At 43.6% G+C, this 144,179-nt stretch overlaps 1 protein-coding gene across 1 annotated transcript; it reads left to right on the plus strand.

Annotated features, from left to right (window-relative positions):
- Positions 1-31,189: 31,189 nt before the first annotated feature.
- LOC124594532 (potassium/sodium hyperpolarization-activated cyclic nucleotide-gated channel 4-like) lies at positions 31,190-88,383 on the plus strand. The gene is made up of 5 exons (XM_047132905.1): positions 31,190-31,663; positions 60,217-60,444; positions 87,452-87,688; positions 87,737-88,094; positions 88,236-88,383. Exons 1-4 carry the CDS (start codon positions 31,190-31,192, stop codon positions 88,037-88,039), a joined length of 1,242 nt encoding a protein of 413 aa, XP_046988861.1. The 3' UTR covers positions 88,040-88,094; positions 88,236-88,383.
- Positions 88,384-144,179: the final 55,796 nt, after the last annotated feature.

Genomic DNA, 144,179 nt, shown 5'->3' on the forward strand with positions numbered 1-144,179 from the left:
GCTTCAGAAGAAGTAAACGTACATCCGAAGAATTTATGGGGTGACGTTTAACTATTTGTGAATGAAAAAAAGGAAGTTTGTTATAAGCGTTCAACAATGTGGGATGGAGTAAGGTCTACAAAGTCTTGAGAAAAAAGAGCATAAAACACAGAACGAGATCAGGGACAAAAATAATACGGAAACAAAAACTATTGCATCTATATGTATTTCAAACACTAGGAAATATAGGCTCTAGATGGCTAGGTCAATATTATATTGCTCTGTTCCAATGGACACGTATAGTCACCTTTCTTGGGTATTTCTATCGTCCCTTTTGGTACACTACGATTCACGCCATCAATCATGTCTATGTTTGTTCTCTGCACACTGCGCTAGGTCATAAAAGTAATTGTATGTAAAGTAAATACAGACTGAACTAAAAAAGGTATAATAGAGAAGTATATTACAGTTTACTTCTGAATAAGGCTAGTCATGTACCTGTTCCAAATAAAATTTTGGGAGAAGTACAAACTGCATAACAAATCAGCAGTCTGTGCCAATCTACTCTTATGAGATATGGGCACATCGTCATTTTCTCTTAGGAGGCCTTGCCTTGGTTAAATGCTGAGCTGAGAGCTACAGTCTCCATTCAAAACTAATTTGTTTAATTTCTTCTGGTCAGTAGCCACACATTGAAAAACATATTGCATGGCAGATTGCTTAATAGCACATAGTGTCCTTGCCCCCCTCACCCTCTCTAAATTCTGATACATCGATAAATCCAGCTACCGTCTGAGTTTACCAGATGAAAAATATATGAAATATGGTGGTGTAGCCCCTATTATGTAATAACATTTGGAATACCCCTGAAGTGTCTGCATATAAGATCTATTATATTTGTTGGCTCTCTCTAATGAGGTGGGCAGAAAAGAAATGGCGTACAAACGGTTTTCACCAGTTTCTAAGGTTTGCATTGATAGCAGTAAGTTTACTGTAGACAGAGGACAAAAATATACAAACATCAAAAACAGAACACAGTGATGTGCATAATACGGTGTAGGAAAACCTTTGTCATTTAAAACAGCTTCCAGTCGTCACGAAGTGGATAAATATAGACTCTGCATGGTTTTACAGTGAGTCTAATACCACTCTTCCTGCAAAATACTAGCAAGTTCAGGTAACGATGATGGCGGTGGATAGTGATCACGAACCCTTCTCTCCAAAGTAGACCACGAACGCTCTACAATATTGAGATTTGGTGACTGTGGTGGGCAGGAAAGATGTGAAAACTCATCCCCGTCCCACAAAAGCAGTCCTTGACGATGAGAGCAGCGTTAACAAGGGCCGTCTCGTCGTGGAACAAAGGATGACCATTGCGAAACAAATATGCTACCGTGGTTACATCTCACAGAATAGCCATAGGGTCCATGAAATACCACGAAATGCCTGTCAAAATCATCAGCGAACCTCCACCGTGTTTCAGTTGCAGCAAGCAGTCAGCATCGTAAGCTGGGACGACGAAAGCCAGACGCAGATTTGGCCAGAAGTTGGAATCAGTGCCAAACACGATTCATTCGATCAGATGACTTCCATCCATTGATCCATGATCCACGTCTTATGGTTTCGGCGCGGCATTTACATCGCTGAGGAGTTCTGGAATTTCATCTCGTCCGACAAGTTCCAGTTTATCAGCTTATGGAGCTCCCTTAATGTTGTTTCGGTGCTGTCAGTGTTCGCGAGTGCGACATTCAGTGCTGTAAATTTTACAGTTGTCATCCTCTTGTTTTTCGTCATAATCCTCAATGACTATCTGTCACGATCACTCGACACACATTTTCATCCGTCTTTTGACTTAGCAGATGATGTTGCTTTCCCAGCATGCAATATAAATCTTCGATATCGTGCCTCTTGGAATAGGAAACACTTTGGCTACGTCGGTTATGGAAGCACCCACCACATGAGCACCAGCAACTTAGGCAAGTTCGAATTCACTTAGCTCGTGTGTAATTCACTCACAACTACACGGAACACTGCTCTGACACGAATAACACTTGCAACGTATTGAGAACATGGCGCAGCTGCCGTTCGAGAACAAATACAACAACATCCGCCTTTATGTTCAAGTATGCATTTCTCGCGGTTTTTCCCGTATTTTTGTCCCAGTCTTGTTTTTTTAAATTTATTTTGTGAAGAGGACCTTTGGTTAGGAGTAAAAGGAATCTTTCTTGGGACAGCAAAATAGTAATCCGCCGAAATATTGCCTTTATATGCTGCTTTATGTGGACATTATTTCTTATAGTATAGTTATTGAACCTGAACAATCTGAAAGTATTAATCTAAAGCGAACTTTATAGGAATTTTCGGCGTTTTTCTAGACACATCGGAGGTACAATTACACTTACACTTACGCACGGAAATTTTTCCTTGAACAATGCTAATATGACATTGTCGCAACCTTTCGTATACACTGCATGTAGCAATCGATTTACAGATCCTGCATTACGCTGAGATCCTCCCAGTCTCCTTCCTTCATTTTGCAAGATATAGAAAAATTCTTCGGGCGACAGTGTCATTAATTATTGCATCACAGAAGATGGGGAGGAAAGGAAAACACAACTGATGTGAAACGTGGTTGTTGCAGCACTGATGCTATGACAGTCATCTACTCAACCACTTATACCTTACATTACCAGAATGAATGATTCGTTAATCACCATAAAAGGACCATATGACGTTTGTAAACTGTTTTCCATTTCATTCATTACTTGAAAACTGTAGCTCCGACAGCTGCACAAATCGCAGTCCTGTCTTCGTAAAAGATCCCGTTCGCTCGTTCTGTTCCTCACTCAATTTGAATAACACAGACGCAACTGACTCAGGAACTGCGTGCTGGTCCGGGGAACTTATTGTTGGCCTAGAGTAGCTGACTTTCCATATTTTTATTGGGCTTTCATTATCCGTATTGGGAGCGATTGGGGCAGGAAACTGCGTGCCATTTAGCCATACAAACATATTTAAAACAAGGTATTGAAAAGGAACAACGAAAGACCAACAAAAACTCAAATTGTGTAAAGAGTTATGTCGGCGTTGGCTTGAATGACGACATTTAAAGTGCAGATGTGAACCTGATGCTGATAGTTTTTAGTGTTGTTGTATGCCGAAACGAGGCGGCCTTCTAAGGATCAATGACTAACTCGAGATTAGGAGGTCGAAATGGGAGGCAGATTGACAGCTTGCTTCTTTTTTGGTCATCAGTCTTCTGACTGGTTTGATGTGCCACGCCACGAATTCCTCTCCTGTGGCAACCTCTCCATCTCAGAGTAGCGCTTGCTGCCTACATCCTCAATTATTAGCTGCCTTCCTCTACAGCTCCCTCTATTTCTCTGGAGAAGCTCCTCACTCCCTATCTTATCATTCGACCTGATGTTCAACATTCGTCTGTAGCACCACATCTCAAATGCTTCGATTATTTTCTGTTTCGGTTTCCCCACAGTTTACGTTTCACTCTCATACAATGCTGTGCTCCAAACGTACATTCTCAGAAATTTCTTCCTGAAATTAAGGCCTGTGTTTGATGCGAGTACACTTCTCTTGGCCTGGAATGTCCTGTTTCCGAGGGCTAGTCTACTTTTGATGTCCTCCTTGCTCCCTGGATTACTTTGCTAAGGCAGAAGAATTCATTAGCTTCTTCTACTACATAATTATCAAACCTGGCATTAAGTTTCTCGCTGTTCTCATTACTGCTACTTTTCATTGCTTTCGCCTTTCTTTGTTTCATTCTTAATCCATTCTCTACATGTATTAAACTCTTCATTCCATTCAGGAGATCCTGTAATTACTCTTCACCTTCTCTCAGGATAGCAGTGTCATCAGCGAATTGTATCATTGACATCCTTTCACCTTGAATCTTAATTCCACTCTCGAACCTTTCTTTTATTTCCATCATTGGTTCTTCGATGTACAAACTTAACGGTAGGGGCGGGAAACTACATCCCTGTGTTACACCCTTTTTAATCCGAACACTTCCTTCTTGGTCGTCCACCTGTATTATTCCCTCTTGGCTATTGTACGTATTGTGTCTTACGCGTCTCTCCCTATTGCTTACCCCTACTTTTCTCAGAATTTCGAACATCTTGCATCACTTTACAATGTCGAAGGCTTTTTCCAGGCCCACAAATCCTATGAACGTGTCTTGATTTTTCTTCAGTCTTGCTTCCATTATCAACGGCAACGTCAGCACTACCTCTCTGTTACCTTTACCTTTCCTAAGGCCAAAATGATCGTCATCTAACAGATCCTCTATTTTCTTTCCCCTTCTTCTGTATATTATTATTATGTTATCGTTTGCGATATCAAACAGAATTTATGGCTGGATTGAGGATATCGTGTCTACAGACACGAGCCTCGGCAGTTGGTGTCGATGTCATAAAGTGGTCTACTTGCCACAGTACGGTGGTCCACAGCTGTGTCACGGTGCTCACCGAACGGCACTGTCTGCCTGCCAGTCCCTGCCCAGGAGGCCATTCGGCGCGTGGCGTACGTGAGTTTAGCAGCTGCAACATCACAACAGAGTTGCTCTCGTGCATATAGATACTGGCCCTTCAACAAGGCTGGTCATTGATGGAATTGGTGAGTCATCAGATCGTCAATTTTCATTGTGTCGGCTTCCACTCTGTAGGCTCCACCATTCTGCCTTTGAAGGGAATCCAGCCACCAACGGATGGGCCTAGAGTCGAACTGAGCAGCTACTAATGACTGGGCACCGACCAACACCAGCCACCGACGGCCAGCATGACTTGTTGCTGGCCGCTGTGGCCGAGCAGTTCTAGGCGCTTCAGACACGGAACCGCACTGCTGCTAAGGTCGCAGGTTCGAGTCCTGCCTCGCACATGGATGCGTGTGATGTCCTTAGGTTAGTTAGGTTTAAGTAGCTCTAAGTCTAGGGGACTGATGACCTCAGATATTAAGTCCCATTGTGCTTAGAGCCATTTGAACAATTTTGAACCATGGGCTGTTCTTGGCCACCACGCTAACAATGTAACATCAATCGGCCGCATCGGCATATGAAATAACCATTCTGGGTATTGTTTACTATGCAAGGTCGTTCCACATTCTGGCTGTGATGAGCGTACAGGCAGCTGCCGCAGTCTTTACAACAACTCTTTACCACTGAGGGCCGCGAGATCGACGCCTTCCCCATGGCGCCAGTCACGGACGCCAGGCTGCACCAATGAACGAGGGTGCACATTTGTAGCTGCCCTAGGCTTGTTGGAACAATCACGTGTTTACATGCATGCCTTCTATCTTACTACAGCCGTCTTACTCCTCCGATGAACTCCCGCAGACCTTGCCAAACCACCAAACTCACAATGCCAAGTTGTGAGAGCCGAACCTCATACTGACAAGTAGAAGAACCCATTCGTAGTGGTCGTGTCACGCCACAGCGCTACACTTGGTAGGGAGAACGCTCCATGCTACATTGGATGGCGAGTCGTCAACAGATGTAGAATAAACTTCAGACGTGCCTCAAGGAAATGTGTTGGGTCGCCTTGCTGTTCATACTGTATATTAATGACCTTGCAGACAAAGTTAACAGTAATCTCAGACTTTTCACAGATGATGCCGCCATCCATAATGAGGTATGGGCTGAAAAAAGCTGCAGAAATATTCGGCCAGATGTGGATAAGATTTCAATGTGGTGCAAATATCGGAAACTTGCTTTAAATATTAAAAAATGTAAAACTGTGCATTATCCAAAAGACAGAAACGGTGTATCGTTTGACTACGATATAAACGAACAACAGTTAGGGTCCAGAATGAGATTTTCACTCTGCAGCGGAGTGTGCGCTGATATGAAACTTCCTGGCAGATTAAAACTGTGTGCCCGACCGAGACACGAACTCGGGACCTTTGCCTTTCGCGGGCAAGTGCTCTACCAACTGAGCTACCGAAGCACGACTCACGCCCGATACTCACAGCTTTACTTCTGCCAGTATCTCGTCTCCTACCTTCCAAACTTTGCAGAAGCTCTCCTGCGAACCTTGTAGAACTAGCACTCCTGAAAGAAAGGATATTGCGGAGACATGGCTTAGCCACAGCCTGGGGGATGTTTCCAGTGTTTAACAGTTAGGGTCGGTCAACTCATATAAATAGCTGGAAGCAACAATTTCCGGGGATATGAAATGCAATGATCACGTAGATTAGTTATAAGTAAAGCAGGACACAGATTACTAGGGAAATGAATCCAGTCTAAAAGAATACTTACAAAATACTCGTAACTTGCGCTTACAGGGGATATTGAATGTGTACAGACAAGGGTGCCTTAATACTCACAGATGTCTTTCACCCATGGGAGAGTGCCACGAAGATGTTAAAAAAATCGTACCCGCTGAAACTTGAAAATAAACACAAACTATACTGAGGAAAGTGTACTTAGTAACCAGAATGAGATTTTCACTCTGCAGCGGAGTGTGCGCTGATATGAAACTTCCTGGCAGATTAAAACTGTGTGCCCGACCGAGACTCGAACTCGGGACCTTTGCCTTTCGCGGGCAAGTGCTCTGCCTCTTGCACTTGCCCGCGAAAGGCAAAGGTCCCGAGTTCGAGTCTCGGTCGGGTACACAGTTTTTGTACTTAGTAAGTTTGAAAAAGCAGCTGTAAGCGATGAATCTAGGAATATGCTGTAACACCCGATGTATCGCTCACATACGGATCTCTGGGCCAAGAACAGATTAATTGCAGCGTGCATAGACGCATTTAAACAGTCAACCTTTCCCCGCTCTGTACAGGTTGTTCCGAAACTGTTTGTTCAAATTAATACAGGAGGTGGAGGTCATCACAACAAATACATTTCGATGAGGAACATCTGGTCTCTGAAATCAGCTTGTAATGTTAAGGAGCATTTTGTTAGTGGTGATGATGTAAGCTGTTTCGTCGGTGTCGCTGACTGGACATGTGCACTGACATTTAGAACTGCTCTACACGCGGGTCGATGGCTCTGACGTCTGCTTGGAAAAACACCGACGCATTTGCAAGCATCGTCACCTTGTGACAGAAATGGTAATAGGTTGATCGGGCCATACGTTCTTACCAGGTGTAGAAGTAAGAAACCGGAAGTTCATGTGTGTTGTTTGAAAGTGATAAACAATATTTTATTCATAACAATTTCCACTGCTGTTTATACATTTCTCCCATCTCTCCGGCAGGCTATGAATGGCACTCCAGTTCTTCTTTTGAAGTGAACCAGTCATTTTTGTACATTTTTATACGAATTGAGGCGTTGTTCAGCAACAGCGTGTCTCAATGATTCAAATACATGATAATCGGACGGAGCCAAGTCTGGAGAATAAGCCTCACGCCATAGTATTTCCTAACTGAAAACCTCGATCTCCTTGTGTTTGATGGGGCGTTATCATGGAGCAATATGACTTTGTGTTGCCTTGTTCCATATTCCGGTCGGTTTTCACGTAATGCTCCATTTAAATCGATCATTTGCTGTTGGTAACGATCAGTGTTGACAGTTCACCAGGTTTTAGCAGCTCATGATAGATGACACCCTTCTGATCCCACCAAACTCAGGGCATTGTCTTCTTTCGAAAGCGATTGGGTCTTGCAGTGCATATCGATTATTTGCTTGGATTCACCAATGATTTACAACGCTTAGGTTTCTCAAAAATATCCATTTTTCATTACCTGTCACTATTCGATGGAGAAACGACTTTCTTTTGCATTTGCGATTAGCATTTCACAGTGGTCTTTCGATTTGCTTGTTGTGTTTCATTCAGTTCATGCGAAACCCATTTCCCCGCTTTCTGCGCCTTTCCCATTGCTTTCAACCGAAGAGGTTCGGCTTTCTGCGTCACATTCAATTGTCCCGCGGCTTTCTGTTGAGTTTGAATATCGTTTTCATCCAATAAGGCCTGGAATTCGTTGTCTTCGAACTTTTTCGGTGGTTTTCCACATTGTCATTTCTCACTTCAAAAGAACGACTTTTGAATTTTTTTAACCACTCGAAACACTGTGTTTTCCCAAGAACATGTTCACCGAAATCTCCGACAAGCATTCGATGCGATTCAGTAGCTGTTTTCTTCAAATGATAACAGAAAACCAATGCTGTCCGCAAATCGTAGTTCATAGGCACAAAATACGACATGTTTACGTCTTTGAAACAGGTACTGATGTATGGAACTTGGTTTAAAATGGTTCAGATGGCTCTGAGTACTATGGGACTTAACATCTAAGATCATCAGTCCCCTAGAACTTAGAACTACTTAAAACTAACTAACCTAAGGACATCACACACATCCATGCCCGAGGCAGGATTCGAACCTGCGGTCGTAGCGGTCGCGCGCTTCCAGAGTGAAGCGCCTAGAACCGCTCGGCCACACTGGCTGGCATGGAACTTCGATTATTGTGTGCTGACATTTGTCGTCAGCCGTTACAAGAAGCAGACGACGCTGCAGACGCGATCTTATGGGCCCTATTCTGACGGATAGCATAATCAAAAGGGAAATTCTAGTTTCATACTTCTACAACTAGTACACTCAGCCTCAGCGAACGGAGATACCGCATCTTCGTGGAATATGGGTTGCCAGAACTGCTGGAGGATCTGCCTCAGAATGTTAGACGAACAATGTACTTCCAGCCCATTTCAGCATTGCTGTGAGGAATCATCTGAGAGCGCCTTCGGGAATCGGTGGATTGACTGGAGTGGTCCTGTGGACTGCCCGCTCGGGTTACCTCACTTCACGTGTCTGGATTTTTTCGTCTGGGGACATGTGAAACGGCTAGTGTGTGTAATCGTTGTGGAAACAGAAGAGGACCTCGTCGCTAGAGTTGTCGCTACTGATACCATTGTCGACATGCCAGGAATCTTCGAACGGACATGACAGCCAATTGTCTGATGATGTACTGTGTGCGTAAAGGCTAACGGTCTCACATTCGAGCACCTCCTGTGAACGCCACTGTTGTAATGAGCACGCTAGACTACTTTATGTGTAAATCGTCAGGGACCACATGTACCATAAATAAATATATTTGTTTTGACGTTCTCTACCTCATTATTAACTTGAACGAATAGTTTCGGAACACCCTGTATATGGATGGAAAAGAAAAATGTCCTAATAATTGGTACGATTGCATGAACCCTCTGCCATGCACTTCCCAGTGGTTTGAGGAGTATGGAAGTAGATTTAGATCTTTACCCATTGCCTACATAAAAAAGCATAAAATACGCTGAGTGGAGAACTTCATTATGATGTTAGGGGATTCGTTACATCACATATTGCATGCAACATAAATTGCAAATTTGCAAGCATAGGATCCATACCGCTAAATAATTAAAGATCAGAGAAAAATCCGTCTTGGCGTCAAGGATGCGCTTTTCTTTATATTACTGACAATACGTTTAGTTCACACAAATTCTGTTTTCATTTTATCTTATGCACAATACAACAAGGAGGAGAATTGAGGACTATGAAGTGTTAGAAGAAAAGTCGAACAATAAAAATGTATAAATGCCTATAAACTTACAATAAATACAATTTGATAAAATGCAAAGTGTTCATGGGGAAAATGAATTGCTATTAACGGCTTGTATACACCCAGGAACATGATTAGTATGTGAAATAATTTTCAAACTTCTTCAGAACTAAGATGTGTCATTTAGAACCCCGGTTGGGAACCTGCACTTAGTGATCTAAATGAGCTAGTGTGTGTGTGTGTGTGTGAGAGAGAGAGAGAGAGAGAGAGAGAGAGAGGATGGTTGGGGGGGGGGGGGGGGGTGAGAGGGAGAAAGAGAAAGAGATACACATGTAGACGGACAACTCACAGAAACTCACTCAAAGTTTTAATAATCCTGCCATGTATCAGTAGACAAAAAATTGCTGGAACACAGAAATCAAAACTGAATCACTACAATAGGAAGACAAAAAGCTATGACAATTTAAAAAAACCACCTATTTCATAAAATCATCCCAACTGGATCAAAATCAAATCTTTTTACCTTCAAAAAAAACAACCGAGAAATACCTGTTCTTAACTTACAAAAATACTTTCAGTTCCATATCTCTAAAACCAGTTATATGGAAAGAAAGAAGAACCACAGAATTTTTCTGATAAAGTTCATGTAACCTGAGAGTCTAAGAGTTTTCTCATTTTCTTATGAAAACTCTTTAGAATAGAATCTACAAGTCGTTAGAGGTATATAAGACATTCTGTAACATCGAAAATTTCGACGACAGTCATAGTAAAGTACTTCTGATTCATAATTGATCCAAAGCGAAAGGAAAGGTTTTGAGGAAAAATAAACTATTTCCAAACCTGAAGAAAATTTCGGTTTTTCCAGCAGGGGACACTAACAGAGGATAAGGTTACTGTATCAAAAGTTGTGGCGGACATAGAAGAACAAAATAATGCGTTTTTGGTCTAGGGAGACATCAAGTACTATTTTTCCAGTCAGTAAAGATTAATCCAGAAATGAATTAATTAAAATTATGTGATTGAAAAAATTCGTACATAATTGTAAGATTTCTCGTCTCCCATGAAGAAAAGTGGCAAACCTGTCACAGTTTTGGAGACAGTAGCCGAGATACCAGTCATTGGTGTTCCCTGCAGGAAATTTTATGTTCCCAATTCATGGTACTAAAAGGAGTTGGAGAATCAAGATGAATAAGAGGAAACGTGCTACGAAGCTGCAGGCATATAGATGTAAAAGAACAGTGTTTAATCTGTGTATTAAGAAAAAGCGCCACCCACACTTTATACTATAGGACAATGAACAATACTGTCCCAGAAATAAATTGAAATTGTTCCAATCATCTGCTCCTGACCTACATTTTTTGGGGATCCCGCATTTATTGTATGGTAATCCCCTTTCATTCACTTTCTGTTGAGAATTCCTCTGCCATTTCGTTTGATGAAAAGAACTGTCACCCTAACAATATCTACATATTCAGTGAAATTATGCAGCCAAACGATAATTGCTTCCTTGCCCATGAAATTATGTGACAAAGCAGAGCACTGAAATCATGCGGAATGAAGCAATTGGCCGCGCGGGATTAGCCGAGAGGTCTTAGGCGCTGCAGTCATGGACTGTGCGGCTGGTCTCAGCGGAGGTTCGAGTCCTCCCTCGGGCATGGGTGTCTGTGTTTGTCCTTAGGATAATTTAGGTTAAGTAGTGTGTAAGCTTAGGGACTGATGACCTTAGTAGTTAAGTCCCATACGATTTCACACACATTTGAACATTTTTTTAGGTATTGTTGGAAGTCTTCCATGAGTGGTTGAAGGACCTAGCGTTCATCATTGAGAAGTGCGTCACGTCCCTGCAGGTCCCCCGCCTCGATCGGCTGTGAGACAATGACCAGTGGTGTAACGCTATGGAGGCCAATGTCAGCTGGCGCCTTTAAGTATGCCGGTGGCGCCCAGAGTGGCATCAGTCGGTGTATTGGCTCTTCCCCCGGACAGCGACATGCAGCTCCTGGTGGCGTCTGCTCTCTTGCTGCTCGCAGGGTGCGCCTCTGCGCGGCCAGAAGCGCCTGCGCAGCAGTACGGTGCGCCAGATGCGGCTCCGTACCCTCCCTCAGGCTGGCGTCCGGAAGGTCGCCAGTTCTTCCTGCCTTCCAGGAGCTCCGGCCTGTACGCGCCGCCGCCACAGCAGTACGGCCCTCCGCCCCCGCCCGCCCCCACGACCACAGAAGCTGCCGAGACCACCACCACCGAGCTGCCCACTACGACGGCTCCCTCAGACGCGGCTGCCGACGGCTCCCGCGCCCTGGAGTCCGGCGTGTACTACCTGCTGCAGCCGGACGGCCGCCTCCAGCGCATCACCTACGCCCACGGGCCCGCCGCCCCCACCTCGGCCTCCACCCCCGCCGCCTCACCGCTGCTGCCGGAGCGGCTGTCGCTGCCTGCAGACCCCGGCTACCTGGCGCGCTTTCACTACCAGGACCTGCTGCCGCAGGGCGCACCCGTCTTCGCATTCCGACAGGCCGGCCTGATTCGCATCTTCTGAAAAACGATCTCTTTGTGCAGAGGACTATCAAGACTGTAGCAAAATGCACGTGTGACTTCAGAACTTACGACTACCACTATGTGGCATTAAAGGATCGATATTCAAACGTAACTGTTTTCCCTTCGTTAGAATATGATACTGAGACACCTCTTAAGCTCCCAAATTTTGTGTTGGTAAAATAACAGCACCAATTGCGAAATTGGATTTAATGTTGTTGCTATCGACTGGTTTTAAGTCAATACTATATGGCTGTGATACACATACGCGACTACTACACATTACTTTTCTCACTACGTATCTATTTAATACATAGACGCAAAATCTAGTAAGATTTTTCTTTCGAAATCAGTCGTCAGTCGTAAATAACCAAATAAAGAAACCTTAATTGTGTCAGTTTGTGCATTTCCTGTCTGTATAATTAAAGATATGTAGACATCTTCGCATATCCTTGTTTTTATGTCTTATTCTTTTATTATCTTTCACCCTCATGCTCAGAAGAAGGAAAAGAACTGTAATTTCAAAATCATATTATTTTGTGATGATAGTGTCTTACATGGCGAAGCCGTACGAACTGGAATGAAAATTATGGGACTGGAGAAATCTCTGCTGAGAAAGTGTGGAACTTACAAATTTAATGCAAATTTAAGATCAGACTGACTACTCACATTTTTAAATTGCAAACAAGAATAATTTGGAGAAGAATATAATGTAATATGATGATGTGATTAATGAAGATCAGTTTGGTTTTAGAAGAAGTAAACATACATCTGAGGAATTTATGGTCTGAGGTTTAACTATGGATAAATGTCAAAATAGAAATTTGTTATAAGCCTTCAACACTGTGAAATGGAGTAAAGTCTACAAAATCTTGAGAAAAACGAGCATAAAACACAGAATGAGATCAGGGACAAAAATAATACGGAAACAAAAACCATTGCATCTATGTGTAGTTCATCCACTTGCAAATATAGGCACTGGATTGTTAGATCAATTTTAAAGTATATTGTTCTGCTCCAACAGATACATGTAGATTAAAAATAATGTATGTAAAATAAACAGTGATTCAACTAGGAAAGATATAATAGAGAAGTATATTATGGTTTATTTCTGAATAAAGTTAGTCATATACCTGTTCCAAATAGAGTTTTTGGAGAAACACAAACTACATTACAAAACAGCAGTCCATGGCAATATACTCCTATGAGGTATGGACACACTGTCATTTTTTCTTAGGAAATTTTGCTTTAGTAAAATGCGACCTGCTGATAGGCAGATCTGAGCTGAGCGCTATAGTCTCCAATCAAAATTAATTTGTTTAATTTGTTCTCGATAGTAGCTCCACTTTGAAAAACAAAGAAATAATTTGTGTGGCTGATTGCGTCCCCCGCTCGTTATCCCCCCCCCTCATCACCCTCCTTCGTCATCCCCCCCCCCCCAGTCCCTCCAAAAAAAATCTGATATATGCATAAATCCAGCTAACTATGAGTTTGCCAGATGAAGAAATGTATGATATACACTCCTGGAAATTGAAATAAGAACACCGTGAATTCATTGTCCCAGGAAGGGGAAACTTTATTGACACATTCCTGGGGTCAGATACATCACATGATCACACTGACAGAACCACAGGCACATAGACACAGGCAACAGAGCATGCACAATGTCGGCACTAGTACAGTGTATATCCACCTTTCGCAGCAATGCAGGCTGCTATTCTCCCATGGAGATGATCGTAGAGATGCTGGATGTAGTCCTGTGGAACGGCTTGCCATGCCATTTCCACCTGGCGCCTCAGTTGGACCAGCGTTCGTGCTGGACGTGCAGACCGCGTGAGACGACGCTTCATCCAGTCCCAAACATGCTCAATGGGGGACAGATCCGGAGATCTTGCTGGCCAGGGTAGTTGACTTACACCTTCTAGAGCACGTTGGGTGGCACGGGATACATGCGGACGTGCATTGTCCTGTTGGAACAGCAAGTTCCCTTGCCGGTCTAGGAATGGTAGAACGATGGGTTCGATGACGGTTTGGATGTACCGTGCACTATTCAGTGTCCCCTCGACGATCACCAGTGGTGTACGGCCAGTGTAGGAGATCGCTCCCCACCCATGATGCCGGGTGTTGGCCCTGTGTGCCTCGGTCGTATGCAGTCCTGATTGTGGCGCTCACCTGCACGGCGCCAAACACGCATACGACCATCATTGGCACCAAGGCAGAAGCGACTCTCATCGCTGAAGACGACACGTCTCCATTCGTCCCTCCATTCACGCCTGTCGCGACACCACTGGAGGCGGGCTGCACGATGTTGGGGCGTGAGCGGAAGACGGCCTAACGGTGTGCGGGACCGTAGCCCAGCTTCATGGAGACGGTTGCGAATGGTCCTCGCCGATACCCCAGGAGCAACAGTGTCCCTAATTTTCTGGGAAGTGGCGGTGCGGTCCCCTACGGCACTGCGTAGGATCCTACGGTCTTGGCGTGCATCCGTGCGTCGCTGCGGTCCGGTCCCAGGTCGACGGGCACGTGCACCTTCCGCCGACCACTGGCGACAACATCGATGTAGTGTGGAGACCTCACGCCCCACGTGTTGAGCAATTCGGCGGTACGTCCACCCGGCCTCCCGCATGCCCACTATACGCCCTCGCTCAAAGTCCGTCAACTGCACATACGGTTGACGTCCACGCTGTCGCGGCATGCTACCAGTGTTAAAGACTGCGATGGAGCTCCGTATGCCACGGCAAACTGGCTGACACTGACGGCAGCGGTGCACAAATGCTGCGCAGCTAGCGCCATTCGACGGCCAACACCGCGGTTCCTGGTGTGTCCGCTGTGCCGTGCGTGTGATCATTGCTTGTACAGCCCTCTCGCAGTGTCCGGAGCAAGTATGGTGCGTCTGACACACCGGTGTCAATGTGTTCTTTTTTCCATTTCCAGGAGTGTATCATGGCGTAACCCTCAAAATGTAACTACATTTGAAATACTCCTGACGTGTTGTCATATAAGATCAGATATATCTGTTGGCTCTTTCTAACAAGGTGAACAGAAAATAAATGACGTATAGACGGTTGTCACCAATTTCGAAGATTGTATCGATAGCACTGACTTTACCACAGACACTGAACAAAATTATGCAAACACCGAAAATGTAACACAGTACGTACGATGCAGAATATGGTGTAGGGAAACTGTTGTCATTCAAAATAGTTTTCAGTCGTCTGAGAGTGGATAAATACAAATCCTGTATGGTTTTACAAGGGATCTAAAACCATTCTTCCTGTTCAGGAAACGATGATGGAGATGAATAGCGATCACGAACCCTTCTCCCCAATGTAAACTACAAAGGCTCAATAATATTGTGATCTAGTGACTGTGGTGACCACGAGGGATGCAAAAAATCATCGCTGCGCGGCATTAGCCGAGTGGTCTAAGGCGCTGCAGTCATGGACTCTGCGGCTGATCCTGGCGGAGGTTCGAGTCCTCCCTCGGGCATGGGTGTGCGTGTTTGTCCTTAGGATAATTTAGGTTAAGTAGTGTGTAAGCTTAGGGACTGATGACCTTAGCAGTTAAGTCCCATAATATTTCACACACATTTAAACATTTTTTTTTTAATCATCCTCATGCGACAAAACCGGACCTGGACGAAGGAAGCAGCGTTAACGGGGGCTCTGTCGCCGTGGAACATTAGCGAACAAATATTCTACTATGGTCACATCCCACGGAGTAAACATCGGGTCCTTGAAATACCACGAAACGCCTGTCAAAATAATCAGCGAACCTCTACCGTGTTTCATGAGCAGCAAGCAGTCTGCATCGTAAGGTGGGACGGAAAAAGCCAGACGTCAACTCGGCCAGAAGTTGAAAACAGTGTGAAACACGGTTCATTCAGTCAAATGAGTTTCATCTATTGATCAATAATCCAGGTTTTATAGTTTCGGCACCGCATTTTCCTGTTACAGCAATTTACATCGTTGATATGTTGTTCTGGAATTTCATCTCACCCTGCAATTTCCAGTTTATCAGCTTATGGAGCTCCTTTCCTGTTCTTTTGGTGCTGTCAGTGTTCACGAGTGCGACATTCAGTTCTGCAGCTTTTGCAGTTGTCGTCCTCTTATTTTTCGTCGTAAACCTCAATGACTACATGCCACGATCACTCAAAACACATTTTCGTCCGTATTGCGACTTGGTACACTTGGCAGATGATATTGCTTTCCCAGCATGCAATATAAATCTTCGATATCGTGCCTCTTGGAATAGGAAACACTTTGGCTACGTCGGTTATGGAAGCACCCACCACATGAGCACCAGCAACTTGGGCAAGTTCGAATTCACTTAGCTAGTGCATAATTCACTCACAACTACACGGAGCACTGCTCTGACATGAATGACGCTTGCAACGTATTGAGAACATGGCGCAGTTGCCGTTCGTGAACAAATACAACAACATCGGCATTTATATTTATGTTCAAGTATGCATTTTTCGTGGTTTTTCCCGTGTTTTTGTCCCAATCTTTTTTTTTTTTTTTTTTTTTTTTTTTTTTTTTTTTTTTTTTTTTTTTAAAGAGGACCTTTGGTTAGGAGTAAAAGGAGTCAGGAGTCGTTCTTGGGACAGCAAGAGTAATCCGCCGAAATATTTCCTTTATGTGCAGCTTTATGGGGACATTATTTCTTATAGTATAGTTATTGAACCTGAACAATCTGAAAGTGTTAATCTTAAGCGAACTTTATACGAATTTTCGGCTTTTTTCTGGACACATCAGAAGTACAATTACGCTTACACCTATGCACGGAAATTTTTCCTTGAACAATCCTAATATGATATTGCCGCAACCTTTCGTATACACTGCATGTAGCAATCGATTTACAGATCTTGCATTACGCTGAGATCCTCCCTGTCTCCTTACTTCATTTTGCAAAACACACAAAAATTCTTGGGCGACGGTGTAATGAATTATTGCATGATAGAAAGTGGGGAGGAAAGGAGAACACAACTGATGTGAAACGGGGGTGTTGCAACAATGGTGTTATGACAGTCATCTACACAACCACACAAACCAAATTTTACCAAAATGAATGATTCTTTAATCACTATAAAAAGACCATATTACGTTTGTAAACTGTTTTCCATTTCATTCATTACTTGGAAACTGCGCACTCCTGTCTTCCTAAAAGATCTCATTTGCTCGTTCTGTTCTTCACTCAGTTTGAATAATACAGAGTCAACTGACTCAGGAACTGCGTGAAGCTTATAGTTGGTATAGAGTAGCTGACTTTCCATTTTTTTTCATAATCCCTACTGGGAGCGATTGGGAGCAGAAAACTGAGTGCCATTTAGCTATAAAAGCATATTTAAAACAAGATATTGAAAAGGAACAACAAAAGATCAACAAAAACTCAAATTGCTCACTGAACGATGCTACAAGTTTTCATATAAGTCACGTGCTACACATATTTACAAATGATGCATACGTCTTGCATTTACTACACACAACAAAGCTGCTGAGATGTGTGGGGATATTGCTCCATCGGTAAGGTAATTCAAACGGAAACACAGTTTTGCATACCTAGGAGATTTAGAGCTGTGTCGTCACCTGATGCCATCCATATGTGTGATTTGAGAAGTGTATATAATTTTCACAAATACATAAAATGCTCATTCTGCCATTATTATCTCGCACTTAAAAAAAAAAAAAGAAATCATGTTTTACAAAGAATAAATTAGCTACTCAATACGCGTGTTGTAGTTTATTAAGTCATGATTGCGAAATGCTGACACGAATTATTTACAGGGGAACGGAAACCTGGTAGAACCCGATCTCAGATAAGAAAAGTTTGCGTTACGGAGAAATGTAGGAATGTGCAAGGGAATACTGGCCTGTCACTTATCTTAGAGAATAAGTTAAAGAGACGCTAACCTATACTTACAGCATCTGTAGATTTAGAAAAAATGTTGATACTGTTGACGGGAATACACTTTTCGAAATTTTTAAGGTAGCAGGGATAAAATACAATGAACGGAAGATCGTCTGTATCTTCTACAGAAACCAGACTGCATTTATAAGAGCCGACGCGCATAAAAGGGAGCAGTGGGTGACGAGGTTGTGAGTTAGGACACTAGCCTATCCTCAATGTTATTCAACCCGTACACTGAGTAAGAAGCAGAAGCAATCCGAGTAGAAATTTGGAAAGCAGAATAAATAAAAACTTCGGGGTTGTCCGATGACATTGTAACACTGTCAGAGACAGCAAAGGTAGAGCAACATAAAAAAAAGGATATCAGAAGAATATCAACAAAAGTAAAACAAGGATAAAAAATGTAGTCGAATTAAATTAAATGAGGTATTGCGGAGAGAATTAGATTAGGTAATGAGATAAAGGAGGTAGTACATGTGTTTTGCTACTTGAACAGCAAAATAACTAATTATGCCTGAAGTAGGGAGGATATAAAATGTTGATTGCCTATACCGAAAAAAAATTGATAAAAAACTTCTGTTAGCTTTTATCAAATTTAGGTACTAGTAAGTCTTTGCTAAAGGTATTTGTGTGGAATGTACACTTGTATGTAAATGAAACGTGCACGACAAAGAGTTCAGAGAAGATGAGAATTTTTTTTGAAATGCAATACTACACAAGAATGCTGAAAATTAGATAGGTTCATCGAGCAATTGATGAGGAGGTAGTCAATAAAAGTCAGGACGGAAGGAGTTTATGAGACAACGTGACTAAAGGAAGGGATCGATTGGAAGGATATATCCTGAATCATCAAGTGATTGTAGGTTTTAAAATGGACAAGAGTGTGTGTGTATGGGAGGAGGGGGGGGGGGGGGGGGGAAGGAGGGAGGAAATTCGTAGAGGAAGGCAAAGGGATGAATGTAAGTAAGTTCAAAGGGCTGTACGCTGCATTAGTTATTCGAAGACGAAGAGGCTTGTACAGGACAGACTAGCCTCGAAAGCTGCGTTAACCGAGTCCTCAGACTGGTCACAACAACAGTACAGTCACAAATTTAGGCCTGAAAATGCTTCAGAGGTTTCGTAGTGTTACAGTACTTAGTGTACTATTCTTTAAAACACTCATTCTATACTACTGAACCGAGCAACGAATCGGCAGCTCAAAGAAAAAGAGCTCTCTTTTCAAGTAATGAAATTATAGAAGTAAAACTGAACTCTGTCGAAACAGGTGTGTGAAGGCTCAACGGTACTGACCGACTGCCGTGTAATCCACAGCCGACAAGCGTCGCTGGATGTGGACATGGAGGCACACGTAATCTGCACACCGCTCTATCGGCCGCTGTCAGCTTTCGTGAGGAGCCCTTACTTCTCAATGAAGTAGCTTCTCAAATGGCCTCACAAGGGATGAATGCACCCTGGCCGACAGCTCTCCGCAGACCCGAACGTCACGGATACAAGTGCTAGCCAAGCCCGACAATGCTTAACTTCGGTGATCTCATGGTAACTGGTGTGAGCACTGCGGCAAGGTCGGTGGGACACCTATAGAGATACGTAACTAATTTTGATGTTTCGACATAGATTTCGCTTGCCCAGACCTAGAAGATTCTTACAAACTCCAAGTTCCATTAAAGCGTGCTGTGAAATAGGAGTTGGGAACCAACTTGCATACATCAAGTCATACTTCAGCTATTTAGCATCAGGAGTCAAACGAATGGAGGAAAGAGGATTTCCTTTGGCGGCTCCACTGGAAAAATACGGATCCTTTACCAAGGAGTATCGATATGGTAATGTTAAAGACTCGGTTGCTGTTCGAATAAATACGGTAGAGGAAAGTAATGTTGAGTTGTGGGTTATTCGCGGTGTGTGCTAGGTGCCAATGGGGAAATTGGGGAAACATTGGAAGGAAAATTCTTCGAGTGGCACTGCTGCCTTTCAGTTCCGCTCTATAAATGAAAAGAAAGGGGTGCGTCACTTCAAACCTCTTCACAAACAAGAGAAAGTCCTTTATTTCATGTGAGATGAAATTATCACTATCTGTGTTAGAAACTGACAACAAATTCAGATTCTAAGGAGTTTGTAGTATGTACTCTTTCGTTCCTTTTGAGTGGGTGGTTTATGTATTAGTAGTCCGTATTTCAGAAATTTTAGTGCATACTTCTGGAATTTTAGCTTATAAATACGTGGAATTTTTAAGTGCATATTTATCCGCGCCCTAGTCATCACATAACTTACACCCACACTCACTGGGGACTAGAGTGTTCAAAGTATGCCTGCTTATTATCGTTCACTCACTAGATGTCTACACCAAGCGCGAAAAAGGGCACGAACGACAGTAATACCTTCCTCTTGCACTGTAATTGACATTTTTTACATCTTTTGAAAGTTTTCACATCTTGTAAATACTGCAGAAATTTTTCATATCCCCTTTCAAGTTCTCAGTGCAGATCAGAATCTTCAATCAGGCGTTTTACCTGTTCTGTGTTGGTTTTACAGGTAATACTCCTGAAAATACAAGATCATGAGAAGACATTCTGCAAGTCTGATAACACATCACAACTAAACTCTACTACAATTACGTGTCTATTGAGGAGTGAGAGACTGTTCGCGAGACATTCAGCTAGCTACTTCACATTTGTCGGTAGACGCTATAGCATTACGCCGGATCTACGAACAAGGTTCTTGTATTCCAGTCATGCGCTTTCTCGCGCAGTGCCCTCACGTCCTCTACCACAATGCAGCCTTGGCACTCCCACACACTGGAGTCACGAACACCGTTGCGCTAGCATAATCGCGCGTGTCGCCCCGTCTCTGCAAGACAGTCGAGGCAAAAAACATCTGACGACAGAGCGTGTTGCTGGTGCAGGCAAGAGTGTTTCGGAGCACCCCTAGCCACCGCGTATTGTCGAACATGGGACTCCGTAGCAGACGGCCCGTACGATTTCTCGTGTTGACCCAATTACGTGAACATTTACGATTGTAGTGGACACAGGATCATAGGGAATGGACCGTGGATCATAGGAAACGTGTCGTCTAGTAGGGTGAAACACGTTTCTTCTTACAGCAGGTCGAGGGTCGTGTCCGGGTACACCGTCGTCCAAGAGAATGGCTGTTCCAAACATGCTCTGCACCACGGACGCAGGCCTATGGGGGCAGTATTATGCTATGGGGGTGGTTCTCGTAGGCCCCATGGGACTTGTGACAGTAATAAAAGCCACTAAGACAGCTGTGGACTACGTTAACATTACTGCGGACTATCTGCATCCTTTCATGTTTGATGTCTTCTCTCATCGGGATAACTGTTCGTTTCATAAGGACAGAAACGTGGTAGAGTAGTTGGAAGAGTATGATAGAGAAATCACGTTGGTGTCTAGACCACCAAGTTCGCCTGATCTCAACAAACATCTGGAAACCTGGGAAGGACTTGTCAGATCCATGCCACCAAAAATCACTGCTGTCACGCGCTTCACCGGCGGGCAAACACGCTATGAGGCAGGCGGTCATGACGATTTGGCTCATCAGTGTACAATCCAGACTGAAATCCATCCTTCAGATCAGCCAAGAATTCATCTTGATCAGAATAATAGGAGTAGTTTTGCCTATCAGGGCCCAACGCAAGCGTTTAGCGCTCTTATTGCCATTTCGTTACGTATAAGGCTAGAAAAGTGTCTGATGTTTATCGATGACGTATTCCTTGACAGAGGATAAAGTTTGTTATAGTTTGTTAATATTAACATTATCATTGTTATTATTATTAGTAGTGATCGTTCTGCTGTTATTAATTCTTATCCAATATAGGTGTTTTAAACAGCCTTGTGTGTAGATCATCCTCCCTCTACTATTATTTTACATCAAAATCATTATAATTATTACCATTATTTAATTAGACTGTGATGCAAACAGACCTGTATGTGTGAAAAGTTATTCCGATATAACAGGGCGTCTAAAGAATAAGCTACATAAGTAATTAGGTTAAATAAGTAAATAACTTCAGAAGGATGTAGGTTGCAGTAAGTACTGGGAGATGAAGAAGCTTGCACAGGATAGAGTAGCATGGAGAGCTGCATCAAACCAGTCTCACGACTGAAGATCACAACAACAACAACAAGTAAATAACTATATTACTGTTAGTCCTCTTTTATTATTCTCTTGAGACGGAATTTTGGGGCCCAAAGAGTTTGCCACGATGTTGTTTATTCAACTGTGTACATTTTCTCTCTATTGTATTTAGTCGTGTTCTAACAGGAAGTGTATTTTACATCTGTGCCAAGGTGCTTCATCGAGGACACCGACACTCTGAACATATCTGATTGTTTTCTACCATTTTTCGGGCAGCATACGAATCGCGCGGCGGAAGAACTGGGCGTCTTTTGAGGATATCGTTGAATCGTTCCAATTTTTCAAATTTTCAAATGTGTGTGAAATCTTATGGGACTTAACTGCTAAGGTCAACAGTCCCTAAGCTTACACACTGCTTAACCTAAATTGTCCTAAGGACAAACACAAACACCCACGCCCGAGGGAGAACTCGAACCTCCGCCGGGATCAGCCGCTCAGTCCATGACTGCAGCGCCTTAGACCGCTCGGCTAATCCCACGCGGCTCCAATTTTTCTCCTCTTCGTATGACCGCAAGTGCTGATCAGTCAGGCCGTGTGCCATTGACTGAAAAAGGTGGTAGTCAGAGGTATCAGTGACTGGAGATAAGGCGGGTGGTGGCAGGGCTTCCCATTTCAACGTTTCGGAGTATGTTTTGACGCGTTTTGCGACAAGGGCCGAGCACTGATTTGTTGCAAAATCATCTTTTCGTGTCTATCGCTGTATTGTAGCCGTTTGCCTTTCAATACTCGGCTCAAACGCATCAATTGCTTTCCGTAACGACCTTCTGTGGATGTTCCCGTCGGTTTCAGTAGCTTCGATAACCTTCTCTCTTCCACCGCTATGCCGGCCTTCGACGTTAAAACCACCGTCCTTGAAGCGTTGTAACCATTCTCTGCACCATTCTGCCACCATAGGTCCTACCCAGCGTTTTATGAGTTCAGCTGCAGATTTTTTCATGATAAAGCAGAAAATTAAAGCTTCCTGAAATGACGAAAACAGGGCTCGTAAGTTGCAATATTCAACTAATATAACTTTATAATGCAATCACAAATCGACTAATATTTTGATCGCTTTATGTTTACAACTGTCTGTACTTATTATATGACATTTCGGCCCACTATCTTCACCACCACTTGCCGCTACTGCCATCTATTGTAAAACGGCGGAAGCAAAGTTGTAGGCCTAGTATTAAACTTCTATTACAGACCTGGCTGGCTGGAAACTTAAGTTTAAAAAGTGTTCCAAACTACAACACTCTCCACTAAATGAGAAAAACCAATTTATATCATAAGAAATAAAAGTAATACGCTGTGAAAAACTTTTATTTCATTTTACCCCAGGTAAAAGTTTATACCCAAAACTTCTGCGGTCGCCTAGACGACACAATCTTCCACATTTTTAACCTGACTTTTCCAGCGAATTACAGGTTTCTTCTTGTAGTTACACAGGGTGAATCACAGAATGGATTGGTAATCAAGGGCTCATACTGTTGGCCAGTCAACAGATAGTAGTAATACTTACAAAATATGTTTTTAAATGGAACAGTGCATATTTACACTAACAAACTGACAGTTGGATAAAGCATAATGTCAGTGGTGTTTGTTGAAGGATGCTAGTGCGAGTCGTTTAGGAGATATCATATTTTGGAAAGTTCCCACAGCGACACTTGTACAATACGTGTGGTAGCAGACATTAAGGACAACGTAATGCACACACCAGTTATGCGGCTTCTGACCAGTAAGAAGACAGTTGACCATCACAGGTTGTGTTCAGAATGGCCTCTGACAGTGCCCATATACGCTTACAGTCTAGTATGGAACGACTGGTTTAAGTGCTAGCACTTCAGCGCAGACGTCCGAACTGGTTGCAGTAATATGCCGTTGCATATCATCGGATGTAGTTGGTACGTCCTTTCAGTTTTCCTCACAGAAAAAAGTGTACAGATGTCACCTTCAGGCAACGGGCCGGGCAAGGTAAAGGTCTCTGCCCCCAATCCAACGATTTGGAAACAATTCGTGAAGACATAGTGGAGTATTTCATATACTATGGGGTGCGCAGCAATCATATTGGTACCACAGGTTCCTCTTAGTCTGCAGAGGAACGTCTTCTACCGTACGTGGAAGATGGTCTCTTAGGAGGCTGCCATATGTGCGCGCGTCCAGTGTTCTGTGAGAAACGGGCCCATGAGCTGATGGTTCGCTATCGCACACCACACGTTTATGCTCCATGGACGCAGACGTTTCTCCTGAAAAAGGCAACGGGGATTCTCAACAGACCAATAGTGCATGTTTCGGCAGTTTGCGTGACCATGATTGGTAAATGTAGCTTCATCAATAAAAAATGTGCGTGATACATCTGGAGTATCCCGTCTTAATGCCCATGTACAGAAGTTAACACAATTCTCGTATCGTTTCCATGCAGTTCTTGATACAGGGAGGTGTGATATGAATGGAACCTATGTTGATGGAGAATGCGTAGGACACTTGCCAGAATCATACCTCTTCCCCGTGTAATTGTGCGTGAGCTAACATGCGGGTCAACTGCAACAACAAGAAGAACATTAATTTCTCCCTCTTCTGTCGTCATTTGTTTCCTTACGTTACGACTACCGCTTCCACGTAACTTTTTGAAGAGGTAGATAAATAATTGCCGAGATAGTTGACGTCTATTCAGGTATCTTGCCACATACACGACACAAGAACGAACTGCATTCTTCCTACACTTCCTGTACTCCATTCGCATTTCGGATATTTCTGCTTTGGAAACCCCTTCGTCCGCTCACAACTTGCTGCTTGGGATGTCACACACTGACTAGCAAGCTGCAATACACTCAAGGAACAGACAAGCACACTGTAAGCGAACGTTACAACATATAGTGCGTTTAAAGTAAGTTGCGACTTTTGACAAGCGCGGAGCGAGTGGGGGGAAGCGTAGTTGCCACCGTGTGTAGCGCAGGTCAGCAGATGACCACAGCCACAGTATAATGCCAGTCCTATTCGCGCGGAACGTGGCGGGGTCGCTTGTCTGCGTGAACAGCAAGCTGACCGATCTGCGATCTTTCTTAAATGTTTTTAAAGAAACTATTCGGTAATAAACTCTCATTCTCTCGCATCCTATAGTTTACGTAGTCAGCTTCATGACGAACCACCTATCATTTCGTTAATGGTCATAGTTATTGTGATATTTCAGTAGTAAGTAAATTACTGCAAGAAATTCTTAGTTTTCAGTGAAAATAGGTGTCGCTATGAATTTGTGTTTGATGCGTGTTAAGTTACATGTTTCTGTGTATTAAATGTAGATAATATATTGAACTACTTTTTAAACTTGCCAGGATATCGCTGTGTGGTTCGAATCAGTGGCGGTGGCAAGGGGGCGGCTATGGGGGCTACCCCCTCCCCCCCGCCTACCCCGCAAATGGAGACTCCTAAATATCATTTAACTTAAAATGCATGTATATTAATGTACGAATACCACTTACAATATGCAAGGAAGCTAAACATGCCAGGTATGCTTACCAACTTTTAAATTGCTGACCCCAAACAAAATCTTCGAAATCGCCGGACATCTGGGTCAAATCGTATTATTTTCCCGGGCACACACATTCTGTAGACACGTTTCTACCCTGAACTCCAAAACAGTTACCAAAAACTATTTTAAGCAACACCTAAATTTACCAATTTGTTGGCGGAGGACTCCAACTCTCCTTTTGTTATGCGATTTTCCATTCCCCCAACCGCTCCCCCCTCCCCGCCACCACTGCCCTTAAACACCCCGCCCCCCTTGACCGACTTCTAGGATCGCCCCTGTTTCTTCGAAATCGCCGGACATCTGGGTCAAATCGTATTATTTTCCCGGGCACACACATTCTGTAGACAAGTTTCTACCCTGAACTCCAAAACAGTTACCAAAAACTATTTTAAGCAACACCAAAATTTACCAATTTGTTGGCGGAGGACTCCAACTCTCCTTTTGTTATGCGATTTTCCATTCCCCCAACCGCTCCCCCCTCCCCGCCACCACTGCCATTAAACACCCCGCCCCCCTTGACCGACTTCTAGGATCGCCCCTGTTTCTTCGAAATCGCCGGACATCTGGGTCAAATCGTATTATTTTCCCGGGCACACACATTCTGTAGACAAGTTTCTACCCTGAACTCCAAAACAGTTACCAAAAACTATTTTAAGCAACACCAAAATTTACCAATTTGTTGGCGGAGGACTCCAACTCTCCTTTTGTTATGCGATTTTCCATTCCCCCAACCGCTCCCCCCTCCCCGCCACCACTGCCCTTAAACACCCCGCCCCCCTTGACCGACTTCTAGGATCGCCCCTGTTTCTTCGAAATCGCCGGACATCTGGGTCAAATCGTATTATTTTCCCGGGCACACACATTCTGTAGACAAGTTTCTACCCTGAACTCCAAAACAGTTACCAAAAACTATTTTAAGCAACACCAAAATTTACCAATTTGTTGGCGGAGGACTCCAACTCTCCTTTTGTTATGCGATTTTCCATTCCCCCAACCGCTCCCCCCTCCCCGCCACCACTGCCCTTAAACACCCCGCCCCCCTTGACCGACTTCTAGGATCGCCCCTGTTTCTTCGAAATCGCCGGACATCTGGGTCAAATCGTATTATTTTCCCGGGCACACACATTCTGTAGACAAGTTTCTACCCTGAACTCCAAAACAGTTACCAAAAACTATTTTAAGCAACACCAAAATTTACCAATTTGTTGGCGGAGGACTCCAACTCTCCTTTTGTTATGCGATTTTCCATTCCCCCAACCGCTCCCCCCTCCCCGCCACCACTGCCCTTAAACACCCCGCCCCCCTTGACCGACTTCTAGGATCGCCCCTGTTTCTTCGAAATCGCCGGACATCTGGGTCAAATCGTATTATTTTCCCGGGCACACACATTCTGTAGACAAGTTTCTACCCTGAACTCCAAAACAGTTACCAAAAACTATTTTAAGCAACACCAAAATTTACCAATTTGTTGGCGGAGGACCCCAACTCTCCTTTTGTTATGCGATTTTCCATTCCCCCAACCGCTGCCCCCCCCCCTCCCCCCCACCACTGCTCTTAAACACCCCGCCCCCCCTTGACCGACTTCTAGAATCGCCCCTGTTTCCAATCTTGAGAAACTGGAATGTACATAAAGTGCTGCGGTAAGAAGTCGTGCGTCAGTGAAAAAACTATAATGACATTTCGTAAATTCCCCGTACCTCATAAATACTTTCAGATATCGAAACAAGATTTTGGCAAATGATAACGATTACAACACTATTTTACCATGTGATTAATATGCGGAATTTCCATATCAACAGCGATATTCAAGGGACTACAGATTTTTTTCAAAGAAGTAATGTAATTATTGAGGGCCATGGTGAAACTAGTGCTGCTGTGGGCTTTGTAACAATATACTGAAGAAGTTACATTTTTACTTTTATCCTGAGAATTTACTGTTTCATAAACTATTGGCCTGACTTGCACTCAGTTGTTGGTTTAATAGTACTGTATTTCAGGACTCTGTCGAAATTTCAACTGCATTACAATGTTAGTGAGATGAACATTTCTAAATTCTGCTGTATTTTAACGAGAGAAGCAGATTTTAACGTGTCGGCAAGACAAGTTAGAGATACCTCAAAACTCGAAAACTCGTCACAGTCATTCATGAATCAATGTCTCCTCAAGCCACCTTCTTGGTATTATGACTGACAAGACCAGCCCTGTCGTGTAACATTTGCAGTAGCTTCTTTTATCAGCATTTCAATCTCATTGAGCGTAAATTTCTTGCTGTTTGTTGCCACAGCACTTTTCACCTAGGCCCATATTCTCTGTCGGATTTAAATGACCGTGAATCAGTTAAAGACTGATTAAACTATGTCGTTTACGGTTTGCAGTTCGCGTGAAGCTTTGGCTTGTACAACACTATCATTTCCATTAATTTCCTCCTGTACATGATAGGTTAAACTTTATCTCATGGAACATTTCTTTGCACCCGGAGCAAAATATCCGCTTTCGGTCACTGCATTGTTGGAGTTTTATGCATCACAACAGAATAGTATGGCGTTCTGTCCATTACTATTGCCTAATTCCGAGGAATGTTTCGCAGCAGAACGTTATGTTCCCAGCCGGTGAACGTGTTCTTGGACGAAACTTTTATTGCAAATCTCGTATTCAGATGTACTGCACTGTTGTCATTTGTGCAACACCAACACAAAACGTTTGTACACAATACCTGACGACTACATATAAGTAGGCCGTTTAGGTTTTTATGTTGGTAACGCCAGGTAGCGCTCTGTATCAAAATCACTGGCTGTGCTGTGTGCAGTCTGTGGCTGGTTGGCATTGTTGGAATATTCGCTATTGTAGTGTTGGGCAGATGGATGTGAACAGCATATAGCGTTGCGCAGTTGGAGGTGAGCAGCCAGCAGTGGTGGATGTGGGGAGAGAGATGCCAGAGCTGCGAGAGCTCACTATGAGCGGACGACCTGGACGTATGTCCGCCAGAAAAAGGAAATTTGTAAAGATGGATATCATGAATTGATAGATATGTATATGATGTCTTGTGACCACTATTAAGGTAAATACTTTGTTTGTTCTCTATCAAAATCTTTCATTTGCTAACTATGCCTATCAGTAGTTAGTGCCTTCAGTAGTTGGAATCTTTTATTTAGCTGGCAGTATTGGCGCTCGCTGTCTTGCAGTAGTTCGAGTAACGAAGATTTTTATGAGGTAAATGATTGGCTCAAAATGGTTGAAATGGCTCTGAGCACTATGGGACTTAATATCCGAGGTCATTCGTCCCCTAGAACTTAGAACTACCTAAACCTAACTAACCTAAGGACATCACACACACCCATGCCCAAGGCAGGATTCGAACCTACGACCGTAGCGGTCACGCGGTTCCAGACTGTAGCGCCTAGTGCCGCTCGGTCACAACGGCCGGCGGTAAGTGATTCATGAAAGGTATAGGTTATTGTTAGTCAGGGCCATTCTTTCGTGGGGATTATTGAAACTCAGACTGCGTTGCGCTAAAAAATATTGTGTGTCAGTTTAGTGATGATCAGGATAAGTAAAGAGAGAACTGTCTGAGTATGTTCAGTTTTACTCAGCTGTCTTTGTATCAAATAACGTAGAAGTTTATTAGGACAGTCATTTTTAAATTTTTCTAGGGGGAGGTTTCATACAGAAAGCCAGAAAAAACGACTTTACTATGAGAGCTGACAAACGTTGATGCATCTACAGCGTGACACCACATGGTACTGTTTGCTCGTGGTTTGGCGACAGGGGCGCTTTACCAGCCGAAACGCTGGCGGCATGGTAGGAAAAGCCGGCTCGCTATTGGTGTTACCTGGGCAACGGCGTCATGTCCCCCTCCGACCAGCCAAACGTCAAAACTCGCAACTAATTTTAAGCGCATTACAATACCTAGCAATTACGCAGGTTGAATGGCATGGCAGAAAAAAGTGGCGTTGTGGAAACTTTTCAATAATACGATTTATCATAAACGACTCGCACTTGACTCTTGCTTCACCACTCAAAATCTAATTTACCCTGCTTTTAGTCTGTGAATGCCAATAGGCATTGTTAAATTTAAAAAAAGTGCGTCACTCCAAAAGAAATGCACACTATTTTTTTTTAATCCATCTTTTATTCTACATGTTTGAAAGTTTTACAGTATGTAGATACACCCTTTAGAAACAATATTTTCATTTCTCCACATAATTTCCATCCCTCTCAACTGCCTAACATCTTCTTGGAACCAGCGCCTTTATAACCGCACGGTAAAATTATGGACCAACCTGTTGGAGCCACTGTTTGGCAACGTGCGCAAGGGAGTCATCATATTCAAACCTTGTTCCACGAAGAGAGTCTTTCAGTTTCCCAAAGAGGTGATAGTCACATGGTGCCAAGTCAGGACTGTAAGGCGGGTGTTTCAGTGTTGTCCATCCGAGTTTTGTGATCGTTTCCATGGTTTTTTGACTGACATGTGGCCGTGTATTGTCGTGCAACAGCAAAACATCCTGATTTTGCCGATGTGGTCGAACATGACTCAGTCGAACTTGAAGTTTCTTCAGTGTCGTCACATATGCATCAGAATTTATGGTGGTTCCACTTGGCATGACGTCCACAAGGAAGAGTCCTTCGGAATCGAAAAACACCGTAGCCATAACTTTTACAGCATAAGGTGTGCTTTTGAATTTTTTTTTCCTTGGGTGAATTTGCATGATGCCACTCCATTGATTGCCTCTTCATCTCCGGTGAAAAATGATGGAGCCATATTTCATCACCTGTCAAAATTCTCCCAAGAAATTCATCTCCACCATTCGCGTACTGTTCCAAAAGTTCGCTGCATACCGTTTTTCTCGTTTCTTTGTGAACCACTGTCAACATCCTGGGAACCCACGTGGCACAAACCTTTTTTAATGCCAACACTTTCAGTATTCTGCAAACATTTCCTTCCCATATGCTAACAAAGCGTGAAATTAGTTCACTGTGATGTGTCTGTCAGCAGTCACCAATTCGTTAACTCTGTGCACATTGTCTGGAGTGTGTGCAGTACGAGGCCTGCTGCTACGAGGGCAATCCTCAATATTGCCGTGCCTGCTTTCATCACGTAACCTGCTTGCCCACCGACTAACTGTACTGCGATCGACAGCAGCATCTCCATACACCATTTTCAACCTCTTGTGGATGTCTTGTGGATGTCTCGTTTTCAAAGTACAGGAATTCTATGACAGCACGTTGCTTCTGACGAACGTTAAGTGTAGCAGCCATCTTGAAGACATGCTGTGACGACGCCACTCACGGGAACAGGTTGAACTAAGTTCGAAAACAAGCGGGAAGGGTGTATGTACACAGTGTAAAACTTTCACACATGCAGAATGAAAACAGTATTTTTTCAAAAATAGATTCTTTTGGAGTGACCCTCGTATTATTACAATCTGTGTATTGGCTAACAATACGAGCCCCTGACAACCATTCCATTCGGTGAAATCCACATATCAATAGCACTTCCTATTTCCGCACCATCTGACGTGCACGTTTTATATGATTCACCTCATGTAAGGCAAACGACAGGGAAACGGGTAGGCCTCTGTGCATTCAGTATCGAGCAGTGCGTGACGTTCGCCGCCTCATTCGGCCAGCAGGACAATGGCCAGCGTCGTAAGGCTATGGAGGTCAATGACAGCGGGCTGCTATAAGTACGGCGGTGCCCCACAGAGCGGCATCAGTCAGTGCACCGGCGCTACCCCTGACAGCGACATGCAGCTCCTGGTGGCGTCCGCTCTCTTGCTGCTCGCAGGGTGCGCCTCTGCGCGGCCAGAAGCGCCTGCGCAGCAGTACGGCGCGCCAGACGCGGCTCCGTACCCTCCCTCAGGCTGGCGTCCGGAAGGTCGGCAGTTCTTCCTGCCTTCCAGGAGCTCCGGCCTGTACGCGCCGCCGCCACAGCAATACGGCCCTCCGCCCCCGCCCGCCCCCACGACCACAGAGGCTGCCGAGACCACCACCACCGAGCTGCCCACCACGACGGCTCCCTCAGACGCGGCTGCCGACGGCTCCCGCGCCCTGGAGTCCGGCGTGTACTACCTGCTGCAGCCGGACGGCCGCCTCCAGCGCATCACCTACGCCCACGGGCCCGCCACCCCCTTCTCGGCCTCCGCCTCCGCCGTCTCCCCGCTGCTGCCGGAGCGGCTGTCGCTGCCCGCAGACCCCGGCTACCTGGCGCGCTTCCACTACCAGAACCTGCTGCCTCAGGGAGCACCTGTCTTCGCCTACAGGCAGGCCGGCCTGATGCGCATCTTCTGAAAAACTGCGTCTTTGTGCAGAGGACTGTGCCGTGACTACAGTGAAATGTACATGTCACTTCAGAAGTTGACCAATGCGTCATCACTGCAAAGTTTGTTGCCACTGTGTGGCGTTTCTGTATTGTGCTAAACACGTTCTCGTGACACGGTTCATTTTCTCTGTTTCCTGAAATCACTATTGTCTTGCAATTTTTTCTTATGTGTCATGTTACTGTGCTTTTCTCAGTATATATATGTACAAAATAGATGAAACAATAAATAAACCTTCTAGCTCCTCCAGAATGCCTTTTGTTACCATAAATAAACTACCTCTTGCCTTAGATGTTGTAAACAGTTAAATATTTCAGAGAGAGATTTCACGACCTCGGTGAATCAGGAGATGATATCTCATTTCAATTTACACAGTCTTGCTCGCATTTAAGTTTGCTTTTAGAGGGCTTGTTTCGATCTTCTACAAGATGGTCTTCAGATCTTGCATTCCTTGATGACTGTAGGAACCGTCAGCGTGGAGCAGCACCATCTTCATAGGCGTTTGATTAAGTTATAATATTTATAAATAGCTGTTTTTCCTGGAACAATGTTCCAAACATTTAAAAAGTCATGTAATCGACTGAGCCTAATAAGAGGAACATTATAACACAGTGAGAAAACATGTAGTTTACTGTGACTAAAAATTAATAAAATCATTTAACATACATAAAAATTAATCATACCACTTGTTGTATTAATATTTAACGAATATTTGCCCTACAATTATGCGTTATCGTGCAACTGCAGTCTTTCAGCTATCGATAGACCTGTGTGATATCATCAAAAAGTCACCCATCACAGTTGTGTCAGCTTCTTACCCTCTAGGTCATCACAACTACATTTCATCAACACGAAGTATCTAGTTAATTACTGTAATGAGTTTCCTGTTCATTGAATGGAGCCAGTGACTGAAGATTTTATGTAATACAAGTAGTTTTGAAAGTTTTCTTACTTAAATAGATTAAGAAATATTTTTAAATAAATTACAGTTCTATTTAATGAAGAGATCGATTGAAGGGTGAACAGATAATCGAGGTCTATTATACTAAAAATTCCTTTAAATTAGATGCTGAAAAGTTAAAACTGAAAATGTAGCCTAATTTAAGTGTAATAAGGAAATAATACAAGAAAATGTACTATAAACAGCAATAATAGAGAAGGGAATTGTAGAATCTGAAGAGTATATTATTAAACTAGAGAGATTTACGAATAGAAATGTATCACTAGTATTATAAAGCTAAGTCACTATATTACAGCGATCAGCTTACAATATTTATATAAATGCGAACGATTCACCATCTCCATATGTAAAGAAATGTCCATTTATTTGTTTGTAATTTATACAAATCTTCAGCTTTATTCCGATCTTGATGAAATTTTGCACACTTTACTTTCAAGTCAAGAGGAAGATCACTGTCTACATAAGGTTTCGTAATCTAACTTGGAACGTATATGTATGTAATATATAAAGGGGAAAGGTTGTTACCAGAAGTTTCTTTAAGTTTCTGGTCGATTTGTTCCAAATTTCTAAGCGATCCCTTGATGAAAATTTGGACGGACATAGGCTGTATATATATTTTTAATACAAACAATATATAAACATATATATATATGATATAAATAAGGGATAAACTTTATTACCAAACGTTACGTATTCATACGTCGCATTGCGTTAACACCCAGTAGTTCAAATACGGCCTTCGACTTACAGCGACTGCAGTTTCCCATGTGGCTTGCATTCGCTAAGAGCAGCAACAGGTTCACATTTTATGTGGCAGATATTGAACATGTCAGGAAACGCTGTCATTGGAGCTAGTGAATTATAAACGTTATAACTAGAGATTTTATGGCAAACGACAAGAAATGCTATGGGTTTGTTATAGGTAAAAGATAGAGACAAATGAAAAGAGATCAGGCTACTTTCTGAAGAGTTCAGAGAATGTTGGTGTTCAAATCAAAAAGAAGGCTGGCTTTTCTAGAATATCTTTACAGAATGAGATGGAGAGATTCATTTATTAAATGTTCCAGTATTTTTCAAAAATAGATCATCAGTTTCCTTGATCACAGAAACCAAAAAAATTCCACAAAGTAACAATATTCAAGAAGCATAAACAATAGATCATTCTTTATAAATCAAGCACAAGACTTGAGACATATTTACATAGCACAAATCTAAAACTGAAGGGACAGAATTTACAACACGGGTAGGAAATGATAAAATAATGGAATATTTAGTAAAATTTTAAAAAAAGGCGAGGAACTTGAGTGCTACTAGCTGGTCATTACGCTGTCGTTGCGGGTGGATAGGAATTTTTATGTAGTGGAAACAAAACCGGCACAAGAGTTGCCTACTGTCATTGCGCACTATTTTGTACTTCGGCAGCACTGACATATGCAGGAGCACGGGGCATGCATTTCTGCAGCCCACAGCGACAAAGTGGCTCGCTACTTTGAGTCGCATATCAAACCTATTAACAGAGTGAATTAATTTCAAAGTATGGAAATGAAAATTGTTCATTGATTTTATGTAACTGTGCTTCAATTTTATCTTTAATCTCTAATTTTTGTCTATTGACTATGTATACGAGTACATTCGTGAAATATCAGAATGAATATGAACAACATATGTAAAATGCCACTACGCCATTTTTACAATCTGTTTATGCTCCGTCATTTCTCCATGCAAGGACACACCGCACACTTCACAACGGCCAGTATTTTCCTTTCCAAGTCCATGACAGCCCATCTCCTTGGATGACGTGGGGTACCTCCTGCCAAAGCACCTTTCGTGTACCTGTCAACTCTCCACTCACAAAGAAAGCACCATAAATAATCGCTAGCCGGCATCCTACTGTCGTGCTCCTTGTACATGTCGAGATGCTGTGTGACGAGGGTTCCATCTTGTTGCGGCACAAGCTGAGGTTCATGTTAACATAGTGCTTGTATTCAGTAAACTCAAACACCAACAATGTATAGGAGAAATTAATGCTGCAAATTTGATAATCAATGAGAATAAGAGTAAAATAATTTATAACCAAAATATCAAAAATAAAGTTGTATGAACTAACAATGAAGTCATAAAAAGAGTAGATGAGATTTTATATTTGGGAGAGTACAAGTCAAGAACAGGTTGGACAGGAAAAGAAACAAACAGAAGTGTGAAAATGTCTTGAGGGGCTTTCAGTAAACGAAATAGGGTTTTTCAAAACAAAATTTCCTGGGAGATTTTATTGTCATTAGTAATACCAGTTTTTACTTATGGTTGTGAGAATGGACTTTCAAAGCGAAAATTATTCAAAAATTTCTACATATCTACATATACACTCGGCTAGCCACAAAGCGGTATGTGGCAGAGGGCACAATTCGCGTCAAAGTCATATTTTCCACCCTCTGTTCCACTAGCGGGTCGCGCGAGGGAAAAACGACTGTCTGAACGCCTCAGTACGTCTGAACACAAAATTTGTTCCATGATTCTACAACAGATCGATGTCAGTGAAATTGGCCGGTAATTAAGTGCATCCGATTTTCTACCCTTTTTATACACTCCTGGAAATTGAAATAAGAACACCGTGAATTCATTGTCCCAGGAAGGGGAAACTTTATTGACACATTCCTGGGGTCAGATACATCACATGATCACACTGACAGAACCACAGGCACATAGACACAGGCAACAGAGCATGCACAATGTCGGCACTAGTACAGTGTATATCCACCTTTCGCAGCAATGCAGGCTGCTATTCTCCCATGGAGACGATCGTAGAGATGCTGGATGTAGTCCTGTGGAACGGCTTGCCATGCCATTTCCACCTGGCGCCTCAGTTGGACCAGCGTTCGTGCTGGACGTGCAGACCGCGTGAGACGACGCTTCATCCAGTCCCAAACATGCTCAATGGGGGACAGATCCGGAGATCTTTCTGGCCAGGGTAGTTGACTTACACCTTCTAGAGCACGTTGGGTGGCACGGGATACATGCGGACGTGCATTGTCCTGTTGGAACAGCAAGTTCCCTTGCCGGTCTAGGAATGGTAAAACGATGGGTTCGATGACGGTTTGGATGTACCGTGCACTATTCAGTGTCCCCTCGACGATCACCAGTGGTGTACGGCCAGTGAAGGAGATCGCTCCCCACACCATGATGCCGGGTGTTGGCCCTGTGTGCCTCGTTCGTATGCAGTCCTGATTGTGGCGCTCACCTGCACGGCGCCAAACACGCATACGACCATCATTGGCACCAAGGCAGAAGCGACTCTCATCGCTGAAGACGACACGTCTCCATTCGTCCCTCCATTCACGCCTGTCGCGACACCACTGGAGGCGGGCTGCACGATGTTGGGGCGTGAGCGGAAGACGGCCTAACGGTGTGTGGGACCGTAGCCCAGCTTCATGGAGACGGTTGCGAATGGTCCTCGCCGATACCCCAGGAGCAACAGTGTCCCTAATTTGCTGGGAAGTGGCGGTGCGGTCCCCTACGGCACTGCGTAGGATCCTACGGTCTTGGCGTGCATCCGTGTGTCGCTGCGGTCCGGTCCCAGGTCGACGGGCACGTGCACCTTCCGCCGACCACTGGCGACAACATCGATGTACTGTGGAGACCTCACGCCCCACGTGTTGAGCAATTCGGCGGTACGTCCACCCGGCCTCCCGCATGCCCACTATACGCCCTCGCTCAAAGTCCGTCAACTGCACATACGGTTCACGTCCACGCTGTCGCGGCATGCTACCAGTGTTAAAGACTGCGATGGAGCTCCGTATGCCACGGCAAACTGGCTGACACTGACGGCGGCGGTGCACAAATGCTGCGCAGCTAGCGCCATTCGACGGCCAACACCGCGGTTCCTGGTGTGTCCGCTGTGCCGTGCGTGTGATCATTGCTTGTACAGCCCTCTCGCAGTGTCCGGAGCAAGTATGGTGGGTCTGACACACCGGTGTCAATGTGTTCTTTTTTCCATTTCCACGAGTGTAGATTGCTATGACCTGGGCCTTCTTCCAGTCCCGTGGAATTTTTCGCTGTTCCATTGATCTCTGATAGATAATGTATAAGAATGGTGCTATATTTGTAACATAGTCAACATATAATCTTATGGGATACCTTCTGGGCCAGATGCCTTCCTGGCGTCTAAGGATCTTGAATGTTTTACAATCCCAGATGCACTAAACACTATGTCAGCCATCCTTGAATTTGTTAGATAGTTGAAACGGGGAATGGTGCTGCAGTCCTCTACCTTAAACGAGTTTTTAAAAGCTAGGCTTAGAATTTTGGCCTTCTGTTTATCATCATTAGTTACATTACCCGTACTGTCAGCAAGAGAAAGTACTGAATTATTTGTAGCGTTCATAGATTTTACGTACGACAAAATTTTTTGGAGTTATTTTTAGAATCTGAGATAAAAAAATTGCTGTCAAATTCGTTAAAAGAATCTCTCATTGTCCTTCTGACAGATGCTTTCACTTCGCATAATTTCTGTTTGTCAGTGGTGCAGTGACTACGTTTAAAACGACTCCGAAAAACTCTCTGCTTTCTAAGCAACTTCCTAATATGTTTGTTGTACCAAGGTGGATCCTCTCCCTGCCCTATATTACTGCTGGGAACATACTTCTCTAGAACATGGTGGACAATACCTTTAAATTCCGACCAAAGATGCTCAATATCTTTGTGACCCGCGGTGAATGCTTGGAGCTGACTATGAAGATATTCATTAATGACACTTTTATTTGCTTTCCCAAACACGAAAACTCTACGCTGGTTTTTTTTTTTTTTTTTTTTTTTTTTTTTTTTTTTTTTTTTTTTTTTTTTTTTTTTTGCAGCTTCCACTGACATAGAAGTCACAACGACATTATCGTCGCTAATACCTTCTTCTAGATTAACTTCCTCAAAAAGATCAGGTCTGTTTGGCGCCAAGATATCTAATATGTTCCCATCTCGAGTTGGTTTTCAAACCAATTGCTCAAGGTTGTATGTTGACAGCGCTCATAGAATAATTGCACACGAATCTTTGATTCTGCCCCCTGAGATAAACGCGTAATTTTCCCAGTCAATGGATGCCAGATTAAAGTCTCCACCTATAACTGATGGATAATTTGGATATTTATTTCCTGTGTACTCGAGACTTTCCCTGAAACATTCTGCGACGTTTGTTGCGAATGCTGATGGTCTATAAAAACATCCTAATACAATGGAAATCCCTTGTCTGATTGACAGCTTTATCCAGACTATTTCACAGTCCGACCCAGTATCGATCTCAACTGCATTTAAACAGCTTTTAACTGCAATGAACACACCACCTCCCGTAGCATGCCCTATCCTTCCTAAACATTGTCCGATCAGAGTTCAAAATTTCACTGCTTTGATGTCTGGTTTCAACCAGCTTTCGGTACCTAATACAATATTGGCATTGCTACTGTTTATTTCGGAGAGTAACTTGCGGACCTTGCTACAGACTCTTCGACAATTTACTAACATGACTTTAAGCATATTTAAATCCTTTGGAATGACCTGTTTAGGCGAACTAACAATTTTTAGAGTTGGCACACTCACATCAGTGACATGAACTGGTAATTTTTCAGGCCAACGGTTTGTTTCCCGTTGGGAGGAACCTAATTTAAAACACCGCCATGTGCTCGCCACCCTTGATCTATCGAGGGGCGTCCTACAACCTTCCACCACATAGCGTAGGTCGAGGAATCTACAACCATTTTCGTCACAGAGTCGACGTAGCCTCTGGTTTAGATTCTCCACTCGACTCCAAACCAGAGGATCCCGGTCCACCCTGGGTAAAATACTGCAGATCATCAGCTTGGCTTCCACTCCTCGAGAAATGGAGGCCGCCTTCGCCAATTTAGCCAACCGTCTATAGGGCCCAAGGATTTCCTCGGATCACCGACGACAAGCATCGTTGGTGCCGACATGTGCAACAATCTGCAGCTGGATGCAACCCGCACGCTCGACAGCCACCGGAAGAGCCTCTTCCACATCCTGGACAAGGCCCCCCGGCAAGCACACCGAGTGAACGTTGGACTTCTTCCCCGCCCTAGCCACTATGTCCCTGAGGGGCTCATGACCCGCCTAACATTTTAGCTCCCAATAACTAACAAACCCTTACCCCCACTAGCCTGTCCGGACCTTGCTGACAGAGCGGTCACTGTTGTTGTTGTTGTGGTCTTCAGTCCTGAGACTCGTTTGATGCAGCTCTCCATGCTACTCTATTCTGTGCAAGCTTCTTCATTTCCCAGTACCTACTGCAACCTACATCCTTCTGAATCTGCTTGGTGTATTCACCTCTTGGTCTCCCTCTACGATTTTTACCCTCCACGCTGCCCTCCAATACTAAATTGGTGATCCCTTGATGCCTCAGAATATGTCCTACCAACCGATCCCTTCTTCCAGTCAAGTTGTGCCACAAACTTCTATTCTCCCCAATCCTATTCAGCACCTCCTCATTAGTTATGTGATCTACCCATCTAATCTTCAGCATTCTTCTGTAGCACCACATTTCGAAAGCTTCTATTCTCTTCTTGTCTAAACTATTTATCGTCCATGTTTCACTTCCATACATGGCTACACTCCATACAAATACTTTCAGAAAACACTTAAATCAATACTAGATGGTAACAAATTTCTCTTCTTCAGAAACGCTTTCCTTGCCATTGCCAGTCTACATTTTATATCCTCTCTACTTCGACCATCATCAGTTATCTTACTCCCCAAATAGCAAAACTCCTTTACTACTTTAAGTGTCTCATTTTCTAATCTAATTCCCTCAGAATCACCCGACTTAATTCGACTACATTCCATTATCGTCGTTTTGCTTTTGTTGATGTTCATCTTATATCCTCCCTTCAAGACACCATCCATTCCGTTCAACTGCTCTTCCAAGTCCTTTGCTGTCTCTGACAGAATCACTATGTCATCGGCGTACCTCAAAGTTTTTTATTTCTTCTCCATGGATTTTAATACCTACTCCGAATTTTTCTTTTGTTTTCTTCACTGCTTGCTCAATATACAGATTGAATAACATTGGAGAGAGGCTACAACCCTGTCTCACTCCCTTCCCAACCACTGCTTCCCTTTCATGCCCCTCAACTCTTATAACTGCCATTTGGTTTCTATACAAATTGTAAATAGCCTTTCGCTCCCTATATTTTACCCTTGCCACCTTCAGAATTTGAAAGAGAGTATTCCAGTCAACATTGTCAAAAGCTTTCTCTAAGTCTTCAAATGCTAGGAACGTAGGTTTGCCTTTCCTAAATCTAGTTTCTAAGATAAGCCGTAGGGTCATTATTGCCTCACGTGTTCCAATATTTCTACGGAATCCAAACTCATCTTCCCAAGGTCGGCTTCTACTAGTTTTTCCATTCGTCTGTAAAGAATTCGTGTTAGTATTTTGCAGCCGTGACTCATTAAATTGATAGGTCGGTAATTTTCACATCTGTCAACACCTGCTTTCTTTGGGATTGGGGTTATTATATTCTTCTTGAAGTCTGAGGGTATTTCGCCTGTCTCATATATCTTGCTCACCAGATGGTAGAGTTTTGTCAGGACTGGCTCTCCCAAGGCCGTCAGTGGTTCTAATGGAATGTTGTCTACTCCTGGGGCCTTGTTTCGACTCAGGTCTTTCAGTGCTCTGTCGAACTCTTCACGCAGTATCATATCTCCCATTTCTTCTTCATCTACATCCTCTTCCATTTCCATAATGTTGTCCTCAAGTACATCGCCCTTTTATAGACCCTCTATATACTCCTTCCACCTTTCTGCTTTCCCTTGTTTGCTTAGAACTGGGTTTTCATCTGAGCTCTTGATATTCATGCAAGTGGTTCTCTTTTCTCCAAAGGTCTCTTTAACTTTCCTGTAGGCAGTATCTACCTTACCCCTAGTGAGATAAGCCTCTGCATCCTTCCACTTATCCTCTAGCCATCCCTGCTTAGATATTTTGCACTTCCTGTCGATCTCATTTTTGAGACGTTTGTTTTCCTTTTTGCCTACTTCATTTACTGCATTTTTATATTTTCTCCTTTCATCAATTAAATTCAATATTTCTTCTGTTACCCAAGGATTTCTACTAGCCCTCGTCTTTTTATCTACTTGATCCTCTGCTGCCTTCACTGCTTCATCCCTCAAAGCTACCCATTCTTCTTCTACTGTATTTCTTTCCCCCATTCCTGCCATTTGTTCCCTTACGTTCTCCCTGAAACTCTGTACAACCTCTCGTTTAGTCAGTTTATCCAGGTCCCATCTCCCTAAATTCCCACCTTTTTGCAGTTTCTTCAGTTTTAATCTACAGTTCATAACCAATAGATTGTGGTCAGGGTCCACATCTGCCCCTGGAAATGTCTTACAATTTAAAACCTGGTTCCTAAATCTCTGTCTTACCATTATATAATCTATCTGATACCTTTTAGTATCTCCAGGGTTCTTCCATGTATACAACCTTCTTTCATGATTCTTGAACCAAGTGGTAGCTACGATTAAGTTATGCTCTGCACAAAATTCTACCAGGCGGCTTCCTCTTTCATTTCTTACCCCCAATCCATATTTACCTACTACGTTTCCTTCTCTCCCTTTTCCTACTACCGAATTCCAGTCACCCATGATTATTAAATTTTCATCTCCCTTCACTATCTGAATAATTTCTTTTATTTCATCATACATTTCTTCAATTTTTTCGTCATCTGCAGAGCTAGTTGGCATATAAACTTGTACTACTGTAGTAGGCGTGGGCTTCGTGTCTATCTTGGCCACAATAATGCGTTCACTATGCTGTTTGTAGTAGCTTACCCGCATTCCTATTTTTTTTATTTATTATTAAACCTACTCCTGCAATACCCCTATTTGACTTTGTATTTATAATCCTGTATTCGCCTGAGCAAAAGTCTTGTTCCTCCTGCCACCGAACTTCACTAATTCCCACTATATCTAACTTTAACCTATCCATTTCCCTTTTTAAATTTTCTAACCTACCTGCCCGATTAAGGGATCTGACATTCCGCGCCCCGTTCCATAGAACGCCAGTTTTCTTTCTCCTGATAACGACACCCTCTTGAGTAGTCCCCGCCCGGAGATCCGAATGGGGGACTATTTTACCTCCGAAATATTTTACCCAAGAGGACGCCATCATCATTAACCATACAGTAAAGCTGCATGCCCTCGGGAAAAATTACGGCTGTAGTTTCCCCTTACTTTCAACCGTTCACAGTGCCAACACAACAAGGCTGTTTTGGTTAGTGTTACAAGGCCAGATCAGTCAATCATCCATACTGTTGCCCCTGCAACTACTGAAAAGGCTGCTGCCCCTCTTCAGGAACCACGCGTTTGTCTGGCCTCTCAACAGATACCCCTCCGTTGTGGTTACACCTACGGTACGGCTATCTGTATCGTTGAGGCACGCAAGCCTCCCCACCAACGGCAAGGCCCATGGTTCATGGGGGGAAGGAGCGGTCACTATCCTGGCAGAAGGTGTTTTCTGATCCGGCTAGCCTCTCCCCCAGCATCAGATAGCACACTGAGTCTATTGGCAAAGTTTAGGTTTGTTCAGAGAGCACGTCAGAGATTTTTTAGAAGGGACGAAAAAACATATGGGTCTGAAAGCAGACTGCTTGGAAGAACTAATTACGGCTATAAACAAAAGGAAATGGATGTAGGCCTATTACATAGTCAAGAAAGTGGAGCAGATGCACCGAGGAAGTTTTTTGGATTTTATGAAATAAGAAAAGACCGAGACAACAATCTAATGGAAGATGGGTAGATGGAGGTGGAAAACATGCAGGAGTCACATCGACAGCCGAAGACCGTTACGCCTGGATAAGTTGAGAGAAAGCCTTTGTCTAAGAGTAGCACAGTATGCTTAATGGCAGCAGTTGATGTTGCTGCTGCTGCTACTGATGATTTATAGTATTTGTTCATTGCCAGAGTATCAGCATGGTAAAATATATCGCTGAACGTTAGTTTATAATTTAAGATACGATGTGTGACGTTGCTGGTTAACATAACATTTAGTTAACTTCAGATAAAACCTTATAAATACAGTTTCTAGGAAGTCGTTAATTCCGCTGGACAATAAGAGCACGTAACTAATTAAAATCATACGCTTGACAGATAACTAAAGCTGTAAAGTTAAATGACTGCTGAAGAACGAAATGTTGCAAAATGAAATAATATTTAAGATATCTTTAAAAGTGTAGTGGGTACAGATAACAATGCTGACTTTCGCAAACCACATAAGTCACCACGTCTAAGGTCTTCCACACTTCTTGAATGGAAAGGGTCGCCTTCTTATCGCAGAATAAAGGATGAATAAAACTTAAACAAATAATTTCCTAGAAATAAACATCTGAATGCAGTAGCGGGAGTGAAATGTGGACTGTTAAATAATCTAAAAGCAGAGCATACTGTACCGGTTTTAAATGTGATACTATAGACAGATTTTAAACACGATGCTGGCATATAAGCTATGACATGGAGAATTACTAGAAACGTAAGGCGAGGGAAGAGTGTTATGGAAAATCCATAGAGAATAAGACACCTGTTGGTGGAGTATTTACTGAGATGTCTAGGAACAGATTACTTGGCAATGATAAGATCAGCAGATCGGAAAAAAATGGAGAGACCGATCATATTAGTCCATGTAAAAGAGGTCGTTAGGGATTCTTGGAGCAATAAGTACAGATGTAAAATTTAGCACAAGGTAGGAAGCGATGTAAGAGATGCAACACTGACCATTTAGACACAAATGGAAAAATTAAGGACTGAAATGTGCTTGCTTCACTTCCTCACTGGTCGATCTCCTTTCATGACTTACATATAAATTTTGATAGGGCTGATTTCTCTCTCTCTGAGCTGCAGTGGGATATTTCATTATCGATTATGATTTCGTTAAAATCTTGCAGCCATATGTTAGTGAATAAATCTTTGGCGAGGAAAGCGCAGACACATGTCCGATAAATCATTTGTTATATCGCCAGCGCTATCGCCAGCGATCAGTCGCTCACTTCGACGCCGCCGCACTCGAGCGAATTACCAGTTTCAACCAAGACATCGAACGCTAATTTGTTGTGAAATTCTACTGTGGAAGAAGAACTGCTGTGTTTGGCAGCATTGGCAGTCTATGTCCGTATGTCGACTGTATTTGTGGCAGTCTTCAGTCCATGGTCTGATTTGATGCAGCTCTCCGCTACTCTATTTTGTGCAACCAGTTATGCCCTAAATTTCCTTCCTCTCCATTCTGTTCAGTATCTTCTCATTAGTTACTTTGTCTACCCAGCTAATCTTCAGTATTCTTCTCTAGCAGCACATTTCAAAAGCTTCTATTCTGTTCTTACCTGAAGTACCCGTCGTCCATGTATTACTTCCGTACATGGCTACACTCCATACGAACGTATTCAGAAAAATCTTCCCAACACTTAAATTTATATTCGCCGTTAATAAATTTCTCTTTCTCAGAAACATTTCTCTTGCATTGTCGTTCTATATTTTCTATCCTCTCTACTTCGCCCATCATAAGTTATTTCACTGCCTAAGTAGCAAAGCTCATCGACTACTTTTAGTGTTTCATTTCCTAATCTAACTCTCTCAGCATCTTCTAATTTAATTCGACTATATTCCATTATCGTTGTTTTGCTTTTATTAATGACCACTTATGTCTTTTCAAGACACTGTCCATTCCATCCAATTGAACTTCCAAATCCTTGGAGTCTCCGACAGAATTACGATGTCATCGGTGAACCTCAAAGTTTCTTTTTATTTTCCCTTTCTAAATTTCCCCTTTCATTTCTTCACAGCTTACTCACTGTAAAGCAGTAATAACACAGAGGATAGGCTACAACACCAATTCCCTTTTCAACGGCTACTTCCCTTATGTGCTCTTCGAGACTTATAACTACCGTCTGATTTCTGTACAAGTTCTAAATAACCTTTTGCCCTCTATATTTTACACCTCCAACCTTCAGAAATTTAAAGAGTGCATTCCAGCCAACACTGTCGAAAACGTTCTCCAAATATTGCCTTAATCTGTCTTCTAAGATAAGTCGTTGGGTCAAAATCGTTTCGTATGTTCCAACATTTCTTCGGCATTCAAACTGAGCTTGTTATCGGCTTCTACAAATTTTTTCCATTCTTCCGTGAATAATTCGTGTCAGAACTGACCTGTCAAACTGATCGTTCCGTAATATTCAACCCTCTGAGAACTCACCCTCTTTGGAATTAGAATTATTTTATTCTGCTTGAAGTGTGAAGATATTTTCTCTGTATCATATACCTAGCACACTAGGTGGAATAGTTCAGGCATGGCTGGTCTCCCAATAATATCAGCAGCTCTGAAGGAATGTTGACGAATACTTACAAAAAATAAATAAAAATATCGCCAGAATTTCGAGGTGAATCTATGTGAAATTTAGGCATTTTGTTCACAAGAATAGTACTGTGCCACGTACCTCAAATTTGGAGTACGTTTCTATTTGCCACACCTTTTCAGTCACACACTGGGATGCACCTGATAACCTTACCGCACCAGAACCGTGTCTGCAGGAAGCTCGGAAAGTTTACCCTCATCTGACAACGCAACGTTGCGCAATGGTCCTAGTGTGGGACGACATGCGTAACTTGCTTCCTGAAGTCCCTAGAATCATCTACATGTCCATGCATAAGCAAACTCCATGCCAGGTTGATTTCGTTGCCTGTCCTCTCCATGGTGATGCAGTTTTAATGGCTACCATTGTAACTCGCGAGCAAGACTACTACGACCACAGTATTACTGTACCTGAGAGTGAATGCGCTTCGGTCGGCTTATCGTTAGTCAGCGCGAAACTGGGATTAACAGTATATGCAGAACCTGCCTAAATGCATTAGCAGTGAGCGTTTTACTTATTCACCACTGTATTCGTTTACTGTAACGTCATCGAGTGTTCCCGACAATGGCCAAGTGCAGCGATATCGTGGCTGACTAATACCGCTGAGTGACGTTTAGGGACAAACGAAGTTAACATTGTGGTAGTTCCAAGATTAAACTATCACAACGAGGACGCTACCAACCTTGCACTAGTACCTGGACCAGATGATCACAAGAAGACTGATACTGCAGAATTCACAAGGTCACCAGGCTGCGCTCACGGTTACGCATAAAATCGGCCGTACCGCTCGTTTGCAGCCACATAAACACGCGCGTCTTAATGTACTACTCAGCCATGATTATTAATGCACTTGGCCTCCTGTGGCCATTATGAGAAACATGCGTTGGCGTTGCAGTAAACAGGTACAGTGGTGAATAAAGAAAACGCATCACACTGTTAATGCTCTAAGGTCAGTTGCACATATGCTATGAAGTAGTTCGCCGTGTCCTAGTGAAGTACTGTCAGTAGTGCAATGCAGTATTATAATGATGTATACGCTTGAGAGTAGAAAACAGAGAAAGAAGTTGTGAAAGTGGACGCACTCAGGTGAAAACGAACTTACATCAAAAGTTGTACAATTTTTGCAGTAAGAAAAAAAAAGCAGAATCACTATGGAAAGCAATCTCATGGGTGTCAGAAATTCTAGGGAAATCAGAGCGAACAGTAAAATACAGTTTGAAAGAGTTTAAGAATGTGGAAGAAATCGTGGAAAAATGTTAAAGTTACTAGAAAACAAAGCCGTTCTAGAGAAGTAATTTCTCTTGACGACTTCGATAAAGAATTTATTCGAAGAAAATTTTTGGAGTATTATGAGTAGAAGATGGAAACTCCTACGTTGAGAAAGCTGCTTATATTTTCAAAAACTGAGATAAATTTCCAGGGGTAAGTGATGCAATTCGGAACATTTTGAAAGAGATGGAGTTTTGTTTCAAAAACTATAAAAATAAGAGAAGTAGCCTAACAGTAACTTCCGACATTGTCGAAAACGTGCGGTATACTTGAAAGCAATCACATAAAATGAAAAGGGCTAAATAAACCAGGGGTATTCTGGGATGAAAAGTGGATGCCTACGCATCATATCATAAAAAAGTGCTGCAGCACGAAGATGCTCCAGATGTAGTGACCAACAAGAGTGCAGAGTTGTCAACACCGGAGGAGCAATGATTTTCACAGAAGGAGCTAAGTTAATTTATAATTCGAAATATGAATTTCAAGATCATCGCTGTGGTATGTACGGGGATAATTTTCGCATATGGTTAGGACAGAAACTGATCCTAACATTCCAGTTAGTAGTCTTGTAGTCTTGTTAAGAAAAATGAAGTTCCTATACTGCAACTCGAAAACAGGACGTAACTGAGTGGCTCATTTACATTCAAGTCAGCCGAGCTTAATAAGAAATGAGGTTTTACAAATTGTGCGCTATAATAACGCAAAGCGTTTTTAAAAGCAGATGCCGTTTTCAAGCGTAACCGATATACTGTTCTGAGGCTGTGATTTGAGCCTTAGAGAGCTAACCTGCAATACAATGATACAAAAAAACTGTAGAATAATTTCTTACATTAATTTAATTGCCCTAAATTCAGAACTATAGTGTTCTTCCTTCCCTCTGCAACCCCGCTTACGTGCTGATTCACAATAAGCCGACCGAAGCGCCCTGACGCCCACGTGCAATAATACTGTCAACAACTAACATATACGGTGACTCTGCCAGTGACGTTACTCAGACGGACTCTACTGTACTACTGATTTTCGAGGATGCCTCTCGTCCGACTCTTTACTTACACTAGCAAAGATTATGGCTGAGCTTATGTTTGCACTTGATCACCACCTCCAATAATTACATAGAAACTAATAAAGGAAAATTAAAAAGTTTGCGACTTCTGATTACCCGATTGCAGGGTAAAGTTAAGATGGGTCATTACGGTAATGGAGTCACAAAGCATAGAATGATCACTTGTGGTAATATGAAAGTGTGTGCCAGAGGGGACTCAAACCCAAGGCTGGTTTATTGGAACTGAACCACTCTGTGTCTCCGCATCCAGCTACGTAAACCAGCTTCGGTGTTCGGCAGTGAGTACTTGCGGTACCACTATATTTTTCTCCTTTACCTGTTCGATTTACGAATGATGCATGAGAAGGTTGATTGACAATAATCCATTTTCTTTTAGCCATCAGTCTCCGATTGGTTTGACGCGGCCGACCAAGAATTCCTCTCCTGTGCCAACCTTTTCATCTCAGAGTGCCAATTGCAACCTAAGTCGTCAGTTATTTGCTAGATTTATCCCAGTCTCTGTCCTCCTCTACAGTTTTTACCCTCTGGAGCTCCCTCTAGTACCACGAAAGTTATTTCCTGATGTCTCAGTAGATGTCATACCATTCTGTCCCTTCTGCTTCTTAGTGTTTTCCATATGTACCTTCCCTCTCCGATACTGTGGAGAACTTCCTAGTTCTTTACCTTATCAGTCCATCTAGGTTTCAACATGCATCTGTAGCACCACATCTCAAAGGCTACGATTCTCTTCTGACCCGGTTTTCCCCACAGTCGATATTTCACCACCATCCATTGCTGTGCTCCAAACATACATTCTCAAAAATTTCTTCCTCAAATTAAGACCAATGTTTGCTACTAGTAGACTTCTCTTGGTCAGGAATGCCCTTTTTGCCAGTGCTAGTGTGCTTTTTATGTCAACCTTGTTCCGTCCGTCATTGGTTATTTTGCTGCCTGGGTAGGAGAATTCCTTAACTTCGTCTGCTTCGTGATCCCCAATTCTGATGTTAAGTTTCTCGCTGTTCTCATTTCTGCTACTTCTCATTACTTTCGTCGTTCTTCGATTTACACTCAGACCATATTCTGTACTCAGCAGACTGCTTATTCCATGTAACACGTCCTGTACTGTTCTTTTCTTTCACTGAGGATAGCCGCGCGGGGTAGCCATGCAGTCTAACGCGTCTTGTCACGGTTCGCGCGGCTCCCCCCGTCATAGGTCCGAGTCCTCCCTCGGGCATGTGTGTGTGTGTGTGTGTGTGTGTGTGTGTGTGTGTGCGTTGTCCTTAGCGTAAGTTAGTTTAAGTTAGATTAAGTAGTGCGTAAGCCTAGGGACCGATGACCTCAGCAGTTTGGTCCCATAGTCACTACCACAAATTTCCAATTTTCCACTGAGGATAGCAATGTCATCAGCGAATTGCATCATAGATATCCTTCCACTTGAATTTTAATCGCCCTCTTGGAAACTTCTTTTATTTCGTCACTGGTTCTTCGATGTACAGATTGAACAGTAGGGGCGAAAGGATACATCCCTGTCTTAGACCCATTTTAATCCGGGTACTTCGTTCTCGGTCTTCCAGTCTTATTTTTCTTATTTGGTTCTCGTACATAAACTACATTATCCGTCATTCCCTAAAGCTTACACCCAATTTTTCTCAGAATTTCGGGTCATCTTGCGCCATTTTACACCGTCGAAAGCTTTTCCCAGGTCGACGAATCCAATGAACGTATCTCGATTTTTCTTCAGTCTTGCTTTCATTATCAACCGCAACGTCGAAACTGCTTTCTGGTGCCTTTACCTTTCCTAAAGCCTAATGCCTAACAGATCCTCAATTTTCTTTTCCATTTTTCTGTGTATTATTCTTCTCAGCAACTTGGATGCTTGAGCTGTTAAGTTGATTGTGCGACAATTCTCGCACTTGGTGCCTCTTGCTGATTTCAGAGTTGTCTAGATGATGTTTTTACGAAGGTCTGATGGTATACCGCCATTCTCATACATTCTACATATCATTCCCTATGATCTCATGTTTCTGACGCTGTGATCATTTTTCGTGATGTTCATAGGAGGAAGAAACAAGTTGCTCCGCTCTTCTTGTAACATCCTCATTCAGAATTAGAATAGTATGCCTCTTCTCCATCTTACAAAACGCCTCTCTTGTAGCGTCTAGCATTCAAATTTGTTGTGAGTTTCCGTAACGCTCTTGCGCCGACAAAACGGTTCGTCCCACTTTTCATTTGGTATTCTGTATTTATCAGTCCAAACTGGTAAGAGTCCAGGACCGATGAGCAATAAACAAGAACGGTTAAAAAAGTATTTATTAAGCCGTTATTTTCTTGGGTAAGTTACATTTCCCTAAGATTCTTCCAGTTAATTTCAGCTTGCCATCTGTTCTTTCTATAATTTATTTTATTTGGTCATTTCTCGTTAGATGGCTCTAGATACCTGCCCCAGACTTTTTATGCTACTTGCTTTATCGATTAATTTGCTGGCAATAGTGTAATAGAAAAGTAGTTTATTTTTTCTCTTGTTTATGTGCAACAGGTTACATTTTATTTATGTTGAGAGACAACGACATTCCCTGCCCCAATCATCAATCCTCCTCAGGTTTTCTTGCAATTCAGTACCGAATTCTGGTGTTGCTCTTTTTCTACGGAAACTCTATCTTCTGCAAAGAGCTTCATGCAGTTTTCTATGTTACCCAACAGATAATGCGCCAAAGGGTCCCTATAAGGTATCCCCCTCCCCCCTCCCCAATTCGACAACAACCTTAGTGGCACCCACGCCCCTTTGTTGAGCACGTCAGAAATACACCTTCAGAAATATCGACACCAAATCAGTCTGGCGGCTGCCCTACAAAAATAAAACAGCAGAAATAAAGGATCATTTTGTCGAAACCCCGTAATTTTTTCCCATTACAAACCCCACCGAACGCGTGTCGTCGGCGTTGCCTAAACCACAGCTGTTAGGGCATTTCTGACGTGCTCAACAAAGTGGTGTGGGGGGGGGGGGGGATATCTTATAGGGGCCCTTTGGCGTTTTATTCACTTACACGTTAATGTTGCAACCGTCGTGACAACGCCACAGGAGGTCTGAAGAAGCTTAAGTGCTCATTGCTGCTTCAGATCGCACACAAACTTCTGAACAGTCCCTAGTGGTTGCAGCCTGTACCAGAGAACTCCAGAGCGCTGCGATCACGTTCAGTTGGGATTCAGCCACACAGAATCCTTAGATAAGGGTTGAAACGCCCGAGGGTATCAGCAGTGTCAAAAGTTTATGAGCACATATTTCTGTTGCTCATCGCACTGCGAATTGTAGTTTCAGACTGCGGAATGTGTGGAACTCAACGTCCCAGGGAAAGGGGCGGTTTCATTGACGCCCTTTATGCGATCCTCTGAGCCCTCTTCGTGTCTGTTCTGAGCGGTGGTGTGTCTGAAATGTTTCCTCGGCCACCATTAGAAAACGTGTGATTGCAACCCTGGGTGTCACGGTTCTGACCTCCATCGCAGAGACGCCAAAAGAAAGGGTGAAATGTGGGTAAGAGGAACTATGATTACCTTCTCGTCGTGTGGCACATCCACGGTGACGTTGGGCAGAACTGTGGTGAATTTTGGTGCCAATGTGACATCATTAGCGTACCTTGTAGTTCACATGAACGTCTCAGCTGTGGCCTTTTTTACGCATGGGTCGACTCCTTGCAGTTTGAAGCATCACAGATCTCCACTACAGAGGAACGTTGTAGGCACCTTTGAGTTTAATTTCGAACTTATGCGTCATAATGAGCAGAAATTAGGGTGCTTCGAAAAAAATTATCCATTAATTTTGTTGCGCAGTGTACATTGTAAACAGTAATGACCCTATCACTCCCCCTTGGGGAATTTCTGAAATTATCTTATGTTTGTTAGTTTTGTTCCGTTAAGACCGATGCGTTGAGTTCTGTCTGCAAGAAATTCCAGAGAGCAATAAAAAATTTTATTTGATGCGGGGTAAGCTAATATTTTCTTCACTGGGGATCTACACTGACACGCCAATGAAACTGGCACAGGCATGCGTATTCAAATACAGAGATATGTAAACAGGCAGAATATGGCACTGCGGTCGCCAAAGCCTGTATAAGACAAGTGTCTGCCGCAGTTGGTAGAGCCGTTACTGCTGCTACAAAGGGAGGTTATCAAGATTTAAGTGAGTTTCAACGTTGTGTTATAGTCGGCGAACGTGCGACAGGACACAGCATCTCCGAGGTAGCGACGAAGTGGCGATTTTCCCGCACGACCATTTCACGAGTCTACCGTGAACCCGGTAAAACATCAAATCTCCGACATCGCTGCGGCAGGAAGAAGATCCTGCAAGAACGGGACGAACGATGACTGAAGAGAATCGTTCAACGTGACAGAAGTCCAACCCGTTCGTAAATTGCTGCAGATTACAATACTGGACCACCAGCAAGTGTCAGCGTGTGAACCATTCTACGAAACATCATCGATATGGGCTTTCGGAGCCGAAGTCCCACTCGTGTACCCTTGATGACTGCATGACACGAAGCTTTACCCCTCGCCTGGGCTCGTCAACCCCGACATTGGACTGTGGATGGCTGGAAACATGTTGCCTGGTCGGATGAGTCTCGTTTCAAATTATGTCGAGCAGATGGACGTGTACGTGTATGGAGGCAACGTCATGAATCCATGGACCCTGTATGTCAGCGGGGGACTGTTCAAGCTGGCGGAGGCTCTGTAATGGTGTGGGGCGTTTGCAGTGATATAGGACCCCTGAAACGTCTAGATACGACTCTGACACGTACATAAGCATCCTGTCTGATCACCTGCATCCATTCAAGTCCATTGTGCATTCCGACGGACTTGTGAAATTCCAACAGGATAATTCGACACCCAACTCGTCCATAATTGCTACAGAGGGGCTTCAGCAACATTATTCCGAGTTTAAACACTTCCTCTGCCCACCAAAGTCGCCAGAAACGAACATTATTGAACATATCTGGAATGCCCTGCAACGTGCTGTTCAAAAGAGATCTCCACCCCTTCGCACTCTTACGGATTTATGGACAGCCCTGCAGGATTTATGGTGTCAGTTCCCTCCAGCACAGCTTCAGACATTAGTCGAGACCATGCCACATCGTGTTGCGGCACTTCTGCGTGCTCACGGGGGTCCTACACGATATCAGGCAGTTGTCCCGGTTACTTTGGCTCTTCACTATATTACGAATGCCTTCCTGAATGTTGAGGCCTGAGTATGCTGTTGTTTCGAATTCATTCCTTCCACGATATATGGAACATATAATGACTTGCATAAAGCAATGATGCGAATTTTGATTTTTAAAATTGAATCGGAATTATCAGTACAGGGTGTTTATAAATGAATATCGGGGTTTTAACGCTTTATAATATTTATTACATTAAACTTACAGTTACAAATGATATGCCAAATGAAATAGCAACTCGAACAGTTTTACCAAGAACCTTATAAATGTTCAATGTGAGCACCATTTGTCACTCGTCACACATTTAGTCTGTAGCCGAGTTCTTCCCAAACGTTGATAAGTGTGTCTTCAGTGATTGTAACAACAGCTGCTCCAATCTGATTTGTTAATTCAGGGAGGTCTGCTGGTACCGGAGGCACGCACACACGATCCTTGATGAAGCCCCAAAGGAAAAAATTGCACGGCGTTATGTCGAGTGAACGTTGAGGCCATGCAAAGCAAGCCCTGTCATTGGGCCCTTGCGGCCTATCCAGCGCTTGGGTACAGTGACGTTCAACCAATCGCGTACTTCGCTATGCCACACTGAACATTTATAAGGTTCTTAGTAAAACTTTTTGAGTTGCTCTCTCATTTGACATATCATTTATAACTGTAAGTTTGATGTAATAAATATTAAAAGCGTTAAAACATCGATAAAAAAAGGGTTCAAATGGCTCTGAGCACTGCAAACGCCCCACACCATTACAGAGCCTCCGCCAGCTTGAACAGTCCCCCGCTGACATACAGGGTCCATGGATTCATGACGTTGCCTCCATACACGTACACGTCCATCTGCTCGACATAATTTGAAACGAGACTCATCCGACCAGGCAACATCTGTGGTCATCAGTCCCCTAGCACTTAGAACTACTTAAACCTAACTAACCTAAGGACATCATACACATCCATGCCCCAGGCAGGATTCGAACCTGCGACCGTAGCAGTCGCCCAGTTCCGGACTGCGCGCCTAGAACCGCTAGACCACCGAAGCCGGCTAAAACCCCGATATTCATTTATAAACATCCTATATTATTACCACAGTGAAGATTTTCATTATCTGATCAAAAGTATCCGGACATCCCTATGCAATGTGGAATTGACCGCTAGATGTCACTAAAGGTGGACCCACCAGTATAACAGAAGACGGAGAGTACTGTGTTTTCAGAAGAGAAGCAGTAAGAGCAGAATCGGTAGGTCAGAAGGTGTGCCAGCCGCGGTGGCCGAGCGGTTCTAGGCGCTTCAGTCCGCAACCGCGCGACTGCTACGGTCGCAGGTTCGAATCCTGCCTCGGGCATGGATGTGTGTGATGTCCTTAGGTTCGTTAGGTTTAAGTAGTTCTAATTTCTAGAGGACTGATGACCTCAGATGTTAAGTCCCATAGTGCTCAGAGCCTTTTGAACCGTTTCAGAAGGTGTCTTCGAACGGGAAGTAGAAATTAGCTGCAACGTGAGTATAAAATTCATCCATTTTAAACTTTCTAAAGTTGCCGGTCTGTCAGTGAAGTGGAAACGTGACGAAACAACCTTAGCTAAACCAAGGCCAGACAGATCTCATGTACTGACGGACAGTGACCATCGAGCCTACGGAGGGTGGCTGTACAGAGTCGCATTGAATCGAAGGAATCACTTGACAGTTTCGAAGTCATACCAGCAGTCTAACTAGCTCAATGACTATGCCTAGGGCTTTTCGAAGAATGAGATATAATGGTTTGAGGAAATCCTCAGAAGACACACAGTTCTGAAGTGAATGTTAAGAGACGCTTGAGGTGGGGTAAAGAGCGACGGCACTGGATGGTTGGAAACGAGTGATTTTGAGTGAATCGCGCTTTACCTTGTGGCAATTCGCTGGAAGGCTTTGGGTTTCACAAATGCCTGGAGAAATTTATCTCCTAACAGAGAAGTACGGAGGAGGTGGTGTTACTATATGGGGGTGTTTTTCGTGGTTAGAGTGTGGTACCCTTGTTGTGCTTAAGAAAACACTAAATGTGGAATGATATGAGCCTATTTTACAGCATATTGCGTAGGGTGTACTGTACTGCCTACGTAGAGGGACAATTCACAGGCGATGATTTTTTTTTTTATCAGCACTGCAATACTTCCTCTCATGTGGCAGCATCTTTTTTAGGACATTGTTCGTGCGTGGATAATAACATTTCACAAAAAGGCTAGCCTGCCAGTACACCCACCTCAACCCAATGGAACAGCTCTGGGATGAGTCACAACGTCCTTCGCTCCAGCGTCCAACATCACTACCTTTCGGCTCTTGAGTAAGAATGGGCTATCATTCCACCACAGATATTCAGACACCTCATTGAAAATATGCTCAGCAGAGTTCAAGACGCCATAAAGGTGTAGAGTGGACACGCCCCACATCAATGTCCACTAATAGTTGTCCGAACACTTTTGATCAGATAATGTGTGTTAACTGACTTGTAATGACAGAGAAGTGAAAACATTAGTGGAAATTTGTAAAATAACCTATGCGAAGGCGTATAAGAATCTAATAGTAATTGAAGAACTTGATCCAAGAGTAAATGAGGGGAAATCAATCAGATTTTTCTGGGATATGGACAAGAGAATAGGAATGTCTACGAAAAGAATTTCCGGAGACCAACAATAGTTGCCACGTACTTACAGCAAGTGCAGCGTATTTTCGCAGTGGTCTGTTAATTTCCGCAAATCCTTATCTACTGTTGCCGTTTTTAGTTGATACGGAAAATAAATTGAACTTAAATAACTACGTCTGAATCTCATGAAAAAGTTCTTGGCATGTGGTTTCACTTATTTCGAAAGAGTCAATAACGCTAACTGACTCACGTGATTGAGGGTAGATTGAACTAAGGTACCCGCGACAAATGAAAATATATAATAATAATTGATCAGGTACCGTAGCTTAGAGATTCTTTAGAAATGAATAAACTTTCTGTTTGGCCACAGAAAAACGCTTCACAATGGTATTATAGCTAAGTGAAAACCACTGGTATCCAAGCAGAGGGCTATGGACTTGAGATCGAAGGTGAACTGGAGAAATTACATGATGGCATCATCAGATACAGCACATTCTGACACTTTATGGAGATAAATTTTCCACACCAGAGTTTGCGTGGCTATTAACACTGCGAATATGAAGAAAACGCCTGGTGTTAACCGCACAAGCAATTTATGATACATGTGTACTGTCGGAGGTTGTTAGAAATTGCATAAAAGTAACCTTACCAGAAATAAGAAGGCCCGGGAGTGTCGCTATTGAATTATATGCCCTGCTTATTTTAAAGACACACTTGAACGTCCAATGGAAGGTACGCATTATGAAGATCGAATTTTCTTCAGAAAAGAGAAATGCACATACGATGCAATAATGGTTCTCAAATTAATTACAAAAAAGGACTATGTGATGTGAAAAATTGCAGGACTTACAGTATAAACACTGTACTGTTATTGTAGTAAAGATAAAGGCGAGTGATGTTTTATTGTATATGTCATCATTCGTAGTAAATAAGAAAGAAGTAATGCAAATTCACTAACGCGCCACGAGCATATTCATCCAAAGAGCGCATGAACAGTAGACCACTCGAACAGTATAGGAAAGTGTGAAATAAGACGACGTCGAATTTAGTGTTTTTATGGATATTACGTATGAATCAGCGGATATATCCTTTGTGAATACGTTGAATGTACGAAGGGCGATGAATAAATAGTGCAATACATTTTTTTCTGAATGGTTTTATTGAAAGTTACAATACACCACATTATTCCCCATTCTTTTGGCTAAAAAATGCGATTCCTCAACACAATCTCCGTTCAATGCGAAGGCCTTACGCCACCTTACTCTGAGGGTCTATATGCCGGAATGGTTCCACTCTACTGGTCGACGTCGGACCCAACTTCTTGCTGCACCATCCACTTACTACTTCCCGCGAAGCAATTCTGCACAGATGATTCCTCGTTGCTCTTTATGACCATCTGTTCGGCGACGAGGAACCGGCAAGCACGTACCTTTGAGCACCCCTAAGACGAGGCTGTCAGCACTATAGTTCAATTCTTTTATCTTGGCGGTTCGCGCATGCCCGCCCAGAGGCGGGAGATTGCTGCGTTGCCAGTTGTACGCGCCAAGAGAAGTAGCGCCATAGCATAGTTCGCAAACTTACGTTTAGGGGGGAGCGCATAGTTTATGAAGTAAGCCACCACGGCCGCATTAACCGTTTCGCTGCTACAGAGACGTGCTCCCCGCACTCCGCGCTGTGCGCGATTTTGTTATCACTGCTCTGCTCGTCTGTGCAGACAAATGGTGTTTCGACTGCTTTGACACACTTTATCATTCGATTTCACAAAAACTGTTTGGCCCAAAAATTTGATTTTTACACATCTTCTTGACTGATACCTCTCCCCCCCCCCCCCCCCCCCATAAATGACTTAATTTTGTTTCGATGTTCAATGCAGTTATTGTGCAGCATTAGATGTAGTAAACCACTGCACGAAATTTTGAAGAGTTTGCAGAGGTAAAAGTCCATAGCGTATACTTTCTGTATGGTCGAGTTTAGTTGCCACTACAAATTTCAAAAAATTACATTCAAACGAATAAAATTCATGAAGTAAGACACTTCGATATTGTTTTTAAATAAAGAAAGTATAAAGCACCAAACAAGGTTTGAACTCAGAACCTTTCACTTAGCAGCCATATGCTTTAACCATTGCGCTAACACAACTCATCATTCGATAGTTCTCCCGGCAGAGGACTTTAAAACATCACGCAAAATGTCGTCAAACACTGTTGGTATGACTATGAATTACTCACGTTTCGTCGAAGTACAATAGGAAATAAACAATTACCGCTGTTCTTTATTGCGAAGAAGCGGTTAGTGAGAATGATACAGACACCTTTCCTTGCTATCGCCTGAATTAGAAGGCTTATTTCTTGTTTGGTTTAATTAATTAATAGAATATGAAGCGATTGGTATAAAGAATGTTTTTTCCAAACTTTCTATAAAAGAAAGTCTGCTATCAATTCATTGCTTTTGTTCAATTACTTTATTTATGACTGAACATTTCTAAAACTGAAGACACTCGTCCGTGCTCTGCACTGCAGTCGAGCTCTGGCAACGTCGTTCTCTGTTCATTGGCTGACTGTGTTTTGTGACGTCATATGCGCAGAACGAACCTACACTCGGCCGTCGTCGTAAATGACGCGCACTTTAACAACAGAGTCGTACAGTTGAACAGCGAGATGTTTTTAACTTTTTATACCTGGGATTCACACTCATCTAGAACTTTATAAAAGACATCACATTTACGCGGGTGACTGTAACACTTTCTTTATTTCACGATTGCAATTTCGGCCTTAGGCCATTATCAAGTGCAGAATTACAGTAACCGGCGTAAATATGATGTCTTTTATAAAGCGAGTTGTTTGATTGTGATGCGTCGAACGAGAGTGTTTGCACGTTCCATTATTGCACGAGTCACAGTTATGTGCGGCCGGACGGCACGCAGGAGATCGTACTGGTTTGCGCAACCTCACCGTGTTTTCGTTCGCCGTCAGGTCTCCGTAGACAGTCTGCAAGCGAGTATTAATGTCTGCGATGCTCTGGTTTGCCGCCAAAAGAAACTCAGTGATAGCTCTCTGCTTGGAACGCACCTCCGTTACAGAGGTCACTTTGAAGATTACATATGGCTCCGCTACCCGCCGGAACTGCATGAAATTATAGGGGCTGAAGCAGGAGTATTCCACGATGTCCCACAACAAATTTAGCTTTTTTCCAATCGAAACTGGCCACGGAAAAAAGGGGCGTTACTTCATCAGGTTACCCTTCATTCACAGGCTGTTGCACGCAGCGACCGTTGTATTGACTTGAAAATAATAAGAGTTCAGCTATCAGTCGTCCTTTGGAATTTTTATTGGCAGATCTAGATTTCAGCTAGAAACTAACCATTCTCAATGCACTATCATTTTTTGATCAATGCATGTAATACCTGTTGGTCGGGCTTCATCCACAGTTCATTGAATATGAAACGTCCCCTTTAAAAAATATATGAATTACAGTGCTGATAAACCTTTTACGTCATTTGATTTTCAAACAGCTGAGCAAAACTGAACGTACTCAGACATTCACTAAACTGACACACAATATTTTTAGCGCAACGCAATCTGACTTTCAATAATCCCTACAAAAGAATGGCCCTGACTGCCCTGAGTAACAATAATCTACGCGTTTCATGAATCACTTACCTCACAAAAATCTTCGTTATTCGAATTACTGCAATACAGCGAGCGCCACTACTGCCAGCTAAATAAAAGATTCTAACTACTGAAGGCACTAACTACTGATAGGCATACTTAGCAAATAAAAGATTTTGATAGAGAACAAACAATGTATTTACCTTAATAATGCTCAAAAGTCATAATATATATATATCAGTTCATGAGATCCAGTTTTACAAATTTACTCTCTGATGGACACACGTCCAGATCATCCGCTCTCAAAAATCCGCCATCTCACTCCCCACATCCACCACTGCTGCCGGCTCAGCTGTTGGAAAATCAAATAACGTAGAGGTTTACCAGCACAGTAATTCATTAATATTTCTAAGGGGACGTTTCAAATACTCAATGAACTATGGATGAAGCCCGACCAACAGGTATTACATGCATTGATCAAAAAATGATAGTGCATTGAGAATGGTTAGTTTCTAGTTGAAATCTAGATCTGCCAATAAAAATTCCAAAGGACGACTGATAGCTGAAATCTATTATTTACAAGGGGCATTGCTTGTTAAACTCCCAACGTATTTACTGTTAACCCTCGCATTAGCCGGCCGAAGTGGCCGTGCGGTTAAAGGCGCTCCAGTCTGGAACCGCAAGACCGCTACGGTCGCAGGTTCGAATCCTGCCTCGGGCATGGATGTTGTAATGTCCTTAGGTTAGTTAGGTTTAACTAGTTCTAAGTTCTACGGGACTAATGACCTCAGCAGTTGAGCCCCATAGTGCTCAGAGCCATTTGAACCATTTGAACTCTCGCATTATCTTCATCTCGCTTCCACAGGATTCCATCTTTCGCGGTTTGTTACGCAATTTCCATGCAACAATCCACAATCTTGAGTGAAGCCTAGAATGGCTCCAAAGTGTATTTTACATAACAAAATGCAGCATTGTGCTAAGAGAAGTTCTGCTAATGCTTTCTTCGGACAGAGATATATTAGAGGTACTTGCTTGTGGCGAGTGACAAAAAGAGTGGCTACAGTGTACTGGAGTCAGGAAAATGTCGATAATACGCCAACGGACGGAAATTGCGAAGTTTTCGGCGCTGGCATTCTCACACTGTTTGCTGCGAGTCGTCCGCTTGATTCGGTCAGCTGTGTCAAAGGTCACTGGCGTATCGCTCCGGAGGTCAGCGCCAGCGGCCGGCTGCAAGTATAGCAGAGACGCACAGTGCGGCACCAGCCTCCGCAGCGGCGACATGCAGTTCCTGGTTGCGTCGGCTCTCTTGCTGCTGGCAGGCCGCGCGCCTGTCCTGTCAGAAGCTCCTACACGACAGTACGACGCGGCACCGCTACCCCTGCTGACGCCTCCCGCGCCCTGGACTCCGGTGTGCGTCACGAGCTTCTGCTGCAGCCGGACGGCTCCCTGCACGTACGCGATGCCGCCTCCGCCGCCTCCGCCGCCTCCGCAGCTGGGCTGGTACGCATCTTCTGAGCCATTGAGTCGTCATGTTCCTTCAGAATCTGCTAACATTGCCGAAACTTCACAAGCTATCCTCACTACTTAGGCACTTCTGAATTTGTTTCAGACTGCTTGTTTGTTCTTTCTTACTAGTAACCATTGACTATTGCTGCTCCCTGTTCATCATTTGTTTCACTTTATGTGTCTGGGTTTCTTTTTCATGTAACTGTGTACAAAAGGTGTGGCAAAAATAAAAAGCGTTACTTGTAATCAGTGCTTAATTTCTGAAATTTCAATTATACAACCACCGCCACCCATTCCCCTTCCCCCCTCCCCCCACCCCCCGCCCCAGCCTTAAATCTATATGGTTGCAGAGACCTTCCAAAATCTAGGTAAAATTTTTCATTCGTCGCTTCAGTCTGTCTATACCGGCTGTCTCCCCTAAGAGTAGTCAGGCGCATTTTCTCTGGTGTTTCCGCAGATATTTGCAGTTTCGTTTTCACAGCGTGTATCTTGTGTAAGCCCAATTAAATATTGCTCACCAAATGTTTCATGCGACATGCAGCGTCGATGAAATGGGTAGGTTTGTTTTCCGTTTCAAACAAAATGATTTTTACTGATGATTTTCACGGGTTTGCAGCCGGGTTCCATCGTCCTGACGACAACACGACATTTCGGCGGACCATCTGGCCGCCATCTTCAGGTGAGATTGAGTGCACAATCACGCCGGAACTGAAGAGACCTCAGATTCGGCGGCTCCTTTATACCGCGGGTACTGGCCGTTGTGCGTGCGCGAGCAACGGAAGAGCTGCCCTCTGTGAGGCGAAGAATTGCAGCAGCGCCAGCGGTGAAAACTGTCAAAAGCGAGGAATCGCAAAATTAAAATGCAGCCGGTTGGAAACCAGACCTTTGTTGTTTTATCTGTGATAAAATAGGATTCCACGTCTTACTTAAAGGAAAATCCTTATCTCTATTAATAATATCATCAGACAGACGTATTTCAATCGATTATTTCAGAACACAATCCCAGTAACGGGAAGCCGAGGCAATAATTTGCGTCTCATTATACGACATATTGTGGCCTTCATTAAGAGTGTGTTCAGCAACGGCTGATTTTTCCGGCTGGAGCAGATGTTCCACACATCGATCTTGAACTGTACGAATAGTCTGTCCAATGTAGGCCTTTCCGCAGTGACAGGGAATCTTGTATACCTCAGGCTTCCTCAGTCCCAAATCATCTTTAACTGATCCAAGAAGGGATCTAGTTTTGGCCAAAGGCATAAGGACGCTTTTAATATCATATTTCCTGAGGATTCTTGAAAATTTCGTAGAAATACTTCCCACGAAGGGTAAAAAAGCAACTGATTTGGATGTGTCCACTGTTGGTTCTCGAGGGGGTCCAAATTGAAAGCCGGCTGAAGTGGCTATGCGCTTCTAGGCGCTGCAGCCTGGAACCGCGAGACCGCTACGGTCGCAGGTTCGAATCCTGCCTCGGGCATGGATGTGTGTGATGTCCTTAGGTTAGTTAGGTTTAACTAGTTCTAAGTTCTAGGGGACTAATGACCTCAGAAGTTGAGTCCCATAGTGCTCAGAGCCATTTGAACCAACCAAATTGAAAAGCACGAATAATTTGGTGATCAGATATTATTAATAGAGATAAAGGTTTTCCTTTAAGTAAGACGTGGAATCCTATTTTATCACACATAAAACAACAAGGGTCTGGTTTCCGACCGGCTACATTTTAATTTTGCGATTCCTCGCTTTTGACAGTTCTCACCGCTGGCGCTGCTGCAATTCTTCGCCTCACAGAGGGCAGTTCTTCCGTTGCTCGCGCACGCGCAACGGCCGGTACCCGCGGTATAAAGGAGCCGCCGAATCTGAGGTCTCTTTCACCCCCACCCTCACCTACCTTGGCCTCATCATTGACCGTCACCTCACCTGGATCCCTCATCTCCACTCCATCCAATCCAAAGCCCACAACTCCTCCCTGGCCAGACATGGGGGTTGCACCCCTCTACCATCCTCCACACCTACAAATCCTTAATCCATCCCATCCTCTGTTATGCCAGTCCTGCCTAGATATCTGCCCCCCCCCTCCAAATTCTATAAGTCCCTCCAGATCCTTGAGCGTCATGCACTCCAACTCGCCTTCCGTATACGCCTCCCGTCCCCCACGCGGATCCTCTATGATCTCGTTCCTTTCGCCAGTCTGCTCCTATTCCTCGAAACTATCCGCATCCTCTACACCTCCCGCCGCCTTGATCCCCCTCACCCCCTGGTTGCTCCTCTCCTCTCCCATCCCTGCCCCCTGCCACGTCTTCACTGTTGTGTCCCCCCTACCCTTCATCTCTACACCCTTCATCTCCTTTCCCAAGGTGGCTTCCATCAACTCCCCCTCCCGGATGATGCCCTCTCTCCCTCCATTTATCCCTCCTATCAACTCTGATCCTCACTCCCCCTCCTTTCCTCTGTCCTTTTCCCGGGCTCCCTCTCCCCCCCTTCCATCCTCTTTTTTCCCCACCTCCCCTCTCTCTGCCCCCTTCTCACTCCCGAGTCCTTTTGCATTTCCCTCCTCTGCCTCTTCTCATTCCCTCTCGCGTCTGCTCTGCCCCTCTCCCCATTTATGAGTCCTCTCCCTCCTTGGTCCCCCTCCCCTTTTCGTTTTTTCCTTCCTCCCTCCTTGTTCTTCCCCCTCCTCCAGGTTCCCCCCCCCCCCCATCTGCCTTTGGCTCGGGAGTGTCATCTTTGTGCCGCCACTTTCGTGCAGTGTTTTACAGTGAGTGTTCTGTGTTGTGTTTTTTGGGAAGTGTTGCAAACGGCCATCACACTGTCGCTGGGTGTGCTTTTCATCTCTTGCGAACGGAAACCAGACTGTCACCATGTTTTTTAATTGTGTGTGTACTATGTTACTTGTCTGATTCCTGTGTCTTTTATTAACATTGCCAACCCCTTTTGCTTTCTGTTTTAACTTTCCGCATTTTTCCACCATTTTACACTTTAAGTCACAGTTTTATCGCCTGGTTTTCTTGTTTCTTTTCTTCTTCCGTTTAAAAAAAAAAAGTCTGTAGGCTGTAGAGCAGCGTACTAAGCTGCTGCCAGCCCGTCCCCTTCGGGGGGAATTGAAAATCAATAAAGAAAAAAAAATGAGGTCTCTTCAGTTCCGGCGTGATTGTGTACTCAATCACACTTGAAGATGGTGGCCAGATTGTCCGCCGAAATATCGTGTTGTCGTCAGGACGATGGAACCCGGCTGCAAACCCGTGAAAATCATCAGTATTTGATGCGGTGGGAAAATCTACGTTATCACAAAATGATTTTTAAATTGGAATATCAGGTGCCCATTCGATAGGTCGCTACCAGGTTAGTCTAGCGCGATATTATTTTTACCGTATGTACTCACAAGGACAGTAAAACACGAGGAATAACCGATACTCCATAAGCGACTGAGGTGCACGACTTCTCCATGGCGGTAGCAGTCAGCGCGGGCCAGGGCGCTGCCGCCACTGCTGGAGTACTCGTTATTCCTCTTGTTTTACTGTCCGTGTCAATAGATATCGGTAAAATAAATGTGGCACTAGGCTAATTTGGGACTGCGCTGTCGAATGGGCACGCAAAATTCCACTTTAAAAATAATTGTGTGCAACGGGAAACAATCGGATTCTTTCCACTGACGGTGAGCTTCGCAGGAAAGACGTGATGAACAGTATTTGTTTCGGATGACTCCAGCTACACATTACAAAAGCAAAATGGGAAATATCTGCCGAAACACCACAGAAAATGCGCCTAACGGCTCTTAGATCAAGTTCACTGTATACATCATAAAAATCACAAGTTTCGAATTTTGGAAACTTGTTCAAATGTTCAAATGTCTCTGACCACTATGGGACTGAACATCTGAGGTCATCTGTCCCCTAGAACTTAGAACTACTTAAACCTAACTAACCTAAGGACATCACACACATCCATGACCGAGGCAGGATTCGAACCTGCGACCGTAGCGGGTTGGAATTAACAATAACTGTTTTAACAGAGCTCAGTGATACATACTTAATAGGGCATGTACGAGGGCGAAAGCAAAGACATGCTTGACGATTGTAGAGAGGCGGCCAGGGCAGTTTCAAACGCACCGCCGTCCCCTCGCACCAACTGAAGTCAACTGTCCTTCGGCGGACTGGAGCATCCGCCAACAGCGCAACTCGCCTTCCATGCACGCATTACGTCTACCATCTTTGATTTGTTCCACACGCTGAAATCGTGCCCATACAAGACTCATGACGAAATTCGTAGAGATAGCTGTCGAAAGCCCGAGTTTTTTATTCGAAATGACACGACTTGTAAACCGAAAAGACTTCTCTCATGATCGATAAGAGAAATACTGTATGCTCAGTTCAACGTCTCAGGTAGAATTACGTACCTCAGAAGAGAAAGAAATCATTACTGGTATATCTCTCTAAAGGGGTGTGGACAGAGATGATTACAGATACTCACAGACGTGAACCAACAACTGAGTGCCAACTTCAAAAAGATTCGTATGACTCTAAAATGTAGAGCGATCAAGGATCTCTGAGGAGTGGGGAAATATATAAATATATATACATAATCTCGCTGGCGATTTGTGAATACACACACACACACACACACACACACACACACACACACACACTGGTGCAGCCATGAGCATTCAAATACAGAGATATGTAAACAGGCAGAATACTGCGCTGCGGTCGGCAACGCCTATATAAGACAAGTGTCTGGCGCAGTTGTTAGATCGCTTACTGCTGCTACAATGGCAGGTTACCAAGATTTAGTGTTATAGTCGGCGCACAAGCGATGGGACACAGCATCTCCGAGATAGCGATGAAATGGGGATTTTCCCGTACTACCATTTCACGAGTGTGTCGTGAGTATTAGGACCCATGACACGTCTAGATATGACTCTGACAGGTGACACGTACGTAAGTATCCTGTCTGCTCACCTGCATCCATTCATGTCCATTGTGCATTCCGAAAGACTTGGGTGATTCCTGCAGACAATGCGACATCCCAAACGTTCAGAATACATGCAGAGTGGCTCCAGCAACACACTTCTGAATTTAAACACTTTCGCTTGCCACCAAAGTCTCCAGGTATGAACATTACTGAGCATATCCGGGATGCTTTGCAACGTGCTGTTCAGAAGAAATCTGCACCCCCTCGTACTCTTACGGATTTATGGACAGCCCTCTTACGGATTTATGGACAGCCCTGCAAGATTCACGGTGTCAGTTCCCTCCAGCACTACTTCAGACATTAGCCGAGACCATGCCACGTCGTGTTGTGGCCCTTCAGGGTGCTCGCGTAGGCCCTACACCATATTAAGCTGTTGTACCAGTTTCTTTGGCTCTTCAGTGTATAATCAGCTGTCCCTACCTACGGGTTTTATGGAATCCATAACACCTTCACAAGCCATGTGCGAAATTTGATATCACGCAAACAATTACTCCCAGAGAAGAAATGAATGGGACCTTTTCGTAAGTTAATGTTGTTAAATTTTTTACTTGGATACGTTTTCGCTGGAAGCAACGGCTTTCGAGTTGCTCAAGAAAACTGCGTTGGAAGGTCACTTTTGTATGTTTTTCTCGAATAATTCGAAAACAACAGCGTTTAGCGAAAACGTATTCCACTATGGAAATTAACGATATTAGGTTTGTACAAAGAGGTCCTGTTCATTTTTCTGTAGGATTAAAGTTTGAGGTTATGTGTATATTGTGGGCAGGAAAAAGAAGTCGATGACACAGAGCACAACATGGAATTGAAATTGAGAAGAAAATAAAAGTGAAGTTCAGATACTATAGTTATAATTAGTACTAGCAAAAATCAATTTGGAATCATGAAAGTAAGAAACCAAGAATAGCAATCTCATATTAAGAAGACTGTGAGATAGTGTTGTACAGCACTGTTATTTAGTTCTTGTGTCGAGTAGCGATGGCACTACAGAAAAATTTATCCCCAAAGTGAGTGGGGAATACATTTCTATACCTTTTCCATGGATGATACAGCCTTCTCGCTGAAAACAAGAAAGGAAGGTGGAATAAATGTTGATGAGGCGATGAGGTGGACAAGTTGTCCCATCCAGTATTTGAGTTATCCAGAATCTAAAAGAAAGGAAAGAAAGCAGAACAGAAACTACAAGGAGAATGAAAATGGCAATTTATCATAAAGCTACATGAGAAGAGATGAACAAATGTCTTATGACTGAAATTACATTATTCTATATGAGCAAGCAGAGAACATGTACATGGCGATACATGTGTTCTTCAGGTGACAAAACATTAGCTTATAGTTCAGAAAGTGACTTTTGAATAGATTATTGCATGCAAGTGAAACATCAACAGAGAGGCAAGTAGACAAGAAAATCCTGAACACCTTTGCAACTAGCTGTTATAGTAAATAACGGTGGATAGGCATTAAATGAACAGATCTTAATTTTTTTCCTTTATTGTAAATCTCTTTGATACAAAGGGGGACCGGCAGCGGCTTACAGACGCCGCTCTTAGGCCTATAGAATAACAGAAATCGTACAGGAAGACATAAAAACAGATAGACATGAGTGTTTGGTATACAAAAGAATGTGATGGAGGCGTTTGGTGGACGGCACATGACACATAAGCAAGGTCAACAGAGCTCACAGACGAAGGCAGTCAGTTGTCCACCGAACGAAGGAGCACACCGAAGTGAACGCTGACGCAAAGTAACGACGAAAAACACTGTTTCACAAAACACTGGCGACGATCTTCAGCGCTGACAACACTGAACACAGGGGGGGGGGCTGCCACCAGGGGGGGGGGGGGGGGGAGGACAGGTAGGGGGGGAAGGAGGGCGCAGGGAAGAAGCCAATGGGAGAAAGGGAGGGTGAGGGGAGGGGAGGGGAGAGGGTAGGGTTGGGTGTCGAAGCCTGGGGAGGGAGGAGGGGGAGGGAGTGGGATACTGGGACAGAGGAGGAGAGAGGGAGAAAGGAAGGTGAAGGAGAGAGGGAGCTCTGGAGGAAATGGGGGGAGGAAGAGAAGGGGAGGATTAGATCAGATAGGAGGGGTATATGGAGCGAACGAGGAAGGTCTTTTTTTCCTTCCTTTATTGTTATTTTGACAACTTACGCAAAGGTACGCCCGCAGTGGCAATATTACGCTGCTTTTCGACCACAGATAATACATTTATTACAAGTTGAGACATCGAAAAACGAAACAGCCCGGTGGATAGACAAGAGTAGACACACAAACTTAAAATACATGAAGCCGTTCACAGGTGCAGCATCTAAAGAAATACGTGCAGCACTCGTACACTAATAGAGACAACAGAAACGGCACACGTGAACGAAGGAGTACAAATGACAAAACACGGAATCACTAACACGATGGCACACACAAAACACTGGCGACGATCTCCGGCGCACGAATGTTCACGTTACATGTACGAGTCTGGGGACCTGCCAAAAGGTGAAAGGTGGGGGAGGAGGGAGAGGAGAGGATGTAGATGCCAGTGGCAGAGGAGATGGGGGGAAAGAAGGTAGGGGGTTGGGGAAGCCCAGGGGAGAGGAGGGAGCGAGGAAGGGAGGAGGGAGAGAAGGGAGAGAGAGGAGAGAGGGTGCCCTTGGGGGAAAAAAACATAAAGGGTGGATGGGGAGGATCAAAGTTGGTAGGAGGGGTAGATGGAGGGGAGGAGGGCATCATCAGGGATGGGGAGTTGGTGGAAGTCACCTTGGGCGAGGGTATGGAGAGTGGAGAGATGGAGAGCAGGTGGGATGTGGGAATGCAGGCGCGGCAGTGGACAGGGGTGGGAGAGGATGGGAGAGACAGGCAAGTGAGGAGGATCAAGTTTGCGAGAGGTGTAGAGGATCCCTATCTGTTCAAGGAAAAGGAGGAGGTGCGGGAATGGGATGAAGTCATATAGGATCCGCGTGGGGGTTGGGAGGCAGATGCGATAGGTGAGGCGGAGCGCATGGCGTTCTAGGATTTGAAGGGACTTGTAAAAGGTAGGAGGGGCGGAGATCCAGGCGGGATGAGCGTAGCAGAGCATAGGGCGGATGAGGGATTTATAGGTGTGGCGGATGGTGGAGGAGTCTTGACACTACGTGCGGCCAGAAAGGAGCTTGAAGAGACGGAGTCGGGACCCTGCTTGGACAGTCCAGAGATTGGGGGTCCAGGAGAGGCGACGGTCAAGGGTGACGCCAAGATACTTGAGGGTGGGAGTGAGGGTGGTAGGACGGCCATAAATGGTGATATAGAAGTCAATGGAAGGTCTTAAATAGATGAATTAAAGTCTATACTTAACTCTTACAAGGAGTGAGAAGCTGGTGGGACATTTGCTATAAATCTAAAAGCGTCTATGAATAAATGAACAAACAGAAATGAAATCAATCTGTGGTATCACGTACCGATACTACCCTACTGGCGTCTCAAAGGTGGCGACGGAATCACAAGTTTCCATCAGATGCTGATGGCAAAAATGCTGAATCCGACACAACCAGTGGACCACGACTGCTGAGCCAAGCCTCCAGCGGCCCTGGACTACGAGCGGCCTCTGTCGCTGCGACATAGGATGACCGGCGGCAGCCACACAGTCCACTCGGACTTGGAGCCTCTTCGCTGTTTGATGCTACTCAGACGCCGCCTAGTCGCTCTCCGACGCCACCTTTCGTGCTTTAGTTCAGAGAGTCTAATCCTTGTTTACAATGAGAGCTGGACTCTACTTCTTACTGCATTGTTTGTAATGAGCCTTCGTAGCCGGCCGTAGTGGCCGAGCGGTTCTAGGCGCTACAATCTGGAGCCGCCCCTGCCGCTACGGTCGCAGGTTCGAATTCTGCCTCGGGCATGGATGTGTGTGATGTCGTTAGGTTAGTGAGGTTTAAGTAGTTCTAAGTTCTAGGGAACTGATGACCTCAGAAGTTAAGTCCCATAGGACTAAGAGCCATTTGAACCATTTTATTGAGCCTTCGTACACTTGAAGAAATACATACGAATGTTCTGTTTACTGTGTTAACTTCTTCGCTAATTGTTTCTGCTTCTGTCGAGTTTTGCTTCGGTGACAGCCGTAACACCGCTCTGTAGCCCACCTCTCCTTACTACTGAGTACGAAGTTGCACACGACGTGACAGATAAGAAAAATTGCTGAAAATTGAAATATGTGTGACTGATTTTGCTGTAGCATTTAGTGAGTTCGCTGAAAGGAAGGGTAAGAGGGAAATGAACAGCAGGAGGTCGGTTGCAGACACAGGGCCTCTAATGTGAAAAATTAACTCCGATATGTACTCCGATATATGGGTCTGAGTGGGCACGACGGGTTGCTGACGCAAGTACTCAGATCTGAAGATTATCCAGAGTGATCGAATCATGTAATCTAATTAAAAAGGTACAGCTGGAATGGAACAATAAATGAGACTTATCTTAATTATTAAAATTTTGTTTATGTGGGGGTCTATAGCTTCTACGTGTTTTGAGAATGAAATTAGCACTTCCGCTAGATTTTCCAGTTGTGTAAAGAGCTGCCTACAAGCCGACTGCAGATGAGCACCGCACATTATCCCTGTCACACTTTTCTGACAATGAGCACTTCTTACTTTAACGAAGTCGCCCTATAATATTACACCGCAAGATACTAATAAGTATAAATTAAATTAATCGGTTTTTCGACATTTCCATCCCCAAAGTTCGTTTCTACTCGCATAGCAGAAGTCACTGGTTCAAATGGCTCTGAGCACTAAGGGACTTAACATCTGTGGTCATCAGTCCCCTAGAACTTAGAACTACTTAAACTTGAGTAACCTAAGGACAACACACACATCCATGCCCGAGGCAGGATTCGAACCTGCGACCGTAGCAGTCGCGCGGTTCCGGACTGAGCGCCTAGAAAAGCTCGGTCACCACGGCCGGCACGGAAGTCACTGACCTAGATGTGTTTTCCATTTTACGTTCTTATTAGGATGCGTATTGTAAATTTTAGTAAACTCCATGTTATTTATGAACTTCCCTGTTTCATTTGTGAGGAGGAGGGTGGGTGATGTACCGCATCGTGTACTGTCCTTTGTCTAGATTTAGTAACAGTCTATTTGCGGCGATCCTGAATGACATTTCCTTTCTGCAGCGGAGTGTGTGCTGATATGAAAATTCCTGCCAGATTAAAACTGTGTGCAGGACCGAGACTCGAACTCGGGACCTTTGCCGTTCGCGGGCAAGTGCTCTACCAACTGAGCTACCCAAGCACGAGTCAAGGCGCCTCCCCAGGTTTTAATTCTGCCGGTATCTCGTCTCCCACCTTCCAGACTTCACAGATACTCTCCTGCAGACCAGTTAGATTCCTGGGTTTCGGCCTTTGCGCTCGCCCCTGTCTGCTGAACACCGCCCACGTGCGACTGCGCTCAGCGGTCTCGGCTGCAGCCACGAATACCTCTTCGCCCTTCAGTTGTCGTGGTCTGCATATGAATAGCTGCGGCTCTGTTTGTTTATTCAAGCTGCTTCCCAGCTGACCTCACGATGCTGAGTCACCTCGCTTTAAGCCTTCATGGAGACTATAAACGTATTGTGGTACCCCAATAGAAAGCAGGTCCTCTCCGCTGTAATCCCTAAATTTTTCGACTATTGTTACTTTTTACATCAAAATACTTTCTTTCTGTCTATTAAGTTGGTACGTTAAATTCATAGCGTTTCTTCACAAGTTTAATAAACACAAAGATAAATAGACTTTAGTCATCAATAATATAGTCTCCTTCATTGTTTACAACAGTCTGCCAAGGCTGGGGTAACTTTTAGATTCCGCGGCTGTAGAAATCATATGGTTTTGAGGTTAAGAACTCATAGAGCTAACTACGTCTACATGGATACTCTCCAAATCACATTTAAGTGCCTGGCAGAAGGTTCATCGAACCATCTTCACAATTTTCTGTTATTCCAATGTCGTACAGCGCGCGGAAAGAATGAACACCTATATCTTTCCGTACGAGCTCTGATTTCCCTTATTTTATCTCGGTGATCGTTCCTCCCTATGTAGGTCGGTGTCAACAAAATATTTTCGCATTCGGAGGAGAAAGTTGGTGATTGGAATTTCGTGAGAAGATTCCGTCGCAACGAAAAACGCCTTTTTTTTAAATGATGTCCAGCCCAAATCCTGTATCATTTCTGTGACACACTCTCCCATATTTCGCGATAATACAAAACGTGCTGCCTCTCTTTGAACTTTTTCAATGTACTCCGTCAGTCCTATCTGGTAAGGATCCCACACCGCGCAGCAGTATTCTAAAAGAGGGCGGACAGGCGTAGTGTAGGCAGTCTCCTTAGTAGATCTGTTACATTTTCTAAGTGTCCTGCCAATAAAACGCAGTCTTTGGTTAGCCTTCCCCACAACATTTTCTATGTGTTCCTTCCAATTTAAGCTGTTCATAATTGTAATATCTAGGTATTTAGTTGAATTTACGGCTTTTGGAGTAGATTGATTTATCGTGTAACTGAAGTTTAACGAGTTTCTTTTAGCACTGATGTGGATGACCTCACACTTTTCATTATTTAGCGTCAACTGCCACTTTTCGCACCATTCAGATATCTTTTCTAATTCGGTTTGCAGTTTGTTTTGGTCTTCTGATGATCTTGTTAGTCGATAAACGACAGCGTCATCTGCAGACGGCTGCTCAGATTGCGTCCAAAATCGTAAATATAGATAAGGAACAGCAAAGGGCCTTTGACACTGCTTTGGGGAGCGTCAGAAATCACTTCCGTTATACCCGATGACTTTCCGTCATGTTCGAAGCGCATTTTCAGCCGGAAAGGAAGTTCCCTGAAAGTTGTTCGACAGAGAGCAGAAAAGATGAAAATCTGAGGGCGTAAGATCTGGTGAATAAGTTGGGTGAGGTATGACTTCCAAACTAATCTCCTGTGTGGTGTTTTTTGTCAGATGGGAGAATGCGCGCGTTATCGTGAAGTAGCATCGCTTCGCTCAGTCTTCCTGGTCGTTGTTCCTGGATTGGTTTTCGTCTGAATTGTTGACGGTAAGTGTCAGCAGTGATAGTTACACCTCAGGGAAGCAATTCGTTGTATGCCACTCCGTCGCTGTTCCACCAAACGCGTAACATTATCTTTCGTCGATGCGCGCAGGTCTTTGTACGGGGTGTTGCTGCCTTGTTTGGGCTCAACCATTCCTTTCTTTTCCCTCTATTAGCATATAAAAACAACATTTCTCGTGACGCTACAGTGTAGGAATGGTCGGTATTGTTCACGAGCCAACTGATGACGAGCAAGCACAGATGCACGTATAGCCACCAGCAGATTTTTGTGATTTTGGCTTAGAGCACGCGGTACCCATACACTCGTTTTTGAAACTTCCACATTGTATAAAAATGTCACACGATCATGGAGTGACCACAATTCATCACATCAGCCAGTTCTCGAGAACAATGACGGGGATCATTGAGGATTAATAAGTTTAAACGATCTTCATCAAACCACGAATGTCTTCCTGAACGTGGAGAGTCACTAATGTCAAAACGATCCTCCTCAAAACGAGAAAAGCCGCGCGGGGTAGCCGCGCCGTCTTAGGCGCCTTGCCACGGTTCGCGCGGCTCCCCCTGTCGGAGGTTCGAGTCCTCCCTCGGGCATGGGTGTGTGTTTGTCGTCCTTAGCGTAAGTTAGTTTGAGTTAAATTAAAATAGTGTGTAAGCTTAGTAACCGTGAGCTTAGGGACAGAAGTTTGGTTCCATAAGACCTTACCAGAGATTTCCAAATTTCAAAACGAGAAAACCATTTTCTTGCAGTTCTCTGTCCAATGGCATTTTCCCCATACACGGCGCAAATGTTTCTGGTTGCCTCCGTTCTACATCTACATCTACATTTATACTCCGCAAGCCACCCAACGGAGTGTGGCGGAGGGCACTTTATGTGCCACTGTCATTACCTCCCTTTCCTGTTCCAGTCGCGTATGGTTCGCGGGAACAACGACTGCCGGAAAGCCTCCGTGCGCGCTCGAATCTCTTTTATTTTACATTCGTGATCTCCTTGGGAGGTATAAGTAGGGGGAAGCAATATATTCGATACCTCATCCAGAAACGCACCCTCTCGAAACCTGGACAGCAAGCTACACCGCTATGCAGAGCGCCTCTCTTGCAGAGTCTGCCACTTGAGTTTGCTAAACATCTCCGTAACGCTATCACGCTTACCAAATAAGCCTGTGACGAAACGCGCCGCTCTTCTTTGGATCTTTATATCCTCTGTCAACCCGACCTGGTACGGATCCCACCCTGATGAGCAATACTCAAGTATATGTCGAACGAGTGTTTTGTAAGCCATCTCCTTTGTTGATGGACTACTTTTTCTAAGGACTCTCCCAATGAATCTCAACCTGGCACCCACCTTACCAACAATTAATTTTATATGATCATTCCACTTCAAATCGTTCCGTACGCATACTCCCAGATATTTTACAGAAGTAACTGCTACCAGTGTTTGTTCCGCTATCATATAATCATACAACAAAGGATCCTTCTTTCTACGTATTCGCAATACATTACATTTGTCTATGTTAAGGGTCAGTTGCCACTCCCTGCACCACGTGCCTATCCACTGCAGATCTTCCAGCATTTTGCTGCAATTTTCTAATGCTGCAACTTCTCTGTATACTACAGTATCATCCGCGAAAAGCCGCTTAGAACTTCCGACACTATCTACCCCGACAGCCCTCTACTGAACTCAAACATAAGCATAATTATGCCGGAAAAGTTCCAATTTCTCTACTTGGTACTCTGTTGACTAGCATCCATAGCTCCACTTACTATCTCCAAATGATGAAATGACTATATGCTAACTCGAATAGCAACAGTGAACTACACATAAAAAATTACAACCGATAAATAGGTCCATAGCAACCGGAATACCAAGATGTAAAACAAAAACGCTACGAACTTATGCAGCAACCCAATACCAACTCAGGAATAAAAAATGCTAACTGAGACTTGTTTCTGTAAATTATACACGTAGACACGTCGTCCATTGAAATATGTTTGCATATAATATCAGCTAGTTCTCAGCATTTGTTGAAGCAGGACTTTTTTATTCTTGGTTGGTAATGATAATATTTGCTAAAAAAATTATGTCAGCGAGCAAATATTAGTCAGGCTCTCAATTGCAGAGCAATGCCTTTCCTGTGTTTCTGTAAGCGTATTAGCGTATTATCACAAAATTAAAAGTGACGTTAATGACATTCTTTGAAACTATAACGAAACCGTGAATGATGTGTCAGCTGTAAAAGGATTCAAAATCTGTAATTGTACATGTCGGCAAGATTTTCTATAGAACAACACACTGCATTGTTAAGGGCTAAAGTAAATGAATGTTGAATCAAACAAGCTAAATATACGCGAAGATGAAAGTTAATATTATCAAAGAGGTTTAATGTTCTCGGGAATGAGGAACTGTAGAAATAAAGTGAATGTGAAATCTTCTCGGTTGTCAGGCCGATTCATATTTCTTCTATACGATCGCAATTATGCTGTAGAAGAGATATTGGTTAAAATTCTTCCTGCTACTATCGGTGGGCGACCGTCTTTGGATAAAAGCGAGACGGGCAGAGTAAGAGGGAGGGGCGGAATGTTTACCAATACTATCATTGTTCCCAGAGGTTGTTTCCTAGACTTTTTTGGATTTTTCGCACACACCGCAGCCGCGTATTCACTTCCTTGATGGCAGGGAGCTACGAAGCCGAAAGCCTATAGCCGTCCTTTCTATTGAAGTTAAATTCGTTCTTAGAATTTTCAGTTGCTTCTCGGAATTTCCTTCTGCATGTTGGTGTCCGTAGCCAGTGCACTTACGTTATTGAAATCAAGTCGAGGCCACTGTTCACGCTATGTTCCCCTACCGCAGATTAGACTTCGTTTTAGCTGAGTGTGGTGTTCGTGTTCCTTAATAGGCTCTTTAGAACTTGATAGATAAACTCGGCAACTAGCAGCAGAACTACCACCCTATTGGATATGACCGGAGACGTTCCAAGTATTATAGCGACAGATCTACCATAGTTCCAGAGAAAACACGAGAATTAATGCAGACAACATAATATCATGCCAAGAATGACACCGAATTCACTCAACGAAATAGTACTACTTACAGAAGTTATAAAAAGGTCTAATGGTATAATTCGAGAAGACTAAGTGGGAGAAATTCGAAACTAATCGAAGCGTGAATGATGTGGACAGACACATTGTCTGTAATCACATCACCTCACAACATTAAGGTAAATTAAAGGAAATTTATGTTCTTTCACCTACATTGACAATTTCCATCGTGAATTGTGAGGTTGTGTCTATATATAATTGTTCGATGAAGACAATTTATGAGGGAAGATGAAATCAATTTATATTCCATTAGGAAAATGGAATGCATTCCACAACTGTGACATAACTTTCAAAACGGCAAAGAGCAGCAGTAAGTCGTCGTTTCCGTTCCAGCTTTACTATAACAGATACAGATTTCGCTGGTAACTAGGCATATATCAATGCAGTATTTTGGAATTGCTGTACATGCTCTGGTACTTCTACACGTGTTGTTCAGGCTCTTCCCACAGCTCATTAAAGACTACTCAGTATTCTACTGACTTGCAAGCCAAACAGTGACATCCAATTACACGTTATCCAAAATTTCATCTACCACGAGAATTCGAACTGGCTACCTTTAGATCAGTCGCACTATCTAGGATTGGTAACTGCGGTTGCGGAGACTGGTGCGGATGTTAGATGGCAATGTTTACCACAAAGAGGAAGACATAATGTAAGTTATTACAACAGAGCGTATAGGTGAAACTTCTATTTCCACAGCCAATAAAAACTTGGTAATATTGTGCCCAACGTATGCAGAATAGAACAGACAGTATTACTGTGTAAATTTAGTTATCTACATTGGGGTCATAAAGTCGTGAAAACGAAAATAAATGTTTCTGTTAATAGCAGTTATACTGCATTCGTTCCATCAGCCACCACAGGATAGCACCACAGGTTATTGCCAATAAAAAAAGAAAGATGCCGATGTAACGAGTACAGGTCACATGACGTCTGCAGTATTGCGCAGTTCTGTTCTTGGTAAGTAGATCGTTTGCCCAAGAACAACGAGTTTTCAATGTAAAACAGGTCTTTATCAGTCGTTTGCACGCGTGTTTTGTAAAAGAATTTCATGGGATATGTCCAGATGCCGCAGTTCCGATCAATTCAACAATAACGATGTTAATCTCCCGTTTCGGGGAATGCGGATCGGTTGCAGACACGGAAAGACTCTGGAGACCGGCCATTTTTATGGTCGTTAAACTGGCTGAGGTGAGAGATGTGACGCTGTGTTCGTCTTCAAAATCTTTGAGGAATCCGTGGGCTCTCGGGAAGGGATGCGGAAGTTAAGATTTCGTGCATATCATGTTCGTAGATTGCAGGAACTGAAGGCGCCGGGGCAAGACAAGTGTCTAGCGTATGGTTTGGTGGGTCGGCCGATTTGAGGGAGAGGACCAAACAGAACCAAACAGCGAGGTCATCGTCCCATCTGATTAAGGAAGGCAAGAAAGTCGGCCGTGGTGTTTCAGAGGAACCAACACGGCATTTGCCTGAAGCGATTTAGGGAAACCACTGAAAACCTAAATCAGGATGGCCGGACGCGGGTTTGAGCCGTTGTCCTCCCGAATACGAGTCCAGTGTGCTAACCAATAGGCCACCTCGCTCTAGCGTGTGATTTCGGTCATTTATTGACATCTGTGGAATAGCAGAACTGGACTGTATTTTATTCACTGATGAAGCGTTGTCACACGTTAATTGATAAGTGAGGAGTCAGAACACAAGAATTTGGGCAACCGAAAATCCACATTCTTTTAATTAAAACGCCTTGCACTATTAGAAAATTGGTGTGTGGTATGCCGTATAGTCTATCCGTGCAGCGAGCACCATTTTGTTTTATATTACAATGAACAGTGTTGAGTCCATGACGTCATTCCACAGTTTATTTCGCTTCTTAAGGCATATAAACTTTATTGCTGGTTGAAGCAGGGCAGCGCCAAATGTCACACATCTATTGAAACAATACATTTCTTAAACTACTTTTTCGGTGATCGAATCATATCCAAAGGATTATGGCCCACGCGTAGTATCGATACGCCTACAGGCTTTTACTTGTGGGGCTGCTTTAAAAAAAACGGTGTATGGAAACAGACCGCACACATTAGTGGAACTAAAGTATAACATAACAAAGGGCCGGCCGCGGTGGCCATGTGGTTCTAGACACTTCAGTCCGGAACCGCGTGACCGTTACGGTCGCAGGTTCGAATGCTGCCCCGGGCATGGATGTGTGTGATGTCCTTAGGTTAGTTAGGTTTAAGTAGTTCTAAGTTCTAGGAGACTGATGACCTCAGATGTTGAGTCCCATAGTGCTCAGAGCCATTTGCACCATAACATAACAAAGGAGATGAACATCAGTACCAAGGCGTTCCGCAAAGTGGCCTGAAACATGGAAAAAGCTTAAAACACGTAATAAAGGCAAGGCCTTCGATCCAGGCTGTATACGAGTCAAGTTCCTCTCAGTGTATGCTGACAAAATACTTACATAGTTAACAATCACATACAACAGCTCGCTCGTCGAAAGATCCATATCTAAGCACTTGAAAGTTGCTCAAGTCACACCAATACCGAAGAAAGGAAATGTGAGTAATCAACTGAATTACAGACCCATGTCACTAACGTCGACTTGCAGTAGGGTTCTGGAACATATACTGTGTTCAGACATTATGAATTACTACGAAGGAAACGATTTATTGACAAACAGTCAACACAGATTCAGAAAATATCGTTCCATGGAAACAGAACTAGCTCTTTACTCTCGCGGAATAGTGTCTGCTATCGACAGAGGATGTCAAGTTGATTCCATACTTTCAGGTTTGCAGAACGCTTTGGATACCGTTCCTCACAAGCGACATCTAATCAAATTGTCTGGATATGGACTACTCAGCTGTGCTACTGGATTCTTGATTCCCTCTCAGAAAGATCACAGTTCATAGTAACTGAGGGAAAGTCATCGAGTAAAGGAGAAGTAATATCTGCCGTTCCGTAAGAAAGTGTTACAGGCCCTCTGCTGTTCCTGCTGCACATAAACGATTTAGGTAACAGTAAGAGCAGTTCTCTTAGACTGTTTGCAGACGATGCTATCATTTACCGTCTTGAAAATTTATCACATGATCAAAACCATTGCAGAATGATTTAGACAAGATATCTGTATGTTGCGAAAAGTGGCAGTTCACTCTAAATAATGAAGTGAAATCCGTTAAATTTCGGTTACACGGTAAACCACACAAATTTAAAGGCTGTAAATTCAACTAAATACTTAGAGATTACAATTACGAATAACTTAAATTAGAACGATCACGTAGATAACGTTGTTGGGAAAGCAAGACGAAGATTGCAATTTATTTGAAGAACACATAGAAAATGAAACAGGGCTATTAAAGAGACTTATTATACTACGCTTTTCTGCCGCCTTCGTAGTGCTGCTATGGATGTGGGATTCGCGTCATGTAAGACTGATGAAGGACATCGAAAAAGTTCAATGAACGGTGACTCGTTTCGTATTATTGCGAAATAGGGGAGAGCGTGCAACGAATATGCTAAATCTAACTGTGATGGCAAACATTAACCAAAGGTGTTTCTCGTTGCGGTAGAATCTTCTCATGAAATTTCATTCATCAATTCCCTCCTCCGAGTGCGAAAGTATTTTTTTGGCACTCACCTCCATAGAGAGAAATGATCATCAAACTAACATAAGAGAAGTCAGAGCTCGTACTCAAAGATTTAAGTTTTAGTTGTTCCCGTGCGCCGTTAGAGAGTGGAACAGTAGAGAAACCTCTGCCAGGCACTTAATTGTAAATTGCTGAGTTATGATGTAGAAAACGAACTCATGCATGCGTTACTGAATGGAGCAAATATTTTGAGCATATGTTGTAAATACTGTATAAGAGGTTATGAAATAAAATGCACATAATGAACACACACACACACACACACACATACACACACACACACACACACACACACACACACACACAAGCATGCACACGCCCACATCGCGCGGGTGTGAAGCGAAATTCGCGCACTCTGGCTTCGCAGCTCGACTCCTCACGTGCCAGCGATAAAAAAATGTCTGTCACAAATTTCGTCCGGCGAGTACATCCAACAGAAAAAGGAGGTTACAGAGTGACAATCTGACGACACTGTTACCACATGTATGGTACATATCTCTGTCAGCATATGTGAGTACTGAGGTGCAGTTGGTACAGTGGATAGAGTTTCGGATTAATAGGCAGGAGGTCGATGATTCGAACCTGGCTTGAGGCATATGTTTTTTATTTGATAAATGTAGTCTAGGTGGTACGGTACATGGCATCTTAATCATCAACAGCGATTGCAGCGGGTCCTCTAGGAGACATTTGCACTTACGTACTACAATCGTAGAAATGATGATTGGTCAGCTTTGAAAGAAGCCCTTTCCACGTCATGGGGGTGAATTTATTCGCACCACTTCATCCACTAGATGCGAAACCTGTTTTCATCGTACCCTCCTCTAATGGTCCCATAGATTAGTACCAACTATTACTCTTGCCTCATTCAGGTCCATTACGTTTCGTTAGGGCCTTACGTTACCAGTAGGACTAGCAACGTGCTTTGCGAATAATGTCCAAACTCTGTTACTAGTTGTATGCGTTATCACCACTAATTATGCCTTTCAACACTGAGTCTGGTATCTGCATGCTGTTTAGTGCGTATCGCAACGCATTATTGTTATTATTATTATTCCATCGATGGGATTGTGGGAACTTCACGTCTGTCACAGGGAAACACAGTAATTCGAAACCGAACATTTCACAATTAGCTGTGTCGGTATGAATCATGCAGAACAATATCTGTCAGAGGGGTAACAGGTGGAACAGCGTGCAGGGCTGACGGCGTGTTTATACTGAATGCGCTGTGCACCAGACAGGGACTAGTTGCGAGTGGAGTAATGCGCCCACGACAGGCTCCAATGTACATGCGTACACGTATCGAATTTTCTCATTGTAAACCTCTAAACCAACGTGGAAAACGCATGGCATACACAAACGATGAATATGTGCATATCCTTCTGGTCCTTGGTACATCTGATAACCGGGCTGGTGTTGCCGCTTGTGAATATGCTACTAGATATCCTCGTCGACGCCATCCAGAAAAAAAAAATGTATTTCTTCATCTGGAGCTGCGCCTTCGGGAGTCAGGTTCCCTCCTTCCACCATCGCGTGACAGAGGTCGTCCACGGACTCGCCCTACTCCAGCTACTGAGGAAGCTTTTCTGGAGGTCATACACCAAGAACCTCAGCGAAGTACACATAGCGTAGCAAGGCAGCTGCGTGTCTCGCAAAGCACGGTCGTTAACGTGCTGAACGAGCATGGGCTGCATCCCTATCATTATGCTTTCACGAAACACCTGCATCCTGCAGATCGCCAGCAGCGGACGCAATTCTGTGAATAGTTCCAACAACAACAGGAATCCAACGCTGACTTCCTGAACACCGTAATATGGTCAGATGAAGCAGCATTCACTCTTCAATATGCACAATGAACACCATTGGTGTGAGGTTAACCTGCACGTTGCCCGCGACTATGGATATCAAGTTTACTTTGATTACAATGTCTGGGCCGCAATACTGGGCGACAGGTGTTTGAGCCCCTACATGTTGCCTGACCGACTGACTGTACGAAGGTATGCATTCTTCTCCAACTACATGCCTGATGCGCTGGAAGATGTTCCACTACATGTTAAGCAGACGATATGGTTCCACCATGATGGTATACCTCCACACTCTGGAATTAATGTGCGACAGTATTTGGACAGAACATTTCCAGGGAAATGGGTCGGTTGTGGCGGTCCAGTTGCATGGCCAACGCGTTCACCTGAACTAAATCCCCTGGGTTTCTTCCTGTGGGGACACGTGAAGGAGCAAATCCCCTGGATTTCTTCCTTTGGGGACACCTGAAGGAGCACGTGTACTATACTGCGCCGACGCATATGGAGCAATTGGTAGCGCTTGTTCTTGCTTCTCTTGCTACTGTGGACGCAGCTTTGCTGCGAAGGGCCCAGAGCCATATGATCCGGCGCGTTGTGCAATGTTTACACGTGCAGAGAGGTCGCTTTGAGCATCTGCTGTTCTGAGGACAACCATTCTGTTGTGAAGGTCATTCGGCCATTAATACGGACATTATTATGGTCACTGGTTGCTAGTGTGCGATATTAGAGCGATCATATTACATGTAGTATAAATGACAGGTAGATGTTGTGTTATTGTACTGTGCTATTATCTTTTGCATCTCGAAATTCATATTTTTTTTTTTTTGGAGTTATTCTGTCCTATGACAGGTCATTTGTTTCAACTGTCTATTTCTTATTTGTCTAACCACGTATTTGTTATATTCAGAGATACAAAATGTTGTAAATTTAGGATACATGTGACCTAAGAAACGGTGTATATTACATTATGAAATGTCAGACTGAAATTAGTAAATAACAAAAATCCGTCCCACCCCAGGATTGAACCCTCGACCTCCTGCATTCTAACCCAAAACTCTATCCAATCCACAGCACGACTAATGTGTGCTGTCAGAGGTAGTTACCATACATATGATTTCCGCTCTTTTATGTCCTTTTTGTGCCAGATGTACTCGCGGACGAAATTTCATGGCAGACATTTTTTTATCGCTGGCATGTGAGGAGTCGCGCTGCGAAGCCCGAGTGCGCGAATTTCGCTTCACCCTGTATACTGGGTGTCTCTTCTAAGAGTGTCAGGCGTATTCCCGCTGGCTTTCTGGGCAGATATTTGCAGTTTCGTTCTTCCAGTGTATAGCTGGAGCTAGCCCAAGCAAACAGTACTCATCTCGACTCTCATTTTACGTCCGGTGTCAACGTAAAACAACGGTTTGTTTCCATTTACAAACAAAGCTATTTTAAAAATGGAATTTACGTGTCCATTCAGTAGAGCGGGCCAAAATTAGTGTAGTTCGAGTTTCGATTTAGAGATTTATATTACCAGTAACAGTAAAACACAGTAAAATCTTTGTTCGCCATTGTTCGCTGCCCGACTTAAACCCTCTTGTGAATGGCCTTGGTCTGCGCTGTCTGCTACAGCCATGCATCTGCCCTAATCAAGTCGCTACTTGAGTAGTGGTCATTCTCCGTGGTTTGCAGTCCCTGATAATAAATTTTGCTATACCAGATATCACTCTAGACTAATTTAGAGTCTCTCTATCGAATGGGCACATAAAAGTCCGCTTTAAAAATCATTTTTCGTTTATAGCTGGGAATGCTTTGCGTAGACAAGGCTGCATATCAAGGCTGCATTTAGACAACTATGGCCCTCAATCTGATAAATTTTGTGCGGGTAGTAGTGCTCCACTCAGTCCATTTAGCTGGTACCCACGTCGCCCACTGCGCAACGAAATTTGAACTTGCAGCTGAGGCCGCGCGAACCGTTGCCCATGCAGCAGGTGGGGCTGCATGCAGGTCTTTTGTGCTTTTTTTGTTTAAGATACAGCCGTGATCACTTTTTGAAATTATAACGCACGAAATAAAAGGACATGGATGTGTGTGATGTCCTTAGGTTAGTTAGGCTTAAGTAGTTCTAAGTTCTAGGGGGCTGATGACCTCGGAAGTTAAGTCTCATAGTGCTCAGAGCCATTTGAACAATTTTTTTAAATAAAAAAATGAGACATTAATTTTTAAGAAGAATAAAGGGAGATAGGAAAGATTAGTGCTGGAGATAGTTGTCTGAGACGACGTTGCTCAAGAAGCTGTTCTCGGAATGTGTCCTCGAGCCGAACGTCCCCAGAAAGCACGTCCCATTGTTAGTTAAGTGCGCGAAGTAATTCACGTCTCAGTTCTCACGAGTCAATTCATCTTTCGCATAACTGTTCTAATTTCTACGTTTTGGTATTGTTTTATACTGCGTATGTGTTGATTAGCTATATTACTTGTGTTGCAGTAATGTAGTCTAATTCAGTAAAAGCTTTCTACGAAATTTCCCTACATATGAAATACTGAATATTCTTTTTCAAAAACTTTCTCCCCGTGTAACGTTTCCTTAAAATATTGTATTCAGCTGCTGAGCAGTACTGAGTGTTGGTTCGCCATTTATTGCGCTTGTGAACAGTGTTGTGAATCAAAACCATATTATTAGTGAAATGCTGAATTTGAAACAAAGAAGGTGAATCCAATTAAATTCCAGAAGAAACTAACTGTGTACTCAATGAAAAATATTTAACTGAAACTCAATACTGAAGTACGTTATGAAAGTTACGTAACATGAAGTGCACTGTCTGACTTGAAATATGCACAAAATAAAACACTGCTCAACTCTGAAGAAAATAATTGTTTAAGAGTACCTCTGCTGTTCACTATAGATCAGTCTGCTTATTTAGCGCAACAACTGAAAATTCTGTTTATGCACTGTTTGCTCACGAGAATGCAGAGTGATCTGCCCTGAAAAAAAAAGGAACTTACCTCTTGCCAAACACGCAATTCTTTGTCTGGTGTTCTTTTGTTCTCGAGAGCAAATAGAAACCAGCAAATGCAGCAGCTAAAAAAATAATCTATTCTCTAAATTTTTCTTTGCTTGTCAGAAAAAATGTGTGGCTGCGTATGGTGAAAGATGCCACGTACACATGACAAAACATTTAAAACTTTACTGAGAACGATGGAGGAGGATTTTACTTTAGAGAAAACCATGCTTGAAAAATTAACTCTGATTATTGTTAAAGAGTGTACAACATAAGAAGACTCTAACAAAATTCACCCATTACACAAATTAAAGACATTTAAAGCAATTACGTAATTTGTGAAATAATGAAAACAAAGAGATAAAATTAACACAAATTACAAAAATTATTAGTTACCTAAGTGACAAAGGTTTTCTTCAATTAATAGTTCTGAAAAACAAACATTTCATTCTTATGTGAGCATTGGTTACCTTGAAAAATTCCTCCAAAAATCTTCTCCATCAATAAAATCAATAAAATAGGTTTACAAACGAGTTTTCATCTCCTTAAGAAAGTGTTCCATAAAATTTCAGATTCTCGAACATCAAATCTCGTTCTCTAAGAACTCAGTTGTTCCCTACTAAGGGTCAAATAAGAATGCTCCAGTGCTGCAAAACTGAATGCCAAACAATCGCACCACAGATTATCTTAAACACAGAGTCAAGGATCCGATTCACTACTCGTGCAGCGCGCTCATGCGTTTTTGTCCCAGTACATACGGAAACCTTACAAGAGGTTTAACGTGGCACCTGGTACAATAACCGGCAGCGATCTATCCTACTTAATCTATAGACAGGTTTCTATTCTCCTTTATCTATGTGTTACTATTTCTGCATTTAGTGTCGTTCGTTGTATGCGATATTATTTTTGTCTCGTCATTATCAAAAAATGGCTCTGAGCACTATGGGACTTAACATCTATGGTCATCAGTCCCCTAGAACTTAGAACTACTTAATCCTAACTAACCTAAGGACAGCACACAACACCCAGTCGAGGCAGAGAAAATCCCTGACCCCGCCGGGAATCGAACCCGGGAACCCGGGCGCGGGAAGCGAGAACGCTACCGCACGACCTCGTCAATATCCACTGAATAGTCAAAGGAACTGGTACACCTGCCTAATATCGTGTAGGGCTCCCGCGAGCACGCAGAAGTGCCACAAAACGACGTGATATGGACTAATGTCTGAAGTAGTGTTGGAGGAAATTCACACCATGAATCCTGCAGGGTTGTTCATAAATCCCTAAGAGTACGAGAAGGTGCAGATCTCTTCTGAACAGCACGTTGCAAGGCAACCCAAGGTATGTTCAATAATATTGATGTCTGGGGAGTTTGATCACCAGCAGAAGTGTTTAAACTCATAACAGTATTCTTGGAGCAACTCTGTAGCAATTCTGGACGTGTGTGGTGTCGCATTGTCCTGCTGGAATTGCCCAAGTCCGTCGGAATGCGCAATGGACATGAATGAATGCAGGTGATCAGACAGGATGCTTACGTACGTGTCACCTGTCAGAGTCGTATCTAGACGTATCAGGGGTCCCATATAACACCAGCTGCACATGCCCCACACCAATACAGAGTCTCCACCAACTTAAACAGTCTACTGCTGACATGCAGGGTGCATGGATTCGTGAGGTAGTCTCCATACCCCTACACATCCATCCTCTCGATACAATTTGAAACGAGACTCTTGCGGCTAGGCAACATATTTGCAGTCATCAACAGTAGATTTGTCGGTGTTGACGGACGCAGGGCAGGCGTAAGGCTTTGTGTCGTCCAGTCATCAAGGTTATACGAATGGGCCTTTGGTTCCAAAAGCCCACATCAATGATGTTTCGTTGAATGGTTTACAAGCTGACAGTTGTTGATGGCCCAGCATTGAAATATGCTGCAGTTTGTGGAAGGGTTGCACTTCTGTCACGTGGAACGATTCTCTTCAGTCGTCGTTGGTCCCGTTCTTGCAGGAACTTTTTCCGGCCGCAGCGATGTTGGATCCCTGATATTCACGGCACACACGTGAAGTGGCCATACGGGAAAAACCCCACTTCATCGCTACCTCGGAGATACTGTGTCAGCGGTCTAAGGCGCTGCAGTCATGGACTGTGCGGCTGGTCATTGTCATTCTCCTTGTAATTCCTTTTCTGCTTCTTTTCCTTTCTTTTAGATTTTGGATAACTCAAATACTGGATTGGACAACTTGTCCACCTCATCGCCTCATCAATATTTATTCCACCATACTTTCTTGTTTTCAGCAAGAAGACTGTTATCATCCATGGAAAAGGTATAGAAATGTATTGGCTTTGAGCACTATGGGACTTAACTTCTGAGGTCGTAAGTCCCCTAGAACTTAGAACTACGTAAATCTAACTAACCTAAGGACATCACACACATCCATGCCCGAGGCAGGATTAAAACCTGCGACCGTAGCGGTCGCGCGGTTCCAGACTGTAGCGCGTAGAACCTCTCGGCCACCCCGGCCGACTAGAAATGTATTCCCCACACACTTTTACTCTGGGGTTAAATTTTTCTGTAGCGCCATTACTACTCGATATGAGAGCTAAATAATAGTGCTATACAACACGTCTCAAAGTCTTCTTAATATGTGATTGCCACCGGCCGGAGTGGACGAGCGGTTCTAGGCGCTTCAGTCTGGAACCGCGCGACCGCTACTGTCGCAGGTTCGAATCCTGCCTCGGGCATGGATGTGTGTGATGTCCTTAAGTTAGTTAGGTTTAAGTAGTTCTAAGTTCTAGGGGACCGATGACCTCAGATGTTGAGTCCCATAGTGCTCAGGGCCATTTGAACCATCTTGAAACTCACTTAAATCTTGATAACCTGTAGCAGCAATAGCAGATCTAACAATTGGCGAGACACTTGTTGTCTCATGCAGCCGTTGCCGACCGCAGCGCCGTATTCTACCTGTTTACATATATCTGTATTTGAATACCAGTTTCTTTGGCGCTGCAGCGTATTTGTGCTAATTAGCTAGATTACTTGTGTTGCGTTTTTTCTGTGTAAATGTACTTCGTTAAATGTTTTACGTGGTGCAGTGATCGCCCACGACCTATCATACTCAATAGATTAACAGAGACTGGGCATCGCATGAAACATGAGATCAGCAATACTTGCTTGGACCGATTCCATCTACACATTACAAATACGAAATTGAAAATATCTGGCATTACGCCAGAGAAAAGACACCTGACAACTCGCGGGAGAGACACTGTGTGTAAAATTTTCAATAGAGAATTAAAATGTACAAGAAGCGTTTCATACGACCGTGGCGGGCGTTTGATATGGCCACGCATCGGACTTTGGGAGGCGCATCACGTCTGTCCTTCCAAGTACGCCGCCTCATTCGGCCAGCGCGGCAACGGTCCTGCGCGCATCGCTACGGGGTCAATGCTAGCCGCCGGCTATAAAACCGCCCGCGGTGTCCGGAGCTGTTATCAGTCGCCAGCCGAACCCCCTCTGACAGCGACATGCAGCATCTCTTGGTGGTGACGGCTCTCGCCCTGCTGGCAGGTGGCGCTTCCGCTCGGCCAGAGCCGGAAGCCCCCTACCCGGCTTCCGGCTGGCGTCCCGAGGGCCGGCAGTTCTTCCTGCCCGCGTCGTCGCGCACCGCCGGGCTGTACGCGCCGCCGCCCCAGCAGTACGGCCCGCCGGCCACGACCACCGAGGCCGCCGAGACGACGACCACGGAGGCGGCCACGACCACGACCACGGAGGCGGCCGACGCGGACTCGGGCGCGGCCGGCGCGCGGTCGCAGGCGCAGCGCGAGCCGCTGGAGGACTCGGAGGCGGGCGTCTACTTCGTGCTGCTGCCCGACGGCCGGCTGCAGCGCATCGCCTACGCGCACGGCCCCGCGCCCGCCACCTTCTCGCTGCTGCCCGAGCGCCTCACGCTGCCCGGCGCCGCCCCCGTGCCAGTCGACCCGGGCTACCTGGCACGCTTCCACTACCAGGACCTGCTGCCCCAGGGGGCGCCCGTCTTCGCCTACCAGCAGGCCGGGCTCACGCGCATCGCCTGAAGCGCTCCGCGAAACTGCGTGGCACGTCTGTCTAAGGCTGTGAATCAATTCTTAGGTCAATTTTGGTAAACATTTTTGGAATGCAGTGATCAATAAATTGTTATATTTAGATTAAAGTTCAGTCTTGATCACGTTATGTCATTAAAACAGACATAACGTGATCAAGACTGAACTTTAATCTAAATATAATTCTTAGGTCTCCAGGTTCACCTTCGATTCACCAAAGAAACAACACAGAATGCTTCTCTCTTAGATGATAAGAATTTCATGATCATGTATATTTACTGTATGTATTAGCAATAAATGCTACTTTAGAGCCGTTCTTTGTACATAATTCCTTCTTACTCAACATTTTAAATAAATCTTTACATTCGTGAATCATCTAAATATTTCTTTCATTTACCTAGTTACATTAGTACTCACATCCTCCGTCCGTGGAAGCCAACGGGTCATCGAGTTTGCTTACCTTTCACACGGTTTCAAAGTTGCCTGTCGCAATGACATCTTTCAGAAATATTCATGTAAAAGACGTGAAGTTTGTTGTTGTGGTCTTGAGTCATGAGACTGGTTTGATGCAGCTCTCCATGCTACTCCCTCCTGTGCAAGCTTCTTCATCTCCCAGTACCTACTGCAGCCTACACTCTCCTGAATCTGCTTACTGTATTCATCTCTTGGTCTCCCTCTACGATTTTTACCCTCCACGCTGCCCTCCAGTACTAAATTGGTGATCTCTTGATGCCTCAGAACATGTCCTACCAACCGGTCCCTTCTTCTAGTCAAGTTGTGCCACAAACTTCTCTTCTCCCCAATTCTATTCAATACCTCCTCATTAGTTACGTGATCTACCCATCTAACCTTCAGCATTCTTCTGTAGCACCACATTTCGAAAGCTTCTATTCTCTTCTTGTCCAAACTATTTATCGTCCATGTTTCACTTCTATACATGGCAACACTCCATACAAATACTTTCAGAAACGACTTCCTGACACTTAAATCGATACTCGATGTTAACAAATTTCTCTTCTTCAGAAACGCTTTTCTTGCCATTGCCAGTCTACATTTTATATCCTCTCTACTTCGACCATCATCAGTTATTTTTCTCCCCAAATAGCAAAATTCCTTTACTACCTTAAGTGTCTCATTTCCTAATCTAATTCCCTCAGCATCACCCGTCTTAATTCGACTACATTCCATTATCCTTGTTTTGCTTTTGTTGATGTTCATCTTATATCCTCCTTTCAAGACACTGTCCTTTCCGTTCAACTGCTCTTCCAAGTCATTTGTCTCTGCCAGAATTACAATGTCATCGGCGAACCTCAAAGTTTTTATTTCTTCCCCGTGGATTTTAATACCTACACCGAACTCTTCCTTTGTTTCCTTTATTCGTTGCTCAATATACAGGTTGAATAACATCGGGGGTAGGCTACAACCCTTTCTCACTCCGTTCCCAATCACTGCTTCCCTTTCATAGCCATCGACTCTTATAACTGCCATCTGGTTTGTGTACAAATTGTAAATAGCCTTTCGCTCCCTGTATTTTACCCCTGCCACCTTCAGAATTTGAAAGAGAGTATTCCAGTCGACAGTGTCAAAAGCTTTCTCTAAGTCTACAAATGCTAGAAACGTATGTTTACCTTTCCTCAATCTTTCTACTAAGATAAGTCGTAGGGTCAGTATTGCCTCACGTGTTCCAACATTTCTACGGAATCCAAACTGATCTTCCCCGAGGTCGGCCTCTACTAGTTTTTCCATTCGTCTGCAAAGAATTCGTGTTAGTATTTTGCAGCTGTGACTTATTAAACCGATAGTTCGCTGATTTGTTGTTTGTATGAAATCAGAATGTTCGGTATAGAAGTGCCAGGTGTAGCCCCTCTTTTCCTTTGTGTTTTTGTGGTTGGTTTGGATTGGATTATTTGGGGGAGGAGACCAGACAGCGAGATCATCGGTCTCATCGGATTAGGGAAGGACGGGGAAGAAAGCCGGCCGTGCCCTTTCAAATGAACCATCCCGGCATTTGCCTGGAGCGATTTAGGGAAATCACGGAAAACCTAAATCAGGATGGCCGGACGCGGGAATGAACCGTCGTCCTCCCGAATGCGAGTCCAGTGTGCTAGCCACTGCGCCACCTCGCTCGATTTTTGTGATTATGTCTATAACTCTGGGACACTTTTGAGATGAGATTACTGTGCGGCACACGAAAAATAACAGAAACTAAAGCCTTCAAAGCTATCAAAACACGCTCACTGGTACCATGGCAAGCAAAACAACCAGCGTCTGACTAGCAGTTCATTCTGTAATGCAGTGATCTCATGATGAACTAAAGTTCGAAACTGGTAATATAATGGAACAATAAAATGTGTTAGCAAAATGTCTTTAAATTAGCACTCAGTAACTCTTTTTGTAACATATCGTATATTTTTTGTTAGGTGTAATCTAAATCGCAAGCATACTGTAAAGGTGTTACTGTACCAAGCAATCATTTAATCAACTACTAAAAGTTATTTACATCAAGGAGCACACAAGAAAAAATCTTTGCTATTCCGCACGTTAAAAAGTTTCAGGTTTTTTTCCCAGTAATTAGTGTTTATTTCTTTTATAGGCTAGAGCTACAGCGTTCTCACTACAAGCTGATGATCGTCATTCTCTTCTTCTTCTTCTTCTTGTGTTTATGGCGTGCTCATTATATTTATCTTTTTGCCGAGTCATTCCATATACTTGGCATAATTCTTTATTTTCGGGTGTACAATATACTATAAATAGTCATAGAATGTCCGTCTGCTTAGCTGGGCGCTAACGTACTCGCCTGCCAGACCAGAAGGTCTGGGTTCGACTCCTGGGCGAGTTGGAGATTTTCTCCGCTCAGGGACTGGGAGCCGTGTTGTCCTCATAATCATTTCATCCTCATCACCGGCGCGCAAGTCGCCGAATGTGGCGTCGACTGAAATAAGACTTGCACTTGGCTGCCGGACTTCCCAGGATGAGGCCTCCCGGCCAACAATGCCATATGCTCATCGTAGTCGTAGAATGTTGCTACTCAATGATACCTTGTAAATGTTGCAGCATGCGCAAACGTCCTATTTGCAGTGCAGTTCATTTTAGGGTTCCGTGTGTCAGTCGATAAAAATGGAACCCTTATACGATCGCTTTGTTTTTCGTCCCTCATTCAGTCGGTTGTTTTATCCTTTATCTTTTTATCTCAGAAACGAGTAGTGGTACCAAGTTGAAATTTATGTCAAATATCAAAATTAATCCGTACCAGAGTACAGAATAATTAAAATGCAGTAATGTTTCGACAGACAAATGATCGTTTATCAGTATTTCTTCTGCCCAGCGTAATGTAGCAATTCGACGTGGTATGCACTCAGCAAGTAGTTGGAAGTTCCCTGAAGAAATATTGAGCCATGCTTGCTCTATAGCCGTCCACAATTCCGAAAGTGTCGTCGGTGAACGATTTTGTGCACGAACTGACCTCTCGATTATGTCCCGAAAATATTCGATGGGATTCGTGTCGCGTGAGCTGGTTGGCCAAACCATTCGCTCGAACTGTTTAGAATGTTCTTCGAACCAATTGCAAACAATTGTGGCCCGGTGACATGGCGCATTGTCGTCCATAAAAATCGTAGTTGTTTGGGAACAAGTCCATGAATGGCTACAAGTGGCCGAACAATACGACTTCCAGCCAATGATCCGTTCAGTTGGACCAGAGGATCCAGTCTATTCCTTGTAAACACAGTCGACACCATTATGGAGTCACCATCAGCACGCGCAGTGCCTTGTTGAAAACATGGATCTATGCCTTCGTGGGGTCTGTGCCACACTCGAAGCCTACTTCATCTCTTACCAATTGAAATCGGGATTTATCTGAACAGGCCACGATTTTGCAGACGTCTAGGGTCCAACCTACAGGTCGCGAGCCTAGGAGAGGCGCTCCAAGTGATGTCATGCTGTTAGCAAGGGCACTCATGTCGGTCGTTTGCTGCCATAGCCTATCAGATTTCGTCGCGCTGTTATAACGATTACGTCGTACGGCCCACACTGATTTCTGCGGATACTTCATGCAGTGTTGCTTGAGTGTTAGCTCTGACATATCTAAGTAAAAAGCGCTGCTCTCTGTCGTTAAGTGAAGGCCGTCGACCACTGCGTTGTCCGTGGTCGGAGGTAATGCCTGAAACGTGGTATCTTGGTACGCCCTTGACCCCGTTGATCACGTAATATTGAATTCCCTAAGGATATCCGAAATGGATTGTCCCTTGCGTCTGGCTCCAACTACCATTCCGCATTCAAGTTTGTTAATTCCCGTTGTGCGGGAATGATCACATCATGGACCTGAGTACAAATGACAGCTCCGCCATTGTACTGCCGTTTTGTATCTTGTGTATACGATATGTACATATCGCTATCCCATTACTTTCATCACCTTAGTGTAATATATATTGTACAAACGCGTATCGCAGTGATGTCGTAGTGCATTATACACACTGTTAATGACGTACGCTGTATGTGCTTCGGTCTCGAAAGTAACTCATTCTTGTGTATTTTTGCCTGCTGAATTCAAAAATCGCTATAAAAAATGACCAGTTAGCTCTTGCTGTGGAGACACAATTACATGACTTTTTTTCCTGATCTACGTTTACAGGCTGAGAGCACTGTTGTTTTTGGAATTGTCACATTTGTTAAAAAAAAAAGAAAAAGTTGTTCCCACCTATTTGTAGGTTACAAAAATTATTACTGTTCTTTGGTGAACAAAGCAGCCAGTCAATACTGGAAGAAATATTTCAGTGCTATAACCAGTTTCTGGCCACCACACCCATCTTCAGATGATTAACTAACGTTGCCTATTACATTAATGTTTTAGTTAACATCATGTCGTCTGCACCTGCACTAAACGAGAATATTTGAATATTTAGTTTCACTTTATATGTTGCTTCATTAATAATAATATGTTAATTTTGTTGTATTTATCTGAATATAAGATGAAACAGCTGAACACACTTACATATGTCCCAGAAGATGACGATTTGTTTTGTTGTGGGCCTTATGGTTATCCAGGTCTATGTAAAAGTTGTTGTACAACGAACAGCACACATCTCTGGCACACTTCTTAATATTCTTATTATCAGTTAGTGCGTCACCCATGTTTCTTACGCTCGATGTTTTTGTTTACAATGCGCAGAGTATCCGTTACGCAAAGATATAAAGAAATCATTCACTTCCTATTGAGCAAAGATGCAAACTAAGCAAAGACGATGTGTGGGATCTACAACATGCAACATATTAATATCTTGAATAATAAATAATTATTCTATATGAAATTTCCACAAAGGCATGTCGTCTTCTACGTCTAAACGCTACGCTACATTTAAAGTTGGTCGTATTTCGAATATTTTAGTGTTAGGTTGATGCATATGTTCGTAACGTTCTTGTTTTACATGTTGATATCCCGGCTGCTATGGCTGTATTAATCGATTGTCATTTTTCATTTGTGGTTCACTGTTGCTATTTTGCTTACGTATTTTCATTTGGAGATAGTGTGTGGAGCTGTAGATGCTAGAAAATGGGGTGCCAAGTGGAGAAATCGGAACACTTCGAACATATTCTTCCATTTGTGTTCGGTTGACGGGTGGCAACAGCGGAGGTATCCAGAAATATTTGCTGCCTGTATAGGGACAATGTCACTGGACAGAACATGACAAGAACATGGTTTTCTCGTTTTAAGCCTTTGTTTCCTGACATAAGAAAATTTTTACTTTTTAACATTTTCTTTGCAGAATTTATGCTTTTGTGGCCTCAAATGTCGGTAGGATTTTTTGAAAATTTTATTTTATTTTTTGCAACTTTTTTCTCTCCTGGTACTCAGAAGTACCGTCAGACTCCATGGACAGAATCACAACATGCGCAGAAAAATGCCCCAACTTTTATAACTTGTACTTTATTCCACATAAATATTAAATATTTTTACATTAGAAAATTAACAGATATATGATATTTCTGATTTTTTTTTAAATTTCGCATAAATTTATTCTAGAGCAACTTCACAATACATAGTAACTTGGCTATACATTTTTGACAGTATATACATATCACATATTTAGTGATACCTCATGAAATTGTAGGAAACAGTTCTTTTTCTCATTGCAGCACAAATACACTTTACATGTACTACATTGTGAATGTGGTCTCTAATGAATTTGATTTTTTGCACACATTTCGCATCGTCCTCTTTTACAACTGAACACTACAAAATGGTTTCCTCGGTTGCCAAGACGTACATCCTTCGGAACAGAAAAGTTATCCTTCCTTCTCTTTGGGAGAGTTATTTCATCTTTACCAGAGTTTCTCTTTTTGAGATTTGGCACTTGCTGTTCATTCATTAGCCCTAGTGCCACAGCACGCCTGAATTCCAGCAGTGGCAGTGCCCCATGTAGATCACTGAAAATGACGTAAACATTGACAAAAGCAATTTCTATTCCTCCCCCGAAGAGACGGTGCCACCATTTCTTTGATCGCTTGTCAAGACCATAAGTTGAGCGTAATCTGTCTGCATGATCCACACCACCCATGTTCTTATTGTAATCACATACAATAACTGGACGTGGTATAGTCATACTAGTTCCATCTTTCTGTTTTCTTGTCACTACGCTCTGTTCGGTGCTATGGAAGTTTGACGCAAAATACACTACTTTATTTTCCTTCCATTGAAATACTGTTAGTTCTAAAGATTACACTCTGTGATTTGATTTAGACATTTTTCTTTAGGTAAATTCCCTGGCAAACCGTTCCTGTTTTTTCTAATTGTTCCACAGGCAAATGTATTTACGGATTTCTGTGTGAGAAAAAGTGGACAGAACAACTAGTGAGAGGTAACGCGTTGCTGCTACAATAAAGTGTTCGCACAACCTGACGGTACTAATAAGTCCGCCTTTTATATTTTCCACTTTATCTCATTCAATTGTAACGTAATGCTTCAAACTGTTATAAAAAAACAAAGAAGGTAAGTACATACAATGGAAAACTCAACGGAAGTTTCGATAAATTGCGCACAAATTCAGGCAACACCATGGAAACAAGCACATAAAATCTTCTGTTTTCACAGCAGCGCGCGAAAAACAATTTCAAGCTCTGATCGCCAGAGAGGTCTATGTATTGCACAACAACAACTATGAAACAGTAGAGCAGAGTTACTGTTACGTACCGACAGGCTCTCAGATCACGAAACTGCACCACGAGAAAATAATGAGAGTCAAAACTTACTGGTACTTTTAAGTACCGTCAGGCAACAAAGGGTTAAGGGGGGTTGTTTTGACACTAGTGTCTCGGTGTTTAATGATTATATTTTAAACGCATTAATCCACAATCACGTCAGAGAACTGAAAGGTGTGATGAACTGTGATTATTCCACCATCGGTGACATTTGGTTGCTTTGGAGGAGACTGATGAAAAATCGGATGTACGGATACCACATCCTCTAAGCAAAAATCACAAAAATCAGTGGGTGGCCACATGTGATCTGTACTTGCTCGTCATCTGTTGGTTCGTGAACAGCACTGACCATTCCTGTCCTGTATCGTTACTGGTGACGAGAAATGGCGTCTGTATGCTAACAAAAGGAAAAGAAAATAATGGTTGAGGCCAAACAAAGCAGCAACTCCGCGTGAAAGACATATGTGCATCAACAAGAGATCGTGTTCTGCATCCGGCGGAACAGGGACAGCGTGGTGTACTACGAATTGCTTCCCCGAGTTGTAACCAACGCTGTTGACATTTGTTGTCAACAAGTGAGATGTCTCGCAGACACAGTCTAAGAACAACGACCAGGAAGACTGGGGGAACTGATGCTACTCCACGACAACGCGCGCCCTCTTTCTGCCAGACAGGCAAGAAACACTACAGAGGGGTTGGGTTGGGAAATAATTCGGTACCCACCTTATTCATCTGGTCTTGCGCTCCCAGATTTTCACCTTTTCCGCTCCCCATCAAACAACCTTCATTGGAGTTCCATTCCGGATGAAAATGCGCTCCAAACATGACTCGAAGAGCTCTTCTCAAAACCAAGTGATTTCTACAATCGCGGAATCGCAAAGCTACCCCAGCGTTGCTAGACTGTTGCAAATCGTGAATAAGAGTATTTTATTGTTATTTACTTGTTTTAAGTTATGGAAAAGCACTACGAACTTACGTATCATTCCAATATTTTGAAACGAATTTGCGTCTTTGTAGACTTAATGTATTCCCCTGTCGTGTGAACAGAGTAAGATTGATATAGCAGAGTTACATGTCCTAAAGTGTTTAAAACGTCCTTCTGTAGTTTTTTTTGTTTACTTCCCCCAAATTTTTTTTACAAAAGTGTCAAACATCCAGTTGCTTCTCATACGAAGTCACATGGCGTGGTCTCTGAAATTGTGTTACTGTAAAATCGTAGTTATCATTTTTGGATACTTGTGTGACGGATAGAGCGGCAAATGAAATGCGAGTAGTAAAACTTACGTCATTCTACGTCAACCGGCTGAACCAATCACGAAAATGTGACGGCAACATCGTTTGCCATGTGAATGGTGAGGTGTATAGCAATGTTTGCTTAGATATCAAGCTGTGATGGCAAACGAAACTAAGATTCATTGAAGAGGCTCTGAACGTGTTGCATCAAACGGATAAATGCATTTTTTTCCAAATTTTGCACTCTAAAAACAAATGGAATTTTATATCACCTACTTAACACTTTGCCGTCAGGCGACACCGCAGTGCTGCCGTGTTCATAGTATCGCGCAGTGGTCGGTGACAGCACTTTAGTATCTTTTGCATTCTGTTAGTGTTTTGTTTAGGTAACAATAAGTTAAACACGTCAACAACTTTACTGTTTGTATAAGTACTTGTGCACTTCCATCATGGCAGACGAAAGAGACGATAAATTATTTACGATGAATGCTCGGACGTTTTATTTGACGCTGCTGACGACTTTGCCGATTGGGAAGAAGACATTGCATATCAAAAAAATGAAAGTGAAGCAGAATCGTCGGAAGATATTGATATACACCGAAGTAGAATTCGGCGAACGCTACGGTTGCCAACTGATTCGGATGAATCAGACGATGAAGACAGACTATGATTTATTGAGGACAAATAATAAATTTGAAGGATCTCCGGATCCACACATATTTCCCAAAGATACACAGAGCGTCGTGAATATCGTAGAATTATATATTGGGAACGGTCTATCGGAATATATTAGCAACGAAACCAACAAGTATTATAGTCAAAATTGCAATAGAATGAAACTGGATAAACTTAGAAAATGGTTTGGGCTTGCTATCCCTGTGGGGATTGTAAAAAGAAAAAAAGAAAAAGAAAAAGAAAAAAAAATAGAGAAAGGATCGATGATCACTGGTCAACAAATCCGTTGATAGAAACACCGATATTTCGAAAAACGATGTGCCGCAACCGATTCAGACAAATATTATCATTTTTACATTTTTCCGACAACAACAATAACCCGGCTTTTGAAAGTGCAATTCGTAACTAATTATTTTTGCAAAAAGTTTCAAGAAACGTTTAATCTAAGCCAAAATATCTCAGTTGATGAAGGAATGATACCGTGGCGCCGGCAGTTAAATTTTAAAGTTTACAGTCCGTCGAAAATTAATACGGCATACTCATTCGGATGCTGTGTGATTCGAGTACGGGATACATTTCCTCATTCAAAATATACTCCGTCGCTGGACAACCTTTAGCAAAAACAGTGATGTAACTATTGACACATTATGGAGAGTGGCACCACCTTTACATGGATAATTATTATAACAGTGTAGAGCTTGCACAGAAGTTACTTGAAAAGAAAATTAGAATTTGTGGAACGATACGCAAAATAGAGGATATCCGGAAAAATTAAAGCCCCCCAAAAGTCAATGTGTTTGAAGCTTGTCATCAACGGAAAGGTGACAAGTGGCCAGCGGCAAGCCAAGTAATCCGAATTAGCGCTGCCGGCGCCAAGCAAATAAATTTGCACGAGACGTGCTGACGGAAAAGCGTTAAGAGATATATTGTGGAGGTTACATTGCTTACGAAAATGAATATTACATACTGAAAGAAATGTAATTTTCATTTAAAACATACATTTTCGCATGCAAAGTGTTTCTGTGATGATAACAGAAAACTTCAGGCATGACAGAGGAAGCCAAGTGCATCGTCCAGATTAGTGTGAGCACCTGTGTAAAGCTTGAACAACCACCCTTTGTTGCGCGGACCGCTGCGAAACGTGCATGGAGAACCTTACCGACTCCAGTGCCGTGAGGTCCTCGACTGGTTTTAAATCCGGAGATTTGGTGGCCTAGGGAGTACGAGAAAATCATCCTAACGCTCTGCAAACCCACGCGCGTACGCTGTTAGCTGCGTGACAGGTCGCATTATACCGCTGGTAGACGCCACCGTGCGCAGGAGAAACAAACATTCCCCAGACGATAATGCTTCCTCCTCCGGCCCGTACGCTTCTGACAATGTTGCAGAGTGTTTGCTTTCAGACGTTTCACGTCTTAGACGCCAACGTCCATCTCTCCGATGGATCGTAAAACGTGATTCATCTGTAAAGGACACCTGTGGCCTCTCAGTGGACGTCCAGTCGCGGTACTGGCGTACAAATTGCAGCCTTTGTCGCCGACGAACGGCAGTCAGCGTGGGTATACGAACCAGGCGCCTGCTGCGGAGACCCGTACGCAACAACGTTCGCTGAAACTTGAGGAGACGCGGTCGGTAGCCACGTGTTTCATCTGGCCACTCAACTGCTCAAAAGTTGCACATGTACACTACTGGTCATTAAAATTGCTACACCAAGAAGAAATGCAGATGATAAACGGGTATTCATTGGACAATATATTATACTACAACTGGCATGTGATTACATTTTCACGCAATTAGGGTGCATAGATCCTGAGAAATCAGTACCCAGAGCAACCACCTCTGGCCGTAATAACGGACTTGATACACCTGGGCATTGAGTCAAACAGAGCTTGGATGGCGTGTGCAGGTACAGCTGCCCGTGCAGCTTCAACACGATACCACAGTTCATCAAGAGTACTGACTGGCGTATTGTGACGTGCCAGTTGCTCGGCCACCATTGACCAGACGTTTTCAATTGGTGAGAGATCTGGAGAATGTGCTGACCAGGGCAGCAGTCGAACATTTTCTGTATCCAGAAAGGCCCGTAAAGGACCTGCAAAATGCGGTCGTGCATCATCCTGCTGAAAAGTAGGGTTTCGCGGGGATCGAATGAAGGGTAGAGCCACGGGTAGTAACACATCTGAAATGTAACGTCCACTATTCAAACTGCCGTCAGTGCGAACAAGAGGCGACTGAGACGTGTAACCAATGGCACCCCATACCATCACGCAGAGTGATACGCCAGTATGGCGATGACGAATACACGCTTCCAATGTGCATTCACCGCGATGTCGCCAAACACGGATGCGACCATCATGATGCTGTAAACAGAACCTGGATTCATCCGAAAAATGACGTTTTGCCATTCGTGCACCCAGCTTCGTCGTTGAGTACACCGTCCCAGGCGCTCCTGTCTGTGATGCAGCGTCAAGGGTAATAGCAGCCATGGTCTCCGAGCCGATAGTCCAGGCTGCTGCAAACGTCATCGAACTGTTCGTGCAGATGGTTGTTCTCTTGCAAACGTCCCCATCTGTTGATTCAGGGATCGAGACGTGGCTACACGATCCGTTACAGCCATGCGGATAAGATGCCTGTCATCTCGACTGCTAGTGATAACGAGGCCGTTGGTATCCAGCATGGAGTTCCGTATTACCGTCCTGAACCCACCGATTCCATATTCTGCTAACAGTGATTGCATCTCGACCAACGCGAGCAGCAATGTCGCGATACGATAAACCGTAATCGCGATAGGTTACAATCCGACCTTTATCAAAGTCGGAAACGTGATGGCACGCGTTTCTCCTCCTTACACGAGGCATCACAACAACGTTCCACCAGATAACGCTGGTCAACTGCTGTTTGTGTATGAGAAATCGGTTGGAAACTTTCCTCATGTCAGCACGTTGTAGGTGTCGCCACTGGCGCCAACCTTGTGTGAATGCTCTGAAAAGCTAATCATTTGCAAATCACAGCATCTGCTTCCTGTCGGTTAAATTTCGCGTCTGTAGCACGTCATATTCGTGGTGCAGCCATTTTCATGGCCAATAGTGTATTTTCCTGTACACATTTCCGTAGTCCCCGTCATCTGTGGCCCGTGGTGCACCACAGTTTCCTAGGCGCTGGTATGGATAGCACCATTTTGCCATGCACGCATTCGAACAGTTTACAAACGTAGCCGTTTCGGAAATGCTTCTACCCTTGTCCCGAAAGCCAGTGATCATGTCCATTAGGGCGTCAGATAAATCACTCCGTTTCCGCATTACGACTACGATTGTGCTGTGTCTGTGTGGTCCAGACGCGCTTTATACTTATATCCTCCATTGCCAGTGCTGCCATCTGTCACCTGTTAGTGGTTATTGGACGATGACTTCCAACATATTGCGGTGGCCACATTAAGGTGACTGGACCGTGTACATGAGTTTGTGACAGGGAACACTCGTGCGGCAACGATTGTTTTGAGAACAAAATTACTGATGCTGTTGTGGTTACCTCCTTTGTGCCTCCAGTCCTATACCAGCAGCAGAGGGTGAACGTCCGTCAATGCTTGCGTATCGTTCGGCGAAACGTCAAGAAAATCGTTAAATACACATCGGGCGAAGACTCCGAGATAGAAGCCAACAGGAAAGTAATACTTAGAAAGTCTCAAATTTGTTGTTGGTGTGGTGATGATAGTAAAATAACAGATACCTTTTTTTAAAAATTTTATATTTCTGTACTACTTACCCAAGAATTGTTGAAAGTAGTGTTACACAGCTGCTGTGCATGTATAACATCGTCGCGCGTAGTTCTTTCGTTTTCATATGAATAACCTTGGTGTTATTCAGACGCGTCTTAAGCAGCATAAACTGTTGGCATTAACTAATCCTTAGACTCGCATACGGAAGATTTTTCACATGTATGACACAACAAGAACAAATCCAGTAGAATTTGATGGACGAGCCGGTCACGACAGAGGGCATCCTCTTCATAATATCTTTCAAGAGAACGCCTGACAGACGTTCGCGTGCAAGATGTACAAAGGCAGCTGGTACTCCATCATCTTTAGACCCCGTATGTGCTTAAATTCAAAAGGAATACCTTCCCAGAATTTTTGAGGTATATCTATTATAAACACAGTGTACAGTGTGAAGGAAACAGATACGACGCTTTAAAGCAATCATTGATTTACTGACTATTCTCGACCACAAGCCCACGTTATATCTATGTCCATGGCTTTCCACAGCTGTAGCGTGGAGATTCTCAGAGATCCCACACGTGATTACCCGTTACTGTTGAGCATTCTGTCTCTCTGAAACTTCAGTTGCCTCACCTAAATTTTTCTATTGGATGAAAATTGACTTACGCCTTTCGTTATTATATGATTTGCGCCAGCTAAAAAGAAATATGTCCAAGATATCATAAGTAGGTAATGGTTACGTAAACGTTACGACTCTGCGAAAGTTATTGAGAAATCTTACCAAATTTTAAAAATATAAATAACCTTCAAGCTAAAATATGGTTCACAATACTGAATCATTTTCAGCAAAATGGAGATTGGGTTCTGGGTAAAGTGAGCCTTGATTTACAGTGGGAATAGGAAGTTATGGGGCTATACTCGTAGCTCATGGCAAGTATGAATTTCTGGATGGATTTCTGGATCAGCTGGTTGAAATTGATTAGCAGAGTGTGAGTAAGTGGAGACATGGGTCCTGGTTCGGCGTAGAACGAAGCCACGGTGTAATTACCCGGTCAAGAATGAGTGATGCACAGTATTTCCACTGTTGCGCTAGTACTACGAGGCAACGTGGAAATTTAATTCTAGTGAGATGATGCTGATGAGGTCCCATACTCCGAGGAGTGTAGGAGACGATGCGGGAGAACCGCGCTGCCCTACTAGGCAAGGTCCTAGCGGAGGTGGTTTGCCATTGCCTTCCTCCGACCGTATTGGGGATGAATGATGATGATGATGAAGACGACGAAACAACACCCAGTCATCTCGAATCAGGAAAAATCCCTGACCCCGCCGGGAATCAAACCCGGGAAGCGAGAACGCTACCGCAAGACCACGAGCTGCATGGTAAAAGATTAATGTAATAAGTGGCAGATGTATCCAGATGGTGTGTGGGAGAGCTAGATGAACAACGTCTTTTAGGGAGCTTGTGAGAAGCGGAAATCAAAGAAACATTGGCAAAGGTAATTATACTTGGATGAATGTCTTGTACGCTTCAATGGTGGTGGAAGTACGAGCCTTTCATGTTCAGCTTGTTATTTTTGTTGATAGTGAACTTGCTTTCTAAGTTGTTTTGCGGTCGAAAGCTAATCCCACACAATTTAGCGTACAAATGATTTGAATGAGATGGTTGTATTTGAGGAGGTGGAAGTCGTAAGACTGGAATCACCATGAGGGTCGTAGTATAGACAACATATCAGTTCCCTTACATATTTGATTCATTGGTGTATATCAAGTGGTTTACGTCTTGGACAGTATGCTGTGTGTATAACGTGTAGAAGTTCTTAATATTGTTATTTAAGTATTCATAAGCAGTTTCATACCTCTCGAGATGATATTCGATGATACTATGAAAATCACTGATAAATATCACAGACACGATTTGCGCTATAGTGTCAGCAAAAATCCACAGTGATTCAGGAAGATACACTACTGGCCATTAAAATGGCTACACCACGAAGATGACTTGCTACAGACGCGAAATATAACCGACAGGTAGAAGATGCTGTGATATGCAAATGATTAGCTTTTCAGAGCATTCACACAAGGTTGGCGAAGGTGGCGGCACCTACAACATGCTGACATGAGGAAAGTTTCCAACCGATTTCTCATACAAAAACAGCAGTTGACCGGCGATACCTGGTGAACGTCGTTGTGATGCCTCGTGTAAGGAGGAGAAATGCGTACCATCACGTTTCCGACTTTGAAAACGGTCGGATTGTAGCCTATCGCGAATGCGGTTTATCGTGTCGCCACATTGCTGCTCGCGTTGGTCGAGATCGAATGACTGTTAGCAGAATATGGAATAGGTGGGTTCAAGAGGGTAATACGGAACGCCGTGCTGGATCCCAATGGCCTCGTGTCACTAGCAGTCGAGATGACAGGCATCTTATCTGCATGGCTGTAACGGATCGTGCAGCCACGTCTCGATCCCTGATTCAACAGATGGGGACGTTTGCTAGACAACAACCACCTCCACGAACAGTTCGACGACGTTTGCAGCAGCATGGACTATCAGCTCGGAGACCATGGCTGCGGTTACCCTTGACGCTGCATCACAGACAAGAGCGCCTGCAATGGTATACTCAACGACGAACCTGGATGCACGAATGGCAAAACGTCATTTTTTCGGATGAATCCAGGTTCTGTTTACAGCACCATGATGGTCGCATACGTGTTTGGCGACATCGCGGTGAACGCACATTGGAAGCGTGTACTCGTCATCGCCATACTGGCGTATCACCCGGCGTGATGGTATGGGGTGTCATCGGTTACACGTCTCGGTCACATCATGTTCGCACTGACGGTACTTTGAACAGTGGACGTTAAATTTCAGATGTGTTACGACTCGTGGCTCTACCCTTCATTCGATCCCTGCGGAACCCTACATTTCAGCAGGATAATGCACGACCGCATGTTGCAGGTCCTGTACAGGCCTTTCTGGATACAGAAAATGTTCGACTGCTGCCCTGGGCAGCACATTCTCCAGATCTCTCATCAATTGAAAACGTCTGGTCAATGGTGGCTGAGCAACTGGCTCGTCACAATACGCCATTCATTCCTCTTGATGAACTGTGGTATCGTGTTGAAGCTGCATGGGCAGCTGTACCTGTACACGCCATCCAAGCTCTTTTTGACTCAATGCCCATGCGTATCAAGACCGTTATTACGGCCAGAGGTGGTTGTTCTGGGTACTGATTTCTCAGGATCTATGCGCCCAAATTGCGTTAAAATGTAATCACATGTCAGTTTTAGTATAATACATTTGTCCAATGAATACCCGTTTATCATCTGCATTTCTTCTTGGTGTAGCAATTTTAATGGCCAGTAGTGTATTTGTACACTGTCCAGTTGCGTTAATGTAACCACCTGTCAAAAGCCTTAATAATCACCTTTTGCAGCTTGACATGCAGGTAGAGAGCCATGCCGACTCCAGTAGCGTGGCCAGATGCGCCAGGTTCCTCAGTTGTGGATCCATGGCGCGAAAAGCCCGACCGAGCTGGCCGCACAGAGTCCCGATTGGGTTTAAATCCAAAGAGTTTGGTGGACAGGGGAGTACGGTAAACTCATCCTGGTGCTGTTCGAACCTGGCACGTATCACTGCGAGTTGTGTGACATGTTGCGTTGTCCTGCTGGTAGATGCCATCGTGCCGAGGATAAACACGCTCCGTGTAGCGGTGGACGTGGTTCCCAACTACAGATGCATAGTTGTGTTGATCCACTGTGCCTACCACAATGAAAAGATCACCCAGGGATTGCAACGAAAACGTTTCCCAGGTCATAACGCTTCCTTCTCCGGCCTGAACTTCCCTAAGCTTGTTGCAGGGTGTTCCGATGGAGCATAAAATGAGATTCATCTGAAAACGCCACCTGTCGCCATATGTGTAAACGTTACATTCAAAGTAAAAAACCAAACAAGCTTCGTCGTATTTATATAAAATGTGAGTACCAAATACACAGTTCAAGCAGACATGTTGACTTTATGGAGCAGATTACCAGACTAGTAATGTGTGATTTAGGGAATTGTGTGTATTTAGGGCTGGAGATGGCCTTTACTGTCCGAAATTAATTACGTGGTATAAAAAATTGTGATTCGTATCTGGAATAAATACAAGGCGAGTCAAAAGTCCTTGGATACCTTCCTAAGTTGGAAGACTAAAGGGAAAATTTAAATGTGATGATGGGAACATAGGTTTGACGTGGAGCCGCAACTTTTGGAGTGAATTTCATTCATGGCCGCCATCTTGAAATCCGCCATTTTGGATTCAAGTCTTTTTTTTATGGGAAGGGGGTGTATGACACATCATATAACACAAGCTTGAGCTCTGGAATTGAGTGGTGTAATTTGTTTTTGTCTATCTTGTGCAGTTTATAAATGATTAATGTTCAAAGTTACCTTGATACCGACACATGTCTCTCTTTGTTCCATGTGATCTAAAATGGGTCTGACACGTGAAAAGAAGATGGAAATCATCCTTATATCAGGGGAACGCAGCTACCGAACAATAGCAGCTGACTACAACAGACGGCACCCAGACAGAGAACCGGTATCGCACAGCACGGTGGCTAACGTGATCACGAAATTCCGGGAGACTGGCTCTGTTCACGATAGGGCACGTAGTGGGCGTACAAGGATTGCCACCAATGAGGAAACTGCAACTGCGGTTGTTGCGTCGTTTGTGAAAAGCCCTAAACGAAGTACCCGTTTTGTGGCCCTAGCATGTGGAATAAGCCAAACCTCCGTTGTCCCGATATTGCACACCAATAAGTAGCATCCTTACAAGCTCCAGATGCAACATCGACTTAACGAGGATGACCCTGATCGCCAGTCGGAGTTCTGCCTGTGGGCTACTGAACAACTGGATCCTTCGTTTGCCAAGGGCATACTGTTCAGCGATGAGGCATATTTCACCTTGAACGGGGAGATTAATCGACATAATTGTCGATGCTGGAGTGATGCAAATCCGAACTGGGTTGCATCGATTCGAGAACATCGTCCAGCGAAGGTGATGGTGTGGTGTGGCATATGGGACACCCGCATCATTGGACCATTTTTCATTTACAACACCTTAACTGCACCAAAGCATCTGATGCTGCTGCAGGACCTTGTGTTCTCTTCCACACTGAACGCTGACGGCATTTTCCCATCTTATTTTCAGCACGATGGAGCCCCTGCACACTATGGCATTGGTGTCCGTGAATGGTTGGCGGAACAACTGCCAGGGAAGTGGATTGGTCGCCGTGGTCCTGTGGAGTGGCCGCCCACATCCCCTGACTTAACGCCCCTTGATTTTTATCTGTGGGGACATCTTAAGCAGATAGTGTATGCTGAGGGCATCCGTGATTTGAGACACCTGGAGGAACGCACGCAACACGCCTGTGACCAAATTGCAGGAGACACTCTCCTCCCTGTGCAGTCAGAGTGGTTGCGGCGACTACAGTTTTGCATGGCACGGAATGGACAACACGTAGAACATGTGTTGCAGCAGTCGGTATAAAGGTAATTTCCCAACTTTCAACATTAATAACCTCTACACTGTACCAGATAGACAAAAACAAATTACACTACTAAATTCCAGAGCTCAAGCTAGTGTTATCTGATGTGTCATACACCCAGTTTCCATTTTAAAAAAATGACTTGAATCCAAATTGGCGGATTTCATGGTGGCGGCCATTCACTCCAAAAGTTGCGGTCCCACATCAAACCTATGTTCCTATCATCACATTTCAATTTTCCCTTTAATCTTCCTACTTATTAAGGTATCCAAGGACTTTTGACTCGCCCTGTATATGTTGTAGTTGTTGTGGTCTTCAGTCCTGAGACTGGTTTGATGCAGCTCTCCATGCTACCCTATACTGCTATACTGTGCAAGCTTCTTCATCTCCCAGTACTTACGCAACCTACATCCTTCTGAATCTGCGTAGTGTATTCATCTCTTGGTCTCCCTCTACGATTTTTGCCCTCCACGCTGCCCTACAATGCTAAATTTGTGGTCCCTTGATGCCTCACAACATGTCCTACTAACCGGTCCCTTCTTCTTGTCAAGTTGTGCCACAAACTCCTCTTCTGCCCATTTCAATACTTCATCATTAGTTATGTGATCTACCCATCTATTCTTCAGCATTATTCTGTAGCACCACATTTCGAAATCTTCTATTCTCTTCTTGTCCAAACAATTTATCGTCCATGTTTCACTTCCATACATGGCAACACTCCATACAAATACTTTCAGAAACGACTTCCTGACACTTAAATCGATACTCGATGTTAACAAATTTCTCTTCTTCAGAAACGCTTTTCTTGCCATTGCCAGTCTACATTTTATATCCTCTCTACTTCGACCATCATCAGTTATTTTGCTCCCCATACAGCAAAACTCCTTTACTACTTTAAGTGTCTCATTTTCTAATCTAATTCCCTCAGCATCACCCGTCTTAATTCGATTACATTCCATTATCCTCGTTTTGCTTTTGTTGATGTTCATCTTATATCCTCCTTTCAAGACACTGTCCATTCCGTTCAACTGTCCTTCCAAGTCCTTTGCTGTCTCTGCCAGAATTACAATGTCATCGGCGAACCTCAAAGTTTTTATTTCTTCTCCATGCATTTTAATACCTACTCCAAATTTTTCTTTCGTTTCCTTTACTGCCCTGTATATAAACATCACGTAAACGCTGTACAAATGATGTGTGAGATCATTAATACAAACTTAGCATGGGGTAGAAAGGTGACGTGTCGCTAAGTAAGTACAAGATCCGGAAACTTGATTTGTGGTATACACGCTGTTGCCAAGACGTCGTTGAGAACCCGCATCGCACGCCAGGTTTGATTCACGGGCGTAGCTGAGTGAGGGCGCCAGGCGGCCGGCGCTCCGCAAAACAGAATACTTGGCAAAGGCGCAAGCGCCGTGCCAGACGGCTTTGCGTAACACCTGACCGGCAGAGGCAGCTAGCTGGCGTTATATCGGTCTTGCAGGTTCGTGACCAGGCGTTGTTGAGCAAAGTCCGCGGTTGTTGATTCTGTTCAAAGATAACTGATGTGCTGGAGGTGCAGCCTGCATTAATTAATTGCGCCGTCCCTTAATTAGGCGCGGAAGTTAGGCAGCACTCGGTAGTTGCACATCGAAAATAAAGTGCCGTAACAGAAACTGTGCCGCGCGGGCTAGCCGCTCAGTTTAAGGCACCTTGCCACGGTTCGCGCGGCTCCCCCCATCAGATGTTCGAGTCCTCCCTTGGGCATGGGTGTGTGTGTGTGTTGTCCTTAGTGTACGTTAGTTTAAGTTAGATTAAGTGGTGTGTAAGCCTAGGGACCTATGACCTCAGCAGTTTGGTCCCACAGAACGTACCACAAATTTCCAAAATTTCCAGAAACTGTGATTTCATCTTCAATCGATTTTCCAGAGTTTGACATTTAGAGCGAATTTATACACTGCTGGATTGTTCCTTTTTCAAATAGAATATTAAATTTTAAAAAAAATTGGGAAACATCATAAAGCCAATTCACAGAATATTTTCACGGTGAATGTTGGTGTTTGTTACATCTGGAACATCATCTACATTATCATGTGAGTTCCTCATACGGACATTTAGGACAAACAAGTTATGCGCATCGGCGTATGCCACCCAGCATCTCCCTTGTGAGATCAAGTACTGGCATATCGTCACAAACACAACACAGTTTCTCAAATACAAGGGTTGTCCAGGAAGTAAGTTCCGATCGATCGCGAAATGGAAACCACTGGGGAAATCCGATAAAGCTTTGCACAGATGTGTTGGGCAGTGTCTATAGTATGCCCGTCGATCGGTTCGCGTCGCTGTTTTCATTTTTGAGTGAACAGTGAGCACGTAAAGATGCGTAGGGAATAGGGTCTCCCGCCAAGTATGAGGGCCTGGATAGAGATTTCACCTGTGTCATGCAGCCCACATAACACAACTGTCGAGCAGTTCCTTCTTCATGCCAATTCTCGGCCGCACACTGCGGGGACAATGAAGGCGCTCCTGCAGTGTTTCCGATGAGAAGTGTCTGATCCCCCACAATACAGTCCGTAATTGGCTCCCCCTGAGTCTCATCTCTGCTCGCAAGAACTGCTGGCTGTGAAGACAAAATTTTTCCACAGACAAGGAGCTGAAGACCAGTGCAGATAACTGACCGAGGGCACAGGCGGCTGCTTTCTATGATGAGGATATTGGAAAGTTGATATAACACTACGGCAAAACTCGAAGTTGGAGCGGCGACTATGTAGAGAAGTAGGTGGAAGGTGTACCTAACTGTTTCAAATAAAACGTTTCTGGTTTTCACTGTGGTTTCCATTTCGCGACCGGTCGGAACTTACTTTCTGGACAACCTTCGTACATAGTTCCCTCGCTGTGCTTACCCATTTAAAAAATCGCCAGTCAGGGTGTGTACGTGGAAAAGGAAAAAAAATTCCCGGATTTCCCGGTTAAAAATACACTTTCTCCCGGATGAAAATACACTTTTTCCGTGTTAAGTGACAGTATACTTTCCCTCGGAACTGTAAAACTTATCCATTTATAGAGATTGCAACGCGCTTTTGTAAGCCAGTCGTAGTTCAAGTCACGTGATCTCGCCAGCCGATACAGCGGATATTCAAAGCAAAGGACACGCCATGTCGTTAGCCAATAGCATTATCACTGTTAAGTAGCGCGTACACACAAATAGGAAAAGTTGATGGTTTAAATTAATGTACATAGTGCTGCTACAAGAAAAGCAAAGCTTTCACATACAATATTGGTATGAACGATTAATGAGCTGCAAGAGAAGCTTAACTTTCACGTATAACGTTGATCTTCCTTGCGCGTGTTACACTTTAAGATGCATCACACAAATGTGCCAGTAAAATTTTTAATAAAGACATAAATGTATGATCTTCCGGGCTCGAAATTTTTCTAAATGGTCATCCTCAAAAAGTTGATTTTTAAATGAGAGTCAAACGCTCTGTGATTAAAGAAATTCATCGCACATAGATCATATTGGGTAAAAGGAAATTTACTTTGAAAGTAACGCTTTTCTCAATCATTCGCAGTATTTTCCTGCGACCTGTTAGAAAGAGGTTCGTTTCAGCAGTTGCCAGAGAGCGCCAATTACAGGCGTCACACCGCTTGCGCAGCTACGGTGACGCAAGAAACCCGTATGTTCGTACGTGTAAAACATTAAAAGATCTTACGTTACGTCATAAAAGAAACAACACATCAGAGAATAGTCCGCAGATCGTGGTCGTGCGGTAGCGTTCTCGCTTCCCGCGCCCGGGTTCCCGGGTTCGATTCCCGGCGGGGTCAGGGATTTTCTCTGCCTCGTGATGACTGGGTGTTGTGTGATGTCCTTAGGTTAGTTAGGTTTAAGTAGTTCTAAGTTCTGGGGGACTGATGACCATAGTTGTTAAGTCCCATAGTGCTCAGAGCCATTTTGAACATCAGAGAATATTCCAAGAGCACCAGAATTTTGTGAACCATAATAACGTGCATAATTCGGTTTAAAGTACAAATTCGTATGTCCAGATTCGGTTGTAAATTTTCTTGGCATACCAGTACTGTAGTACTTCATTTTTGGTTCTTTATTATGGCATAATGCCATACTTGCAAGAAGACGTAAACACGCTCTTTTGAAATGCAGAGAACAGTTGAAACTAGCCAATAGTGTGGAACTAAGCATTTCGTTACAAATAAATTGACTGCCTCAGCGGAAAAGGTTAATAAAAACCACTTTTCTTTAGCAAACAGACAAAAATAACTTCATTGTTCTGCAAGGCGATTAATGCTTGACTGAAATTGCCGCCCGGGGCAGATACCCCGGTTCGCTCCTAGTGAGTATGGCAGTTTGCGCGCAACAGTAAAATTTTTCCGAATAGCATCTTGCTGCTATTCATATATAGTTAACAGACACACTTTAGTAGCCAGAAGCGGGAGAAGGTACTACACACACGCGACGCAACTGTGCACGCGCATGGGCCCGCACGCAACTGCCCACACGAATCTAATGTAAACAGTTGCGACGTCACGCTCATCGGGGGCCATTTGTTGTTATGAAGCACTGCATAGTCTTCCTAAAGCCTCTGACACATTTTGCTGCTGGCAGCTGCTTGTATGAGCACTGTGTTTTGTTGTTGAATATGGCGCATTTCCTTTGCGACTTAAGTTTTATTTCAGTTTTTTTCTCTCATTCATAGTTTATTGCTGCAGTATTATTCTGCAGTAGCGGGATACAGTAATATCCTTTGTTTGAATATTATTTCTTACCAGTCAAAATGACAAAAATTTAACTGAAAACTAAAACAAAAAAATCCCGGAATTCTAAAAAAACCCGGTTATTTTCCGGTTTTCTCCCGGATGAAAAAATTCCCGGGTTTTTCCTGGATCTCCCGGTTGTCCCGGGTCGTATACACCCTGCCAGTACATTCTCCGTTGTTCGCCTCTGGAGCAAGCAACTCAGCCCTTCGTGCACTGTTTAATGACCTGTTGCACTTAACAAAAAGCTGAAGCCCTTTATTTTGTCAACGCACTAACTTTTACCTAAAAAATCAATATGTATGACCAGTCATTCTGTCAAAGAGTAAATTAAATGTTCCCATGTTTTCCTGTTATTCTTTTTTCTGTATTTTTGCTCAGTTAGTCACGTTCCTCCTCCTTGCACCTCTACTCTCACGTCCTCTGGGGTCAGTACCCTTTCTTTCTTTTTATCTTTTTCTTATCAATTTTTTTGAAGATGGCCGCCACCGCTTCCTCTCATGCGGCAAGCGCTTCATCTCAGAGTACCAATCACACCCGACGTACTCAGCTATTTGTCAGATACATTCTAATCCAGTCACAACGGTATATACTCTCTACGACTCACCGTGTACCTTCTTCTCCTCAGTTTATCCCACGTAGACCTACTCATTTCCTCGCTTATTCTGTGGATAACCTCCTAATTTCTTATTTGTCCACTAAATATTCAAAATCCTTCAGTAACATCACATCTGAAACTCTTCGATGCATCTAAATCTACATCACTAATCTGCGTTTGACATCTAAGTGCTTGGCATTCACAGAACCATTTTCAGGCTATTTCTGAACCGTGCCACTCTCGAACAGCACGTGGGAAAACCGACAACTTAAATGCTTTGCATGCAAACTCTGATTTCTCTTATTTTGTTATGATGGTCGTTTCTCTCTACGTAGGTGGGCGTCAACAAAATATTTTCTCATTCATAGGAGTAAGACTTAAATTTTGTGAAAAGAATTCGGCGCAACAGTAAAAGCCTTTGTTTTAATGACTGCTACTGCAACTGGCGTATGATATCCGCGATACTATCTCCGTATTTCGTGATAATACGAAACGAGCTGCCGTTCTTTGAACTTTTTCTATCCTCCCTCAATCTTCTATGGTAAAGATTCCATACCGCACAGCAAAGCCAAAGTAGTGAACGGCCAAGCATAGTGTAGATTACACTATTACGCCCTACACGTTGGTGTCTGTTTTTTCGAAAATGTGCGAAAGAACAGACACCACACATATAATAGTAATATATATTGCCTTGAGGGCATTTCATGGTATCTTCAGTGTGGATGCACCCTAGGTCCGACCTCTTGCAGGAATCATGCTAAACGCTGCCAGCAGCGAGGATAGTGGACAATGGGACGCTGCGGAAGTAATCTGCAGCAAGATGGGAATTTGGGTTGGACGAGAAAGATGCTCGGATAACCTAAGCAGCTCAGGCAACCTCTCGCGTAAAGCGAGAAATCCCGGTTCAATTGCCGGTCCGGCACAAATTTTCATTTGACACCATCGAATTATTTTAGTGCCCTCATGCGGCTGATGTTGGTATTTCTCTTCCTCCGTTAGTGTGGGTAGTCCCTTCCACGTTTTCTGCCAATAAAACGCAGTCTTTGATTCAACTTCCCCACAACATTTTCTATATGATGTTTCAAATTGAAGATGTTCGAAATTGTAACTCTAGTTGTTGAGCTGAATCGACAACTTTAAAATTCTAATTATTTATCGTGCAACCGAAATTTAACAAATTTTTTTTAGTACTGATGTACTTGCATTTTTTTTAAGAGAGAAATGTCATCTGTGTCTGTGCATCTGATTCTTATATCCTCTTTGATTCGTCCGTCATGCGAATTTTTTCTTTCTAGATAGGAGAATTTCTTCATCTTGTCTAATACGTGGATTCCAGTTTTAATGTTTATCGTTAATTTTATTGCTGCCACTAGTCATTAAATTCAGCAATTAATTTAACGCCCTATAATATCTCTTTCTTTGTTCAACTGTTCAAGGACAAATGTAAGCTGTGCTTTATTTTCCCATTATAAGTCTTGTTGTTACCACTACGGTTAATAGTTATTTCTAAGTGTTGTATCCCACGTTCGACATACACTCCTGGAAATGGAAAAAAGAACACATTGACACCGGTGTGTCAGACCCACCATACTTGCTCCGGACACTGCGAGAGGGCTATACAAGCAATGATCACACGCACGGCACAGCGGACACACGAGGAACCGCGGTGTTGGCCGTCGAATGGCGCTAGCTGCGCAGCATTTGTGCACCGCCGCCGTCAGTGTCAGCCAGTTTGCCGTGGCATACGGAGCTCCATCGCAGTCTTTAACACTGGTAGCGTGCCGTGACAGCGTGGACGTGAACCGTATGTGCAGTTGACGGACTTTGAGCGAGGACGTATAGTGGGCATGCGGGAGGCCGGGTGGACGTACCGCCGAATTGCTCAACACGTGGGGCGTGAGGTGTCCACAGTACATCGATGTTGTCGCCAGTGGTCGGCGGAAGGTGCACGTGCCCGTCGACCAGGGACCGGACCGCAGCGACGCACGGATGCACGCCAAGACCGTAGGATCCTACGCAGTGCCGTAGGGGACCGCACCGCCACTTCCCAGCAAATTAGGGACACTGTTGCTCCTGGGGTATCGGCGAGGACCATCCGCAACCGTCTCCATGAAGCTGGGCTACGGTCCCGCACACCGTTAGGCCGTCTTCCGCTCACGCCCCAACATCGTGCAGCCCGCCTCCAGTGGTGTCGCGACAGGCGTGAATGGAGGGACGAATGGAGACGTGTCGTCTTCAGCGATGAGAGTCGCTTCTGCCTTGGTGCCAATGATGGTCGTATGCGTGTTTGGCGCCGTGCAGGTTAGCGCCACAATCAGGACTGCATACGACCGAGGCACACAGGGCCGACACCCGGCATCATGGTGTGGGGAGCGATCTCCTACACTGGCCGTACACCACTGGTGATCGTCGAGGGAACACTGAATAGTGCACGGTACATCCAAACCGTCATCGAACCCATCGTTCTACCATTCCTAGACCGGCATGGGAACTTGCTGTTCCAACAGGACAATGCACGTCCGCATGTATCCCGTGCCACCCAACGTGCTCTAGAAGGTGTAAGTCAACTACCCTGGCCAGCAAGATCTCCGGATCTGTCCCCTATTGAGCATGTTTGGGACTGGATGAAGCGTCGTCTCACGCGGTCTGCACGTCCAGCACGAACGCTGGTCCAACTGAGGCGCCAGGTGGAAATGGCATGGCAAGCCGTTCCACAGGACTACATCCAGCATCTCTACGATCGTCTCCATGGGAGAATAGCAGCCTGCATTGCTTCGAAAGGTGGATATACACTGTACTAGTGCCGACATTGTGCATGCTCTGTTGCCTGTGTCTATGTGCCTGTGGTTCTGTCAGTGTGATCATGTGATGTATCTGACCCCAGGAATGTGTCAATAAAGTTTCCCCTTCCTGGGACAATGAATTTACGGTGTTCTTATTTCAATTTCCAGGAGTGTAGTACTTTTTGTTGTCACGATGGTTCATCGACAGATTGTCTTTGGATCCGTAGTCAGTTCTGTGTTTTTTTACCCGACTTTTAGTCTGAAAGTTTCTTGACTGACAATCGTACGTATGTTGTCACTCCGTAAGCACGACGTTACGTTGCTCCTAGCAAGTCAAAGCCTGGGCATGCCATACGACAAACTAATAAATAGTCTGAAAGTGGTTCGATGAGTCCTCTGCGAAGCACTTACGTGTGAATTGCAGAGTAGTCATGCACATGTTGATGTATCAGATCTTACACCTCCAGCAATGTTTGTTGTTGTGAAAGTGCCGATTTGCACTTGGCTTCGGAGTCCACGTTAAATTGTTGATCCCCATTGTAACTGGCATGTAAATCCGGTGGTCGGAGGAAGGCTACAGGATTTCACCTCCAAAAAGAACAAGCCTAGTAAAGCAGTGTGTTGTTCAAAGCCAACTTCGTTGGTGATGAAAATTTTACTGAAAACGTTGGTATTTTAATAAATATAAAGTAAAATATGCCAAAAGCCTGGTCAAACGTAAGAGAGAACCTGATGGCCCTAATCTTACCGGATAAAAAAGTATAACGGTTTGTGAAATGATTTGTCTAGAAGTAAGATACAAAACAGATCAGAGAAACATTTCACAAGCCTTTGAAAGATGCTCGAAATCATGCCCATTAGCTGAGATGCTCATACCTTAATGACGTAAGGGGGCCTCTGAGTGAAATTACACCAGCCAGATATCATCCAGTACTCCTTCAAATTGGAATATTTCATGTCAAATATCGAAATTTAAATTCTCATTGAGCATCTGATTTTTTGTACGTGATTTCGAGCATCATTCAAATGTATGTCAAAAGTTTCTCTAATCGATTTTGTTTCATACTTTCAGACAGAACATTTCACACAAAAAGTTACACCCTTTTTTTAAAATTGTTTTTATTTTCAAGTTTGGTTCAGAAGGCATGAAGTCGTTATAGCGTTTAAGTGCCATAACAAAAATGTATGAAAAGGCCACATTCAGAATCGCTGTTTAAAGGGAGGACGCTTGGTATTCGGTTCCTATTTGGGCTAGGAATAAGAGGTAAAAGCTTTTTGTTTAACCAGGACTAGTGGCTATTTGTATATCTATTCGAGCATTTGTCTTACTGTAGCTATGTCGCAGTTTATGAAGCATGGTTTGAACGAATGCTCAGCTAATGGCACCATTTGCATGTGTACCGTTCGGATTTTACGTGCGTTTCTTGTGATTTCTTTTTTACGTACGCCACTTCTGTGTTTCAAACTTGTGATAATCGGGTCACATTTTATAATAAGATATACAAATACAGGTAGTAAAGACGGGTCGTGAGTCGTTCTTGGGTAGCTCAGATGGTAGAGCACTTGCCCGCGAAAGGCAAAGGTCTCGGTCCGGCACACAGTTTTAATCTGCCAGTAAGTTACAATAGTTAATGCTTGTCCTGTTGTCTTGTGAAAGCTTTATCCGTTGCCACGATATAGGGGTCTAAGGTTGCACATGAAATGCACGTAAAATCCGGTTTTACGCGAATCACACGTGCTGAGGCGGTTTACAGTGATACAGGTGCTAACAAAATATATTTTCTTACGGTATTTAAAAGAAGCGTTTGCAAAAATCTTTCATCATACGTATTTTACTGACGAAAAAATCATGAGTTTACACATGAAACTGAGTTTCGTATAAATGCATTGCGTTTTAAGCGCTGCAATTTGATATAATTTAAAAATCTGGTTATTATAGTTTATTACCGTTTCGTTGTTCGTATGTTAAATATTTTATTCACCTGTTCCATAAAATCATCGAAAAATCTTTGGACGTGCAAAATAATGCCTGTACGAAATCAGAACTATGTCCAGCACTGTACAAAATGATAAACAGTTTGACCGAGCATTAAAAGTTTTATTGATGACCACGCATATAATTAAACTACATAACTCGAAAATTGCTATAAAAATAATTGTCAGAAAAGACTACCTTATTTCTAAGGAATAGAAAATGCTTTACTGTATTTTCTTAAAAAACTACTGTGCTATCTTGTACTAAATTTATTTTCGGACAAAACGAGCGTAAATATCTCAATTTTCCTACAGGATTGAAAGTTTTTTGTCATGCATGCATTGTTTCGCAGTTCTTCTGATTATTTCAGCCAATCATATCCGTACTTAATTCGGAGTGGTTGTTTCAATATTTCGCTCCAAAATTATTCATGTGAGTTTTTTTAGCGGTGATTTCTTAATTTTCAATTTTTGATATTGCAAACTTCAAGTAAAGAATGACAAGAATTTTCTGGTAAGAGATAATAACAAGATATATACTTTTCGATATTTTATTATTTGTTATGGGAATCGTACAGCTTGCGATATAAAATCTTTCATGTAAGTTTATTTATGTAATATGGTCGTATCGTAATTTTATCGACGAAATTTATTTACATAAGTTATTGTCATAGACTTCGAACATATTTGTGCTTGCTGTCATTTTGTGCGTTGTATTACGTATTTATGGTTATTTTTCTTGTCTTTGCATACAGTCTCATGTGTATGCGAATATGTGTGTAACTTAAAAGCCAAAAATTAAAAAAAAAACAATAAAAAGTTAAAGAAAATTTTTTAAATAGAGATATAAAACAAAACAAGAAAATAATAAAAAAATAAGAAATGTTAAAAAGAAATAAAAGAAAAGACCTCCCGTGGCATGTGACCTTGACGTGGTTGGAAGGCTCGTGTGCTATGATATGGGGAGATAGCAGTCTATTCTGGACAGGTTCAGCCATACCAGGCAGGTAACTGTAGATGAACCAGACTAACGATGACCAACTCAAGCAACAGGTTAGAAAGAAGATAAAAAACCTATTCCTGATCACTCGTCGCCAGAGGTAACAAAAATTTACATTGATTGCCAAGCTATGGCGGACTAATGTCAAAATTACTATAGAGCAACAGTTTGGAACCAGAACGAAAAGTGCTCCTACCATAGCACAAAAGAGGCGAATATGTTCTAACTGATTTGAAGAAATTTAAATTAAAACCTTGAATATTCGCGCTTTTTATGAGTTAACCCAACCACCCCAGCGCAGTGAACTCTCTTAGCTGCAAGGTGTTAGCACACCTGCATCTTGTAATTTATAGGCGAAAGTCGATGATCCTGCGCCAAAATCCGTAAGATTCGCCAGCCATACGAAATAATATATAATATCATATTGTTGAAGAACATACATGTAATAGCTAAGAAAGTTTTTTTTGGGAAATTAAAATTCGTTGGGGTGGATTTGTTCCTGGGAGGGGGGGTGGACGGTAAAACAATCTTCTCATTCCCGGGTCGGGGTGGGTTAATTTTTTTCCCCGAGGGGACTATTTCTCCCCCAAAACTACCTCCTGTCACACGTGTTGTGAGGGGTGGCATGCATCTACAATAGGAAGTATCCGAGAATAGGGATACATCTACAATAGGAAGTATCGCAGAGTGGGGATGCAGGCGTCACAAATTTTAATGACACGTTGAGCGATATTGCGCATGAAAAATGCAATGTTGGCTGACTTGCTGGCATATGTCATGTTATACGACATGGCATCATTGAGCTGTGCACGGCTCCCGTTTATTCCATTTACTGTTTGTTATCTTCTATTACGGTACTGCCGCTACCTTACTTCACCGTGAGCGGCAGCAGCAGCGCGTGTCGACAAGTGTACTGTCGTATCATCTCTGGAGAGACCGATAGTATGTCCGGGTCGTCGTGTGTCTGGCAGTGAGTTCGGGACGGACCAGAAGTGCAGTCGGGACGCAGCAACAGTGAAGTTGGGGACGGAGCGCCGGTGAGGCGCCGACAGCCAGTGCTCGCCGGCCGCTGGCGACACACATGAACTGTCCGACGGAGCGAGATTGGAGCGGGACGACCGTTGGTTGGTCGTCTCATCGGCCGACGTATATTTGGTCCTTTCACCGTTTCCGGGACTGGTTGTTGGTCGGTTGGCGTGGAGCAGCGAGGAAATCTCCGCGGCGCGTAGTTTGGTCGAGGCCGCTGGCGGCGTTCACGCGCGGTCAGAGAGTGTGGTGCTGTTCCCATTGCTACGAGGTCCGTGGCTCACTGATCCTGGACACGAAAGTTGAGTTTTGACTTAATCTACCAGCAAGTCACGACTGTTCAGCTTGTGTCGTTTGGATTTCGTTGTCGGCTGTTGGAACATTCCCGCGAGCAACAACGTGTGTTTTCAAGTTGGCAAATTTTAACCACCCTCCGGTGGAGTTTAACTGTACTTCGTTATTTTCAGTTGAAATGCAGCAGCGGAATCTTCTGCCTTGTGGCCGTTAACGTTCGGGCTACCTGCCCTGGCCGTTGACGTAAATTCAGGCAGTGTATTTTCCTTATCGTGTTGTAGCTCTCCAGCACGGAGTTTGACAACTCAATGTATAATTGGTTGTGGGCGCCAATACTTTCTACGTTGTTCCATTGAACTCCCTGTTATGTGCTGGTCGGGTGGAGCGGAAGTTATCTTGTCGGTGGCTCCGTTGACTGTCTGTCGGTTGGGCTGTCGTCGGATCGAGAATGGTTGGGCCGACTGCCTGTCTCACCTAAGCGTTAGTGTTTGAATTCCAGGTCGACCCTCGGAAACATCTGAGCGCCGTTGGATGTACTGCCTTTTCTTATTTGTTCTTGTTGTTTGTATTTGTATGGCTTCTAGCCGATTTTTAAATTAAGGTTGTTTTGCCCTTAAGGCGTAAGATTGTTTGGGCCTTCAGCCTAATTTAAAGAACTGTTTTAAGTAAGGCCTTTGGCCTTTTTTTTTAATTTAATTTTGTTGAGTCTTAAGTGATGGGAATTCAGCCGATTTTGAATTAAAGTTGTTTTGCTCTTAAGGTGTCAGATTGTTTGGGTCTTCAGCATAATTAAAGAACCGTTTTAAGGTAAATTTATTTTTAGTTTGAATCTTAAGAGATGGGCCTTCAGCCGATTTTTTTAAAAATTGAATTTGTATTGCTCTTAAGGTGTGAGATCGTTTGGGCCTTCAGCCTAATTGAAAGAACTGATTTAAGATAAGGCCTTCTGCCTTTTAAATTTCTGATTTTGGTTTGAGTTTTAAGTTATTGGCTTTCAGCCGATTTTAAACTAAGGTGGTCTTGCCTTAAGGCATGAGATTCTATGGCGTATTCAGCCGGTTATTAAGTTCCAAAAATTAATGCTGTGGTTGTTTTTAATTTTCTTGGCTCTTGTTTAGTTAAATAAATAAAGTTGTATGTTCGAGTGTAACTGACACTCACTTATTTTGGCCCCTTTCCACAATTTAAACTACCTGTCCTGTCCTGCGGGTTTAGCAGGGCCTCGCAATCATGTATCATGTTATTTTACTTCAAACTGCGCATTGTATGACATGGGCACTAATACTAATAAGTAAAAAAAAGCGCTAACATGTCAAGATGTTTTCATTTAAATGTTTTTGAAGTTGCCAGATAGGCCGAAAAGCTATTTCCCTTCTTTTACATCCCTACCTCTGCCCAGGATATATTCGCCTTTTATGTGCATTGATAGGACCGTTTTTCATTCTGGTATAATACACGGTGTCTCAAATCTATTTCGTTACTGATATACACAGCGTACACTGCATAACAACAACGTAGCTCACAGTAATTGTTCACAGTGGCGACCACCAGTCTCAATGCATACGTGGCAAAGGCGGATGTAGTCCTATCGCACTTTCTCGAAGATCAGTGTCTGTCGTACCAGGAAACAGGCAGCTCGGACCCTAGCAAGCAGATTTTCATCCGTTTCTACGGTGGTTTCATGACATAACCTCAGAGTAAAAAGTCTAGAGATGTGAGATTCGGCGAACGTGCTGGCCATGGGACAGGTCATCCCTTTCCAATCCAGCAATGAGGGTATGTGTTGCTCATGTGGTCGCGTTCGTGAAGAAGTCACATACTCTCGCGGACAACAAGGGTACAGTCTCTAAGAACTGTGAAAGCACCTTTCGCAGAAACACAAGGTAAAGTGGACCAGTCAAACAGGAAGACAGCAAATAAGGTCCTCTTAAGTGATGTTGGACAATGCCCGCCAGTACGTTAACAGAGAATCGTTGCTCGTGGCCACTGATGCGGGTGGCGTGGGGAGTGTCCTCACTCCAAATATGGCTGCTGCGGCTGTTGAAAACAGCATGAAGGGTGAATGAGGCCAATACAAATTGTGCGAAGTTCGGCACTACAGCTCTGCGGAGGAAAATCTATTGGCAGAAGTAAACCAGGTCTCAAAATCCGTCGGACCGATTGCTTGCATATGTTCTTTAGGGATGGGGTATAATGCCTGTTCCACCAGAACTCTGCACACTGCATCTTTCTCAAGGGTGCGTTTTAGGGGCAAGTTGACGGGTGCTTATTTCTGGGTGGTCGGCCAGGCGCAACACCATCTCAAAGTGTGATGTTCGGACATGTCTTCGGTGGGAACCTTGGCCAGCTCTCTTGTTAAGCTGATATCCATGGAGGTAAACTTCATCCAATTAGGATGACGCCCGTTGGGAAAGATTTTTATATACATTCGTGCTGCTTTACGGGCACTATATCCTGCCGCACCGTACATTAAAGGTATAAATACCCACTCTGGTGACGAGCACTGAGAGGGGTGGGCAGTGGTTAGCACACTGGACTCGCATTCGGGAGGACGACGGTTCAAACCCGTGTCCGGCCATCCTGATTAAGGTTTTCCGTGATTTCCATAAATCGTTTATGGAAAATGCCAGGATGTTTCCTTTGAAAGGGCACGGCCGATTTCCTTCCCAACCCTTCCCTAATCCGAGCTTGTGCTCCGTCACTAATGACCTCGTTGTCGACGGGACGTTAAACACTGATCTCCTCCTCATGGTGACGAGTAATGTTCCATCTTTGACTACATGTCATGCACTGTAGACAGTAAAACACCTCGCCATGGACACATCACAAGTTGTCTGATGGAATGGAAGACTGACATCAGGGATAGGGGAGTGCGCGTGGCAAAGGTTAACTCGCCGGTGCGATGCACGTGGGCATCACATGGGCTATGAGCTAAGTTGTGGTTAGGGATGTACGCTGTTTATCAACCGCTGCCTGCTCCAGCCTACAACAGACACCCAGGGGTCATTACGAGAGGGCTGCAGAACTTCATGCGCCGTTGCCGTATATGAACTGAGACTGGTGGTCGTCGCTTTTAACAATTACGCGGTGTACGCTATGATGTCCATGACACAATAAATATGCATTTCCGGCCATTGTTTCACTATCTCATTACAATCCATTGTGGATTCACTATCACATGTTTCAATTTGACCGAAAAGGTTTGAGACACCCTGTATCTCTAAATATCGATCGATATTCTGTTATTATTAAGAATACATAGATCAACAGAAAGCAGAGAAGTTACAATTTATATTTTGGTTTGATATTTCATTTACGTATCTACCAGAAATTTTCCCTCAAATCAGTAATTACGGCTTGCTTAATCATTCTGGTTACTTCCAAGCAGTTAAATCTTGTTATGCAAAAGTAGACTTTACGCACGTCAATTTGATACTCCATTTCTCCCCATCCCAGTCTTCATTTCGATACGAAAATTCGGTCAAAGATATGTTGTGTAATCTCCAGAGAATCTTGTTTCTGCTCCGCTCATTGAACCAAAAATATAAAATACATAAAATAAAACGAGCAATTAAATTAGACACACGCAAGGACATAGTGGGGTGTGGAAACTCCCCCCCCCCCCCCCCCGCCGCTCTCTCTCTTCCGACCTGATGACCGCAGCGACGCGTCGTGGAATGTGCAACAGGAGCAGCGAACGCGATGGGGACTCACCCTGAACTGTGTAGCCTCTGCCTCAGCCCATAAATCATGAAGACAGCTCGGAGCTGAGATAGAGACGCACACATTTCGCACCACTGGCGTGTAAGATGCTCGATACGACTGGTGCCAGGTATAGTGGCGGTTACTTTCATCTTCATGAAGTATTGCTCAACGCATCCATGAAGAGAAATTTTGAAATCTTTAATACCAAAGCTGCTATTTATTTATTCGCTACTAGTTTCGGACTTTGGCCATTTTTACAAGCCATTTATTATAGAGAACAAAATTTTTTATGAGTGCATATATCGAACATGGATAATAAAGGTATTAGTAATAATGTGGCCCAGATTGTGACTACTTGTGTATTTTGTGTATGGGATGCATTTCGTGTGGACAGTTTCATCTTACGTCACCATTCTTTAGATGCAGCTGAGACCTGCGTTAAAACATACTAAAATTGTAGTTAAAGCCTACGGTAGTAAGTGTGTGAGCAAAACATACACTCCTGGAAATTGAAATAAGAACACCGTGAATTCATTGTCCCAGGAAGGGGAAACTTTATTGACACATTCCTGGAGTCAGATACATCACATGATCACACTGACAGAACCACAGGCACATAGACACAGGCAACAGAGCATGCACAATGTCGGCACTAGTACAGTGTATATCCACCTTTCGCAGCAATGCAGGCTGCTATTCTCCCATGGAGACGATCGTAGAGATGCTGGACGTAGTCCTGTGGAACGGCTTGTCATGCCATTTCCACCTGGCGCCTCAGTTGGACCAGCGTTCGTGCTGGACGTGCAGACCGCGTGAGACGACGCTTCATCCAGTCCCAAACATGCTCAATGGGGGACAGATCCGGAGATCTTGCTGGCCAGGGTAGTTGACTTACACCTTCTAGAGCACGTTGGGTGGCACGGGATACATGCGGACGTGCATTGTCCTGTTGGAACAGCAAGTTCCCTTGCCGGTCTAGGAATGGTAGAACGATGGGTTCGATGACGGTTTGGATGTACCGTGCACTATTCAGTGTCCCCTCGACGATCACCAGTGGTGTACGGCCTGTGTAGGAGATCGCTCCCCACACCATGATGCCGGGTGTTGGCCCTGTGTGCCTCGGTCGTATGCAGTCCTGATTGTGGCGCTCACCTGCACGGCGCCAAACACGCATACGACCATCATTGGCACCAAGGCAGAAGCGACTCTCATCGCTGAAGACGACACGTCTCCATTCGTCCCTCCATTCACGCCTGTCGCGACACCACTGGAGGCGGGCTGCACGATGTTGGGGCGTGAGCGGAAGACGGCCTAACGGTGTGCGGGACCGTAGCCCAGCTTCATGGAGACGGTTGCGAATGGTCCTCGCCGATACCCCAGGAGCAACAGTGTCCCTAATTTGCTGGGAAGTGGCGGTGCGGTCCCCTACGGCACTGCGTAGGATCCTACGGTCTTGGCGTGCATCCGTGCGTCGCTGCGGTCCGGTCCCAGGTCGATGGGCACGTGCACCTTCCGCCGACCACTGGCGACAACATCGAAGTACTGTGGAGACCTCACGCCCCACGTGTTGAGCAATTCGGCGGTACGTCCACCCGGCCTCCCGCATGCCCACTATACGCCCTCGCTCAAAGTCCGTCAACTGCACATACGGTTCACGTCCACGCTGTCGCGGCATGCTACCAGTGTTAAAGACTGCGATGGAGCTCCGTATGCCACGGCAAACTGGCTGACACTGACGGCGGCGGTGCACAAATGCTGCGCAGCTAGCGCCATTCGACGGCCAACACCGCGGTTCCTGGTGTGTCCGCTGTGCCGTGCGTGTGATCATTGCTTGTACAGCCCTCTCGCAGTGTTCGGAGCAAGTATGGTGGGTCTGACACACCGGTGTCAATGTGTTCTTTTTTCCATTTCCAGGAGTGTATATTGCGTTAATAAGTTATTGCTCGTTTTATCACAACAATACAGCTAATATTTTTTACGTAGTAGTATTGGATCTACATTCGACAACGTCTGATACTTTTACATTGCAAGCATGTGGTTTTCATAATTTTTAGGTGTATAATATTGAGTTTTCTGAGTATTGCACAAATTTCATTCATTATCTGATGTAAGTAGTATTTAGTTTGTACAGGTCTCAAACTTTTGCTACATCACACCAATGTTTAAAATGCAGTATTTTTATCCCTTATTTTGTCCCAGAACAACGCAGTGATCACCAATATAAACTTTCTATTAATAAAATATAAGCCCGGGAATGTGGAAGACAGTGTTCGAAACGTATCGTGTTATATCTCAGAAAGTATAGAACAGAAAACTACTCGTTGAATACCAAAATACGTCACTTGACAATGAATCTTTTCAAAATTGCGTGTCGAATTGCGCTTTCATGCACAAACTTTGGAAAATTGTACTTCTTCCTTTTTTCTTTGTTGAGGTTCCTTTCTTTGTTGTTTTTGATAATATTTGAATTGTATCAAGTCTGAAGCTTAAAGTATCGGCCTCCATCAGAATTCCAGTAGTAATTCTGAAATTCACTTATGGTATAGATCTCTATAGAATCTCCCCTAGGCTCCTCTTTCGACTGCTTTCAGCACATAATTAAGCAACATGATTCTGAAGGTTATAGCAATCTCCTACTGCCAAGGTTCACACGAGGTCTGACAGGCACAATGCTTTGCGTAGCGGAAGTTGCGACATAGGAGTTTGCGAAGGACCATTCAGACTAAGAAGTGTGCAATGTTCAGTGCAGAGGTTATTCGCTGATGTCTTAACAGATATCCTATCCTTCTTCTTGGTAGTGTTTTACATTTATCCTCTAATCGGTAATTCTGCGGAGAACCTCCTCATTCCTTATCTTAACAGTCAACTAAAATTTCAACATTCTTCGTAGCATCATGTCTCATCTGCTTCAATTCTCTTCTTTTTCCGGTTTTTCCTTAATCCATGTTTCACAATTACATAATTCTGTGTTCCTAACATACATTTCATTCTCAAATTAAGGCCTATGTTTGATACTAGTAGACATATCTTGGCCAGGAATGCCCTTTTTTCAAGTGCTAGTCTGCTTTTATTGTCCTTATTCCGTTTATCATGGGTTATTTAGCTTTTTATGAAGCAGACTTCCTTTATTTCATCTACCTCGTGCTCAACAGTTCTGATGTTAAATATCTCTCCGTTCTCATTTCTGCTACTGCTCATTGTTTTCGTCTTTCTTCGATTTACGTTCAATCCATATTCAGTACTCATTAGACTGTTCATTCCATTCAACACATCCTGTAATTCTCCTTCAGTTTCGCTGAGGATAACAACGTCATGCTGAATTTTAAGTCTTGAATCTTTTTTTATTTCCGTCATTGCTTCACCGATGTATAGATTGAGCAGTATGGGCGAAATACTATATTCCTGTCTTACACCCTTTTTAATCCGAGCTTATTGTTCCGTCTTGTTTCTTGCACATGTTGTATATTACCCATCTTTTCCTATAGCTTACTCCTATTTCTCTCAGAATTTCTAACATTTTGCATCATTTGACATTGTCGAATACTTTTTCCAGGTCGGCAAATCCTATGAAGGTGCCTTGATTTTTCTTCAGTCTTCCTTCCGTTATGAACTGCAATGTCAGAACTGCCTCTCTGGTGCCTTTACCTTTCCTAAAGCCAAACTGATAGTCATCCAAAAGACCTTCAATTTTCTTTTCAATTCTTCTGTATATTATTTTTCTCGAAAACTTGGATGCATGAGCTGTTAAGCTGATTGTGCGACAATTCTCGCATTTGTTGGCTCTTGCAATCTTGGGAATGATGGTATATCGCCAGTCTCATATATTCCACACATCAGCGTGAATAGTCGTTTTGTTGCCACTTCCCGCAATGATTTTAGAAATTCCGATGAAATGTTTTCTACGCTCTCTCTCTTACTTGATCTTAAGTCTTCCAACGTTCTTTTAAATTCTTATTCTAATACTTGATCCCCTGTCTCTTCTCTATCGACTCCTGTTTCTTCTCTTGTCACGTGATCAGACAAGTTCTCCCCATTGTAGAGGCCAATGTACTCTTTCCAATTATCTGCTGTCTCCTTTGCATTTGATAGTGAATTTCCCGTTGCACTCTTAATCTTACGGCCATTGCTTTTAATTTCCTGAAGGTTGTTGTGAGTTTTCCATATGCTGGATCAATCCTTCCAACAATCACCTCTTTTTCAATTTCTTCACATTTTTAATGCAACAATATTTCGCCTTAGCTTCCGTCATTTACTATTTATTTCATTCGTATGTGACTTGTAATTCTTCATTCCTGAATTTTCCGGAACATTTTCGTGCTTTCTTCTTTCGTATATCAACTGAAGAATGTCTTCTGTTACCCACGGTTTCTTCACAGTTATCTTCCTTGTACATGTTTTTGTTTTCTGTATTCTGTCATTGCTCTTTTTTAGAGTTGTCCATTTTTCTTCAACTGAAATGCCTAATGAGCTATTCGTTACCAGAGTATCTATGGCCCCAGTGAATTTCAAGCTTATCTCTTCATTCCTTAGTACTTCCATATATCACTTTTTTGTGCATTGGTTCTTCCTGACTAATCTCTACTCTTCATTATTAATACATTGTGATCCGAGTCTGTATCTGCTGTTGTATACACCTCACAATCCAGTATCTAATTACGGAATCTCTGCCTGAACATGATACAATGTAACTTGAAATTTTCCCGTATCTCCCGGTCTTTTCCAAGTATACCTCCTTCTCTTGTGAATCTTGAACAGAGAATTCGATATTACTAGCTGAAATTTATTGCAGAACTCAATTAGTTTTTCTTCTTTCTCATTCCTACCAAATAGGACATATTCTGCCGTAACTCTTTCTTCTGCTCCTTCTTCTACAAATGCATTCTTGTCCACCATGACTATCAGATCGTTATCGCCCTTTACATACCGAATTACTTGTTCAGTATCCTCATATACCTTCACTCTCCGTACATGTTTTGTTTGTGACATCGGGATATATATCTGAAACATTGTTGTCGGTTTTGGCTTGCTGTCGATTCCGATGAGAACAAACCCATCACTGAACTGTTCACATTAAGTCACTGTCTTGCCTATCGTCGTATTCATAAACAATCCTAATCCCCTTATACCATATTCTGCTGTAGTTAATACTACCCCATATTCATCTGACCAGAAAGCCTCAGCCGGCCGTTGTGGCCGAGCTGTTCTAGGCGCTTCAGTCCGGAACTGCGCTGTTGCTACGGTCGCAGGTTCGAATCCTGCCTCGGGCATGGACGTGTGTGATGTCCTTAGGTTAGTTAGGTTTAAATAGTTCTACGTTCTTGAGGACTGATGACCTCAGATGTTAAATCCCGTAGTGCAGAGCCATTTGAGCCATTTGAGCCAGAAATCCTCGTTCTCTTTCCATTTCACTTCACCGACGCCCTCTATAAATTGAATCTTAAAACCTTACATTTCAAGTTTTCGAGCTTTCTTGCAACGTTCAAACTTCTGACGTTCCATGTGCCGAATGGTCGAACTTACCGTTTCGCTGGTTATTCAGCCGCCTCCTCTTAACAGTCCCAGAGATCCGAATGGGGAATTAGTTCGGAATCATTAGTCAATGGAGAGATCATCATTAATTTTTTTCAGATACAGGCCACTTGTCCTGTGGATACTCATTCTGTGTCCTTAACGCAGTGGTTTCCATTGCCTTCTGCACCCTCATGCCGTTCATCATTGCTGATTCATCCTCCTTTTATTGGCCGTTTCCCACCACAAGGACAAGACAGTGTCCTAACCTCTGTCCGCTCTTCCGCCCTCTTTGGCAAAGCCGTTGGCCGATCAAAGGTGACTTCTTATGCCGGCAGTCTTGAAATGTTACCTCTTCTTGATTTTCCTTTCTTCATTGCTTTTGTTTTGCTATGAGACGTTCTGAGTTTCGGCAGCAGGCATAAAATCTGTCTGCTCCGTCACGAACTGCGCAAAAAAAGGAGAACTCTCCCACCGACTTCACGCCTTAAAAAATTATTCATTCATTCAGAATATAAAAATTAAGTTTTTTTACTGGAAAGTCCTCAAACTGGTCTCAATGGAGGCACCTGTATTGCAAAGGACTACCGGCACAGTGAAAACACAGATTAAAACATGCCAATGTAACTGAAGACATGTATAAGTTTTTCACTAATGAGGGATCACATGTTCAGAGTCATGAAATTGAACAAAATACGTTAAACTGATCATTTTTAAGTAATCAGTTTTATTTTGTTGATGTAGCGTATACAATATAAGCCAAGGTCAATGATGCGAAAAAACAGAATGTGTTGTAATAATGGTATAATAGGAAAAATGCCGTGTGGCTAGGGCCTCCCGTCGGGTAGACCGTTCGCCTGGTGCAAGTCTTTCGAGTTGACGCCACTTCGGCGACTTGCGTGTCGATGGAGATGAAATGTTGATGAAAGACACACAACACCCAGTCATCACGAGGCATAGAAAATCCATGGCCCCGCCGGGAATCGAACCCGGGACCCCGTGCGCGGGAAGCGAGAACGCTACCGCAAGACCACGAGCTGCGGACGGTATAATAAAAAAAGTGGATAGGTGGAAAAAGTACATTAAAGGAATTTATGTGGGGGAAGAGTTGTCTGGTGCGACAGAAGAAGAAATAGCAGTCGGTAGGAAAGAGAAGAATTTAAGAGAGGTTTGGAGGATTTCAGATCAAATAAGGCAGGAGGCATAGATAACATTCCATCAGAATTCCTAAATTCTTTGGGGGGAGTGGCAACAAAAAGACTATTCACTTTGGTGTATAGAATGTATGGGCCTTGCGACATACCATCCGACATTCGGAAAATTATCATCCACACAATTCCGAAGACTGTAAGAGCTGACAAGTCCGAGAATTGTCCCATAATCAGCTTAACAGCTAATGCATCCAAGTTGCTGACAAGAATAATGTACAGAAGAATGGAAGAGAAAATTGAGTATGTGTTAGATGAGGACCAGTTTGGCTTTAGAAAATATAAAGGCACCAGAGAGGCAATTCTGACGTTGCTGTTGATAATGGAAACAACACAAAAAAAAATCAAGACACATTCATAGGATTTTTCGACCTGTAAAACGCGTTCGACAATGTAAAATAGTGCAAGATGTTCGAAATTCTGAGAAAAATAGGAGTAAGCTGTCGGGAGAGACGGGTAATATACAATATGTACAAGAGCTAAGAGGGAATAATAAGAGTGGACGACCAAGAACGAAGTACTCGGATTAAAAAGGGTGTAAGACAGAGGTTTAGTCTTTCACCCCCACTGTTCAATCTGTACATCGAAGAAGCAGTGAAGAAAATAAAAGAAAGGATGAGGAGTAGAATTAAAATTCAGGGTGAAAGGATATCAATGATGCGCTTCACTGATGATATTGCTATCGTGAGTGGGAGATGAATTACATGATCTCCTGAATGGAATTGACAGTCTAGTGAGTACAGAATATGGATTGAGGGTAAAACGAAGAAAGACAAAAGTAATGAGAAGCAGCAGAAATGAGAACAGCGAAAAACTTAACATCAGGATTGAAGTTCACGAAGTAGGTGAAGCCAAGGAATTCTGCTACCTAGGCAGCAAAATAACCAATATCGGACGGAGCAAGGTGGACATAAAAAGCAGACTAGCACAGGCAAAAAGGGCATTCCTGGCCAAGAGAAGTCTATTAGTATCTAACGTAGGCCTTAATTTGAGGAATAAATTTCTGAGATTGTACGTTTGCAGCATAGCGTTGTATGGTAGTGAAGAATAGCCTGTGGGAAAACTATAACAGAAGAGAATCGAAACATTTGGAAAGTGATGCTACAGACGAATGTTGAAAATCAGGTGCAATGATAAAAGTAAGGAATGAGGAGGTTCTGCACCAAATCTGAGAGGAAAGGAAGACGTGGAAAACACTGATAAGGAAAAGGAACAGGATGATAGGACGTCTGTTAAGGCATCAGGGAATAATTTCCGTGGAACTAGAGGGAGCTGTAGAGAGCAAAAACAATGTATAGGACCTAGATTGCACGCTATTCTGAGATGAAAAGATTGTCACAGGAGAGGAATTCGTGGCGGGCCGCATGAAACCAGTGAGGGGACTGACGAATCAAAAAAAAAAAAAGATGCATCGTGGAATGTTAACTATCCACAAAATCCTAAAAGACTGTTAAAGTTAGGCGCGCAACACCGTTAAACTGATTTTTAACAAAAAAAAACTCTTCATAAAGAAGATCTGTTTACCAAACCATATAATACCCCAATTATTTATGAGCAACTGAAATTAGTAACAAGGAAGACTGTCAGCGGACCTATAAGTGGTGTTCCAATAGGTCTTAGCAGCTCACAAGCGCAATTAAAGGGAGCTGTTCAATACCAAACCCCAACTCTTAATCAAATAATTAAATGCAACACAAGCTGCAACTGAAAAGTCACACAAGCTACAAGTTGCAGGTTGTTCAGAGGGAAAAGGATTGCACTGCTGCGAAATTGCGACACTTACTCAACAAGTAGACCCCTCCACGGCTGTCGCTCTTTGCGTGAAGCAAAAATGGAGGGGAGAGCTGCTGGATCCCCAGAATACGAAAAGTTCTGACACTGTGGAAGCATAAAATGGCGGAGTCGCATACTTCAGTGTCCTGCAGGGGAAGCAGTTTCTTCACGCTTGCGAACGCTTCCGGGACTCAACGGAACTTCGTGACTTCAAAGGACGCGCAGTGCCCCGCCGACAAACAAGAGCGGTCACAGGAATCCCTTGCGTTCTTAGAATTTCACGGCTCTTGAGAAGCTTAGGGAAAGAGCCCTTTGTTCCGAAGCGACCAGCCTCCCAGATACGATACCGACTCGCCTGTGCTGTTTCACACAAGAGAAAATTGTAACTTGCTTCCCACAGTCACTTCACATGTCCGCTCTCCCAGCACAGTTAAGGAAACACGAATATTTTCATATAGTATAAAAATCACTTAGCGACATCTAACAGACCATTTATGTTACAGTCTTCGGTCGGAATTGCTGATGAGGTTTGTTTAAAATTCAAACAGTGGCGAGTTTCGAGTCAAAGGCGCTTTCCCTAGACCACACGTAACCTGATCTACTCCCAGTGATTTCTATCTTTACTTGTATCACATTGAATTCTTGTCCTCTGGGCGGCATTTTCACAGTCGACAAGAGCTGAAGACGACTGTCAGAAGCTGTTTCCATTCCCAGGCGGCCGACTACCACGACACAGAGGTAAATCACACTACATGACGTCTCAATTCTGGTTTCGAGAAATAGCTCAAACATTGCTGTATCTGTTGCTAAAAAAGTTTTTCAAGTAACTAGGTTTTTCTCTGTTTGAAAAACAAGGAAACTTGATTTCTGAATGACTCTAATCATTCAACAGTCATATCGTGAAGCGATCATGGAAGCAAGACATCAGGTTCGCCTTAGCATAAATGTAACGAATGCGAATGGGTGACAGACTCATAAGGTGATACGCATTACTGAACAAATTAATTGGCCCTGTTTATTAACAGTTTCTGCGTGACGAAGTACCCCCGCAGAAAGACAATGGATGTGGTTTATGGACGAAGTGGCACGGCCACATCTTTCTTTTTTTTTCGCACCTTTCTTAACGCTAACGTTTGTTGAGGGACGGATTGGTCGACGAGGTCTATATACGGCGCAAATATTTGCAGACCCATTTCATAAAGAAAAACAAGTAAAAATTATTTCTTCATTGTTCATTAGTAGTGATCATTAGTCTATTATGACATGTTATCCAAGATTTTGACATTTCCCCTTGATGGACACAACAGACTTTGTCCTTTCAGCACTTATGAATGTACATCACTGTGATTCAATGTCCACTGATAGCTGAGTGGTGGTCGCACGGTAGCTCAGCGTGTTCGGCCAGAGGGTTAGCTGCCCTCTGTAATAAAAAACTGAGTCAACGGCTCAACACTGAATTTGAACGGGTGTCATGGGATATCCGCACCACCAAAAAAAAAAAAAAAAAAAAAAAAGCTCGGGTTAGATTCCCGGCTGGGTCGGGGATTTTCTCCGCTCGGGGACTGGGTGTTGTGTTGTCTTCATCATCATTTCATTCCCATCCGGCGCGCAGGCCGCCCAATGTGGCGTCGAATGTAATAAGACCTGCACCAAGGCGGCCGGCCAATGACGCCAATCGCTCATTTCCATTTTTCACTGTGGTCCAATCTAGCTAAATTATTCATCGTTTCCTTCTATGGTCTTGTACGCTGCTTCGTACTTCGCATTTAAAATATAGCTCTCATTTCGACATTATTTCTTTTTCCCTTTTGTCTAAACTGTTAATCTTCTTAGTAATTTTATTCTGCTGTATGTAATGTCCTATCTTCATTTTTCCATAGGACCATTATTTCACTTACACGTGTCAGAGTAGGAATAGCGGTGGTTCCGTAAAAATGTCCATCGTCGCCTCTCTTATTACATCGGTTTATTTGAGGTTTCTGTTAACTCTACCATTAATTTAATTGAATGTTTCTATTTTACTTCCAGCATTTGTTTCTTCTTGGACTGCTAAAATGCATCCTGGATTGCTATTTTACACGTAACAGGTTCTCGTCCTGGTGCCATACTGCTAGGTATGTCAGCCAAAATATTAACACTGTGCTCCCTGGCTATCAAGTGATGTTTGGGGGGTAGCTTCCCATAAGGTTTCCTCCAGGTCAGTAACCATTACTTGCTCATTAGCAAACAAACATTTGATATGTATTTAATATAAGTAAGTTGTTTAGCCTAGTTCTTAATCGTTTGCAGCCATTACTGTACCATGCTCACTAAAAAAATTGATGACATGCTGCACCATTGTTATACACTAGATCTGAAATAAAAATAATGGTAATAAAACAAAAAATGAAATATCTAATTTCATAAGTATAAATTAAAGGTGAGGTATTCGGGTGAATGAAGAAACTAACATAATTGCATGGTACAAACTCTTATTTATTGGAGTATATCTTACGACTTATGTACAATATGTACAAGAGCGACATGGAAAGAAGTGCAAATATTTTGTACAGGTCACTGAATTATAACAGATCTTTTTCGCAGCGGCTGGTATTCGAAACATGTGTCTTTGCTCGAAGCAAAGACAAAGTTAACAGGAAGAACGTCCCGAGGATGGCATACAGGTGATGTCACTGAAGCGGTGTTTGTAAATTTAGAAATCGGTACAGAGGAAAGAGCCTCTGAAGGACAGACGACAGCGGTTGTCACATACTTAGGACAGGCGAACGAGCTTAGGGGCGCTGTAGGCGTAGATGGGGGCGCCTGGAGGTGGCAGGTCCTGGTAGTGGAAGCGGGCCAGGTAGCCGGCGTCCACCGGCGCCGCCCCCTGAGACTGTGTGTAGGCGGCGGGGGCGGGGGCGGGCCCGTGCGCGTAGGCGACGCGCTGCAGGCGGCCGTCGGGCTGCAGCAGGTAGTAGACGCCGTTCTGGGAGCCGCTGCCAAACGCCTCGCTCTGCGCGAAGGCGCGCGCGCCATCCACGCCGATGTCGGACGCCGCCGTGGTCGTGGGCAGCTCCGTCGTGGTCGTCTCGGCCGCCTCCGTGGTCGTGGGGGCTGCCGGGGGCGGTGGGCCGTACTGCTGCGGGGGCGGCGCGTACAGCCCGGAGTTCCTCGACGGCAGGAAGAACTGGCGACCCTCTGGACGCCAGCCCGATGCCGGGTACGGCGCGGCGTCGGGAGCGCCGTATTGTTGCGTGGGAGCTTCGGGCCGCGCAGAGGCGCAGGCCAGCAAAGCGAGAACGGAGACCACGAGGAGCTGCATGTCGCTGTGCTGGAGGGAGGTCGGCGGCGACTGATGCCTTCCGATCGATAGCGCTCCCCTTATATACCGTCCAGGCACACGCGCGTTTCATCAGAGACCATTGTCCCCGTGGCCGAAAGAGCCACCGCCACCGCCGCTGCTGGCTCGCAGAGGAGGCGCCTCCGTGCCGCGGTTACCAAGCGCCCTCACAAGGCCGCGTCAACCACTAGCGCCAGCGTCGCCTACTTCTGATACTTTGGATACTAACAGACTCAAGATTCTGTACTTCCATCTTTTCAGAAATGGTTGCGGGACTCAGCTGCTCAGTACAGAATCTCAAATCAAACACCGTTCAGCCGTTTAATTTCCAAACTGCTATTCTATTGGGCTACTAATTTCGGCCATATATTACGCCATCTTCAACCCCCCTCACCGACGTGTAGGAAGATTCCAATATCGGTTCCGGTCGAAATAGGGGCCAGCATTCAAAGACTGGTAACTGTAGATTTCTGCTAGATATTTTGACCGGAACCGAGGTTAGAATCTTCCTACATGTCGGTTAGGTGGCCTGGAGACGGTGTAGTATGTCGCCGAAAGTGACATCTCAATAAAAGAACATTTTGAAAATTAGACGGCTGAAAGATGTTTGAGTTGACGTTCTAAACTAAAGGTTGTTTCTTTGAACTTTAGAAAAGGCACTTTAACCATTAGCCGTTTTTTTTATCCTGTGTATCATCTACTTATTTAGGTCATAGAACATCATTACCGGATGTCTGTCAACACAGAATTTGAAGAAAATTTGAAAAAAAAACCACTGTGCGCGAAAATGACATTACTCACAAAAAATATGGGTATAAAATAATATATGTATACTTACAAGGTAAAACACATCAGTTGAAGACGAATCCAATATTCATTTTAAGCAGATGCCACATCAAGGTTCTCTCAGTGAAACCATCTAAACAACTATCGCACCCCCTTCCTTGAAATACTAACGAACATATCTCATAAGGCTTCAGGGCAAATAGACAATGTTCCATAGAAGAAAGAAATGAACATAACGTTGACAGAGCTGCACATTTGCAGAGTAACACCAAAGAGAGGACGTTTGTAACACATAGCTAACATAACAAGGAACTTTAACTTCATTAGCAAAGCAGACATCAGAATGAGTTTAGTAAACATTTATGATAGACGGAAAACACGGAGAACAGTGACAGGGAAAGTTACAGGGTACAAAATAACAAAATAAAAGTGAAGTCCACATAACAGCGAAACCAGAAACGGTAGAAACGAAAAAATACGTAAACTATACTCAAGGTACAAGAATACTTAAGTAGTAAAAACAGTAGTCCCATGTTAAAGAGAAACATCGTTTTTCAGGAGGTATCTAACCAACATACGATATATATATATATATAGGTTAAATAAAACAGCTGATTGTTAAAATTAGCGGTTGTTGGTTCGCACCTGAAGAAAACATTAAATGTTTCTTCGAAAATTAGACGTAATTAACCGGGTGACTTCTGCACTCTGCAGACTCAAAAACTCCGCCTCTCTCCGAAACAAAGAGATTTAGAGATTTCGATCCCTTTTTCGGTTGGCACCGCTGCGTGCCGTGGACGTGATTCAAAAATTGTCGTTACTGACTCAACAGCCGTCATCCTCATCACATGTCCAAAATCTTCCAGCTGATTGTGTTTAAAGCCGCGAGAATTGGGGAAGCACTAGTTTCCCCGAGAAAAAAAATCTTCTCATGGAATGAATGCACAGCTTTTCACATAAGCCTCGTACGACTTTTAAAGACGCCTTCCAGTCTTATAAACATGTGCAGACAGCCATGTTATGCATCTCAGAAATGGTTAGTTTTTAAAGCAATCTTCATTCTTAAACTGATCGTACCAGATGTGGTGACTATAGAGGAACAAGCATAGAAAAATGCTAATATAGAACGTAACCGGACAAAGTAACAACAGCCATAAGCCAATAACTGAAGTAACTGTGACATCAGAGTAAATGGATTTTGGAAAAGGTCTCATACACAGCAATAATGTTTTTACTGTGCAACAGGCACCACAAATTAAGTAAACGAATGTACTTGGTATTTCTGAAATAAAATAAATTTTTTAGTGGCTATAATAAATAGCAGTGTCCTGAGGATGAAAACGCATGAAAATGGAATACTACGTCATCTCTGCTCTAACGGTTAATTCTTTTACGATGAACAACATAACGCTGTAGATACACAAAAAAGGGTTCATCAAGAGCGTACTACCCAAGAGAGACTTATGAAATGTTGAAGCTCTAGATTCATCACCTAATATGTCCATTGAAATTAAAACAATTTCGAAAAACACCCAGCACTTCTATTCACTAATTAACCAAACCCTAATACGAAGACAGAAAATAATCCTTAGGTAGCAGTCAATCCAATACGCTACAGATTGTGTACAAAATCTAACGTCTAGATGCAAAAAAATAAAAAATAAATAAAAGGAATACAACATTTGATAGAAAAAGGAGTGAGAACGTATGTATTCACCGACAAATGTGTGCTTACGCAGATATGGTTCAAATGGCTCTGAGCACTATGGGACTTAACATCTTAGGACATCAGTCCCCTAGAACTTAGAACTACTTAAACCTAATTAACCTAAGGACACCACACACATCCATGCCCGAGGCAGGATTCGAACCTGAGACCGTAGCAGTCCCGCGGTTCGGACTGTAGTTCCTAGAACCGCACGGCCACCGTGGCCGGCTACGCAGATATGATATTATTTTAATTTTTTGCGCTGTGATGTTAGATGCAATCGAGTCAACTACATTTGATAATTTCTTATCTATATGCAGTGCTTAAAGTAGAAACTTGAACAAAAACGTGAAGAGAAACTAGGTTTAAACCGTATTAAACGCGTGCAATCTCAATCCAGCCACAGTGACCTGAAGTGTCGCTGATGACAGCAAACTGAAGCAAAATTAAAGACAGCTGAAATGCAGTTCTTCAGACACATTAAAGACTACACAAGGGAGGCAAGATGACGCTGCGAATGAGGATTTCTCAAACGAGTTGTAGACACAAACATTATATAATACTCTAAGTTGATGCAGTTCAGCCGGCCCGTGTGGCCGTGCGGTTAAAGGCGCTTCAGTCTGGAACCGCGTGACCGCTACGGTCGCAGGTTCGAATCCTGCCTCGGGCGTGGATGTGTGTGATGTCCTTAGGTTAGTTAGGTTTAATTAGTTCTAAGCTCTAGGCGACTGATGACCTCAGAAGTTAAGTCCCATAGTGCTCAGAGCCATTTGAACCATTTTTTTTGATGCAGTTCATTATCTTCAAGCGAGTGTCAGCTCAGGTTTATAGGCATTTTCGTGGGGCTTCATGTGAGTCCAACAAAACTGTGAAGAAATGTATTGCCCCTCTTTGTGCACGTTCAATAATCCCTCACTAGTCCTGTTGATTATGGATGCCACACACTACAGCAATATTGAAGGATGAGTTGCACGAGTGTATTGCAAGCAATCTCTTTTGTAGACTGACTGCATTTTCGCAGTTTCCTACAAATGGACCGGATTCTGCCACCAGTTTCACCTAAAACTGAGCCTACGTGACAGTTATATTTCCTTACAGATATTTTTGCGTGTTGACCGACTCCGATTGTCACTCATTGAAATGGTAGTCATAGGACACTACGTTTCTACTTTTAGTGAATTTTATATTTCTAAACATTTACAGTAAGTTGATAGTCTTTGCACCTCTTTGAAATCATACCTAGATGTGACTTGATATGTAAACAGATTTTTATTGGTAGTATTTGGTCGTAGATAACTGCATCGTCTGCAAAATGTCTGATTTTACGTTACTATTAGTATTGTCAAGTCATAAATATACAGTATAGTATGGAGAACAAGGGTCCCTGTACACTTCACTGAGGTATGCCGGAAGTTATTTGTACCCTTGTTTATGCCTTTTCGTTCAAGACAGCATGTGGTATTCTCCCTTCTCAGTCCACTCACAGATTTCGTTCGATACCACTGTTTGATAATACACCCTTTAGTATGTGTTGGTGAGGTTCTGAGTCAACCCCGGATCTGAAGAAATACTACGTCCACCTGACTCATGTTCCATGGCTTCTAGGGTGTACGGTCGAAAAGCATGCCCAATATTTTAGGATTACATTCTTGTTGGCTTCAAAGAGGTACCTCATCGCGTTTGACCTCAAAATATGTCCTAAAATTCTACTTCATATGGACGATATTTTTGTGGATTCCTTTCCGCTACCCTTCCTGTAGACTTATGTGACCAGTACATTATTTGACCCATTGTATACAGTTCTTTCTTTTCGGGGGCTCTGCGGTATATCCTGATTAAGAGAGGGAATAACTCACCTGCAAATTCTGTATACATTCTGACACGGATTCCATCCGTGCCTGGGGCATTATGCAAATCAACGATTTCATATGTTTCTCAACACTAATATCTACTGTATACCATTTAGTACTGTAGCAGTGCAACAATTAAATTGGGGTAGTGGTTCAGGCTCTTCCTTTGCAAAGAAACATTTGAAAACGGAGAAAGAGAATGAAACTGAGGCCGGTGGATACTTTAACTTGACGAATGAAGGGTAGAAAAAGGAAGTTCGTTGCTGGGGTCCAAGAGATAAGAACAAAATGATCACTTAATGGATGACAGGCAGATATTAGAAAAAATTGAGTAACAACATGGATGAGTGTATTTGAAGACCGTAGTGCGTGGAGAAAGGTAGACGAGACATTTATCCAGCAGTGGATATCAAATGGTCAATGATAGTATGTGATGAACTCTCACCTCTTTTCCATAAAGATATGCCACTGTGCCAGTTTATTGAACAAAAGACGAGAAATATGTCAAAAATTTCTTTTCCGTGTCCATTCGGCAGTTAGTGACGAAATTTTCCCGCTAATTCCGACTAGACGAGGTTTACAAATTGTAACAAAACTCATTATTATGCAACGCCTTTCGGAACTCTTTATGAACAGTTTCTCTTAATGTCTGCAGATAGCGCAAAACCTTGGCAAATAGACATCGTTAGACTTTTTTTAGTGTGTATGGCGTGTGATTTCCGCTTGTTGGCCGGGTACATGTATAAGGCCTACACCATTTCGATTACGCGATAAGTCACACAAATTTGAAGGCTGTAAATTCAGCTAAATACTTAGGGATTATAATTGTAAGTAACCTAAATTGGAACGACCACATAGATAATATTGTGGGTAGAGCAAACCAAAGACTGCGACTCGTTGGCAGAACACTTAGAAGGTGCAACAGGTCTAATAAAGAGACTGCTTACACCACGCTTCTCCGCCCTATTCTGAAGTACTGCTGTGCGGTGTGGGATCCGCATCAGGTCGGACTGACGGATGACATCGAAAAAGTACAAATAAGTGCAGCTCATTTTGTATCATCGCGAAATAGGGGAGATAGTGTCGAGGACATGAGACGTGAATTGGAGTGGCAATCATTAGAACAAAGGCGTTTTTCGTTGCGACGGGATCTTCTGATGAAATTTCAATCACCAGTTTTCTCCTCCGATTGCGAAAATATTCTGTTGGCACCCACCTACATAGTGAGAAATGATCATCACGATAAAATAAGAGAAATCAGGGCTCGCACAGAAAAATTTAAGTGCTCGTTTTTCCCGCGTGCCGTTCGAGAGTGGAACGGTACAGAGAGAGATTGGAGGTGGTCCATTGAACCCTCTGCCAGGCACTTTATTGTGAATAGCAGAGTAATCACTTAGGTATAGATGTAGATGCTCTTGTAAGATGCTGCCGAGGACTGTAAATTTCAGTTTTCCTTTATCGTCTTTGGAACAAGTACTGCTCTGTAATAGCAAATCAAAACTCCATTTCCCGTCTGACGATAGATTTAAATGGTAAAGTTCAAGCAGTGATCTGTACAGTTTCCCACGCTGATGCGAATGCGCAAGATGGCGCAGTGTTCAAAAAATTGAACTTCTGTTCTGGCAGAGCGATGTTAAAATCAACGTCTGATCATTTAGATTTAAGTTATCGTGATTTCCCTAAATTATGTCATGTGCACGTCGAAACTGTTCATTCAAATAGGCAACAGTTCATTCCCTTCGTCTCACCTATTTACTCAATTTGTACCTTGCATAGCCGCGCAGTGGAGACGATGATAATCAATTTTCCAACACTTTTTTTCGAAGAGGCAACCCCTTACTGTAATAACTTAAGCTGATAGAAAGCGGAGACGTGAGCAGGCAGTGAAAATCAGAGCTACTTCTGAACTACTTGTTTACACGTTATTGCTGGCGCATACAAAAGTCTAAACTTCAATGTTACACATCTTTTGGATACCTCCTCCAGCTCTTAATATTTTTTACAGCTGTTAACTTGAAAATGCCGAGAAGTCACCCACCAATGCTCCTAACGTCAGGAAGTTGCATGCAACGCGCCAAGATGACGGGAATTGGTTCGGTGGTTGTCCCGATTCTTCCACTTTTAAAACTGGGGTCATCTTCTACCATCCCCCCCTCCGCCCCCCCACCCCAATGCAACAATCACACTTAAAAAAAATATGGTGATGGAATTAGAGGAACGAAGGAAGTCATTCTTCCTCGTGAACCATGCAAAAAGTGAAAAATTGAGGAGGAACAGCAAGAAATGACATTGGCCAGATTACACTTTATACGCTCCTCCACAAGCCTTGTTTGTAGAGCAATAGCAGATAAAATCTACGTCACTGAATCTTTCCCGTAACTTATCGGCACACAAAGCTTGGACAGTGAAAAATGCGGAAACACGTCAAGTAGCAAATATATTTAATAAAAGGTGGCCCATACTATTTTATATTTATTGAACGTCATATTGAGACATGAAGCTACTATGTCAACTACACTCCTGGAAATGGAAAAAAGAACACATTGACACCGGTGTGTCAGACCCACCATACTTGCTCCGGACACTGCGAGAGGGCTGTACAAGCAATGATCACACGCACGGCACAGCGGACACACCAGGAACCGCGGTGTTGGCCGTCGAATGGCGCTAGCTGCGCAGCATTTGTGCACCGCCGCCGTCAGTGTCAGCCAGTTTGCTGTGGCATACGGAGCTCCATCGCAGTCTTTAACACTGGTAGCATGCCGCGACAGCGTGGACGTGAACCGTATGTGCAGTTGACGGACTTTGAGCGAGGGCGTATAGTGGGCATGCGGGAGGCCGGGTGGACGTACCGCCGCATTGCTCAACACGTGGGGCGTGAGGTCTCCATAGTACATCGATGTTGTCGCCAGTGGTCGGCGGAAGGTGCACGTGCCCGTCGACCTGGGACCGGACCGCAGCGACGCACGGATGCACGCCAAGACCGTAGGATCCGACGCAGTGCCGTAGGGGACCGCACCGCCACTTCCCAGCAAATTAGGGACACTGTTGCTCCTGGGGTATCGGCGAGGACCATTCGCAACCGTCTCCATGAAGCTGGGCTACGGTCCCGCACACCGTTAGGCCGTCTTCCGCTCACGCCCCAACATCGTGCAGCCCGCCTCCAGTGGTGTCGCGACAGGCGTGAATGGAGGGACGAATGGAGACGTGTCGTCGTCAGCGATGAGAGTCGCTTCTGCCTTGGTGCCAATGATGGTCGTATGCGTGTTTGGCGCCGTGCAGGTGAGCGCCACAATCAGGACTGCATACGACTGAGGCACACAGGGCCAACACCCGGCTTCATGGTGTGGGGAGCGATCTCCTACACTGGCCGTACACCACTGGTGATCGTCGAGGGGACACTGAATAGTGTACGGTACATCCAAACCGTCATCGAACCCATCGTTCTACCATTCCTAGACCGGCAAGGGAACTTGCTGTTCCAACAGGACAATGCACGTCCGCATGTATCCCGTGCCACCCAACGTTCTCTAGAAGGTGTAAGTCAACTACCCTGGCCAGCAAGATCTCCGGATCTGTCCCCCATTGAGCATGTTTCGGACTGGATGAAGCGTCGTCTCACGCGGTCTGCACGTCCAGCACGAACGCTGGTCCAACTGAGGCGCCAGGTGGAAATGGCATGGCAAGCCGTTCCACAGGACTACATCCAGCATCTCTACGATCGTCTCCATGGGAGAATAGCAGCCTGCATTGCTGCGAAAGGTGGATATACACTGTACTAGTGCCGACATTGTGCATGCTCTGTTGCCTGTGTCTATGTGCCTGTGGTTCTGTCAGTGTGATCATGTGATGTATCTGACCCCAGGAATGTGTCAATAAAGTTTCCCCTTCCTGGGACAATGAATTCACGGTGTTCTTATTTCAATTTCCAGGAGTGTATTTTGTGTACGACCAGTTACAAGATCATAATAAGACCCATCAATTTCGCGGCAGTTTTACAAAGCTTAATGGTTTGCCAGATGATGTTTAATCTCGTCAACAAACATCAATGTGTCAAATACCACATATCACATATTTACACTGACATAGGTATATGACGGCAATATTCTAAAATAGTGATGGTATTTCGCAGCAGTTTTACAAAGCTTAATGGTTTGCCAGATGATGTTTAATCTCGTCAACAAACATCAGTGTGTCAAATATCACATATCACATATTTACAATGACGCAGGTATATGACGGCAATATTCTAAAATAGTGATGGTATCTTCTTCTTCATGTTCTTCCTCTTTGTTATGCCCTCTGTAGGAACACAGGCGGCCCCTTCATGTATTGCATTTTCATCTTCTCCTCCCATATCCTCCTCATCATATCTTTTCTGTTCCCCCGCTGTTCTTCCGAGATATTTAATAACGTCTTGTCTGCTCCAGTCGTGATACTCTATTCTTTTCCTGTATTTTCTCTGTCTTTGATCTCTACCGTATTGCTCGATATTGACTTGTTTTTCGGATTTTCTCTCCCTTCTACCTTGATCCCCAATCCAGAACAATCCATCATGAATTCAACAACCCACTTCGTTCCTGTCTTCCCTCTTGTCCTCTCCGTTGTTTCTCGCACTCTTTTCGTCAGTCTGTCCATATTCATCCTGATTACATGCTCCGTACATCTTACCCCTTTCAGTCTGTGTTCTCCTGATATTGTCCTCATGCTCCATTACAATTCTTCAAAAATGGTTCAAATGGCTCTGAGCACTATGGGACTTAAGTGTTACGGTCATCAGTCCCCTAGAACTTAGAAATACGTAAACCTAACTAACCTAAGGACATCACACACATCCATGCCCGAGGCGTGATTCGAACCTGCGACCGTAGTGGTCTTGCGGTTCCAGACTGTAGCGCCTAGAACCGCTCGGCCACACTGGCCGGCTACAATTCTTCCCTAGGTTTTCATATCCATCGTTGACTGTCTCTTTTGGGGTTTAGTATTTTCCTCTGCATTTTTCTCTTTTATTTATCTGGCTATTCTGCACCATATCTTCCAGTGCTATCCTGCCAGCCGCACATACTACCGTATTCCTCATCCTTGTCTTGTAGTGTCCGGTCTTCTGATGGCTAGCCTCATAAACTTCTCCTGTTCCTTGCTGTTATATATTCTCACGGGTATTTTAATTTGCACAGTGCCTTCTGGTGTATTCCAATCCCTAGTAGTACCCATTACATCATAGGCAATCCTCAGTCCTACCCTTTTGCTGTCTTGCTTGGATTGTAGAGTTGCTTCTTTGCGTGTTCTTCTGTCTTACTGTCGCTAACTCGTCCACAATGGTTAGAGAGTCCTGTTGCAACCTATTGTCGCTCTTGTACCCTGTGTGCGCGTGTTTTTTGTATTGCCATTTTCTCGTTGGTTTCATTACTCTGATCACTTCGCCAAAACGCTATGTTAAGCAAAATTGTTGACAATCCAATGCACAACACATGTTACACAATACACAGGTACATATTTTTAACTTCAGT

This window comes from Schistocerca americana, chromosome 2, assembly GCF_021461395.2.
Source record: "Schistocerca americana isolate TAMUIC-IGC-003095 chromosome 2, iqSchAmer2.1, whole genome shotgun sequence".
NCBI lineage: Eukaryota > Metazoa > Arthropoda > Insecta > Orthoptera > Acrididae > Schistocerca > Schistocerca americana.

Bases quoted from the DNA above. Each gene is read 5' to 3' on its own strand.
- LOC124594532 (XM_047132905.1), top strand. From the start codon at position 31,190: ATGGCCAGCGTCGTAAGGCTATGGAGGTCAATGACAGCGGGCTGCTAT. The intron at 31,664-60,216 runs GCCCACGGGCCC...CAGCCTCCGCAG, and splicing joins GCCTCCAGCGCATCACCTAC to CGGCGACATGCAGTTCCTGG. The intron at 60,445-87,451 runs GTACGCATCTTC...CGGTGTCCGGAG, and splicing joins CCGCCTCCGCAGCTGGGCTG to CTGTTATCAGTCGCCAGCCG.